Source organism: Wyeomyia smithii, chromosome 1 (assembly GCF_029784165.1).
Source record: "Wyeomyia smithii strain HCP4-BCI-WySm-NY-G18 chromosome 1, ASM2978416v1, whole genome shotgun sequence".
In the NCBI taxonomy this organism is placed as follows: domain Eukaryota; kingdom Metazoa; phylum Arthropoda; class Insecta; order Diptera; family Culicidae; genus Wyeomyia; species Wyeomyia smithii.
Window position 1 is genome coordinate 4,786,430 of NC_073694.1, and position 144,179 is coordinate 4,930,608.

Below are 144,179 nucleotides of genomic sequence, written 5' to 3' on the forward strand. Positions count from 1 at the left end.
GCACTGTCGGGGCTTTGTGTGTAAGACCTTTTTTTTATCACAAACAAATATGGCCAGGCTGGGATATGCTGCTGTTGCTCATGCTTTATTGCCACCGCAGGGTGCAACGCAAAAAAGTGGAAAGATAAATGAATTCATTGATAAAACTGGATTTCCTCCGGTTATTTGGACACGGAACGAGCGCGTGTCTGAACTACGCCTAATTGCTTTTTGAGTTTGAATAGTGAATTTAAAATACTTACGAAATATGCTGTCGTTAGTCCGAATCGTACGCGTAATTAGGACCGCTCACTCAACTACTAATTTGCTTTATTGAAGCTTAGGAGAATATAAGATAAATTGGAGGAAATTGTGGTGCTTTTCTTCGTCACGGGATTAGTGGACAACTTAGCCGCCGAAGCGATGACTAACGGGTGTTTTTGTTTCTATCAAAGTTTAAACGGCAATGTTTTTCGGATTTCAATGTTTCCACGAGCGACGGAAAAATGGAAATAACAACAACACGTGGACGCTTTTGTTGGGTGATTTATGGCGAAGCCTCCTTTGATGATGGTGGAAACTTTGAACCGCGGAAAAACTCAAAACCGCCAGTAAGGCAGCAGTGTGAGCAAAATTATCTAAATTAAAATCTATTAACACTCGGCACCGGGTCCGACGCGGGCAATTAATTTAATTCGGGGTTTCCTTTTGGTTGCCGAACTGTTTATGACGCGATGAATGAGCAATTAATGATGTTCGAAGAGAATCGTTTCTCCCGACTTCGAATTTATTTGCCTTCCGCATTGAGAAAGGCTATTGTAATGCAATGCCAGAAACGAAGTGACAGTAACGGTAACAAAGCAAATTAATTTGAACTTACTTGTTTTATGTTTGAAAATTTCCAACTCAGCTTCGATGCCAATAAGCGCAAACAGAACAATAATCATTCAATTCTCCACACTGCAGTCATGGCCATTTGTCGGTCGCAGGCAGAGGACAGCCCATGAATCGGATGACATCAGCCGCACATTGCGGGAATACAAATATGAAAACAAAAACATCATCATCATAATCGTCATCACAGTAAAAAATGTATGTTGATTTAATAAAAATAATGTGTACGACCGCGATAACATACTGTTCGCACGGTACCAGAGGTCAATTCCGGGGTATGCTCCAGTTCTTCAAGGAGCAATGACCCGCACCCCTAGCGATCCTTGATTTCGCATGCTGTCCGTAACCTTTACCAGAACCAAAAAATCCTCCACCAAATTTGGACTACAAGGCGTACAGCATTTCGCGTATAGTGTGCAAATGATCTGGTAAGTGAGTCATGCGGAAGCTGCGGGATCGATCCTACACACATAGAAGGAAGGGAGCCTTGACTTGTGCCGTTGGTTCCGCAGTCGAGTCGCAAAGTCGTTCGCATAGGATTCAATCGCGGAAAGAATTCTGTACATATGGGTGCGAAGCACTGCATCTGATTCCGCTAACTTAGATTTGTTTTTGAATCGTTGCAGGTGCATATTTTGTTTAAATTTGCTTGCGCTTCAAACGTCAAACAATTTCGGAATCACAACTGCAAGCTGTTTACATGCATCACGTACACAGCAGCAATGTTCTGTGAGTTTGAATCTGTCTGATGGCATGGCATGTGACCAACAGCTGCCTGCCCGCATGCCGGGGCTTTATCTCAGCTCAGCATATGTGTTGTGCCATCGTAAACATGCTGGATTCTTCATCATGTTTCTCTGAATGAAAACGTTGAAAACTAAATCGCCAAACGATGACGTGATCTGTTGATTTAAACGTGACTTAAGCCAACGGTTTTTTTTTTCACTTCAACTGATAAACTGTTCGCGATGGCAATGAAACCCACGGCCGGCAAACGTTCGGAACCGTTGTTGTTGTTGTTGTTGTTGGGAATAGGAAAACTGGTTTTGCTTGTGTTAGTGGGATGATGGCGACCGTTGGACGAAATTCAAAAAAAATAAAACAACCACATAAACGTACTTTTCAGAACGGATTGATTAACATAAATACAAATTAAACAAATTGCTACATACATTTGTATTCTTGTAGGGATTGCAATTTCTTAATCGTTGCGGTTTTCGACGTGTGAGTCACACTTTGTTTGTAAATACCTCGCCGATGAATCGATGATACATTACTCAGACTTCCAGATTATTGTCCAGCCACTTGCCACGAGTTTCTGTTTCATGGAAATCGAAAGATTTACTTATTCTGATTCATCACTAATATGTTAATTAGTTTTTACCTTTATTTCTCCAAACCAAAAATTGCTCTACTACCTTCTGACCCGCAAACGTCATACATTTACATACTATTTTTTATTCGTGAAAAACCAACAGTTATTCTATTTTTGAGCTTGCTTTCATATTCTGAGTAATATTAAATACCTCATGAGGGGTTTTAAATTTGAAATGAACTTTTTTATATTTGAAATGAACGACAAATTCAAAGGCAATCGGGATACGCGGAATCAAAACGTCTTCACCTTCACCTAGTTTCTTTCAAAGTTTGCCGCTTCAATGACATTGTTCATCAGTGTTTTTACCGCTTACACGCAGTAAGAGTTCAATGATATTCCGAAAATTATAATTACTAATTCAACCTACAATCACAGACTATGAGGTGCCAAATCGGACAATTTCTGCGTGACGAAATCCTTTTACAAATGCTGTTGTGAAACAATTCAATTCTTCAACATCTTTTTTTCTGGCAGTCAAAATCGCACATTGCCTAATTAGAGCTGGTTCATATTATTTTGCGCAATATTCGAGAACACGCTTTTGATGAGTTAAGCCTGAGATGCTGTAGTAGACTATTATGATAACTATAGTCTAGGTCAAGGTTGCATATTCAATTTTGGGGTGTCAATTCCATTCAATTGGCCGCGTGTCGATAACTCGTTCCACAAGTACAATTTTGAAGTATAATGTACGACAAACTTGCAGTCCATGAATAATGCTACAAGTTTGTCGAAAGAAGCAGTGCTCTAACTCTTGCGCCTAAAGTGTGAGAGCCAATATTCAGTGGGATACTCAGCCAATATTCGCGGTGAATATATTGGCTGAATATTGCACTGAATATGGGCTCTCACACTTCAGGTATAAGAGTTACAAAATTGCATTATTCGACAAACTTGTAGTACTACTTAGGGACTACAAGTTTGTTGAGTTTAAATAGTTTATTTGACACGGCACGATACAATTTATGTTTAACTGAGCCAAGTACATTTTTTTTTAAATTCTAAATTAGCAGGGAAAAGAGGGAGGCCTTTTCTTTATTCTCGCGGCCGACTACGAGCTAGTGGGGATTTAAGGTGAGAGGAGGGGTGTTACAATTTAGTTTTTAACTATTTTATATTACATAATGTATTCATTTGTACGTGGCTAACCAGTGATGTTCTATTTGAGCAGTTTTGGTCTGAGGTGTCTGCGTAAACATAGAGATGCCGAGTCTTCGTTTTAGTGTCTCCAGCCGGGTGTATCATTCTCTTTCAGTTTGTAACAGAAATTGTATTCTAGCAAATAGATAAAAGAAATCAAATTTTAATGCCAGCATTTTTTATAAACCCGTATAGCTGTGTCATGTACTGGAGATCACCGCTTCCCAGAATGTCTCTAACGGGTACGTTCGGTTGTTTTCCTCGGGCCCGAAGGGAATCTATAAGCTCGGACCTAACACCACAGTATTCGGTACACGACCAAACAACATGCTCGATGTCATGGTAGCCATCGCCACAAACGCAGTGATTACTGTCTACAAGCCCTATACGAAAGAGATGCTTGTTTAACGTGTAGTGATTAGACATAAGTCTGGACATCACGCAGATGAAGTCCCGACCTACATCCAATCCTTTGAACCATGCTTTCGTCGATACCTTAAGAAAAATGGAATGTAGCCACCGTCCCAGTTCATCTGAGTTCCATGATGATTGCCAACTGTTGAGTGTTCTCTGACGCAAAATGCTATAAAATTCATCATTAGCAATTGGTCTTTCATAAATATCGCCATCAATAACACCCACCTTAGCTAAAGAGTCAGCCTTTTCGTTATCCGGAATCGAGCAATGAGAAGGGACCCACGCTAAGGTAACCCAGTAATTTTTATCTGTTAAAGCGCTTAAAAACCGCCGTATTTTCCCCAGGAAATACGGGGTGTGCTTCACAGGCTTCATCGATCGCAGAGCCTGAATGGCACTGAGACTATCTGTGAAGATGAAGTAGTGGTCTATGGGTAGGGTTTCGATGATTCCAAGAGAGTACTGAATAGCAGCAAGTTCTGCGACGTACACGGAAGCAGGAGCACCGAGTTTGTAGGAGGCGGTAAAATTTTCATGGAAAACACCGAAGCCAGTGGACTCATCTAGATTAGATCCGTCAGTGTAAAACCTTTTATCATAGCTAACATGTTTAAACTTATTGGAAAAAAATCTTAGGGATCTCTTGGGGTCGCAATTGATCCGGGATACCAGAAATGTCTTGTTTCATGGTGGTGTCAAAGAATATAGCATTATTAGAAGTATCTAAAAGTGCGACATTAGAGGAATCGTATGAAGAAGGATTATTATCTTGAGCCATATAGTCAAAATATAAAGTCATAAATCTGGATTGAGATTGAAGGTCGACCAACCTCTCGAAATTTTCAATTACTAATGGGTTCATAACTGTGCATCGAATTAGCAACCGGTAAGACAGATTCCAAAAACGATGTTTCAACGGAAGAATACCCGCTAACACTTCAAGACTCATCGTATGGGTCGACTGCATACAACCCAAGGCAATACGCAAACAACGAGATTGTATTCTCTCTAATTTTATAATGTGTGTGTTCGCGGCGGAGCGAAAGCAGAAACAGCCGTACTCAAGAACTGACAATATCGTTGTTTGGTATAACCTTAGAAGGTCTCCTGGGTGAGCACCCCACCAAGTTCCGGTAATCGTACGAAGAAAATTAATCCTCTGTTGGCATTTTTGTGTCAGATACCTAATATGACAAGCCCAGGTGCATTTAGAGTCGAACCAGACCCCGAGATATTTAGCGACTAAAACCTGAGAGATCGTTATACCCGTTAACTTTGGGAGAATTGGACACTCAATTCCGGATCTTCAACAGCGTCGACCGTAAACTGTCTAGCCGAGTTTACGCCGCACTGCAATCACACTACAAAACAAATGGACAAATTTTCAACGATTTTGAACCCCCCCCCTTCCTCCCCCTCCGTGGAAAACTGCCCATCAAAGCAAAGCAAAGCCTTGGTGCTACATCCCAAATCGGAACTTGACCTTCTGTTTAACTTATACACAGACTTCGCAGCCGACTGTTTAGTGTACAGGATAATTGTGGGGCTAGCACTACGATCCTACTGACACTAACAGTCTCTTCCGTGCTGAAACTCGAACCTACGACGATTGACTTGTTAGACCAGCATCGTACCTCGAGACCATCTAGGAGACTACTATCCATATAAGCACAGACAAACAGACGTACCACGAGATTTATTTCCGTGGATCAAAATAACGTTCATTTTAAATGAGTTTCAGTTATGCGGAATGTTTCCATCAGCAGAATCAGCATAAAAACTGAACTGCAGTGGTACGTCTGTTTGTCTGTGATGTAAGTTCTCAAAATTTGCACACTTAAAAAATTTCGCCGAATCTCGGCATTGTTTGTGCCGAGATTTGGACAGCCGAGTGCTCGGCAACCATCTCGGCTGAATCTCTTTTGCCGAGAATCTCGGAAAACCAATATTTGACAGATGTCATTTTATGCCGAGAATCGCGGTACACAGTTGACTGTGCTCTCGGCAAATCCAGCCGAGAAGCAGCAAACCAGTCTAACGACCTTTCGGTTATATAAGCTGAATGTTCGGCACAGTAAAGAGCCGCTTTTCAGTGGAATCCAATCGCAGAAAATAGTTTTGCTGTGAATCAGGTAGTTTTCTTTCAAAAGATAAATTATAAGCTCGATGAGTTTTAGTAAGTAAAGAAATTTATTCATACTAAATCTTGAATACTTATCTTTATCTTGCTCGCCAGTAGGGCATTGAGCTAAACATCTAATCTAAAATTACGTCTAATGCCTATCCCTAAAACAAATAAAATATTGTATTCACACGATTTGAAACTACACTTTTTAAGTTCCAGCCACTTCCCCCCAAACTGTACTACATTTTTTTCTGCTACCGGATTGTAAACACTTGTAATTTGCACAAATTTCAGCCAAACTTGTATCCGATTCATTCTTGTAACACGCATAAATTTGCACTAAGAAAAATGGCGGCAACTCGTTCATGAGAATGACAGCTGTATTGCCGAAACACGGCAACGAGTAAAATTTGTGCCGAGATACCAGTAATGTTTTTGCTGACCTCGGCATCAACAATGTTTAACGATAAATTCGGCAAATAATAGAGACGAGACTCGTCAAGCTTCGTTTTTTGGACGAAGTCTCGGCAAAATGATCTGACAACTGTCGGCAACCGGCATTTTTTTGCTGAAATACCGGTTGAATCCAAAGTTGCCGAGTGAACTCGAATGTTTTTTTGCTGAGCTCGAGATCCAGTTTTAAGTGTGTGGTATTGACAGTGGACATTACACAGACCTCCCCCCCCCCATCCTTTCCACTGGTTGGCCCCTAAGCATCTCCGGCCTGAAGGGATTTGCAATGAGTGTCCCTCACCTGAACTATTAAGAACATTGAACTATTTCCGACGTCATTTACTTTGCAGTGGCCGAGCTGTCAATATGAGGCGCGAACTGAGAAGAACGAAGCGTGTTAACCACCTCCCTGACACCGTAATCTCATTACCTATAGTTTGACAGTACCCCCATTATGACGAACCCCTCGATGCCGGGCCCCACACAACAATGGCTGCAAAGAGAAGACATCTGACGTGCTCTTCACTCCCGTTCAGTGTTGCCTTATCTATCGATGTCGCTGTTTGTAGCAGTTTGTAACATGCCATTTCATTCCCGCGTTTACGAAAATACAGGCTACGAACGTGTCAGGGAGGTGGTGTTAACCTTTTTATATTCATTCCATTGTATCTACCGAACCAGTAAACGCATATAATACATTTATTCATTTCTCTACAAGGTTAATGTGTTTAATTGCTTTTTCCGTGATCCCGGGTTAGACGTGTCCACTGCGCGTTGTGTCCTCTGCTGCCCACACGGCCGACCATCGTACGATGAAACTGGTAGTCCACGCATGTAAGCGTAGTGGTCCGACAGCTCTTTAGCGTTCAGTTTTTGTTGGAGCCAACACCCAAAGGTTTAACCACCGGGACTCCTTCTTCACTCGTGCAATATCGACACGTAATCGTGAGCTTCCCCGCGACACCGACAGCTCCTAGCCAATACACCAGGCTTTTCTCCACTAACGCCACTGATGATCCCTCATCTAGAAACGCCAGAACTGTGACTGCCCGTTTGACCCAACGAAGGTTTCACAGGAATCGTCCGAAACAAAGTAACATTTTCGGCCCGGATAAATTTGCCGACAACGCCTTGCACTGGATGTAGGAGGGAATTGGGTTGTTTAGCTATATCATTTTTTATGTCATCTAAGTAAAACCTGATTTTAAAAAAAAATCTAGCGTTGTCCTCCACTTCTAAAATCACGATTTAAAACTGCTCGAAATCTGCTCGAAATCGCTACAATGACAGTTCGCCCATATATCAACTGAGTGAATTTTTATTCTTCATTTAAAAATCGAAGGATTGCTCAGAAAATTACACTCTTTCAGATGATATATAAAAATCGGAAATCCTTGAATAGCTAAACAACCCAATTGTGGACTTGCCGACGTTGCACCAAAACTTAAACGTTGCACTTCACCAGCAAGGGCGGCAAAGGTAGCAAACGGATGGAAATTGGTGGTAGCCAGCCAAAATGGTCATCTCGTATTTCAAAAAAAAAAAAAACCCTATACAAAATGTTCACCTGCTCGAAAAAACACCCTGTGCAAAATTTCAGCTCAATCGGACTTAAAATGGCGCAAAGCGATTGAAGTTTGACTTTTTTGAAAATCGGAAAATCACCCAAAGGGGGGGTACGTGAAATTTCGGTTATCGAAATTTTTTTTTCTGATGCCAAATGACTTAAAAACGCATGAAACGTCGAGAATTGGTATCATCTGAAAAAAATTTTTTTGCAAAAATTTACTCTCTGGGACTTAGTCGTTTTTTCAATTGTGGAAGGCGGAGTTCAAAATGTTTAGAATTTATCTTTTGAAATTCATCACTAGTCTCTCGAAATAGCTTGTATAATGATATACACTATAACTAGCATCGAATACATTATGTTTCATTAGGGTGGTTCATTAATTCGACATAGGGTGGTTCATAATATTGTGTAAAAATGAGTATAAAATAAAAAAAGCACTTCGGTTCGTTTGATTGGTGTGACGTCTTCGACAAAGTTGTAGATAATAATTCGGCCTTTCCAAAAAAATTACACTCAAAAAATTATTCGTTCAAAAGTTAGAAGAAAGATTAAAAATTAATTATTCAAAAGAGCTTATTTTTTGAAAACTTGATTTTTTTAAATAAAACCTACGAAAGATTACCAAAACAATGAAACCAGTCCGATCATATAGAAATCAAGAAAAATAAGTTATCATTTTTTGAAAAAAAAAAATATTTTTTGAAAAAAAATTATTTTCAATAATTTTTTTAAGGAGGCATATTTTTTTTTGAAAGGACAAAATATTATCTACAACTTTGCTGACGGTTTATTTGATTGGCATAGTGTATCTGGCAAAGTTGTAAATAATAACGTTCCTCCAAAAATAAATGTACCCTGTGAAAAAAAAATATAAATTTAAAAAATATAACTTTTTTTCTGATTTCTCCATGGCCGGTTTTGTTGTTCAGGAAAACTTTCGTAGTTTTTATAAAAAAAAATCGAAAAAAGCTGTTTTCGATAATTAATTTATAACTTTCTTCTATTTTTTTTAAATTAGTAATTTGTTTTCAGAGTGTATATTTTTTAAAAAAACAAAACTTGGGTGATTTTTCGATTTTCAAAACAGCCAAACTTCAATAGCTTTGCGCCACCCCATTTTAAGTCCGATTGAACTGAAATTTTGCACAGGGTGTTTTCTCGAGCAGGTGAACAACATTTTCCACGAGACACAATCTTAATTTTGGTTGAGATATTTTTTTTTGCACAGAGTAGTTTGATACATTTTGTAAATTTGTTTTGTAATATTTTGCCAGTTTACTTATAATTTTTCCAATTCAACATTGCCACCCTAACGACAATGATATAACAAATATAATATTTTCAGGAATTTTTCTGTTGGTATTCAGTGAAAAGTGATTTTTTTCATTTTATACTCATTTTTACACAATATTATGAACCACCCTATGTCGAATAAATGAACCACCCTAATGAAACATATTATATTCGATGCTAGTTATAGTGTATATCAGTATACAAGCTATTTCGAGAGACTAGTGATGAATTTCAAAAGATAAATTCTAAACATTTTGAACTCCGCCTTCCACAATTGAAAAAACGACTAAGTTTTTTTTTTTTTTTGAAATTTTCTGGTCACTTTTTTCCATACGATGATTGGCGCCCTAGTGGAGGACATCGAAGTCTGAAGGCGACAGGTGAACAAAGGCTGAAGGAAAAGGGGCCCTGGAAAGTGAAGACTAGATAGAATATAAAAAAGTGGGAGGCAAGACGAAAATTAAAACAATAAAGGTTGCTAAATACGTTTTTACATCGGCATTTCAAGCATTTCCCAGGTACCCACGAAAATTGAGGATAAGCGTGCCGACCCTAAGGCATTGTTCAGGGAATATCACCAACGCTCGCGGTTGAGATAACCGGCAACTTACAGACATTGACATCATCGGTATCGACCACCCCTATGGCATCGTACCATGTTTCAAGGGCTAACATCTCAACATATGTGCAAACGAGATAGCATATCACCGCCTCTTTTCATTCATATTTTTATTACTGCTGACAGCGGGCACAAATTAATTTGAGCCCAGGACATGAGTTCATTGCCATTCACTGTTACTCGGTATAGGGATGCCAATGGCTCGGTATCGACCGTAGGGCCGTTTAGGAGGCACTCGGAATCGGCGAGGTTGGGACATATCATTAACTCTACCAAAACAAAGTACCATACCGCATCAAATTTCGAACACTGAAGCTATGATGTAACTTCTTGGACTGAAAAATTATCGAAAAGTAAACTTTCACATCGATCTTAAGAGTTTAGCATGTGGGTTATTTTATTGCTGTTGCAATAAAGTGGTATTCATATAGATTTAAACACGTTTTGTACATGGAAACGAAGAGAATTTAGAAAGCGGCTTTGTTTCAAATTCCGAACACTTCAACGTAATCGCTAAGAGGCAAACCGTCTGAATGCTGACTGTCACTTTTTTCAACGCCTGCTGTTTCCCCGGAAGTGGCCCTACAGTAAAGAGCTATGCATCACTGGGTGAAGGACATTCCAAGGAACGAAATGGTATAACTATGATAAACATTATTTTTATTACACTAGCTATACAAATTTGATTTTTATTGTAAAGTGTTCGAAGTTTGAGGCTGTTCGAAGTTTGAATCAAAACGGTACATGGTCGCGGGTAGGAAGCGTGGGAGTCAGGTGGTGCTGCTGCTGAAGTGAAGATTGATGGGAAAAGATTTGAAGTTTTTGATGAATTCGTTTATCTAGGTACGCTTGTGACATGTGACAACGATATAAGCCGCGAAGTGAAACGACAAGTTGCAACTGCGAACAGGGCCTTGTACGGAAAAGGTAGTTCAGTTTGTGCTGACGACTGAAAACTCAAGTAGCAGTGTGTAGTTTTGGGTACTGGATCAAACTGTTTTTACTGCTCAAACCGATAATAGGTTAAGGGCGAAGTACTTGGAATTTAACAAGACTCTTGGGGAGATATGGTACTGCAGTGCGGCAGTAATGCTGTGAAATGCCATCCATCAGAACGTGGAGCGGTACAAACAGAAACGGAGACAGCAAACCCAACTCTTCCAGGAAAACAGCGCCGCCGAGAGGAAGAGGAGTGCGAAAAATCCAGAGGGGATTCACAGTAACTATGAACAATAATGGGGGAAAAATGTGAATAGCTAAACAACGTTCTTAAAGTTTTCCGCGGTTTCTCGAGTTTCGATGGAAAACATTCCAATTCTATAATATTTCACATCGATCAATTTCATGACCAAAAGGAACAAAAACCAAAACAAACACCATGTTGCCGAATATGTTGGTTACACGATTTTTGACAGATAGATCCCCCCTGGAAAAATCACAGGAGGGTTGTGTGCAAAGCCACGACCGCAATGATGAAGTAGAATACTTTTACAAGAAAGAAAACCCGGCTGCTTGCGTGTCAGTCATTTTTTTAATTTGTTGTTAAATTCAATATCGGATAAAATACCGATCACATCTTGGCGTTATCACTGACAGTGTGAATAAAGTATTTCATGTGATAAAATAAACAGTGAAAAGCTGATTTAACACTCAAAACTAGACGGCTTATGTGTTGTCAAAATGAGTCAACTTTTCATTGAATGCACTTACTAGACTGCATTTCACTAAAGTGCCTCACTGCTTCAGCTGCTATCGATGCTAAACCCGCTGCAACTGCTACGCTATCCGTAGCCATGCCAATGTTTTGGCCGCTATACGCTGCTATTGGTATCCGCTGTCCCTGCATCAGCTGGCCCAGCTGCTATCGATGCTGAGATCCGCTGCAACTAGTGCACTATCCATTGCTACGCCACAGCTGTGGCCGCTATCCGTCTGGTATCCACTGCACTGCTACTGCTGTTGCTAAGAGAAGACTGCTGTTGTCGCTGTCTAAAACTATTATGAGCGGCTTCGACTGAAACAGGCTCTTATATAGGGATGAAAAACCTATCGATAGTAGTAGGAAATCATCGATAACTATCGATAGCCATTTCAGTCGATAATTCCCATCCTTACTCTTATACAGACAAATATCAAATTTAAAATGGAAAGGTCTATAATTCTGTCGACCGTGCTTGAGAAGTAATCATATTAACGACTAATCAGATCAGTCAAATTTCGCGCTTCAACAAGGATTCTCAATAGTATAGTTGCTTGTCCTGATTTGGACTTGATAATTTTTGAATTTTGATTATGCGTAAAATTAATTTTATGCTGATAATGAAAGCTTTTCGGATGTTGTGCTCATGACTGACGGAAAAGTTAATTCAGTTCGTTCTGAGACACGGAGATGAAACCAAATATATATCTGTTCCGAATTTCTTGAAAGTGTAAATTGATTTAAGAGATGCCGATCACATCTTGCGTTATCATGGCAGTGCAGTAAAGTATTCCTTGGGGGAAATAAACACTGAAAAGTTTTCCAGAACGTTCTTTTCATTGGATGCATTTGCTAGTGTGCCTGCTATCGCTCAGAGACAGCATTTCACTAAAATGCCACACTGCATCAGCTGGCCCTGCTTATATAGATGCTGAGAACAACGTCAACCGCTGCGCTATCCCCGTTGCCACAGTAGTAGACGCTTCTGTTGCCATTGGTATCCGCTGCCCTGCATCACCTGGTCCTGCTATCGATGCTGAGACGCGCTCCGCTATCCGTTGCCATACCACAGCTGTGGCCGTTATCCGCTGCACTGCTACTGCTGCTGTATCCACTGCTGCTGCTAAGGGAGGACTGCTCCTGTTGCAGTCTAGAATTATAATGAGCGGCTTCGACTTTTTTTTTTTTGACTAAATTTCAATATATTTCTTCAGTGTTTTTTTTTTTTTTTTTGATGGAACAATAGTTTAACAGTGTAAGTGTTTTGCTGTCTAAGCATTTCATCTTTAGTTTTGATTTTCTCTTTTTTTTTCATAATTGTTGCTTATTGATTGGATTTTGGTGATTTTTGTGATGTTTTACATCGTGTTTTTTTAAATTTAAGAATTTTTAAATAACCTACCTACTTATTACTACTTAATCCTACTATGTACAAACTTAAAAACTATAACTCGCAAATAATCGCATCTTCTGAAGTGGAGCACCTCCCTCCATATCTCATACAGTAGCGGTCGAATTGCTCTGCCAAGGTATCCAGATTTGCAAGCTCATGTACCTCGCTTGTTCGCGTCCAGGGGGGTAGGTTCAATATCATCTTCAAAATTTTGTTTTGCACGCGCTGGAGCCTCAGCCTGTGTGTCTGGGCAGAGCCCTTCCAAACTGGTACTGCGTACTCCAACGTGGGGTAAATAATCTGTCTGTAGACAGCCATCTTATTCCTCCGGCACAATGTCGATGTCCTACAAATCAAGGGGTATAATGCCCTGATGAGGATGCTACATTTGTTCACAGTCTTATCGACATGTGCCCGAAAAATCAAATGACTGTCCAGAGACAGACCAAGATAAACAACCACGTTGGACCACTCTATGAGGGAGCCACCGAACCGTATCCTGCAATCGTCAGCAGGAACAAGCCTGGGCGATCTCGAATGTGGAAACAAAATGACCTGGGTCTTAGCCACATTGATCACAATTTTCCAGCTGGTGTAGTACACATTCAGAGCATCCAGGCCTCCTTGCAGCCTGCGTGTCAGAGCGCGGATGATGCGACCCTTATACATGATCGCGGTATCATCCGCGAATTGGGACAACACTCCACCCCCCGGGAGAGGTGGGATGTCCGAGGTGTAAATGTTATACAGGAGTGGTCCCAAGATACTACCTTGGGGCACTCCTGCATCAATGTTGAGTTGCTCTGAGCACACATTGTGCAAGGAAACCCGAAAAGCTCTGTCCGAGAGATAACTTTTGATGATCTTTATCAAATATATCGGAAAATTGTGTCGATGTAGCTTGTACACCAGGCCATCATGCCACACATTGTCAAAAGCCTTTTCAATGTCCAAAAGCGCCATTGCTGTCGTCTTGGACACCGACTTGTTCCGCTGGATGATGTTCGTAACTCGATTGAGCTGATGGATGGTGAACCTGCCCTTGCGGAAACCAAACTGTTCCTCAGGGAGGACACCATTCTCATCGGTGAATGAAAGCAGGCGGCTCTGGATCGACTTTTCAAACAGCTTGGAGAGGGCAGAGAGTAGGCTGATTGGACGATAGCTCTCAGGGATAGAAGGATCTTTCCCCACATTGAAGGGAAGTAGCCAAGCTCCCAGCACCGGTTGAAAACACGTGCTACAAAAGCAAATGAGCCGTGGCTCAAGTGCTTGAGCTCGAGGTTAAATGTGTTATCAAAGCCGGGGGCCTTCATATTCCTAGATTCTCTCGCTAGACCGATGAGCTCATTCGCCGTCACTCGTGCTTCCTCTGGGACCAAACTGTTCGAATTGTCGACCATGGAAACTCCCTCAGAAACAGCCAGCTCGAAAGGGCTGACGATGTTTCGCCCCAGATTGTGTGACGACACGAACTGCTGCCCCAGCGCGTTTGCCTTTTCAACAGGTGTTATGAGTAGTTCACTCTCCCCGGACGGAACAAGCGGAGGCATGGGTTTTGGTCTCTTTTTCAAAATTTTGGTTAGAGACCAAAAAGGTTTTGAGTTTGGTGGAATCTGGCGGAGCTTTTGGCCAAACTCGCGGTTCCGCAGATCTTGAATGCGTTCCTGGATAACCTTGGTCAGTCGGTTGCTCATGGTCTTCTTGGATCGGTCACCAGTTCGTTGGTACTGGCGCCGATAGATGTTGCGCAACCTTATGATGTGTTTAGTGGTGCTGTCGATATGGAGGGCGGTACTCACCTGAGTTTGCTGTACGGGGACCGCCGAGACACGTGCGACGGCAATCGCACGCTGGAGGGTGTCCAACGCCTGGTCGATCTCCGCTGGAGTGTTCAAGGGGTGGTCGGTGATGGTGTTCTCGTCGACGATACGCTGAAACCGGACCCAGTCGGCGCGATGGTAATCTCGCCTAGGCTGATTGGCCACCGTCTCTGCAGTGGCACCCAAGGTAAGCACCACCGGATAGTGGTCCGACGAGAGCTCCTCGAACACCACTGGAACCTCGAAGATTGCCATTTTGGACAGGAATATGTCCAGAACAGAGTGAACCCCGGTCCGGGAGATTCTGGAAGGGCACTCCGGTGCCAAGATGTTGTAGTGCCCGGTCTCAAGGTCTTCCGCCAGGATGATGCCGTTCCGGTTTCGTCTTCGGTTGCCCCACACTTCGTGCCTAGCGTTAAGGTCTCCAGCAATGATGTACTTCGCTCGCCGCCGAGTCAGCCTGGCCAGATCGTTTCGTAGTTTAGCAGCAGTACCGTCTCGGGTGGTAGTTTGCTTGGGACAGTAGGCTGCGATGATGATGATTGGGCCGAGCGAGGTTTCAACTTCGACCCCGATGGCTTCGATAGTCTTAAGTTGGAAACTCGGCAGCAGGCGACGCTTGACGTTGCTCCTCACAGCAATAGCAACTCCTCCGCCCCCTGCACTGATCCTGTCTAGTCGTACCAGCTGGAAGCCCGGAAGAAAGATGTTAATTTCCGGTTTCAGATGAGTCTCCGTAATGACGGCAATATCGACCTCCTTCTCGCCAAGGAAATCGAGAAGCTCAACGTGTTTGTTCCTAAGGGAACAAGCATTCCAATTCGCAATAACGAAGGGCTTATGGTCCATTGTTGGAGATTAGGGCGACGATTGCAGCAAGCTGCTGGCTGCGGGTTTTATATTTACGCAGGATTTCGAATGCAGCGGAGATGATTTTGACTAGTTCCTCTGTTGATAGTGGAGGGGCATCTTCAGTAGAACCAGCAAACGTCCCAGAGGTAACGCCAGCGTATGACAATCCGGGAGGCGGGGTTGGTCCTTGGTTCGAGAGAGCAGCAGCGGCGGCGAGACGGGGCTGCGCAGAAAATTTCGCAGCGGGGGTACTACGATTCGGTTGGCTGTTATTCGGGAGCGGAAGCGGCTCCAACACGGGGACCACATGTCTGGTCCGGATCGGTGGAAACTGATCTGGTGTATGAGCCGGAGGAGGCTTCCGATGACGTCCGTTCTGGTTGGCTGTTGACGCTGCCTTACGAATGCGAATAAATTTTGCACGCTTCGGGCAGCTACGGCTGGTGGCACGATGGTTTTGGCCACAGTTGGCGCATTTAGGCTCGGAGTCATCAGGTTAAAGGCAGGTCGAAGAGCGATGCTCCCCAGCACACTTGTCGTAGCGCGGGATCATTCTGCAGTTTCGTGTACCATGGCCGAATCACAAACAGATGGTACACTGGGCTACGTCATGGTGTTGAGGACGATACGGTTCCCACTGGATGATGGTGTGGAACAGATGTTTGATATTACGCAGTGTACCGATAGACGTGCTTCTCTTAGTAAAGTGTACCAAGAACAGCTCATCTCGGAAGGGGTCGTCCTTGACGGTTTGGGATCGGCGATTCATCGGAAAAACCGCTTCCACTTTAAGGCCAACCTGCTCTAGCTCGGCTTTCACTGTCGATGCGGCCAAAGCAGGCAAACCACGCAGTACCACTTTCAGTGGCTTCGTTGCTGGGTTGTCATGCGTGTAGTAGGGCACCTGGTGCGTGGCTAGAAGATCACTCACTTTGTTGTACTCCTCCGTGTTGGAGCACAGGATTTTGGTACCTTTGCTACATTTTTTGTAGAGAGGTTCCAGCGATAAATTGGCAAGCTCCGCTTGTAGCTTCAGCATATCCCGGAGGGGGGTGAATAGCGGGGGGACCCGCTCTTTTTTAGCGATGGGTTCGCTGTTACCATTTTCTACCGGCAGCAGTGCAAACTTGTTATTTTGCAGCAGCCGATTCGTTTCTGGGTCCGACGAACCGAGGGGCACGGCCTGCTTGCGTTTGTGTTTCGAACCGGTGGACGTTTCTGCAGCAGATGAATTTTCTTCTTCTTTTTACTTGGTAGAAACCATCGGTCGACTGCTCCGCGCAGTCACTGTCGGATATATCCTCTAATGGAACAGGAAAGAGCGGCTTGTTGCCAGCCATGGGAGTACCCTTGGCGAGATCCAGAAGATACTCCAAGGTACTCGACGGAAAATCCAACGCGAAAAGAAACTTGCAAAATGGAATACGGAGAACGAACGTACTAAGCAGCGCAAAATTATAACGACTATACTGCTCAACACTCTAGCAGAGAATGATGAATGATGAGCGGCTTCGAGTGAAACAGGCTCTTATATAGGCCAAATTGCACATTTCAAATGGCAAGGACTATGATTCTGTCGACCGTGCTTGGGAAGCAATCGTATAACGACCAATCAGAGGCCGAATTTTTCGTTTTGACAAGGCTTGACTATTTTAAATAGTACAATAGTTTGAATAATAAAATCACAATTATCTGCATTTGGGAAGAATCTTAGATGATTTTCCAATCTATTGCTGCAAGAACGAAGGAAATCCATCGAATACTAACCGATTTATTAGCATTTGAAATTGGACATATTTTTCACTTTTTTCGGTTTTAGATTTTCATTTCACATCTCTATATAGCCGAACTTTCTGAGAGAAGTATTCTACTTCAAAACTACAACAGTTGTACCGCTTCCATGAAAGACGAAAGTTCTATCACGAATTAATCGCATCCCGCATAGGCTTTGTTCCGAAATTTAAAATGAACAGGGTTCATTTCGGCAGGAGACCAGAACAGCGACGCAGGAGACTCTGTCGGTGCAGCTTAAGAACAACAAGGCAGCTGGAAAGGACGGTATCGAAGCGCAGCTTCTCAAGATGAGCCCGGGCAAGCTGGCCAGTTGTCTGCATCGGCTGATTGCTAAGATTTGGGATTTCAAAGCCGCTTATGACGCAATTAATCGTGAAGAGCTATGGAGAATACTCGACGAGATGTGTTCGGAGTCTCCAGTAGATCATTAGAATTCAATTTGCCTGGAAAAAGTCATACTGGGAGGCGTTAATGTAATTTTATAACCCGAAAGAAGAGGTAATGGTTCACGATAGATTCCAAAACCTCCTATACGTTTTACGTTTTGTTCATAATTTTTTTTGAAGACAGGAAACAGGGAAGATCACTTCCAAATATTTGGGAAAGTGGAGGCTATCAATGACAGGCAATTCAGGGATTCGCAGCAATTTTTCTACAAAGCCACAAAAATTCCGTCTTAGCCAGGAGCGACCGACATTATCTTTGTCAACATTCAAACATCACAAAAAAAAATCAGAAGTGCAAGCTCCTCAATTTATTCATGCATAATCTTTATGGAAGAAACTTTTTATCATGTCGTTGATTTAATCTGACTGAGCTTTACCACCCGTGAACGCAATGACTATCTATCCACTTGCGATGTACGCTCATTCCGGATTGGTCCGTGGTCATGTGTGTGTGTGTGTGTGTGTGTGTGTGTGTGTGTGTGTGTGTGTGTGTGTGTGTGTGTGTGTGGGTGTGTGTGGGTGTGTGTTTGTGCAACTTTTTATACAAAGTTATAAAGTTTTATACAGTTTTAAAGTTTTATACATACACAACCAATTTGAACAAAATTAGTTTCAAATGAACGGGCTATCTGAAAAACCCTTAACTTTTGAATTTTATAGATTGAACTTGTGGTTCAAAAGTTATGAAAAGAAACGTGTTCTGAAGATTGTTTAATCGCACTCATGTTTCTCAGAGATGGCAGAACCGATTTTCATAAAATCAGTATTAAACCCAAGCAGCAAAATTTGTTTCGATTATGAACTTTGTGCATCACAGCAACAAATTCTAATGCTGCATGGTCAAATTTCAGCAACGACGATGTATCGTGGCAGCAACTAAGGTGAAATAGCAACTACATGGCGTTGTAATAAGATTGTAAAATGGCAAATGGTCAGAATGGAAAAAAGATTGTCTGTATAGCGATTTATTTTCTATTATTTCCAGAAATTTGATGAGGATGTGAAATCCAGCAATTCCGAAGACTACTTGAACTCACTCACTTTTCTCAGAGATGGCTTACCCGATTTCCACAAAATTAGTGTTAAATGAAAAGTCTGGCTGCTTCATAACACCCCATTGAATTTTACTGTAATCGGACTGTAACTTCTTCTGTAATGTATCAAAATGTGAAAATCACGAAACTTCATTATCTCAGAAACTACACAACTGATTTGAACAATATTGATAGCAGTTGAACGGGCTAATTAAGGGTTAACTAATGAAATATGTTTGCACACGTGATTTCAAAGTTTGGCTGCCCTATACGTTCCCATTTCATTTGATTATAATCGACCTTAAGCAACCGTGATGTATTAAATTGTTAATAAAACAACGAAAGTTTATTATCTCAAAGATTACACGACTTATATGAACATAACTAGTGTTATACAAACAAGTCATCTCTCAAACTTACAAATAACAAACTTCATAACAATTTTTTATGTGGTTCAAAAGTTATGGAAAGAAAAGAAATTCAAAGATTACTTAAAACTGTACCTGCTCTGATCAATATATGAAGCCTCAACTTAATTTAAATGTGGTATCGTACTATTTGAACGATCCCGGTATCGCTCGTGATAAAATTGTTCGAAATTAAGAGCCATTTCTTTAATTTCGCTATTTATTAAGCACTAACATTACGTCAAATTTCATATTTTTACTTCAATTACAACATCAGTATTTTAGAACCCAAAGAGTGAATATACCTTTATTGGATTTGATTTTCTCAAATTATTTCTGGTAGGGTATCGAAAGTTTTCGGCATTGTTTTTTTTTTTTTTCTTCGGCAGGTTTGCTGCAGCAGTCCTATGCAACAAGTTTTAAGTTTCGAATTCTTGATTCATATTGCAAAAATGATTGAACCATAAACAATTTAATCGCCTCAGCGCAGGGTAAGAAATTTCTTCAAAAACTGCAACTACAAACTGTAACATGAGCCCACATGGGCATACCATTACAAAACCGTTACACTCTCTTTCCCCCCTCTCTCTCTTTTTCTCCTTTGGTCTCCCTGCTGATAGCCACTAACTGGCCTACATTTTAGTGCCCACAACTTAAAGAGGGAAAACCGGCAGGCAGCTCCGATCACATTTCATTTTCGACAATTACGCGAGTCTACCTGCCGACAGCCCTAAGCTAAAGCATCAGTGGCGCACGACGATTGTGCGGTGTGATTTCCACAATCTTCTCCGATCACTCACACATTCGACTTGGAAGCGTGCCGCTTGTGCACACTCCAAAAAACACCGTAAATTGTGGCTTGAATGAATAGCCTGGTTTTTCTATATTTCTCTCTCTCCTCTGTATTTTAAGTTCCAATTGATGATCAGTCGCGTGGTCGGTTCCGAATGCTGTTTCCAGTGTTGGCGTTGGCGCCGCGATCACCTACGCGCTCAGGTCACTACCAGACCAGGTAACGAACGTCTGGCTTCGTGCAGTGGCGATTGCATGGTTCTTGATCAACCCACACCCCGGTTTGCTGCTATCAAAATCACGTTAATAAGTCAAGATCGTACAGTATCGAAACTTTCAAGAAAGCGATCAACCGATCGGGTACGATATTATGTCTATTTTTGGCATGATGTTAATAAAGTAGCTAGACGTAGTAAATAGTACGAACCTCGAGACACGTAGAATGCCATCCAAAAATGGTCTAGCGATCGAACCACTAAATATTTTTACCAACTATGGCTCGAAGCTCTGGCTGGATTCGAGCACAAATTGCTGATCGACGCATACCGAAGTCATTGACTTTATAAAGTGTTGTTTTTGTGTGGTTTTAATCCAATTACTACCAAAAAAACACGCTGCTACTGGTACGAAAAAAAAGCCACTGCGTGGGGTTTGCGCTCGAAGTATTTATTTTGACGAATGTCGACAATCTAATGTCAAAGTTTCAACCGAAGGCCGACCGTTCGTCGACACAGAGCGCCGCCTGCTTGTCTGCTGAAGTGACTGCTCGCCTGCCTGCATTGCATTGCAGCAGCATTGGAGCAGGTCGCGAACATGTGCTTAAAAAGGGATATTAATCGCGGTTTCGCGCTTCGGTATCGGTTCGGCGTCTGAGCCGACGTCAGCAACGCACGCGGTACCATAAATGGTCATGATGTGGCAGCAGAGAGCCACATGATCGGGAGTACGTACGTATGCGATCGCTGCTGAACCGTCGCACGCTGTCGGCAGCAGATCGCCTCATAAAAGGTAAATTATTACATACATGTTTACTTTTTTTTTCTCTTTTCGCGCACTGCAGGTTGACACTTGAATTAATCTGTTGGCAGAGCGCTGCTACATAACAATTCAGTGGCATGTCCTGGGATCACAGTTGGCGCGCTTCCTGGTGGTGCAGTACCTTTTTCGGTACTCGACTGCGATTGCGTAAGTCAAGGCCAACTGCAATTGTGCAATGAGAACGTTCATTGACATTAGACATGTTTTGATGAGTTCAAGAAGTATCTTGTTTTTTTAATGTTTACACGTTCAACGAGAGATTTCGAGAGGGTACGAAATGTGTTGATTTTTTTGGTGATGTGTTGTTAACTGAAGTCATGAAGCGGAGTACCCATATATGGTAGCGGGTTTGCAACACGACTACTAAACTGGCGAAGGTTATCGCTATACGGTCCAAAATGAAACGCAACCGATTACTGGTTCTAAAAAGGAGTTGCGCCTCCGGGGCACCACTCTCGGGAGGTGATGTGCTTATAAGCAGAAAACGCGCCAGCTGGTAATCGGTGAAAATTTCCGGTCTTTCGTTAACTGCGGTAGCCATAAATAGTACACGCACTTGATGATTTTTATTTGACAATTAAATCTGCTTATAATTAAACGATAAAAGATATTGAAAAGTGAGCGATCGAAAGGATGCCAAAGTAAACAACAATGCTTTGGCAACTTTGAAAAAAGCTTTTACCATCATTATTGTTATTAGATAAAGACTAATCTTGATAAATTTTTCGCGATAACTGCTGATTACCTCGATGGGTTACGTTAAACTCGAAATTACAAAGCTTTTTCTCGCCATTTGCTGCGATGTGCGTTTTGAGCGCAGCGAAAGTAGAGTGGAAACTTGCTGGAAGACAAAGTTAACCAAGTGAACCGAGATTGGCATTTGCGATCTGAATTTCTTAAACAAGAGAGTAAACCATTGAAATATTTTTTATTTCTTCTATTAAATGATACTTTTGTCATTTTCGAAATTGTTGGCTTTTGTGCCATACTCAATGCTTTCTGATTCACTTAGTCTTGTAGTTTTCAAAATTGAAATGCATTGTTCTTGAAACATTTGACATTATGAAAACACAAGAAAGTAGAGTTGTATCTAAGACATGATCGCATTATTGACGTAGAGTCAGCAAACCTAAGGCAATGCGTGACAGTAAAAGGTCAAATATGGATAGGAATTCATATAGGATCGCAGCGAACCACGACCGTTTCGTATGATGGTTTTTCACTGAAAAAAGAGGCAAATTTTCTTTACACTCTTGAAACAGCATTGCAACAGTAGTTTTGGTGAAAGTTTGTCACACATTTGAAGAGATATAAAACCCTAGAAGTAAAAAAAAAACGGTGTATTTTTACATTTTTAAATTTTACCGTGTCTGCTTTAATTTTTTCCCATTTTTTTTTTTTAATTTAAAGTTTATTTTGATTTCCAGTTTTCCTTTTGAATTTGATGTATGAAAGAAATTATGCTTACTCCTGCTCGGTCGCCACAAAACAATCACCATTAATTAGATTAAATAACCAGCAGTAAACGTCAGCTAGTTACTTCCCACTATTGAGTGGAAATTTAGTTCCAAATCAGTGCTGGCGCAATCAGTAATTGGTCTCGTTTGTTGTTGGCCGAAGAAACCATGCAAGCAAAAAAAAAACCCGGACTGCGTCATATATTGGAATTTATTTTTTTGTTATTTGGTTTCGATGGCTGTTGCATTCGAGCTGCAGCTCGAAGAAGAAAGCATCGCATGTCTGTACAAATTAGCATTGAAAACGCACTAGCCTAGAGCATCTGTAATTGAAGAAATTACATTGTGTTAGGAGCAGGCGGATAGAGGCTTGCTTTGATCAGCTTACTCTTTTTTTTTTCTTCACCACACCAACATCGTAGACAACCATGAAGTAAAACCACAGACTTATGAATGAGTTGGACTAAAAAAAATAGCGTTTCCATATTAGCATAATTAATTTAAGCAAAATTCTCATTCCTGGTCTGCTTGTAGTAGGTTGGGTTTCATCGGGTGAAACAATTCACGCGCAAGCCGTAGCACTACTTTTTATTATATTACTTAGCAGAGAGCGCGCCTCAATTCAATCGACTCTGTTTTGCTTTAGAAAAGTAGCAGGGTCATAAACAAAAAGTATTCTGTAACTTAGCCTACAATTAGTTGCTGGTTTTTATCGCGTTCCGTAGTTCTCTCTGCGATTTTTTTTTCTCTTGTTTATGGGCTGAGCCTAGCCCTTAGCAGACGCGCCGTTTGATGTGTAGTATCAAAGATTCCATGTCGGTACACGCCTCCGCTGCCTTGGCAGCACGATCAGACAACCTGTTGTAGTAGTTTATTTTTATCAGACAAAGTAGGCCTCTATGGGGCTGCTGTTTTCAGTGAAAGAGCGCTTTTTTCACTTCATTTCATCTCTCGCATGTTTGTTAGTAGGTTCTTGTTTTACTTCACACAGACAACAGTTTGTTTGAATAGAAAAAAAAACTGTTTTCGCGGTGAGTCTGCGCTGGCAATTCCAAGCATCCGATAGACCATGTTGGATGCTTGATTAAGCACTTGCATTTTCATGCAAATTTTGCACACACAAACTGTCGTAGTTGACTGGAGTAACAAGCCTTCGATTGAAAAGGTATTTTCGTAAGATCGGTGATTTTTGAAGTAGAATACTTCTTTCAGGAAGTTCGGCTACATAGGGATGTGAAATGCAAATCTAAAACCGAAAAAAGTGAAAAATATGTCCAATTTCAAATGCTAATAAATCGGTTAGTATTCGATGGATTTTCTTCGTTCTTGCAGCAATAGATTGGAAAATCTTCTAAGATTCTTCCCAAAAGAAGATAATTGTAATTTTATTATTCACACTATTGTACTATTGAAAATAGTCAAGCCTTGTCAAAACGAAAAATTCGACCTCTGATTGGTCGTTATATGATTGCTTCCCAAGCACGGTCGACAGAATCATATACCTTGCAATTGAAAATATATTATTTGGCCTATTTAAGAGCCTGTTTCAGCCGAAGCCGCAACTTAAAAGTCATCGAAGCGGTTGGGGTCGAGGTTTTTACCCCTGTCGGCCCTATTATTATCATAGCCGCCTACTGTCCGTCGCAAGTCAGCTCAAGGAACGATTCATCCTCTTTTCTGAAACAAGATCTCGTCAAGCCTACCAGACATCGGCAAAACTTCATCTTGGCTGGTGACCTCAATGCCAAACATCAAGCCTGGGGCAACACTCGAAGCAATCCAAATGGCAAAGTCGTCCACAATGACCTACAAGCATCTTCGTACATCATCCTGAGCCCAGACTCCCCCACCCGGTTGAGTCGCTCTGGTGTCCACTCGACCATCGATTTTTTAATCACCAACATGGCAAACCTTTCGAATCCGATCGTCTACCAGGAACTGAGCTCCGACCACTTTCCAGTGGTGGCCGAAGTGGGCTACTCCGCCAATCGATTTCGTGCTCGTTGTCGCAACTACCATCGTGCTAACTGGCCACGGTTCCAGCAGTTCACCGACGCCAACATCCGCTACAACATCGAGCTTGAATCGACGGACGACATCGATTAGTGCTTGCAGATCATCGACGAGGCTCTATCCTTAGCCCGTGACCAACACATCCCTGCTTCTGACCTGGTGAGTAACACTCTGAATCTAGACAGCCTAACTAAATCTTATATAAGACTTCGTAACACAACTAGGCGCCATTATCAACGTACTGGCCTGCCTCACTTAAAGTCTTACTGCAATCGTCTTAATAAAATCATTAAGGCCCGGTTGGTGGATCTCAGAAACAAAAGCTTTGAAAGTCATATTCGCTCTCTCCCAGATTGTGCAAACCCCTTCTGGAAATTAACTAAACTTCTGAAAAACAAGCCGAGACCTGTCCCTTCTCTCCCATTCTGATCAACAAGCTGGCCAAGTTCAGCTAATAACACCAGCTGAAAAAGCTAATGCACTTGGCCAGCATTTCGTAAATTCTCACAATCTTGGTCGTTCCCTGGTGAGCCCCTTTGAGCCTGATGTGGCAGCTACAATGTCCAGAATCGCTGTGACCCCTCTAGTTGTCCCAGAGGAATCTATAATTTCTGTAGACGAGGTAATGGCAGCCATCAAATCATGTAAAAATATGAAGGCCGCGGGTGTCGATGGGGTGGTCAATCTCGAATTGAAAAATTTGAGCGTTGACTTCTTTCATCACCTCGCAAAGATCTTCAATAAGTGCTTGGAACTTGGCTACTTCCCGTCCCGTTGGAAGCTCGCCAAAGTTATCCCCATCCATAAACCTGGGAAGGATCCCACTGACGCTCAAAGCTACCGGCCCATTAGCCTCCTTTCATCTATTTCGAAATTGTTCGAAAAACTGATTCTGAGACGTATACTAGAGTTTGCTGATCAGAACAACATCTTCCTTAGAGAGCAATTTGGGCTCAGGAAGGGGCACTCCACTGTGCACCAGTTCACCCGGGTAACGAACATTATCAGGCGGAACAAGTCTGTTTCCAAAACAACTGCCATGGCGTTGTTGGACGTTGAGAAAGCGTCTGACAACGTCTGGCACGATGGTCTTGTTTATAAGCTGCATCGGTGCAACTTCCCGATCTTCCTTGTGAAAATCATCAAAAATTATCTGTCGGGTAGATCATTTAGGGTCTGCTTGAACAACTCCCAGTCTGATACATTTAATGTTGATGCTGGGGTCCCCCAGGGTAGCCTCTTGGGTCCTATCCTCTTTAACATCTTTACGTCAGATGTTCCTCCCCTTCCGGATGGTGGTGTACTGTCCATGTTCGCGGACGACACTGCCATCATGTACAAAGGGCGAGTGATCCGTTCGCTGACTAGAAAACTTCAAGCAGGCCTGGATGTTCTATCCGGCTTCTTCAACAACTGGAAGATTTGCATCAATGCGGCTAAAACACAGGCCATCTTATTTCCCCACTCAAACTCACGTCGACTTGTTCCGCCTGACGACGTCAGGCTTAAAATTAATAATTCACCCATCGAATGGTCGAGAGAGGTGGGATACCTCGGTCTTGTTCTGGACAGCAAGCTTATATTCAGATCACATGTGGAAAAAACATCAATCAAAGGCAACATCCTAATTAAATCTCTATACCCACTGATAAACAGAAAATCCAAACCGTCCCTGAAGAACAAGCTTGCTGTCCATAAAATGATTATCCTGCCAGTATTAGAATACGGTTTGCCAATCTGGGAGAGTTGTGCCAAGTATCACCATGATAAATTACAGGTTATCCAAAATAAGATCCTAAGGATGATCCTTAACAGTCCTCCAAGAACGCGTAATTCTGAGATCCACCAACTAGCCGGTCTAGATACACTTTTGGTGCGCAAACAGGCAATTCTGTCTAGATTCAGGGATGCTTGCCAGAGGTCAATTCACGAGGCAATTCGATCTTTGACAATTTAGTTTTTAAGATAGTATTAGTTAGGTAGGTTATTCAATTTTATTTAAATTCATAAACTTACCGTGCCATTAAGGCAAAGATGTAAAATTAATCTTCAAGATAATTTAAAAAACCAATCTAAATGCACTACTACGAACAAAGATGACGAGCCTTTAGGGCTGACCAATTATCCTGTCATAAATTATACCTCTGTAAACAGTTTCAAAAATAAAAGACAATTCAGCAGCGAAGCCGCTCATAATAGTTCTAGACAGCGACAACAGCAGTCGTCCTTCCTTAGCAGCAGCACTAGCCCTGTGGTTGGTCATCACGTCTCAAGAGCAGCGCGGTTCTTCTCAGCGTGTGTCGCCAGACGGCCATTGTTCCCCTCGTGTTGGGGCAGCATGAAGATTGCCATCAGGAAATCCAATTTTGAACATCAAAATACCTTTTTCAAGGCAAATAAACAAGTCATTGAAAGTTAATAATTTTCGACAACGCAAGCAAGCATTCTGTGTTGGATCCTAGCAATTTAAATCTGTCGCGCCCGTCTAATTCACTGAATGTGAAAAAGCTTCTACAGTGCATGTTGTCCGTGTATCTTAACTCCCCCACTATTAGGGCAGCTCAAAAGTTGCGATCAGCAACCGATTTTGAACCGCAAAATGCCTTTTTCAAGGCAAATAAACAAATAATTGAAGGTTAATAATTTTCTGGCATCAACACAAGCGGACATTCTGTGCGGGATGCAATCAAATTATGTTGTAGTTGTCTAATTTTTACTTTATTTAGTAAACCCTCCACTGTAAGGGCAGCGCAAAGGCTGCGATCAGCATAACCTATTTTGAATAACAAACTGCCCTGTTAGAACGCATTCACAAAAACAGTTAGTTCGACTATGCAGAGCTAATATGAAGTCAATAAATCAGCATGAACAGAATTTCGTCGTCTCCCAGCTGCCAAGTTGCAACATGATGCAGCGCGCAACAGCGAGCAAACGGAATCGCTTGATGTTACAAGCCGCAATACGGTTAGGGGTTAAATCGTTGCGTGTGTGAGAGCACCATCGGTGTTTATTCGCTGGATACAAAAACCAAATGCGAATTGTGGAATAATTCATCTAAAGTACATTAGAAAATGGTACAACTGAAAAGAAAGGCGTGGCCTATTTCGACTATAAAAGAGTGTTTCAGGGAAAACTAGCTACAATTATTAGTTGGAAGGTGACCTGGATGGACCTCCACAACGTTGACAGCAGTAGCAGCAGATATCAGCACTCAGCAGTAACAGAGGATAACAGCGGGTTGCGCCTGTGGCTGCCTTCAAATTAAACAAATCACTTGCCCTGTGGTTGGTCACTACGTCTCAAGCCTCTGCCAGGCTGAGCTATCGGGCGAGATTTTTGTCGTACATCAGCCGGCACTTCCTCTAATGGAAAAGTTGGATCATTTTGTTCAGAAGAATATTACTGTCAGTAATACAAAGATGCGATTGCATTATAATCGATATGGAATTGAACAATTGTTCTTTTGAGGACAAATAAAACACTTGATTTGAAGAGTTAATAGCTTTGGGTACCAGTAGCAGTATGTCAACAGCCTCAGCGGTAGGTGCAGTTTGTACTTCCATGAGGCCGATGTTATAAGGAAGTAAATGGAAGCGGCACGGCGAAACAGTTCGTGTGTGCTTAGACGCGCGTCATTTTTCGTTGTTGATATTATTCCCCACATGAAACGAAGCGCTTTCGTACGATAGCGGCGGTATTAGCGGTTGATGCATTCGCCAACTTTTACTCCAGTAAAGCCGTGTCTAATTTTCAATGTGAAAACACCTTTCTATTGTGTTGGCCGTATGATCTAGGCCTCTCGCCCGGCCGTACGTTAATGTACAGCCTTAAGTAGAGCTATACGTTAACCTACGGCCGGGTGGATAGAATAGAATCCCAAACTACGATGCCGTTCCTGAATGCGAAACCACTATTTTCATCCTTGCCGGTTGAGGGTTTCAGCCTTCCTCCGGTGAAGCTATGCCTTATTTTGGCAACTACACAAGCATTCCGGATTTTGGCAATCAAAACTTCTGCTGGCTGTCTGATTTTCAGTGTGAAAACAGCCTTTAACTTTGTTATCAGAGTGCCTGACTACGGTTTGGTAATATTGTTTGAATTAAATGTTTACAAAATTTTACAATATTCCTCTTTCTCCCATTCAATAAAACAGATAATACGATGACTTCGTCATACGCAAGTTCACCATAACTCCCGCTATCGGCGTAACACAGAGATGCAATCAGCGTCTTATCCGATTTTAAATTCAACAACAAACTGTTTTTTTTTCAATGAGCGGTTAACATTTATTTACTAGGAAAAAAGACTGACTCGCAAGTATCCGGGTTATCTCTCTTGTAAAAGTATCCTACTTCAATCTTGCGGTCGTGGCTTTGCACACAACCCTCCTGTTATTTTCTTAAAACCTTATCAAAAATTTCAAGGTGGCAGATTAATTATTAAGTACCTACCAACGTATGTGATTACTTTATCATGCGAATGGTTGGGAAACAATGTCTATCAACTGTCACACCCTAATTGAAAAAAAAAAAAAAACGCACGATGACTAAATTGCTGAGAAGAATGTACCTCTTGACCATGTGCAACGTTTTATCAATGGAGAGGTACTTCAAAACAAGTATAGCCCCATGATTACAGCTAGCTAGTGATAGGAAGAAGAAAATAGCTTTCTTTTCCACGCTTTGTACGTCACGCGCGATTTTTTTTCACTTTTTGCAACCACCAACTCGCTACATGTTTAAACTGTAAAACATATCGCTTCTAAACGGTGCATGATTGGGAATAAATTTCGGTTTGTTAGTTAACCATTTTCGCTTTGTTGACATGATTTTTTTTTGCGCTTTAGCCGTTTCTCATTTGGATGCAACATATTGTATTTATGTTCATTAATTGCTGACAACTGGAAACTTTCATTGTCATAGCTTGCTATGCTTTATTTTTCATTTCTATGTTTTTGTTTGCAACCCTAAATCTATCATCATCCCCACTCTACACATCGTTAATTCTTCCCCACCCGAGCCGATCGCGTTTGATTTCTGTCCGCAGCCAGGAGGGAACGTTGCGCACAGGGTGCGCCCCTGGAAAACGCAACGGCGTCTCCGGACCCTCAAAGGGATGCGTTCGGGCTAGTTTTCGTGCCAGATATTCTTTAGCAACTTGCTTCGGGTCCCGATACTTATCCATGTACAGGTTGAATGGCTTTCGCAGGGGGAACCATTCCTGATCCCGCAGGAAGGGCTTCGGGAAGTCGTACTCAAATACCGGATGTTTCATTTCTAAAATGTGCCGTACTATAGAAACTGTTACGAGAATTCCTGTTTCATAAAAACTTACTCAGCACGTTTTGATAAAACTCGATCAAACTTTTATCCCAGTCAGACTGGAAAAATGCCAACCCCGCTGGGGTAATATCGTCCTGATATTTACGATAGAAATCGCACGTTTTGAAAGTCCTAGCTGCTAAGTCCATGTTTTGTTCCTCAACTTTGAACTCACTCATATCCAACCGCTTTTCCTGTTTGTACAGAATAAACACATGCCGATGGAAGCCCGTTCCTTTCGGAGGAATCGGTTGCAGGTAAGGAATAACCTTATCACCCTTCTGCAAGTCTCCATTGGGAATATTGGCACTGAAAATTTTCTAAATTTAAGCAGAAAAATAATACCAAAATAAAACCCTTTAACTTACACAAACCAGTGGCAATATTCCGCACTGCTGTCAGTAAAGTGACCATCCGGATTCGTTAAAACAAGCGTCCACAAAGAGGAAGATGTTTTTACTGGACTTCCCGATGTTGCTCGAAAATCAAAGCTCGAATCAAACGCAACCTCCGGTTGCTGACTAGCCTCCGAAGGTTTTAAAACATTGCCATAGTAAACTGGACTCGCAGTATCTCCGTTGAAGAAAGTAATATCCAAATTAACACGTGGCACAAAATAGGCCGCCCCAAAGAGGTGCTCGAAGATTCCGTAATGCTCTGCTACCCGTCGCACGTGAAAAGGGCCACTAGTTTTGAGCCAATCACTCTTAACTTGGTTGGGGTCGATGGTTACTAAAATTTACATAAAATTCTAATAATGACAAGAGGAAGAATATCAAAGAACAAATTACGAGTTTGAGTTCGGGAGGCCTTCTCCAGCTCTGTGTTGGCACGCTGTGCCTTGAGGTGAGTCAACCGTTCCTTTAGTACAGCTGATCGGGCCGGTTTTAAATGCGGAAATCCTATGTTTACTTTTCGTGCCAGCTCAGGATCAACTGCCCGTTCCTCTGCAGGCAAACAATCGAAGTATTATTGATTACGAAATAAAACCGCTCGAATCAGTAAACATACCTGCTAGCCTCTGTTCGAGTGTCCTGGCAACACCGGGGGCCTTTCCGCGCAGCCGATGACCATGACGGATGAATAACCGGAACGCGTTATAATTTAACCGGGTGTTATTCACACCACACAATGATTGCACTAGCATTGCCCCCTTATTTTCTCGCCGAAACTCGCGTGCAAAGTGAAAATCACGAAATCAACAATGTTTTTTTGTTTTTCATACATTTGACAGTTCATAGCGCGACCGCAGTCATAGCATTTTTCAATGCTGATTGTTCGACGCGTTGCAATATTATTCGTAGCGTTACAGAAAGTGCATCACAGCCCTAGTTATCAAAATTTCACACAATGACTCGAAGAAATCCTAAAATCTGTGGAAACCGCACAGAAAAATATGCAATTATATCAGAAAAAAAAATTAACAGTTTTTACCCAATTTTTCTCAAGGGTGTATAACACCAATAAAGAAAATGATCCCAAACTAAGCTCAGAATAGCGGCAAAACCATTCCTAGAGACCACAAAATAGCCAACATAATTTTTAAAATTTGCTAAAGCACGCTTTTTAAAAACAGAAAATTCAAATTGAATCCACAATTGGGTCCTAAAGCTATGCCAGTTTTTATATATCATTTGAAAAAGTCGCGTTTTCTGAGCAAAATGTGATTTTTAAAAAAAGTTTATCGTTTTCCTTCGATTTATAAATGAAGAGTAGAAAACTGCTCGAAAGGTCTAAGTTGACGTTTCGCCCATGTACGGTATATGAGAGAACTGTCATTTAAGGCATTTCGAGCAGTTTTTTATTTTTCATTTAAAAATCGAAGGAAAACAATAAACACTTTTTAAAAATCACTTCTTGCTCAGAAAATTGCACTCTTTCAGCTGATATATAAAAATCAGAAAACCATTTTAAACTTTAGGACCCAATTGGGCCCTAAAGCTATACCAGTTTCCACATATCATTTGAAAAAGCCGCGTTGTCTGAGCAAAACGTGATTTTTAAAAAATGTTTAATGTTTTCTTCCGATTTTTAAATGAATGAAAAAAATTGCTTGAGAGGTCTTAGATGACAGTTCGCTCATGTACGGTTTATGAGAGAACTGTCATTTGAGGCATTTCGAGCAGTTTTTCATCCTTCATTTAAAAATCGAAGGAAAACGATAATCATTTTTTTAAAATCACGTTTTGCTCAGAAAATTGCACTCTTCCAGCTGATATATAAAATAAAACTTTAGGACTCCATTGTAAAAAACACTTCTTATAAAAAGCAAAATAAATTTAAAAAGAATTGAGCCTAGAATTACGAAAAAATACAACGGTTTCAAAAGCCACAGAAGTAAGTGATATTAAATTAAGCACATAATAAAGAAAGGTCGCTTCTGAAAGCCAGATAAAAATATCCCAAATAGAGCTGAGAACTGCTAGAAATTATTGCAAATCGAGATTCAAATTGCAACATATCCTTCTAAAAGCCAGAAAAGGTCAATAAAGGCAACGACCCCACTTTAAGCAGCATGAAAACAGTTGTTTAAGATCAAGAAAGAATATTGAGTTAAAAATTGCAAATAAAAGCTTCGAACAGTTGGAAGAGAAAATAATTCAAAATAAAGCTCAGAAAGACGAAAACAATTTGTCCACAAAAACTTATTTCAAATTAAGTTTGGATAACGTAAAAAATCTTCTAAAGATCAGGGAGGATGATAGAAACTAGCAAAAGAAATTAAAAAAGAGGCAAATAGACTTCAAACCTGCGGAAAAAAAGCTTGTAAAGACGCAAAAAGGAACGAGCTCAGAATGAAAAGAAAAATTTAGCTTAAGATAGCAGAAAAAACGTTTCTAGAAGCCTAGATAAAATTATTCCAAATTAAGCTTAGAATGACGAAAAGCGCCCAAAACAGCGATAAACATTTCTAAAAGCCATACCAGACCAAAGAGAATTCAAATTGATTTTCCAAAAAACGTTTCTCAATGCACCAATCGAAAAAAAGAAGTTTATCACAAACAAATTTATCTCATGATGGCACAAAAACGCTTCGAAAAAAAGGACGTAGAAAATGATTCAAAATTAATTCCAGAATTGCGAAAATATACGCATAAACATAATCCCAAATTAGGCTCAGAATGATGGAAAACGCTTCCGAAGGCCACAAGAAAAGTCTAAAACTGAATTCAGAATTGTGAACAAATCACTTTTTCCAATTCCAAATTAAACTAAAAGAGCCGAAAAATGCTTCGCAAAAAACTAGAATCCTGAATTGATCCCAGAATGACGAAAACTTGCTTCTGTAGGTCACAATGAATATCTAAAATTAAAAAAAAACACTTAGCTTGGAATCACGAAAAATAATGTTTCTGAAGTTTTAAGTTCAGAATAATGAGATGAGAAATTTGAGCAGTGATACGGAAGATCAAATAGAAATAAAAGTACTCGAAAGGTACAAAATATACCTTACTTTAACAAACAGTCCCAAGCCGTGGTGTGCCCTTTGCTGTACGTAAGAGTCGTCTCCATTCCACTCGGTCCATGGTTGCAGTTCGCCAGCTCCTCTCCGTCTCGTCCCTTAAGGATTGGTTTCAAAGACCATTTTACCGGGCTGTCGTCCGACATCCTTACAACATGCCCAGCCCACCGCAATCTGCCAATCCTAGCGGTGTGGACGATAGATGGCTCCCCAAGCAGCTCCTGCAGTTCGTGGTTCATTCTGCAACCCTCGAGGTTGCAATTAACCCAAATTTGTGTGATAAACGCCGAGCGTGTAAAGATATGTTGCTTGTCAGTGTGTAGGAGTTTTGTTTTGATTTTTGTTGTTGTGGCAAGCAACATACTCGCCACTGCATGTTAATTTTAATACGTAGTTTACTCGTTAGATTTTATTTAAAAGTTTGTGATAAGTGTTTTAGTAGATAGGGTTTAAATTATTGGTGTGAATTGTCTCGCGTGTAAGTTAAAATTAGATCCCGTTTCTCCTCCCGCGGCGAAAAAGACAAGTGCGTTAACGGCGAAGAAAAACAAGTGCGGTTGTGTGGGTTTAAAACGCGATCGAGCAGAAACGTCAGGCGGTGTTTTGATTTGGGGAGATCGCTCTGTACCGCCGAAGAGAAAAGACGCGTTTTTGTCCGCCGAAAAATAGTTGTGACGAGTGAAGCGTTAAGTGTCGTCCCGCAAAATTCTTGGATCAAAAAGTGATAGACATCGATACCGCCGACCGCAGCAAATCAAACTGACAGTGGCTTTTATTGCGGTTAAGCCTCAGACGTCGTGCAGTGGCAGAAATTGATCCTTCGGACAAAACGGGCACAACGCATCCACAAGGCCAGCAGCCTAATTAGTTCACTGCCAACGGATCACTAACACACCCACCATTGCTGCGAGGAGGACGAGAGGTTAGTAGGTCTGGTTTTTATTTAGTTTCGTTTATTTATTTTCTTGTTTTTATTGTTCTTTATTTATTTTATTTAAATTCCACCCAATCTAACCCCTTTCTGGGAAAGTACCCCAGTGCTACGCCGCCCGCCGGGTAAATCGGCCCCGTGAAAGCTGGGGTGGTGAGCGAAAACTTACAATTCGCCTTTTCCACACTCCGTTCTCCATTCGCAGCACCTTCCGCTCGAAGACCACAAGCGAAGCACTTCGTGGGGCACTACCAGGCGGGATTCATGGGGGCCCGCGCCACCACGGATCAAATATTCGCAGTTCGGCAGGTTATGCAGAAATGCCGCGAATACAATGTGCCCACACATCATTTGTTTTTCGAAGGTACAAAATATAGAACACTTTATTCTATGTGTTTGCTTCACAGCGTTTAGAATTGGAAAGAAAACCACCGTGCTCGAAGATTGGTTATCTTGGTAGTAGACCACTGAGCTCTCCGGTTCCTGCGCCAGTTTCTTGAGCAAACTGAGCAGCTCGTCTATAACACATAGCGGTGTTCAAGGCCACGAGCTCTGCTTCCGTAGCAGACAACGCAATGGTAGATTGCTTCCTAGTCAAGCAGCTTAGCAGCCGTCCACCGGATCTTTCGCCCAATCTGCATTGACGAATGCTTTCATAATCGGTGTTTATTCCTTCACTAACAACCTCAAAACCCTCTTGGCGTGCATCCAGTGCAGTTTCGTAGACAGCTTTAGAATTGACTCAGGTAGCTGACTGCAGCATACAGGTCCGTACGTGAGAAAATCGATCAATTCTCGATATAGTTTTTTAGTACGGTAAGCTTCCTCTTCCTTTTTCGAGCGCAGGCGACACTCAATCGGAAGGAAGAGGATTGCAGTCGAGCATGTTGAAAAGACGAAATAATTCTGTCTGGCTAATTCGAAAAGTCCTTTCCCGGTCGTCGCGATCAGTCTTCAAGCCGAGAAACGTTTGCACCTCTCCAATGTTCATCATTTCAAATTCGATCGCCAAGCACCGCTCCACTGCTTCATTCGCTTTCAGTTCACGACTGCAAGTAAGTCATCCACGTACAGCACATAGAACTAGCCGAGTCGTTCCACAAACACACGGAACCTCGCATTACAGGTCCTTGATACCTACTTCAAGTCGTATAGTGAACGTTTGAGGCGGCACACCAGATTCTTACCTTGCTCGAATCCCTCCGGGTGGGTTATAAAAATCTCCTCTTCCAAATGCCCGTTCATGGCCTTCTGGTGCACTGCCATCCTGTACTCATTTGCTACAGCGAAAACAACTCGCTCGGTGTCCAGACGCGCAACCCGGGAATAAGTTTCACCATAATCGAATCCTGCTTTCTGGCGGAAGCCACGCACCACAAGCCTTGCCTTGTAGCGCTCCTTCCCACCGGACTTGTTTTGCTTCACCTTGAAAAGCTATTGCACGTGATCGGTACTCGTCCTTCGGGAAGTTTGACTAACGTCCACGTTTGGTTCCGCTCGAGATAATCCATCTAATCGCGGACTACTTCTTTCAGTCTGGTAGCTTCTTCATTTCCGCAAACGAACTTGACAGGTTTTCGACGAAGCTCGTTGCATTCATGTCAAACCCATTCATGTCGTACTCCGCATACCAATCCTGCAGTTTCGGCCTGTTTTACTACCTTGCGTTTCTTGCCATGCATCTTCCGTTTCTTCTGCACCGTCTCCTTGTGTCGGTTCATCAGCACAGCTGCCGTAGGTTTCATCCGCCCCACCGAGGTTCGAACATGCACTTTGTCCGTCCGATCCATCCGGGCCTTCCGGTCCATCATCTGACTCTCTGGAAGCATGTTTAGGGTCGCTTTCATCGTTGGATTCGCTACCGGATTCGTCCCGAACTACACGAACCAGAAACACATCGGAACTGATGTCGGGCTTCGGACTCGTTTTGCTTTTGCCCTCGACGAAGACTATGTCTCTAGCTACAACGATCTTCTTGCGCATGAGCTACCACACTCGATAGCTATAGTGGGAGTATCCCACGAAATGGCCTTTCGGATTTCGCGACCAGCTTCTTCCATCTTTCCTTGGGAATGTGAACGAACACGTCTGCTCTGAAAGCCTTGAGGCACCGAACATTTGGCTTCTGTCCTTTCCACGAAGTTTCCCGTTGATCGATCGCACTGGCAGGACTGCGATTTGCCAAATATTCCGCCGTCTGGATAGCAGAACCCCAGAACTTCTTGCCGACGCCGCTATCGTCGAGCATGGCCCAAATCTTTCCCACGACTGCCCGATTCATTCGCTCGCTCAGGCCGTTCTGTTCAGCAGTATAGGGGACGCACCACTCAATTTGGATTCACTTCTGCTTGCTGACGTATTCTCCACGGTTGTCACAACGAAACCGCATATTTCTCGCATCTAACTCACTACACTTTCAAACTACACATTCAAAAACTTGTTGCCGGGTCTCGGTAATTTATTGCCAAGAACGGCACCATTGAGTGCTCGGTTGAAAAAATAATGACAGCTGTAACATTTTTACGTGAATCTCGGTTCACCAAACTGAAATTTCGGCACAGAACATCCGAAACCCGAGATTTCAGTAAGGTCGAACCGAGATTAACGAAAAAATGTTACAGCTGTCATTTTTTTAACCGAGCTCACAGTGGTGGTGCCGTTCTTAGCAATACACCCAAAATATTTTTCACGTTATAATTGGGTTGTTTAGCTATATCAGTTTTTATATCATCTGAAAGATCTGAAATTTTTAAGTAAAACGTGATTTTAAAAAAAATGTATCGTTGTCCTTCGCTTTTTAAATCACGATTTAAAACTGCTCGAAATCTGCTCGAAATCGCTACAATGACAGTTCGCCCATATACCAACTGTCATTGTAGCGATTTAGAGCGAATCTTTATTCTTCTTTTAAAAATCGAAGAATAATGATATAAAGTTTTAAAAATCACGCTTTGCTCAGAAAATTGCACTTTTTCCGATGTTATATAAAAATCGAAAATCTGTGAATAGCTAAACAACAAGTTATGTGAATATTTTCCACTGTCATTTTCATGTAGATTTTACGTGATTGTCATTTGAGTTCATCATGAACTGGTGAGATGATTTATCCTGTGAATCTTATTCAGTAGACATATGCATTTCATGTGAGTTTCACGTAGAATTAAACTACCGGTAAAGTGAAAAGCATTTGATTGTCTGATAGGTTCTACGTTTTATACAACGTATAATTTTCAATTTCGGTTTCCCAAATTCTTGAGAGACTAGGAATAGTTTTCAGAAATTATCCAAATATGTTGCTTGAAAAATCGCACGGGCATGCAAAATCGCCAATTCGTAAATGAATTAAACGACATACAAAATGGCAAAATGATATTGCGACATTCGCTGGCGATAATCACTCTTAGCTGCAACTGTTTATGTTCAGGAAAGTCCTCGCAATTTGAACTGAATCTGTGTGAAATCTCGATGCCGGACTCTTATGGTTTTTCTAAAGCTTACTTATTGGGAAGTCATCGAGGAATTCCTTTCATGTTCAAAGACAACATCAGACAACAGCTTCGCCATTTTAATTTCTGTGTATTTTCGCACGGAGAATTCACGCGATACTTCATTCTGTTTGACGTTGCCAAGTTGACGTAGATGCTACTTGAGAAAAGGATAAAACAGTATGCATGTGATTTTCACGTAGATGATGTTTGTCACAGAAATCATGTAAAATTAAAGAAAATGAATAAGTACACGAAATTTCACGTAACAATAACGTGAAAAATATGTTGAGTGTAAGTTAACGAGACCCGGCAATAAATTTTAAGTTTGTAGCGCTTCTCTACGATTTGTGCAGACCCGATTCGAGAAGAACACTATTTTTGCGGGATTGTTGTTCGGCATTCTTACAACATGTCTCGCCCGTTGTACCCTTCCAGCTATAGCAAACTTCTGGATACTGAATTCGCCGTAGAGTTGCGCCAGCTAGTGGTTCATTCCTCGTCTCCATACACCATCCTCACATACTCCGCCGAAGATGGGACCATCGTCGTTTCTCATGCCCGTAGAGGATTACCTCTCACGAGCGTCTTGTACATGGTGGACTTGGTACGGGGGCGAAGTTTGCCAAACCTCAACATCTTGTGGAGTCAGAAGTAGCCACGACTGTTAGCTGACGTTACCTATGATCAGGGCTGCCAAGTATACAGATTTTTCTGTATTATACAGATTTTTTGACCACGATACAGAAATGATACAGAATACAGAATTCACACAGAATTTTGATTTTTAATACAGATTTGTACAGAATTTTAGGAATCGATTTTTTTATTCTTACTTATTTTCCGTTGATCTGGTTCCGCCACTCGTGGAGGCGACTCCACCCAGGACCCTAACTTACGACCCGTTGTTCAACGGACCGGCGCCAACGGCTTTACTTCCTCATGCGATGAAATGCGTGATCCCAGAGATTTTTCGCCTCAGAAAATCTCCCGGTGTCGGCTAGGACTAAACCTAGACCAGTTGGGTTGGTTGTGGGTAGATCACCCCACCCCACACCCATGTCGGCGTTGGGATTCTAACCCAGGCGTCGAGCGTGGTTGTTCGAGTTCTGCTGGGCGTCTGGCATTTACTAAGCGGGAAATTCCTTTTGTTTGATTTCTTCTAGACTTTCGACATTTGGCTAAGCGGGAAAACTTTGGAACAAAAATACCGGATTCTATTGCCTTTCTAGCAAAAAAAAAAGAAAATTTTTTTCAAAATTTTCAAAATAAAATCTGGCGGCTCTGCCTATGATCCGAGGTACACGAGTTCATCAACCATCTCTAACTCATCTCCATCGATCACAGTAGCGTACTGCCTATGCGAGTCCTATTGCGCTCCGTTTCTGCCTCACGTTCCAGCTTGTACTGTTTAGAGCAACCGCCTGGAAAGTTTTTCCGGCAAGGTCCACGTCGTCAGCGAAGCAGATGGCTGGATTTATTGATGATCGTGCTCCACATGTTGGAGAGCGCACGCTTCGGAGGCAGGAAAAACCATCGATTCGTCGAAGTCCCTTAATCAGTCTTGTTAGTTTCGCAGGGAAGCCATTTTTGTTCATAACTTTTCATAGTTCTACACGATCGATCCCAAGTAGCAAAAAGTTCGGATAAAAGTAGAATTCATAGACAAATCAGCCAATCTAACGATCATGAATAGAATTCTATTCAGCTCAATTTTTAAGTAACTAACCGTACTTTCAAGTTCGCATTTGTTGAATAACCTTCGAGTAGCATGCAAAGCAGCTTCTAAACCGAACTAGAAAGTTCACATTAAGTTCGGTTAGGTTGCTGAACAAAGCGCTATTCAGCTCAAAAAGAAAACTTCAAAATATTTAAAATAAAAATCAATTTGCAATTTTTCAATTCCCTCACTCATCATACGTGTTGCTTCATCAATCCCATGATAATCATTTACTGAAGAAATTCAGATCAGAAGAACAATGTCTGGCTTCTTTTATTATTAAATTCCATAATTTTTTTTTGCAACTTACTACACACAAGCTTCGAACTCGAGTCCTCCCTCTTTGAAGCCTAGATTCATACCACTGCTCCGTTCCCGCTATACGAGATCAGCATCGATTTTACTCGATGTGCTGATTTCTCTTCGTTACCTACACGTTAATAGCTAGGAACATACCGGGTCTCTCTTTTAGCTTGAAAGTTCAGATAAAGTACAGGCGGAACCTTATGTGAACTAGGAAGTTTAGAAAAGGCTGAGGCGGAACTTTTTCTGAACTTTCAAGTTCAGAAAAAATACACGCAGAGCGCAATGTGAACTTAAGTCTGACAGTTCTCTATTTTGTTTTGATTTTGCAGAAGATCGTTGGTAATGTAATTGAAAAAAGTTGTGTACGCAATATTTTACTTCCAAACGTTTACTGAAATTTTATTCTGGTAAGCAGTATATACAAAATATGGTAAATTTTCAAAAACAATAAAAACATTTTCGGTCAATAGATATGCTGTGTGCCGCAGTCGAAACGACCAGCGCCTTGGAACACAGGGAACTCTTGGTGGTGTCCGAGAAATGGATTCGGACCTCCAAAACCGGCAACATCATGCTGTGGCCTACATAAAAAACACTCAAGATTTGGGCAAATTGCCCAGGGATGAAAGCATCACGCACAGCAAATGTCTAACGGAAATTCACAGCTTACATCCGGTTTATTTTTTCTATTGACCTGCACATTCAGGGGAATCTGAATTCATAATTGATTTCCTGTAAGGTAACAAAAAATAGTTTAGATAGAGAAACCTTTAAGCACCCTAATATTACCTATTGGAATCATAGATTTGTTTTCTTTTTGCCATTTATTTAGATAATAAAATTCCGATGATGATAAAATAGACCACATTTTTTATTGTTTTTGAAAAACTCATTTTTAATCACTAATCCTGAAGCAAACTTCACTTTCGCCAAAGTAGAGTAAAGCACGAGTCAGAACTTAACATGAACTTTGAAGTGGAAATGAAGTACGACATAGACTTCTCCCGAACTTTCGTGCTGATTAAAGGTACGGATAAAATGCTAACCGGACTTTAATTTCCGGCGGCTTTGAGGTTCACGTGTGAACTTTGTGTGAACTTCAAGGTTCCAATGAAGAGGAGCAAGCAGTTTCTACTGAATATTCGTGCTGATTAGAAGTACGGATAAAATGTTAACCGAACTTTAATTTCCGGGGGTTTTGAAGTTCAGGTTTGAACTTTATGTGAACTTTGAGGTTCCAATAAAGGGAAACAAGCAGCTTCTCATGAACTTTTAAGTTGCTTTCAGGTGTTGACGGTACTTTATGTAGAATGAAGTTCGGTTTGTGAGTAATGTGTCTTGTTGTTCAGCAAGAAACCCGAACCTTATGTGAACTTCTAAGTTCGTTTGTTAAGTGAAATTCGAACTTCTGGTTGCTTGGGTAGTGTCGTGCGCGGCCTTAAAATCGATGAATAGTTGGTGCGTGGGAACTTGGTATACGCGACACTCAGCGTAAAGATTTCACAAAACCGGCCTAATTACTTCCCACAAACCTTTTTGCTAGTGGCGAGAGAAGGCGAAGTATTCATCCGGCAATGCTTCCTCAAGGCTTTGTGCGTATTCAGTGGCGACTTCGGAAAGTTTAAGTCGCTTCATACCATAGGGGGCGACGGTAGGGGATGTTGTTCGTGAGCAGCGTCACGGTTTCGAGTTTATAGAGAACTACAGGTCTAATTAGGGTTTTGTACATCGTCAGTTTCGTGTGGCGAACCTATACATTAGAGAAATGACAAATTGCAAATTTATACAGCTCGCCCGTTTTGATGTTGACAGTTGCCTTAACGGTGAGTGTCTTGTCATTTCTCTAATGTATAGGTTCGCTAGTTTAGTGCGGCGACGTATGCTCCTGGATCGAAGCGTCCTGCGAAGGGCATAGTAGGCTCGATTTCCAGTTTAAATACGTTGTTGGACCTCGTTACTTGTGTTATTGTCGGCGGTTACCAGAGATCCCAAGTATACGAACTTCTCTATCACTTCTAGTTCGTCGCCATCCATGATCACCGTCCGTGGGAGGACGAATGTTGGTTTCTTTAGAACCTCTTCGTTTCATATACTTGGCTTTCGACGCATTTATTTCTAGCCCAACCCTTCTAGCTTCCACTTTTAGTCTGCCTTCGCCGTCGCTGAGTTTCTCGTAATAATGTACAGGTCGTCTGCGAAGTCTATAAGTTGACTACCTTTGCTGGAAATCGTGCCTCTCGTTTCGATGTCCGCTCGTCGGATTACACCCTCAAGGGCAATGATGAACAACGTGCAGGATAATCCATCTCCTTGTCTCAACCCTCTGCGCGGCGCTTCGAAGAAATTCGAGAGTATCTTCGTCACACACACGTAACACATTACTCGCTTTGATAAGTTATGTCAGTCGTGCACTATTTGCCATAGCTGGTCTCGATGGTCTCGATCGACTGTATCATTGCCTTGAAGTCCATGAAAACATGATGTGTGAGCACTAGGGTGGGACAAAAAATAAATGTTAGCTCCCATGCACTTTCCGTGTTCCTTATGGGTCCCATAACAACTGTGTAACTTTTCAGATCGATCGGTGAAACACCCGATTTGCGCCCGATTTTTAAAGTTTCCATACGATTTTATATGGAAAAATCCACTTTTTCAAAACTCATTCTCTATAAATGTCCAGTTGCCTCCTAAAAATATATGGATACATCGAATTAATTTTCAAAGTGTGATTTTTGCTCATAGTATCTTCGGGGAAGCCTCCAAGATAAATTTAAGCGATATCATTTCTCATCACATGGTTGAATTTGCAACAGCAGCATGCTGCAGCAGTATTGCTAGTAAAATTCAATGGTGAGCCGTTCGTCAGATATTCAATCAGTCTGGGGTGAATATCTTTTTCCACAAGCAAGATAGCGCCTTGCGGTCTTCAGAAGAGTTTTTCCCAGGAAAATTTCCTATTAATATCATGTATTTATATATTTTTAGGAGTGCATCTGCTTTTTAACTGGGCTATAGCCCAGTTAGCGAACGCTCAGTTAAAAAGCAGCCCAGGTAAACAGCACCCAGTTAGCGAACAGTTACTGTATATACATTTATAGAGGAGTAAGAGCCTGCGAATGCTTATGATTTTTTTTTTGGAAAATTTGGATGATGAACCTTGCCTGGGGTCGGATCGTGAGTGTTGTGCTCCTGCGTTTTAGTGTTTTTTTACAGTTTCTAGCGCACAAAAAGTTTGACTCGCGAGTGTGAAATGCAGAGTATGTTTACGGGGTTGTGAATATACCAAAAACCCGATCGAAATCGCGTTTATATTGCTTTTTGAAGTGATTTATAAAATGTCCTCTAGTGTAATTGTTATTGCGATGTGCGATGTTCTTTTTCGGATCGCTACCGGCAAAAATACCACACACACATGTGTGGCTTATAATATCGGTTATGCAAAACCAGTGTACGAAGAAGGAATTAGAGAGCAAAATAGCGAGCGCGTGAGTTGTTGGTGGTTGTAGAAAGCTGAAATGTGTGTATAGGATAGCTGAAAATGCCACACTACTTCAACATAACCTGCCGAGTCCAATGAAGAAAGGCGTGAATGTCTGATACGAGGCGATAACTGTATGATGCCTGTACTGAAATTGTCAGAGCAGAGCAGACTAAAATCGACGTTAAATAGTGGCTAGCAAGGAGGAAGAAGTGGATAGGATAAGTACTATGGATCTTGAACTTTTTGCATTTTTATAATGGTTAGGGAAAAACGGAGCAAGGTGACTTACAGACGGAGAGCGGTTCGGTGAAATCATGCTGACCAAATCATACACTTCACAATCACATCAAAAATCGCTTTTATAAGCCTTACTAAACATAACGGAGATGTTCTTTTGGTACCTCATCTTGCTCCGTATTCCCCTGTGTGGAAAGGTTCTGAATGCGAGCTTTGCTCAAGAGAAATCAGAATATGTGTCTGTGTGGTTGTAAGAATTACGTGAGAGATACACAGACGAACTGGCCTTGTGATTTAATAAGTGAGCCTGTGTGTTGAAAGGTCGGCGGGGCGCACGCCGATGGGGCGGCTGCCACAGCAAAAATTGTACAGCTCGCCTGTTTTGATGTTGGCGGTTGCCTTGACGGTGGGTGCCTTGTCGGTTCTCTGACATACAGGTTCACTATGATCTAATGAATGCGTGAGGGTGTTGTGTGAAGTGACTGATGTTGGTGTGCGTTGCGTTGCAGATTTTGCTTCCGTAGCGTGGTAGATGAGAGATTTTTTTTTGAGCAGCAGTTGCAAACAACATCCGCTTGCTAGATGTGTGGATTTGTCCGCAGTTCGCAGGTTATATATTTATATACATTCAAATGCAGATATTTGCAGTTTTTCTTTTGGATCTTAAGCAGATTCTTTCTTATTTTGAATCATTGAAGATCTTTCTAAAGCATATCTGGCACATTTGGCAGAAATGTGGCATGAAACATAAAAAAATCAAACCTGCTACCTTTCTTAAACTTTACCTCCCAAATATAAAAATGCCATGGAATAATCTGCACTTCTCATATCTTTATGATATTTTCATCATTCAGCAAACTCAAAATAAGGCATAGATTGTGGGTATTTCGTCAAGTTTTATGATTTTTCTAGCTTTTGAAAAATACTGTTACATATATTAAAATTTTAAGTGATTATCTGATGTCTCGTAAGTCTGCGTGTTACGAGCCTATTCCGGAGGTATTCCGATAATGACAATTTTGGCATTTAAAAAAAAAACATGCAATTTTTTGTTTTTGAATTTTGAGGGCTTTGGATGCATGTAAATTTGCCAGTTTTTGAACTCACTAGGATACTTAGCTCATTCCAAATTATATTACAAGAGAAAAACGCGTTGTAGATCTTATATCCTCTAAAATTGCGGTCGGCTTACATTTTCCGAATAAAGTTTAACGTCTTACGAAATAAAGTTACTCATTGATTCGTGAATGGAAAAATTAAGGTGTTCATGAGCAGAAACGCGTAGAGTCGTACGATACGTAAGGTAACCGAAATTACTTAACCTCCACGATTCGCTTGTATCCCGTCACTGCAAATATGATGAGGTTTCAAACATGTTGGCACCTGGCGCGCTTTCGTGAGTTCATATATCGAAGATCGCACCACTAACCTCGGAAAAGTGCGTGCACGTCGTGTTAAAAATTGGAAGAGTCGGTCAGTTCCTCTATTAGTACAAAGCTCGTTATTCCCGTCGTACTCATAAAATCCCGAATCAATGAAACAAAACGTCTAAGATAGAAGATAGGTTCGAGAAAAATATCTTAGTGGACGAGGGCCCATAAATACCGCCAAGAGTTTTATCGTATATAGAGAAGAAACGCGGCAAACAACTAACACAAAATTCCTATACCCGTGGTGCTTGTGGAGTGTGCAGGAGTATATCCGGCCTCTAGTAACAACAAGTATCGAACTAACACCCTTTTCCTTCCTTCCTTTGATCTACGTTCTGGGCCGGCAGGCGTCGGTACTGATCAGCATGCAGGGGTTATTGGAGATGCACATCGAAAAGCTAAATCCCAAGCAGGAATCACTAAATTCGATTTACAACTTCAATCGATCCTGATCAGTAACGAAGTGGCAACCGGTGGTGATCAATCAAGCTCAAGCTGTATTTATATATTTTTAGGAGTCAATTGGACATCTGTATAGAAAAAGTTTTGAAAAAGTGGTTTTTCCCATATAAAATCGTATGGAAACTTTAAAAATCGGGCGCAAATCGGGCGTTTCACCGATCGATCTGAAAAGTTACACAGTTGTTATAGGACCCATAAGGAACACGAAAAGTGCATGGGAGCGAAAAAATAACACCATCGCTTTTTTCCCATATAACCGTGTTCCAGTCTAGTGGGCACGTCCGGGAGTACAGGCATTTCTGAATCTGCCGGAGAGGAAAAATTTGACTGAGTGACTGCCCCACGAATTCTTTCGCTAAAGGAGATAGGCGGCGGAGTAGAATCGGGAAAAGAACTTTGTAGGCGGCGTTGATCAGTAAAAACTTACGCGTATCGTTAGCTCCAAATAGTTACTCCAGCTCTTCACAATCTCTGTTCTCCTGCTGGCGCTTCTTCCTCCTCAGAATCGTGGTCTTTTGTCGCGTTCTCTTGTGGCGATGCTTAGATAGTTTTACAAAGCTCTTTTCTTCCTCTCCATCGCCCCGTCAAACCAGTCATTTTGTCGGCTCGACGTTACCTCACCTAGTGCCGCGGTTGCAGCCTCTCCAATGGCCGAGCGTAACTTCTCCCCCATCCATCGTCGAGAGTCGAAGCACATAATTCTTCCGTGGAAGGTAGTGCCTCATCGAGTAAGCGCGCGTAGCTCTCGACAGCCTGCGGGTTGATCAACTGCCAGATGTTTGGCCGAGGAGGACGGTTCTGACGGTTGTGGAATACCGTGGAAAGTTGTGAGCGCACATGTACTGTTGCTAGGTGGTGGTCTGAGTCGATATCCGCACCCCGGAGGAAGCGTATGTTTGTAATGTTTGGGAAAAATCGGCCATCAATGAGAACGTGGTCAATTTGATTTGTAATTCGGTGGTCAGGTGATCTCCAAGAGACCCGCAAAGCCACGTTTCCGAACTCGCGGGGTTCTAGCTGCTCAAGCAGCACCCTGTCTCCGCCCACAAAATTTAGCGACTTGCAGTTCCAGGTAGCGAGTTTCCACTCGTGGTCCGTTTTTCGTTGCTTAGGTCCATGCCGAATGTTCCGAGTTATATTTTCTTGAATGTTTGTAGTGTTATTGTTTAGGTAGGTTGCCTTACTAGGGCCCCGCACCGAGTTTCGTTATGGGGCTGCCATCTTGGGTATAGCGTTCGAAACAGCACGTTTCTTTATCCAGACGCCCCCTCCGGGTCAGACGCTGTTATTATGCATTAGGTTGAAAATTGGAGTTGTCGACTAGCGACATTCGATTTTACTCTCATACCGTACATTATACTTAACGTCGGAAGTAGTGCGCTGTATAGCGCATCTGATTTGCTATACAGAGCATTACTTCCGACGTTAGGTATATTGTACGGTATGAGAGAAAAATCGAATGTCGCTAGTCGACAACTCCAATTTTCAACTTAATGCATAATATGTAATGTTATCCTAATGAAAACCATGAACTGAATTCGCGAATATTGAAAAAAGCAATTAAATAAAAAAACGACATTTCATAATCTAAGAAATTTATTGCTTTTGGAATGAAATCACAAACTTGACCTAATTGTTGGTTTTACTGCTTGCCTGCATAATCAAACATGATACGTACATAATCTCAACAATGGTGGTAAAAATAGATATATTTTCAGTAATCCGTTTTGTAATTGATGCATTTTACATAGACACTGTTTACACAAAAACGAAACTAAGGCAACCAGAAGTGACAGGAGGACGATATTCAACAATTAAAAGTATAATACTGCCGAACCAACAAACAACAACCTACGCAAAAAAAACCAAAACGGAAGAAGTCGGTGCTCTGCTTCTGCTTTTACAAATTGTTACAACTTTTCTATATTCTTTTATCCTACTCTAAAACCTAGCTGTACAAATGGATGCTAACCTATATGAACAATTGCAATTAGTAAAAATGGAAGTACACTTTTTTTTCTCGCTATCTCATCGTTAAACTGGTTCGAAAATAAAATTTGTCTCGTTGTTTTTTTTGTTTCGCCCTAACAGTTATCTAGCCTAGACGGAATGTGGGAATTTGCTATCTAAGCTAGTTTGTAAATTCACTTTCAGGAGGGTCAACTTTTCTTCAATAATTATCGTTGTCGTTAAAATTTTGAAAACTAGAGCTTGATTCTCCTACTAACATACACATAAGTACTCCGTCAACAAGTCGAATTTTAAGGCTGCTTTTGCTGGTTTTTTTTCAGTTTCTTATAAAGTTAATGTAAAGAATAAAATCAACTATTGAGCAGATTCGATTCACAGCTTCTTTGAGCTGCTGATGTCTACGCTGAGATCCTGCAGGGAACCCTTGAACGCTGGCAAGAGGGGCTTCTTTTCTTCTTTGGTCTTTTTATGCTTTGCTCGGCTGTGCTTGGTGTCCCTGGGTAAGATAAAGTTCAGTGTTAATTTCAATTTTTTGTTCAGTTTTTGTTTCAAACCTACCTATTGATAACGCCATCCTCATCATCCATCATCTTCAGGATGATAAATTGATCGTTCGAGTCGATGGGTGCGATCGAAATGTCCCGCACTGCTCGGAACTTACCGCAATTGTTTAAATGTTCGTTTTCCAAGCGGAAAAAGTTCCACACGAAGCGACGGAATACTTCCAGCGGGGCCAGTACGGACGTCATCAGGTCTCCCGAGACCACATTGTTTTCGGTCAACGCGAAGGAGACACCCCACGCGAATCGTAGCACTAAATCCTCAACGATGGCGAAGTAGTAGAAGAACTGGAAGGGGTTTAAATTCGTGAATGGGAAATACTTTAGATAGGATTGTTTTCTTACGGGAGTTGAGTAGACAATTTCCTCTCGGAGAAAAGTGTTTTCGCCAGCATTCTTATCGAATAGACCCCAATCCATTTTAATGTCCCACGTGTACGCGTAGCAGGAAGACACCACGGAACTCAAAATCCACAGCCACAAATAGGGATTATCGAAGGCATCCTCGTATTCGGCTGGAATAAAAAATGTTATGAAAATTTTTTTGGTAAAACCTCAAGGCTCTAACTCACAAGCATGCAGACTCCTCAGTGTGGCAAAAATGACCACACAAAATGTGGTCGAATATTTGCCCGCATTCACCAGATGTGGGAACGCTTCCTTCGAGTCCCGGTAACGTCTAAGACACTGTGCGAAACGGAACCACGCCGGTAGACAGTTGACGATCGGCCGGATTATGTAGCTCTCCTCCATGCACTGGCGGGTATCTGAACCAAACATAGAACAAAAATCAAAGGGGAAAAATACAGAAAAAGAAAGAAAATTTAAACAGCCATACTTTCCGCCTCCAACCAATTTCCGTTCGTGACATAGAAACAACTGAGAAACTGAAAATCCAAAAGTGCCGTCACCAAGCTGTTCAATTGATCAGCGAGCCAAAAATCGGCGAAATCCACGTGGAAAAATGGTGCTGCGATCATGCGGCCGATGATCTTCAACAGCCAAAAGCGTGCCTCGTATCGAAACACCCGGAACGGGTTGATCAAAAAGGCGATCATCACGATCGTCAAGGCTAGGGGATTAACGTACGGTGGTATACTCAAACTGGCACTGTACAGGAAGCTATTCACGGGTAAAACAAAACAAAAAACGTAAACTCTTGTGTGATCCTTGTATTTCCTATACGCACCTCAGTAAACTCAAAGTCCACACAACACCCAAAACAGCCGCCAACTCCATCAAATGTTGCTCGGACAGGTGGTTCCTGGGGTCCAGTTCGAAAATCAACACATGATTCACCCCAGAGGAACGCCACCCGTAGATGTTCACACCCATTAGGAACACGAACTCAATCAAAAGCAGAGGTCCTCGGTACAAACGAAAGGCGATCTTAAGATTTTCCCCCGTACTTTCGTGGAAAATCGCCGACAATATCACAGCTATGAACAGGACAACAAAACTCCCACTAAAAAGACCCACCTTAAAGGTGGTCCAGGGGCTCTGCTGCTCCCCCAGGGGGGGCACTCTCAGTCGCTTCATAGCTTTCTGCCGGTCTCCCCCCTCCAGCTGCGTGGTAACCGTCGTCTCCGTATCATTGATCAACTTATCGATGTCTTTATTGGTGAAAAAATGACTCGTCTCGACCTGCTCCTTCTGCCACCGGTGCCCATTGTCCGAGCGCAACAGTTTGTCATGCTTTTTGAGAATTTTCCGGAACCCGGTGTGGTTAAGATTCTGGTAGTTTTGCAGCAAAATCAAGCTCAGGTAGAACTCACTAAAGGCCAGCTTCAGTTCCTGCGCTTTCCGATACGGAAGATTGATTCGCTTCAGGGTGTGCCCCTTGGATTTGCTTTTATGCTGACTCTCGAGCATGGTTTTCAGCTGGGCCGATAGGCCCGCATACTTGCGCGTTGCTTCCGCTAGCTTTTCCGAGTAGAAGGTGTTGATCTTTTTCAGCTCCTCGTCGCAGTAGTGGTAGAAGTTTTCGTCGAAATTTGCGAAATGGCGCTTAATGATGTCCTCTTCGACGCTGTCCATCGCGGGGGCCTCCTCCACGGTGGTGTACAGCATCGCCTTCATCTCCTGAGAGAGAAACGGAAAGCAGTTTTAGTTTCCAGTGGTAGTAAGCCATGACTAGCAAGTGAGCTGTCAGTTCAAAGCTCTGCACGTGTGCAGAGCAAAACAAAATCGAATTTGATTAGTGGAAAAATAGCGATAAAACAAATTCACGTGATTTCGAGTGTACCGCCAGCGGTCAACGCGTGCTAGGGAGATTTGTGTCAAGTGCCCAGACCACGATCATTTTACGACATTCAGATTCGGCCCATAAATCTTATGATTATTGCCAACACGATACGATGTGTGAATCTTCTATCTTCGTATCGTTTGTCAGTATGATAAAGCACAAAATCGGGCAGCAGATAAAAGGCGCAACAAATGCAATCACGCAAGTAGGGTTAATTGACCTGTATTGGACCCTTCGAGGTATTTTCTTTCCACAGTTTATATTTAATTTCTAAACCAAAAGTTTATATTGAAAACCAATATACTCATGATATGTGTTCTGCTTGTTTTCAGATCAAGATGGTAGTAATGGGCTTTTCAGAAGACTCCAAGTGGCCAGCAATGGCGGAATTTCAAAACAAATATCAAAGGAATGTCTAAATATGGAGCAACTTGAAGGTATATAAATTATCTAATTGTTTGGTTTTTATCTGAAATTAAACACGCAATTACCATCGAAAGTGATATCTCAAAAGATGATCAAACCTATGAATAGGGTGATATCAAACGGGGATACCTTTGTAGTCCAGAATTTGTCACCGTTATGCTGCGTCACGTGTTATGCTCATTACGAAAACTCTGACCAGTACTTTAATTTTGACCGTGAAAAGAAATTCGCTTGTCCGATTGTATAACAACTCCTCGAAAACTATTCCCAAGAAAATAAAACACCGAAGCTTTTTCCCCAGAAAACAAAATCCCAGAATGTACCAATCACCAGAAAACTGCTACCCAGAAAGTACTAATCCCCAGAAAGTTATTATCCGGAATGAACCAATGCCCAGAAAACTATTTCCCAGAAAATACCGTTTTCCAGAAAACTGTTATCCTAAAACGAAGAAATAGGCATTTTAATTTTTTTAACATGGAAAATCTGCTAGAACTGAGTTTTTGTATAATGTATAACGATTCTATCATTTGAATCAACTTATTGTCAACTAATACACTAGTTCTTTCATGGAGTAAATAAGTAAGCGCTTGACACCAGGCCATAGTCATAAAATCAGAGAACTTTCAGTAATCGTTTTTGGCTGAAGAAACATCACAAGTCGACACAGCCTCCAGGGGGTACGCGAAATAAAAATCAGTAATGGCGGATGAAGCAATTTTTCGTTATATTATTTAATTTGTTATTCAATCTTGCTCTTAAAACATGGCTGTTGCAATTTAACAAACCATAGTTCAATTTAAAACCTGAACTAGACTACATAACGCGATCTACCTCTACTCTCACCCTCTCTGCGAAAACAAACCAAGCCAGAGGGTACAATTGATTTGGAAAGTGTGGCCAAGAGGTACGCGGTCAAAAAAAATTAAGAACCGCTGCACTAGTATATATTAAACGAGTGAAAGGGAACCCGGTTACAATTCCGGAGCTTGTTGAGTATACGTTTGCATTGGCGTGCACACTGGAAACTGTAGCGCCTTTGTAATCATGGCAACATGAATCCTTTCCTCCGATAAGCCAACAAGAGATATCGGAAGAGTTTTCTTTTCTGTTTAACAGTTATACTAGCCATGGAAGTCTTTCATAGAGAGATATGGTTGGACAGGCTGGTAGAGCATGGTATTAAAATGCTGTGTCGATATTCTCTTCTTAAACCTTGAAAATCAAAGACTAGGGCACGCAAACTCTCAACAGCTTTTACCGAATCCGCAGCAGGTCTCCAAGGTTTAGAGTCTCTAGTCGATACATCAATGTAGGTAAGGGAAGTCGGCAATTTAGATCCGTAACTTCGGGATAAGGATTGGCTCTGAAGACTGGGATGACTCAGGCTACGAGGCTGCCGGGTCGCGGGTCTGCGCGTGCTCCCAGTTCATGCGGGTGTTGCACCGTGGGCTTGCCAGCGCTTCTGCCTCAACGCACTCCGGGGCGTTCGGCCGTGTGGTTTTGTGGGCCGCCCGTTCATCCGTTCGCGCGGGCGTGCGGTGTGCTTGCTCGCCCGTCGTGCCAGAGCACGGCTGAGGGAATCCGACTATCTAAATAAAACAAAGTGGCGGAATACCGATCGTTAATTGTATTGTTTTGCAAAAACCTAAAGCTTGATATGTTAAAGCAAGGTTTCGCTACCGTTTTTAAATTAGCCTATGTCTCTGGAAAGGTACGGGTCTACTACGAAAGGCTGAAATCACGAAAGGCTAAAAACTACAAAAGGCAGAAAAACACGAAAGGCTGAATCACAAAAGGCTGAAAATTCAAAAAGCTTCTTATTTCGGTTTCATCGTTTGTGTGAATTATTTGTATTGACTATCAGACTGTCGCCAACGTCGGTATATTTTCATGCGATGTTTACCGCCGAAAATCTTCCGGTCTATGAAATAGCCCAATTTCTGCATGTAAATATAAGTTTATATCAAAAACTATATATAATGCAACACACTCGTGGCCTTTGGCCAACTCGATTGTCCGGGGTGAATGCTGTCCTTACTCGCTACCACTCGTTCGGACGTAAGCTAGGGGATCACCCCTATGTTTGGAATAGACCTAGGAAATCCAACAGATCAGTTGTTTGAGTGCACGTGGCCGCCGCTTCCGACGGCGGGTCGGCGGCCGGCTCGGGCTGCGGGAGCAGTGCCGGCCTTGGGGGCCGCCACAGTCCCTTGCCCTCGATCATGCGGCAGAGCCGCATCAGGTATAATACCTATGGATACGAGAATACGAATACCTATGGGTATGGTATACGAAGTGGTAGATTGTCTAGGGGTGGTGAGGTTTGGAGATTAGGCCGTCGATTAAACGCAGAACCGCATTGGTATGGTTTTCAATCAGTATGTTCAACGAAAAAAACTTATTATTTTACACTTTTGTGGCAGGTTTCCACTTCTCCCTTAATCTATTCCATTGCCATTAATTCTTTATTTGTCTCAAAAGCATGTTACTAGAACAGATTATTTTTTGGTTTATCAAGGTGCGACCAAAAAAATTATACTTTGTCACCTTAGAAAAATTATGAATTCAATAGAGTCCAAAATTTTCAATTCTGATTCAAATTACAAAACTCTCAGCCTTTCATGATTCAGCCTTTCGCACATTCAGCCTCTTGTGAATTCAGCATTTTGTGCATCCAGCCCTTCGTTTATGATACATACTTTTCAGCCTTCGAGTTTCAGCCTTTTGAGTTTCAGCTTTCCGTTATTAACCCAAGGGTACTTACCCCACCGTTCCCCTCGATAAATTCGGAACAAATGTTCCCTACTGTCCCAAAAACTATGATAAATTTGTGATCTTTTGAAAAGGTTCGATCAATTGTCATGTTTTCGGCTCTGGAGGGGTCAGGTACGCAAGTGTTAATTGAAAATGTTAAATAATTTAGAATGTTAACAATATAATAACTGAATACTAATGTTTTTTTCTGATTACGGTGATGCTGGAGAATAGTTTTCTGGGCATTGGTGCATTCTGGGAATCGGTTTTCTGGTAACTAGTACTTTCAGGGGTTTAGGATTCTGGTAACTAGTATATTCGGGGATTTGGTATTCTGGAGAATGGTTCATTCTGGGGAAAATCCTTCGATACTTTATTTTCTGGGGAATGGTTTTCTAGGAAGAGTCGGACAACCCGCTTGTCCTACTTGCTACTTGATGATATACTCGTCCTTATTCTAAACGACTTAAGTGAACAAGAACAAAACGATCCAACAGAAAAATCAGGAATAGAAGATATGGACTTTGGCGAAAGAACGGAACAATCTAGGATCAAGACAAATGTCTCAATATACGTTTACTAAACACTGAAATGGTGATTGAAAAAATGCGAGGTTGGGTTTCTTTTGGGAGTGAAAAAAACAAGACCTTAAGGAATCTTAAGGAGACTAGTTCATTCATGGAGAAACAACATAAGACAGGAGAAACAACATAAGACAGGAAAGAAGTGTCATAGCAATTTAGAACAATCCCCATAGAAATTTGGTATGACAGAGCGCCGAACACATCGAGATTCATGCTCGAACCGAATATGAAATTTCTGAAGATGATGCTGGATCTGATAGTTCACTACCTCCTTCTAATTTTGATGGTTTGCAGACAAGGAGGACGTTTTTCCGGGAATCTAGGTCATTCCTTGCAATTAGGCAGATTAAAAAATGAAAGTTAAAACAAACAAAAAACCAAATAAGTGGTAATACAGTTCTGAAGTACAACATACTTCAGATTCATTACGGATAACTGTATTACAGGGATTTCATTATTATCAGATAAGAACATAAAAGTAAGAGGCCGCCGTTTCCGATCGTAGTAAAATGGTACGATAATAAGCCAATTCACTTGGTATCAACATAAAACTAGGAATAAACAATATGCATTTATCGATCGTTTCTTCAATAGTATGAATAATTTATATTTTAAAAAACAATATCGCACGCTTAGCCTTGGGGCTAATAGCGGTCTCGATCAACTAGATTAGTTGAGAGAATTCGTTATCGATATTGTTTTTGGCACATTTTGTATGTGTAGGATAAGTACAACGATACACCGTGCCCCAGTGCTGAGTCGAGAAAATTTCCAGCTCGAAAAGATTCTCGACTCGATCGGGAATCGAACCCGATATCACAACCGTGTGGGAGAGCTAGCCGACCGACATCGCTAACCACAGAGCCACGGGGACCACAAAATTTATATTTTAATTACTAACAAATAAGAACAGAATTTAATTGTCTGTTAACAAATTGGTCTAGTTCTAGATCTAGTAAGATGTAACACAACGTTTTAGCGAATTGTTGCTTAGTGGCGTCCCTAGCTGCAAGTGATTCGAAGCTTCTGGAATTTATTTCAAGACTACATAATTGAAAAACCACTGAACATTTTATCAGTTTTCCGTCGTTTGTCGTTGAACGAAAAAAGAAGTATTACATCGTAATCTCAAGTCGTATATCATAACTAGGATAGTGAGAAAGAGCCTTCCCAGAAACCATCTGGCGTCAGCATTAGAAATCATCAGCTACTTTCGGTACCAGCATGAGAATCAAAATAACTCAGTAGGTCGAAAAAGTGCTCAACGTGTGGCAACCGAGGCTGTAGCGGTTTGGAATCAATCCGGTATCCCGCACCAGCACAAAACGAACAATCGCCGGAAACTTGTTAGGGGTTGGCGACGCCTCAGGAAGGCTTTTGTGAAGAAAAAATCAGCAGCATTGCCGGAAGGGAAGATAAGAAAGAAGCTTTTGATCAATTTTTCAACATCGCGAAGGATCTCCAATCCTTTTGGAGCCAACTGATGGCTAGAAAAATTTCTATCGATTTTTCCAACAGCTTCGCAAGCAGTGTGCCCTTGATTCGTAAGCAATGTGACGAGAAAAAAAAAGCTATCGTAGGCGATACGAATAGGACACTTCGTCGAAGTACAAGGCAACAATCGCTGACGAATGCTTTTATCGAAAGTTTGAATCAAGCTCGGGTGTCTTATCGATTCGACTTTACTTTACTTCGATGCCTAGTTTATTTTTTAATAAAGTTACGCCAAATACATGTCGTGTAAGGTATACGGATAGATAGTGCTACCAAGCCTAGTACATCAGTGAAAAAAACAATATATTGTAGCAATAAGGTCACCAGGCAGCGCTAGTGTACAAGTGATTTATAACGCAATTCTTTTAGAAAATTTACACGGAGTTTTCGATCAAAAATAAAAATTGTTGTTGTGGCTACAAATCTCGAAGAATACTGTGATGGTATGTTGAAAAATGTCACTATCGATTCTATTTGAAAGTGGAGCTTTTCAAAAAATAAGCGTAAATTTGGCAGAACCGTGCCTATATATCGTAGGTCTGTGGCTTGTTACCCGCAATAACAAAAACATATTGGGCATCAATGCTCGGTATAAAAAGAATAGACAAATTGTTATGAGAACCCTTTCAAAGGAGAATATGAAAGTTAAACAAACTGCTGTAACTTTAAAAAAGCGAATCGAAAAAAATACTTTAGTGTAAACAAAGCAAAGTGTTGACTCTGGAGCGCAGCTTATCGGAAGTAGATGAATTTATTTCTAATGTAGCAGCTGATGACTCATTACTTTATGACTGCGAATATGATGGAACCGAACCAACAGAGACCGCGATTGCGGTTCATGATATTCTCATTGATGACATGCTCGAAAGCTTGGAGGAGATGAAGATAAGAAAAAACGGAGGCTGCTTGAAGGCTGTAGGGTTGGAAATGAAACCAAAAAAAATGCGGCAAATCGATCACCATGCTCCAACCTCACATACATACATACATACATACCAGGGTAGGCAACAGTTATCGACTTTATGCCTCATAAATTCAATACCTTAGAGGGCTCACAACTCTGCAATAAACACCAAGACGCCAGGATGTCCTCAAAAACTTCACGGTCACTCCAAGCTGAGTATGTCGAAACAAACGCCAAAAATCGTTTTTTGAATGCGTTAATAAAAGCTCTTGAGTTGCTCTATTCATTGTTTAGGTTTGAAAAAATGAATCAAGTGTAATCATAGTTACAGCATTTTTTTTTTGTTTTCAGCAGATTTTGGACTCAAAATTTTCGAGGGTCCTTTTTACCCCTCTTACCACAAACTTCTTAATTTTGATAGCCTATTAAAGGGGACATTTTAAGCTTTCGAATGACGAGTATTAGAGCGATATAATTTCTTTGACATAAGTTCTTCCACCAGAGACACCATGAATATTGTTCAATCTCGTGCAAAATGTCCTTGTTAGATCTGATCCGTGTTTGTTACGCATACACTGATAGTATTCGTTTTAAAGCTACTTTTGATGTCCTCTAATTTGTTTTTGTTCAATTTTACCGTACTGCATCAAACTACCAACACTTAAGCTATGATGTAACTTCTTGCACTGAAAAATCAACGAAAATAACATTCAAACTTTGAGAGGACTGTCCATCGCGGTTCTAGATCGTTATGGAATTTTTCCCGAGAATGAAAAAACTTGCAGAATCTCGAGAAATAAATACAGATTATGTCCAGTGATGATTACGTCATGTATCACAGCGCGTTTAGTGACATTTGTGAAGAGAGGAACCGAACAGTACATTTTCGAATCTTTCGCGTTGTAGACACTGCCGACCGAAGCTTGAGGGTTCGGGAGACGCGTAGGTTGTACGACATAACAATTAAACAAAAATTTTATTCTAATTCAGTTCTGCTAGCTTAAGAAAAAGTTAGCAGAACAATGCTCGAAATTACTGTTTCAAACAAATAAACTGCTATGCAATGGTCAAAACTATTTAATGCTTATTAAATACTCCTGATTTTTAGACCGGGGGCTCCACTATTGGGCCATTAACCCTGTGCGAATACTTATTCCTATATTAGATCGATGCGATAGTTGCAATACTCACCTCGTAATTGATGTACTGTTTGCGCCATTCCGGTGTGATATGCGCGGAAAGATGTTCCGCGAATTTCATCTTGGCAAGCTAAAGCCAAACCAACTCCACCCTTTTAAGCACTTGACACTATTTACTTGAGCAGCTTTCTATGTACATCAGTCAGTCCTGCTCTGCAGCACTCAGTGTAAGTTCTGAACTTTAAACTGTCCTACAAATGGCGTTGAGTGGATTCCACAAGACATCGCTGATCGTGAAGATAAGAATTTTGGATTCATTAACTATAGGCTTGATATAAATTAAACTTCTCCAGCTGGGGCAGAAGTTTTACGATTGGAACAATCGCACTGATTAAATACTACTCTACTCTTTGGTGACTGTGGAAGCAAACGCGCGCCCTTGTAGATCTTCTGAGATTCTGAGACAGCTGAAACAGGCTACCACTACTAATACTGCTGCGGGTTGGCGCTTATCAGCTGTGGCTGCTGTGACGTAGGAGCACAGATCACAGACTCGCGAGCAGAGCAACGGAAACATGTTTACCGTATCGAATATTCTTATCATTTGAAATTTCGCCTAAACAAAACTGTCTTCCCACCCATTTGCTTGGTGGACTTCAAAAAAAAAAAAAACAACTGATAGCAGCCCAACAAAACAATTACCCAATCAATCGAAGCGCGTATTCCCCCGCATCCCAATTGAAATCGACTTCATCTTCAATTGCCTCTCGAAGCAATGACAAAAATCTATTGGAAGATATTTATAGAAACATTCCCCCATGGAACAAGAGCGGCTTGCGCGCTGTCTTACACCATTCTAACCAGTACGCAGCAACGTACTTTATCAGAAACAATAATCCACTAAATCCACTTTGACAAAGTTGTTCTATTTGTGTGTAAATACATTTTTGCATCTCATTAGCTGGACCCGATTTCCTGCTATCTGTTGCTAGCTGTGTGCAGTGCACCGACTTCCCACTCCCACCCCGCGGTCCTGTCTTCAATATCGTGCACCATTATCTTATTGTTCCGAGACCTAGCTGCTAGTTCCTATGCGAGATCCGCTTCTCAATTACTTCTTGAATTACAGCAACAAAGACCTTTTTTTTTCTTCGAATGCAACGTTTGCACTAACGTAAATTTTTCCGATATAACATTGCTACACGTAGTATGAATAACACTTTAACATAAAAGACACGACAAACGAAACAATTGCACTAAGAAATAATTTAGAATCGAGTATTTTTCATCAAAAAAGCACGAAGGAAGTAAATAAGTAATAATATCTTCAAGCAATGACGATCTAAATACAGCGAAACAAACTGAAGAACTGACCGCTTGTCACTTTCTTGTGTCGGTGTTCATTCTCGCAGGCACGGCAGGCTGATAATCAATGTGTTTACTACGAAGGTGCAGGCACATAGCTTATTTTCGATCGGTTCACTGGTTTTTCTGTGAATTCAATCGAATATACGGACAAATGCTAAAATAAATAGGCTTAGAATAAGCCATTATTTGGTAAATAATTTCAAAGAGCAATCCCACACCAAACTTTAAATTGAATACACGCAACTTTCTCTGATTCAAATGGCTAATCCATTCGAAGTTGGGGTTTAGTTTAGAATTGGGTCCTAAAGCTATACCAATTTTTATATATCATTTGAAAAAGGCTCGTTTTCTGAGCAAAACGTGATTTTTAAAAAATGTTTATCGTTTTCCTTCGATTTTTAAATGAAGAGTAAAAAACTGCTCGAAAGGTCTTAGATGACGTTTCACCCATGTACGGTATCGTACGGCTGTCATTTAAGGCTGATACACAAAAATCAGAAAGCGTTTAAAACTTTAGGACCCCATTGATTCTCTATTTTTGCCTTTTGAACAAGGGGTAAGACAGTGAGTAAATTTGAGGTTTTCCGAGTTTTTCTGAGAAAACCTGAAAAAAAAGAGCAAATCTGAGTAACTCTCGTGTCTCTGAATATCCATTATTAATTTTTTTTCCCACCGCAAGTATACACATGAATGTTGCTCGATCCCACCGTTCATACATATTTCTTGCTATCAAGGTGAATCATCTGAGATTTTCGGAATAATATTGAGTAAACTAGAGTAACTCCCGTGTAAGAGAGTAACTCAGATAAAAGTGAGAAACTCCGACTTTTTCTGAGAAAACGTGAAAAATAAAGAGCAAATCTGAGTAACTCTCGTATCTCTTAAAACCCATCCTTAAACCTTTTCCTCACCGCGAATATAAATATGAATGTTACTCGGTCTCACCGCTCATATATATTCGTCTTGTTCTCAAGGTAATCGAAGATGTGAATCATCTGGAAATTTCGGAGTAATATTGAGTAAAATAGAGTTACTCCCAAGCATAAGTGTAACTCAGATAAAAGCTGTCTCGCCCCTCGCTTTTGAAGCTATATTTCAGTGAATACTGAAATAAGCTCAATTTCTTATTCAGCTTTTTAAGGTCTTGAGAAGCGTTTTTCTGCCATTCTAAGTACAGTTGGGGAACTATAGAACTTTTCACGCCAAATCACACCAATGCAGGCTTGATCGTAAACTCGCATAAAAACGATTTGTTTTCGATTCCATTAACAAATTTTATTTCAGTGGAAAACCAAATGAAATGAAACTAGCAATTGGTTTACAATTTGAATAAAATATCAGGGCCCACCAGCGTGTTGTTGTTTTGCAACCAGCAAAAAATATATATTAGTGGAATCGACTATTAATACTACTGCAGATAGAAAGGTCTATTTGCTATTCTTGCCCTTCGAGCTCAATTTAAAATTGTTTTCCGCATTTATAGACTCTATTTGACAACAAATTTAACTAGCTAACTTAACTAAGCTATCCTTCAAAGAATTAAATCACTAAAACTTGTACAATGAGAATGGTCGGTCACTCTCAATCCCAATCAGTTGATTCACTGTGCAGTTTTACCGATTCGGATCAATCACGGAGTGTAACCATTGATATGTGCAGTCAATCAAGCTAAGCTAAGCAAAGTGCTTATCAAAAAACACTCTAAAATTGTCGTAAATTTAAGTAGCTTTTACAACACAAACCACTAAACATACAGTTTCTTTGCGACGGCTCTGATTGAATTTGTGATTCACGCTCCATTTGGATAGCACTCTTTCAACTCAACTTCTCATTTGATCTTTTTTGCCTTTAGAAGCTTTTAGAACCATTTTCTTTTCCTTTTTTTTTCTTATCTTCAGAAGCGTTTTTGCCTTCAGAAAGTTTTCCCGTTTTTTTCTTGCTTATTTTGTAATCATTTTCAATGTTGGCATTTCTGGCATTATTTGTGTTTTTTCCGTTTCATTGTGGAAAGATTTATTAGTTTTCTTTTGCTGATTTTTTATTTTTCTTCAAATTACTATATTTTTAAAAGCCTTTTACGCCATTTGTGCTAAATTTGAAAACATTTTGTGGTCTTAGAAAATTAAGAATGGATTGTCTATTCTTCGATTCTTCGAAGAAGTATTTTTGCCGATATTCTTAGTTTCGATTTTTAGCCTTTCTAAATCATTTTTAACTATTCCAATTTGTTTTTACTTTTAAAACTAGTTCCCTGATCTTTGATTGGGAATCACTTTCTTTTTTGGCATTTAGATGTGGTTTTCCAATATTTAATTCAATTTTGGACTTTTCGGCAGCCCTTAGCAGCATTTTTCACCTGTGCATGCCTTAACGTTTTTTTTTTTAAGTTTAAAACTTTTGTGACCCTTTTGTTTCGCTATTTGCCTCTCAATTTGAGATCATTTCGGTTCTTTTCGGTCCATGTTTCCTTGTTACTTGGAACCTTATTTAGAATACACTAAGGTCGCTTTTTACGCGTTTTTTTTACGGATTCCGGAATTTACGCGTTTTTTTACGGGGATTCCGGAGTTTACGTGGATTCCGAAATTTACGCGGTATTTTTTTGCGCGGTTTTTTTACGCGGCACGTTTCCCCCGCGACTTTAGTGTATCTGGCTTCTCCATGGAGGGGGCTGCAGGGCTTTGACACCGTTCTTTTTATAATTCTGAGCCTAAGTTGGGATAATTTGCTTGTCAGTTTTTCCTGGACTTATTAGCTATTTAGAAAAAAAAGGAATTATTCTCTATTCTGATCCTGGTTCGAAATTATTTCCTATTTTGGCTTATTGTAGTGTTTAGAGATATTTTAGCATAAATAAATTGAATAATATTCTGGAAAAAATTGAGGAAAATTATAACCTAAATTTAATGGCCTTTATAACTCGATCGTTTTGTTTAGCCTTTTATGACCTTGGCATGTTTTTCGACATTTTAAGCCCAATTTTGTGACCTTTTTAGCCTCTAGCAGTGTTTTGCCTTTCTCCTAGAAAGGTATAGCAATCACTGGAAAAACCAAAGGTATAAAAGTGGTCCCAATGGCCGAATGTCATATACCACTCGACCCCTTTCGACGAACTGAGCATTTTCTGTATGTATGTATGTATGTGTGTGTGTGTGTGTGTGTGTGTGTGTGTGTATGTATGTGCAACTTTTTTTTCTCACTCACTTTTCTCAGAGATGGCTGGACCGATTTTCATAAAATTAATTGCAAATGAAAGGTCTAGTTGCCCCATAGGTTGCTATTGAATTTCATTGCAATCGGATTGTAACTTTGTCCGTTGTTCATGAAAATGTGAAATCACATAATGAAAGTAAACGTATTGACTTCCTCCTAACGATCACTGGCTAATTAAAAGGTAGAAAAGTGATCCAAATGGCCGAATGTCATATACTACTCGACTCAGTTAGACGAATCGAGCATTTTCTGCATATAAGCATGTATAGGTGTATATGTTTGTGTGTGGGTGTGTACGTGTGTGTGTGCACCTTTTTTTCACACTCACTATTCTCAGAGATGGTCTGACCGAACAGATTTCAATGAAATTAATTGCAAATGAAAGGTCTAGTTGCCCTATAAGACCCAATTGAATTTTATTGTAATCTGATTTCTAGTTTAGAGGTTATGTATCAAAGTGTAAAAATCACGAAACATCAATATCTCAGAAACCACACATCTGATTTGATTAAAATTAGTTTCAAATGAACGGGCTACCTTAAAAACCCTTAACTTTTGAATTTTATGAAGATTGAACATGTGGTTCAGAAGTTATGGAAAGAAACGGGTTCTGGAGACTATATAATCTCACTCATGTTTCTCAGAGATGGCTGGCCCGATTTTTATAAAATTAGTGTCACATGAAAGGTCTTGTTGCCCCATAAGACCCTAATGATTTTTTTTACAAACGGATTATTACTTTGCCTGTTATGTTTAAAAATGTGAAATCCAGCTATGAAAAGAAACATATTCCAACACAACTTACTTGGACTCACTCATATTTCTCAGAGATGGTTGACCCGATTTCCACAGAATTAGTATCAAATAAAATGTCTACCTACCTCATAACACCCTATTGAATTTTGCAGTAATCGGACTGTAACTTCGTCTGTAATGTATCGAAATGTGAAAATCACAACCGATTTGAACAATATTGATATCAGATGAACGGGCTAGTTAAGGGTTAACTGATGAATTATGATTGAACACGTGGTTTCAAAGTTTGGCTGCCCCATACGTTACCTTTTCATTTGATTGTAATCAAACTTAAGCAAGCGTTATGTTTTAATTTGTAAAACAACGAAAGTCTATTATCTCAAGTATTACACGACTTATTTGAACATAACTAGTGTCATACAAATGAGTCATCTCTCAAACTTACGAATAACAAACTTCATAACAATTTGCTATGCTGTTTAAAAGTTTTAGAAAGAAAAGAAATTCAAAGACTATTCAACACTTCACCTGCTTCGATCAATATAAAGGCTGAGTCTGACCGCTAGGTTGATTAATTTAGGTTTTTTTTGTTATTGTTAGTTTAATCTGTTATCATTTTCTTTTAATGTTTAGAAGCGTTTTTCGTCATTCTGAGCTCAATTTCGGGGCAATTTCCTCTCACGTGCATTTTTTTGCTTTTATGAGTTCGATTCTAGATTATGTGATTTGTTTTGCCTTTCTTAAGATTTTTCGTTGTTATTCTAAGCTCAATTCAGAAGCAATTTTTCACTATTCTGAGCTTGACTTTTTTATCATATATAGGCACACATATTTTTCGTACTCTAGAAGCGATGTTTCATAATGCTGAACGCAATTTGGGATAATTTTTTTTGTATAGTTATTCACACATCCCAAACTGAACTTCCAAACATTTTTTTTTGTGATTTTAAGCTAATAGAACTATTGATTCGTAGATTTTGGATTATAATTACCTAATTCTGGTTTATATCTTATTTCTGGCACGAGGGCACAATGCAAAATTGCGTTACGTGAGGCTACCCCCACGGTGTATTGAAAAATTACCAAATTCCACGGTACGTACTGTCCTGAAGCGATCGACTTGCCAAAACAATCTGGCATCTCTGTGGCTGATTTTTATTGTACAAGCCGCAATCACGCACACACACTTACTTTTTATGCTTACTTGAAGAGATGCCAGAAATAAATTCCTAAACTGAGCATGCACCGCTTGCACAGTCACTTTATGCTAGCGAACCTATACATTAGAGAAATGACAAGACACTCACCGTTAAGGCAACTGTCAACATCAAAACGGATAACGGCAATGCAAAATTATACAGATCGCCCGTTTTGATGTTGACAGCTGCCCTCACGGGGAGTGTCTCGGCGTCTCTCTGGTGTATAGGCTGACTACTTTATGCAGGCTGCGTAGGAATTAGAAATTAAAGCTGAACCCATAGCGCAAAATTCAGCTGGCACCCTTGCTAGTTTGCCGTGTTTGCTCTCTTGCTTGTGTGCCCCCGATCCAACACTGAAAACCACCGAACGAAAATTTACTCGCCTGTGTGTCCGAGTGAGTGAGTGACGGAATTTTTTCTTCAAGCGTAAAAAGAATATTGTTTTTGTGTCGAGTTTTTCCCATATTTTGCAAAACCTAATCCGGGGGCCGTTCTCCCATCGTCCGTTCCATTGTGTGGTGCCTGCGGAAAATTGATTCTGAACGGTGCGTAGTGCGAATTATTTCCGAACATTTTCCACCTGCTTTGTCACAGAGTTTGTGTGGAGGGGATTGCCCTCTCGAATAAAAGCAGAAGAAAGAAGGCAAAAAAAGCATTGACATTTGCCTTTTTTTTCATGTCCGAATTTTATAATTTCATAATATTTTTTCGAATTTCATCCCACAGTTCTGCGCTTTTCCGAGCAAAAGTGTTGCTACTTGTTTGGAAAACGGTGCAAGTCGAGGAATCAGTTGGATTCGAGAGCCCAGCTGCTGTCGTTCAAAACGAAAATACAAGCTAATAGTAAAAGCAGAACACAAGCCCCAAACTTTGCAGCAGGTGTTAGCGGTAAGTGTTTATTGGTTTTCGTTTCGCAATGGCCCTCCTGCCTTTTCTACGCATAATTTGCACCCTCTATTCACACATCGGTTTTCTGTTTCGGTCCCTATTGTGCAACGCATTTTCTTTCGCTTCACTCATTTTCCGCATTGAACTGGAGAACTGTGATTTTTTGTTGTTGCTACATTATACAATTAGTCATAATATTTTTTATAACAATACCAGGATTCGATCCACCGTTTCCCGATGGAGTCTCCAGTCGTGATTACGGAGGCTGCCGCTGGGCCTTCCTCATCGTCATCTGCCATCCCAAACCCACCGTCGTCGTCTGCCACTATGATGGACAATCAGGAAATTTGCAAATTCTTCAAAATGGGCACATGTCGCTATGGGGCATCCTGCAGGAATGCTCATACTGACGCACCCACAGCAACAGAAACGGCCAGCACAGCAGGAGCTTTAGCGCAAGCTCCCTCGCCTGCTGCTGCCCCGATTCCAAGTACAACTTGCAGTTTCAAGATTGATCCACTCAAATGGATAAACGCTCCGGAGTTTATTCCGAAGGCGAAACAACTGGCCCCACCGGATCCCGATCCGGTATCCAACCTGATGGATGACGATTGCGATGCTGACGATGAAAATGGTGATGAAATCGGCGATGCCGAGGAGCCGGAAGCGGATGAAGCAGAAATGAACGACAGCGCCAGTCTTTCGTATGCGGCCATCGTGACACTCAACAACAATCACAACGGGCTAGGCATCATAGAGGACAGCTCGGCGGGAGATGCAGTTCTTTGTCCATACTACGAAAACAGCGGCGTTTGTATGCTGGAGTGTTGCCCCTACGAACACGGGGAACTGTGCGAGCTGTGCGGCAAGTTTTGCCTCAATCCGGCCGACAAAGAGCAGCAGCGGCTGCACAATGTTGACTGCATCAAGCAGCACGAGTTGGATATGGAGCACTCGTTTGCCATACAGCGTTCCAAAGACAAGATCTGCGGCATTTGTTTGGAGGTGATTCTTGAGAAACCCGGCCGGGAGCAGCGTTTCGGGATTCTACCCAACTGTAACCATATCTTCTGCCTCGAGTGCATTCGAACGTGGCGAAAGGCGAAGAATTTCGAGAACAAAATTAAGAGGTAACAACTAGCTTAGATAATAAATTGTTACAGCGTTGAATAAATCTCTTTTTTCAGAGGTTGCCCAACTTGCCGTATCTCGTCCGATTTCGTTTGTCCCAGCATCGTCTGGGTGGAGGGTCGCGAGGAAAAGGATAAACTGATCAACGACTACAAGAAGGCGTGCAACACGACCCACTGCAAACACTTCAAGCAGGGCTCCGGCAAGTGTCCTTTCGGGAACAAATGTTTCTACAAGCACGCCCTACCCACCGGGCAGCTGGTGGACGTCGGTGGTCCCTCGCGATCGTCGGAGAATCGGATCCGGTTTAGCCATTTGCAGGTATGTATGTCGTGGAGCGTATAAAGATATTTATGTATTATATTCATGCGTTTCGCCAAAATTTGAAAAATTTGTATGAAGCAAACAATAACGATAGGTATTGAAAATTGATGAAAAGATTCAAGCTGCCTCTAGCAAACATAATTTGAAGGGAAAACTTATTAATGTCTCTTCATGAGTTTTCCCTAAAGCGAACGTAGAAGCGACGAAACCGGCGCTTGATTACCCTGAGATAATTTTAAGCACTTCTGCATTCACTAGAGGCACAAAATTTACAGGAACGGTTGAAAAGCTATAATCTTTTTAGGGCGATTTTTCTTCTCTTGGTTGAGTGCTTAAAGTTTTTGAGCATAAACTTTAAAAAGTGAAGAGCGTTTATCAAAATGTCATATTCAACGAGGCATATTATTAAAACATATTTGGGATGTTTTGCATTAAAAAAAAAATCACAGGAGGGTTGTGTGCAAAGCCACGACCGAAAGGTTGGAGTAGAATACTTTTACACAGCTCTACTTACGGCTGTACATTAACCTACGGCCGGGCGAATCGGTTCGCGCCGCTTTTCGCGTTTAGCCTGGCAGAGGCCCAATGCGCACGGCCAACACAATAGTAAGGTGTTTTCACATTGAAAATTAGACAAAACTTTACTGGAGTAAGTGTTGGCAAATGCTTCTACCGCTAATACCGTCGCTATCGTACGAAAGCGTCTCGTTTCATGTGGGGATTAATATCAACAACGAAAAATGACGCACGTCTAAGCACACCCAAACTGTTTCGCCGTGCCGCTTCCACTTACTTCCTTATAACATCGGCCTTAGGGAAGTACCGGCTGCACCTACCGCTGAGGCTGTTACCATACTGCTACTGGTACCCAAAGCTATTAACTCTTCAAATTAAGTGTTTTATTTGTCCTCATAAGAACAATTGTTCGATTCCATATCGGATATAAAGCAATCGCAGCTCTGTAATATTACCAACAGTAATATTCTTTTGAACAAAATGATCCAACTTTTCCATTAGAGAAAGTGCCGGCTGATGTACGGCAAAAATCTCGCCCGATCGCTCGCGTTGGCGTTCAGCCTGGCAGAGGCCTGAGACGTGGTTACCAACCACAGGGCAAGTGATTTCTTTAATTTAAAGGCAGCCACAGGCGCAACCCGCTGCTATTGTCTGTTACTGCAGAGTGCTGATATCTGCTGCAGCTGCTGTCAACGTTGTGGACGGTCCATCCAGCTCATTTTCCGACTAATGAATGTAGCTAGTTTTCCCAGAAACACTCTTTTATAGCCGAAAGTGCTACGAAATAGGCCACGCCTTTCTTTTCTGTTGTACTACTTTCTAATATTCTTTAGACGAATTATTGCATGTTGCATCATGTTGCAACTTGGCAGCTGGGAGACGACGAAATTCTGTTCATGCTGATTGATTGAATCGACTTCATATTAGCTCTGCATAGTCGAACTAACTACTTTTGTGAATATGTTCTAACAGAGTAGTTTGTTATTCAAAATCTGTTATGCCGGTCACAGCCTTTGCGCTGCCCCAACAGTGGGGGGTTAACTCAATAAAGTAAAAATTAGACAACTACAACAGAATTTGATTGCATCCCGCACAGAATGTCTGCTTGTGTTGATGCCAGAAAATTATTAACCTTCAATTACTTCTTTATTTGCCTTGAAAAAGGCATTTTGCGGTTAAAAATCGGTTGCTGATCGCAACCTTTGAGCTGCCCTAACATTGGAGGAATTAAGATACACGGACAACATGCACAGTGGAAGCTATTTCACATTCAGTAAATTAGACGGGTGCGACAAATTTAAATTGCTAGGATCCGACACAGAATGCTTGCTTGCGTTGTCAAAAATTATTAACTTTCAATGACTTGTTTATTTGCCTTGAAAAAGGCATTTTGATTTTCAAAATTGGATTTCCTGATGGCAATCTTCATGCTGCCCCAACACGGGGGAAATAACGGCAGTCTGGCGACACACGCTGAGAAGAACCGCGCTGCTCCTGAGACGTGGTAACCAACCACAGGGCTAGTGCTGCTGCTAAGGAAGGACGACTGCTGTTGTCGCTGTCTAGAACTATTATGAGCGGCTTCAGCTAAAACAGGCTCTTATATAGGCCAAATAGCACGTTTTCAATTGCAAGGTATATGATTCTGTCGACCGTGCTTGGGAAGCAATCATATAACGACCAATCAGAGGTCGAATTTTTCGTTTTGACAAGGCTTGACTATTTTCAATAGTACAATAGTGTGAATAATAAAATTACAATTATCTTCTTTTGGGAAGAATCTTAGAAGATTTTCCAATCTATTGCTACAAGAACGAAGGAAATCCATCGAATACTAACCAATTTATTAGCATTTGAAATTGAACATATTTTTAACTTTTTTTGGTTTTAGATTTTCATTTCACATCCCTATGTTGCTGAACTTCCTAAGAGAAGTATTCTACTTCAAAAAACTCGATATTTTTGAACCAAACTAAATATTTTTTGGCCATTTTTGTGCTTTGTTCCGGATAATTTTGATAAATTCTATAATTTTCAAACAGCTTTGGTTTTGGACGCACGGGTTTTCCAAAACAGCTCCGATTGTGAGTTTTTCGATGTTTTGCAGACTACGTCCGTTGTGAAATTTTTCCAACCATCGTTTCCGCTAACTGAACATTCCTCGCCACGGAATGACCTCTACGGTCGATCGAACCCTCGTCACCATCTTCAAGGCAGTTCCAAACAGGCTCAAACGCACCGACATCTCTTATTTTATTGTGCAAAAATCAAACTTCCTTCCGACCCAGGTCAAAAACTTCCAAATCATCAACGGCCGTGTCTAGGTTAGAACTAAATCCCCCGAGATAGCTCAGAACATGGTCCAGAGCCACAATATACAACACGAGCTGGAACACGACGAAAACACTACCCCCTCCACATCCACAGACAATCCTTACCTCGTTTCCAAATAATCCAATAACAATAATAATGGATAGTTCATCGTTTCCATCACTATCATCATCTGCATCGATTTTGGATGTTCAAAATCGCCCTCGAAGAAATGCTTTGCGTTGCAGTGGAACCTCTGCGGTCTACGCGCCAACATGTGTGAATTAAAGCAACTCATTGTGGACCATCAGCCTGCTGTAATAACCATCCAAGAAACTGTAGTGAATGTCTGAACTCTAGCCGCAGATTTCATTGAAAAGGATTACACACTACTTGTTGAAAACGGCTCCAGCTATACGTAGACATATGGGGTTGACCTGGGAATTAAAGAAGGAATCTCTTTCGAGAGACTACCTACAGCTGACACAATGGTTTCAGTCTACCTTCCGCCTAACTCAGGAGACATCGGTGATCAACTGGAAGAGCTCCTCGAACAGCTACCAATAGATTTCTTCGACCAGTTTATCGTCAAAAACGCTATTCCTATCGAAATATGTTTGCCCGGGTGGTCACAGTCTGCAATGGCAAGGCAAGAATGGCTCTACGATCGCGCAGACTGGATGCAGTTCGAACGGCTAACCTCAGCTTCAATCCGATCCGGTGCTTTTGTCGGCTTGGACACCTTCGTAGAATGAATACTGTCGGCAGCAAAAGCAAGCATCCCACAGACAAGTGGAAAGACGGGCCCCAAGGCAATGGTGGGTGAACTGTATCTGACACAACGTTCATCTGTTCATTAGGCTCAAAGGCTGCATATTCACGGTCTTCAAAAGGGTGGTTAATAGGAACTGGAAGCCAATAGATGACTCGACAGACAACAAACTGCCTTCCATTCCAGGCATGGGACTGACAAGCATTTGGCGGAGTTAGAAAGGTACGCTGGATATTTACAAGGCTTATTACACTAACTGGTATGGGATTCTACGGACGTTGAAGAAATTGCGTGGAACTGTACGTTTCAAGTAACTGTAGTAGGGAAACTGCCACAGATGTATACACTGGACAACGGAGTTCTACAAGGCTCTGTTCTATTAGTCACTCTATTCCTCGTGTCAATGCAACTGATCTTTCATTTCATGGAATGAGACTAATTAGCAGAGGAAACTCGACCGTGAAACTATCAGCACCAACCTACAACTGGATGGTCAGACTCGCTTCCGAGGCCTCCGTCACTAGTCCTACACTTACAATAATGGCCGAAGCTGCAGTGCTGGCTTTTGACCTGCTTGGTTCACAATCTGTAGCACGACTAGCAGCACGACTCAGTGGTTCCCAGAACCCAAGGAATGTTCAATGGAAAAAATCAATTCGACCATTCCCACCATCTGCCGACGGGCTAGGTCAACAGACCGTGAATGGAACGCCCAAAAAACGAGTCCAAAGGAAACGACACAGTTGGATCAGTCTCGTTCGGGGTGGGCATTTCCAAATCGGAAGCACTACCACGACACTGTAGCGCCTTCTCTGCGGAGGCTTACGCTATTAACATGGCACTAAAGTCTCAGCGCTTAACACCAATAGCCATATTAACAGATTTTGCTAGTTGCCTATCTGTTCTCGAATCCGGAATATCTAGTCACCTCTGAATCCCAAGGATTGAGAAGGCCTTACGGAACACAAAAACGTCCAATTCTGCTGGGTTCACGGCCACACCGGTATCCAAGAACATGTCATGGCAGATCATCTGGCGGAACGAGCCAGAAATAACAACCCACAGATCTTAATAAAAGCCAAAAGGAAATCAAACCCACTACACGACAACAATAAGACCTCATTTGGCACGTATCACGGGACTGGAAATACGCGGCAGACCTACGGGTCCTAACCATTGGCGTAACTAAGCAAAAATTCTAGGGAGGAGGGGATTGGGGTCTAGTTCTCTATCTAGTCTCACTCATGAGCAGCACCTCAAGTGAGGTTCTCGTAGCTGCCGATACACACACTGCAGTTTTCTCCATTAAAAGTATTTCTCGTTCCTTCCTTGCTCGCATTCGCTCTCGAGATCATATACACACACGCGCAATTACTCTTTTACTCGCGTGTAGTCCTCTTCTCGCGAGCACAACCAGCCGAGTACAATTGTTCAAGATGCATTACGATAGTTACGAAAATATTTTTAATAGGGGCTCTATAAAACGTACCAAAACAGTCCGATACCCTACACGTTCCAGTATGTGATACTTTACAGATTCTTCCCCCACGTTCGGTTGTCGGTGCACGAAGCAAAACCGGGTAGATGAAGAAAACATGTTCATTTTCGAGTACAGTTTTTTGAGTAATTTTAGTCGAGTACTCCTACTCGCTAGCAGGAACTCGCGTACTCTTTTATTGTCGCTGAGTAGCAATACAAATAAGTTTTTTCGTGTCGATGCGTGCTTGCTGCTACTCAGGGGAATGCATGAAGAAGAAAGAGTATCTCGAAAGCGTATGTGAAAAAGACTTGAGAAGCGTAGCATATGTCTCGTTCTCAAGCAGAAAGGAGGAAAAAGGTTCTGCTTCTCGCTCGATTTGCAACGCTGGCAGTAGCTGTAGAAAGTCAACAAAAAAATGCCGAATATCTGCTCCACTGTTCTTCTCATTCTTCTTCGTTCCTGTGAAATTTTTGATTTGTGGTGATATGAACCAAAGTCTATGGTTGAAATCACTTACCGGGATTCCTTTAATTGCATTCAGGTGAAAATTTCAAACGATTCGGAAAAATGTCCGCTTTTGAATTTTGACAGCTGTTTGTTGATGAAATCAAAACGCGCGTCAATAAATACAGAGGAAGAGATAGAGAGGTAGGGCAAATAGTACATGCGTAACCAATAACGTCGATATTTTTATTAAATTGTGGCCTTGTTGAAATAGGTTCACAACGATTTTGGTGTGGTCGATGGAAAAAATTAAGTATGCGGAAATTCCCAGTCCTTTTGTGCCAACTGTACAATTCTGAGAAGTATTTTGAGACCCCCCTAGCGCCTCATAGTTACGCCAATGGTCCTAACGCGGCGCAGAATCGGGCACATTAGCCTTAACCATGATCCACCTGAATGCGGATGTTGTGGGACCACCGCACTATAGGATTTCAGGTGGACAAAAATCGGAAAAGTGACTGTCGCCAATCTATTTCTCTATATTTTTTATAGAAAGTAGACACTCTAACTAAGAAAAGTTCCAAATTTCAAGACTGTAGCAGGTACTATGCCTGAGATATCGAGATATGAAGATGAAAAATGTAAAAAAAATGCCTTTTTCTTCGAGAAAAAGTAAAATATATAAAAACAATATTTCGCACATATTAACAGAATAACTATTGAGTGTACTATATTTTTGTAAACGTTATTGATTGGGCTTTCAGAAAAATGTGTGGTTATGTGGTTTTATGGGTGAAAAAAGAAGATGAAGCACAACAAAAAGAAGAAAATGAAAAAAAAATCATCATTTTCAACTTTGTTGGACGGCATCTTTTTACTCCCAAGAGCTCCCGTGCTAGGTCCCTGGTTTTTTTTCAAGTTTCAGGTGTCTACTAACAATTTCAAAAAAGTTTAGCTGCGATTACCTGCGACCAACCGAATAAAACCGTTTGACAATAAGAAGAAAATGAGAAAAATCTTTATATCAATCATCAGGCTCGCATTTTTGATGTTATTCTTTACGTAAGAGCAGATTGTCGAGTGTTTTAACGAAGTTAAATCCCTCGGCTCCGGTGATTTTACGAAGCTAAATCCCCCGACTTGTGTGTTGCCGAAGTTTAACCCTCTAGTGCCCAAGCCCGTCATTTGACGGGGTTCAGTGAAATAAATAAAAGACTTTGATAAATACTTGACACATGTTTATGGGGGTTTATAGTGATTTTAAAAAACCCGTCCAAAAATTAACTTGGGCACTAGAGGGTTAATGCACGGTGCAGGGGATATAGCATTGCACACGCCCACCGGTGAATTGGCTTTTACACTTTGTGCGGTCGTTCTTACACATCACGCAGTGCAAGTTGCTCATTGCTCACAATGATATGCGTACGAGATTGATGAATCGTGATGTTTCGGCAAACTTCGGTTTTTCGCGAATCAGTTTTGATGCGCTCAAAGAACCGTTATTCATATTCTTGAGCCGTTCGCTCTTTTGTATGAATCACTATCATAACCTAACTCACCTGTTATTACCTACACTTATAGTTTTATTGATGTGCCGTAATGCAGCAGCTATTATCAAGTAAGTTAAGTGCAAGTTAAAAGAATCGAAAATCGAAAAATTGTTTTATTGTGTGAAGCGAATTTAAATACAGCAGAAAATGTGGCGAAAATCTTAGAATTCGTGTGCGGAAGTTTTACAATTAACGTGGATAAATATAAAAGTCTTAGTGACAAAATAAGGAGGGCGGTATTAAGGTATAAATCAAAATGGCAGGAATCTTTCCGCAATAAGACGAGATTTAACGCACGTTTTGGAACTTGGCTCGACGGAGACTTTGGCATCGAGGAATTCATCGAAATGGATCACAACGATAACCCAGTAGCATGTTCGTCTTCGAGCTCAGCGGCAAAACGGGGACGGCCTTTGAAACCTTTTTTGGAGCTAAGCGATAGACAATGAAACAATCGATCCAAAAGTGGACAGCATTGAGAAGGCATTACTAGTAGCCAGACGAACGGCCTATCATCAAAAAGAAGTAAATCTGGTTAAAGTAATTGGCCACATCTTAAGAAATCAAGAAAGTTCTAACAAGATGTTAGCCCAATTGACTGATCAACGTGGGAAAATGTCAGCAGAAGAGGCCTTTAGTATACTGTTAGAAACAGGATCGAGTAAATTTCAATACCAAGTTTACCATACAGAGTCACCATCGAGGTTTCCTTCTTACTCGGTTATAGGAGCAGTAAAGAAGACATGTAGCCCTCCTGCAGAGTTCATCGAAGAAACAGGGTCAAAAATAAAAGTAAAATTGCAGGCATTATTGGGACACAGTGAACCGAATAATTAAAATAATCGACGTAGAGATCAGCAAGTACCTGGACTCCAACGAGCTAGATTCTACAGAATTGGTTCTTTTAAGTAGCTGGGGCATGGATGGTTCAACTGGATATTCACAATACCATCAAGCGCTCCCAGAAGGTTGTAAGGATGACTCAGATGTGTTTTCATCAACTTTAACTCCCATTCGGTTATATGTACACAATAATCCGGAGCAGATACTGTGGTTTAATCCCATGCCTCAAAGCATTCGATTCTGCAGACCAATCATTCTTGAATTCATTAAGGAAAGTAAAGAGATAATACTTGCCACAAAACAGGAGTTAGAAAAAGAAATGGGTGAGTTGGCACCAGTTGAAGTAGAACTTTCGAATGGCAAGTCAATACTTGTAGATTTCGATTTTGTATTGAGTATGATCGACGGAAAGGTTCTTACCTACATCACAGGAAACTCATCGATGTCGAATGTCCAATTTGTGGAGCGACGCCCAATATAATGAATAGTGCAGAAAAATTAGATGACAGCTTTATATCACATGAAGGTGTATTGTATTATGGAATATCTCCACTTCATGCATGGATACGGTTCCTTGAATGCCTACTACATACATCATATAGAATGGATGTAAAAAATGGAGAATTGAAAAACCATTGAGACCTTTGTATGACAAAAGAAAAAAGTATGTATAGGTACAGCTGTACGAAAAATTTGGAGTAAGAGTAGATCAACCAAGATCGGGTGGAGCTGGAACTAGTACTACAGGCAATATTTGCCGACGAGTATTTTCCAATCCTAAACTTTTAAGCAGCGTCCTGGGCATCGATAAAGAGTTGGTTATGAGATTTCGCAATATTTTGATCACTATCAACTGCCAAGAGGCTATAAACCCGGAGAAATTCGATATATACTGCAAGGAAACATATCGACTATACCTTCAAATGTACAGTTGGTATAAGATTTCAGCAACTATACATAAAGTTCTTGCTCATGCTGGACACATTATTATGCATTCTCCAGCACCACTTGGTACATTAGCGGAAGAGGCAGCAGAAAGTCAGCATAAACAATTGAAAAAATATCGAACCCATCATGCAAGGAAACGATCAAGATTAGACAACTTACATGATGTTTTCATTCGTGCCATGAATGAATCGGACCCATTCATCAGTTCAATTTGGATAGCAAAAAGAAAACAGAAAAAAGTATCCCTGACTTATCCAGACGTCGTTAAAGGTTTTTTAATATTCGAAGACTCAGAAAGCTGTTCAACAGAGGATATCAACGAAGGCAATGCACTAGAAGAACTTATGGAAGCTGTGGATGAAATTGAAGAAAATTTCGTAGAAGACGTTATTGAAAAATATTCTAAAGAAGATGAAAGTGAAGAAGATTGAAACAATATACGAAAGAAATTGAAACAACTATTGACAAGACTTGTTTTATTTTCACAATAAAAATAAAAACTTTGGCGTTTTATTTCATTCCTTCAAACTGTGTATCCATCAGAAAATTTAATTATATTATCTCTGTCACATAGTTGGAAATCCCTCAAATTTTAGATTGCTGCTAAAAATATTACAAAATAAAAAAAAATAATATGTCGCTTTTTCATTGTCACCCTATTGCAAGACTGGCAAATAAAATTATACGGATATAACTTTTCTGGCAAGTGATCAATCTCTGCTTTTTGGAGCATAATTGAAGCACATTAGAAAAAAACGTGTTTTTCGCATATATTTCACTCTAGAACGCCTTGATCGGTATTCACCAAACTTGACACACATGTTCCTTACACACTAGAGGTTGTCAAAAGTCTATTAGAAATGGTGGGGCAGCCACTGAAAGGGAGAAGCGCTGGATTCCAAACGAATCCATCTTTTATTTCCTCTTTGCATATAAAAAAATACTCCCCTCTATTTAAATTTAACCGTTATATAGTCACAAATGATTCTAAGCAACTTGTTTTGTTCATAACAAGTAGAAAAATTACCAGAAGTGTAGAAAAAATGATGAAAATATTTTTGTCCGCCTGCTTGTATGGAAACGTCCCATAGTGCACCGTGGACGTCCGGCATATCTTGCTGGACTGCAGAAAATATCAAGGCGCACGGACAAATGCCAACATCGATGCATCCGAAGCCGCCATCTCGGCTTTCAAAAAGGCATTTGGAGCCAATTTTTGGCCTCTGAACGTCATTCACCCTTATTGGGTGGTATTTGATCATTTTCGGCTGTTTTCCAGACACCGGAATTCGCCCTATTACAAATCAAAATGTTGTCAGAGGTCGATTTTTGGCTTCAGTGCATCATAACATTTCCGGAAACACCCATATGGTGTGGTATTTGGTCATTTACCGCTGTTTTTCAGAAACCGGAAGTCGCCATCTTGGAGATCAAAATGGTATTTGGTGACATTTTCAGGATAGAAAACGGAAATTTCCATCTAAAATTTAAGAATGGCGTCTGGAGTCGAGTTTTGGCTCCTGTGCATCGACCCGATCATTTGAGGCTCTTTTTTGGAAAACCTGGTTGAAATATGAACCGCCATGATAATATTTTTCAATCCCAAAAACCTCCACATGCCAAATTTGGTTCCATTTACTTGATTAGATCTTGAGTTGTGGAGGAATTTGTGTTTCATTTGTATGAGTCCTCTCTTCCAGAAGAGAGAGGGGTACCGAACCACCATGAAAATTTTTCTTGCTCTCAAAAACCTCAACATATCAAATTCGGTTCCATTTACTTGACTATTCCTCGAGATGTGGAGAAATTTGTGTTTCATTTGTGTGGAACCCCTCCCTGCCAGAAGAAGGAGGGATGTCGAAACATTATGGACATGTTTGTTGCCCTCAAAAACATTCACCTGCCAAATTTGGCTGTATTTGCTTGATTGGTTCTCGAGCTGTGCGAAATTTGTGTTTCGTTTGTATGGGACTTCTCCCTTTTAGAAGAGAGAGGGGTGTCAGTCCATTATGGATATATTTGTTACCCCTAAAAACATCCACCCGCCAAATTTGGCTCCATTTACTTGGTTAGTTCTCGAGATGTACAGAGATTTGTTTTTTTTATGGGACTCCTCCCTTTCAGAAGAGAGAGGGGTCTCGAACTATCTTACTCACCTTTCTCGGGCCCCTAAAACCCCTATATACAAAATTTCACGCCGATCGGTTCAGTAGTTTCCAAGCTTATATGGATCAGACAGACAGACAGACAGAGCTGCATTTTTATATGTTTAGATTTTGAAAACATTTCTGGAACATCATTTACATTTTTGAACCATTATCGAGATTTTTGACATTTTTGGTACATTTGTTTGAAAAAGTTTCAAATATTTTTTGGGATATTACCTCATATTTTCGAAGCAGTTTTAACCATTTAAGAAAACTTTTGAGAACCGGTTGGTACATGTTTGGGTCATGTTTCGCGTTCTCAAGACCTTTTGTTATATCTGGGTTTCCAGAAACAATTTGTAAAGACATTTTTAAGGTTTGAGATCATTTTTTTTTTTGAGATCTTTTTATAATATTTTTCAATTAATTTCGGATCAACGATACTGTCTGTTATTGAGTACGGGTGTTTCTGCTTCCGCTCCGCAGCAAACACACATTTGATCAAACTGGAGCGAATACAATATCGTTGTTTGCGTATCGACTTGGGTTGCATGCAATCGACCCATACGATGAGTTTGGAGATCTTAGCTGGAGTACTACCATTGAAAAACCGCTTCTGGAGCCTGTCTTCTCGTATTATAATCAAATGTGAGGTCTTGAACCGTCCCGTGATTGAAAATTTTGAAAGGTTAATCGAACTCAACTCTCAAACCCGTTTTATGACATTGTATTTCCATCACATGTCCCAAAATATTAACCCTTCTTCGAATATTCCAAATCGTGTCGACTTATCAAATACTTCTGATTCTACTGTGTTTTTCGATACATCCATGATAGAAGAAACTCGTGGAATCCCGGATCATTTACGCGTGCAGCAGATCCCGAAAATTTTTTCCAATAAATATCGAAACATCAACTGCGACAATATGTACTACACTGACCGATCACTTCTTGATGGGTCCACTGGCTTCGGTATTTTCAATAACAATTTAACCGTCTCCCATAAGCTCGATTATCCTGCTTCTGTTTACGTCGCAGAATTAGCTGCAATTCAGTACACCCTAGGGATTATCGAAAAAATGCCCACGGACCATTATTTCATCTTTACGGACAGTCTCAGTTCCATTGAGGCTCTCCGATCGATGAAAGATGTTAAGCACTCTCCGTATTTCCAGGGGAAAATACGGGAACATCTGGGTGCTTTATCCGAAAAATCTACTCAGATTACCTTAGCGTGGGTCCCTTCTCACTGCTCGATACCGGGCAATGAGAAAGCGGACTCTTTGGCTAAGGTGGGCGCAACAAACGGTGATATTTATGAAAGACCAATTGCTTTTAATGAATTTTTCGCACTTGTACGTCAGAATACGATCATCAGTTGGCAAAATGCTTGGACCAGAGGGGAACTGGGAAGGTGGTTACATTCCATAATCCCCAAGGTGTCGACGAACCCGTGGTTCAAGGGGTTGGATGTAAGTCGGGATTTCATTTCCGTGATGTCCCGACTTATGTCCAATCACTATAGATTTGACGCGCATCTCCGTCGTGTTGGGCTCGGGGAAAGTGGTATCTGTGCCTGTGGTGAGGGTTATCACGACATAGAGCATGTGGTTTGGTCATGCCCTGTACACCGTGACGCCAGGTCTAAATTAATAGCTTCCCTGCATGCCGGAAGTAGGCAGCCGGCTGTTCCTGTTCGTGATGTCTTGGCGAGCCGTGACCTATCCTACATGTCCCTTATATACGTTTTCCTGAAATCCATCCACGCCCCAGTTTAATCCTATTCCCTTCCGCCTACATCCAACCAAACGACAAGAACACGTTAAGACCCCGGATCCGGAAACAGCAATCAGACCCGCACGATACTCTCAAGGCCCGATGGAAACAACCCAATATGCCAGTCCGTAATATCTTGGTCCAGCAGCGGAACAAATTTAATATGGTGCTTACCTATGGCAATGAAAACCATCAAACAGCAAACCTGTGCTTTTAATGCAAAATATTCTAGCTTTAATTTAGATTTAGTTTCAGCTCGTAGTCGGCAGCGAGGATAAAAAATTTGCTTTTAGTTATTAAGATACTTTAGAAAGTAAGCTACCAGATAAAATGGCGCCGTCAAACATTGAATTGTATTTGTGCCGTGTCAAATAAACTATAGATGAAGAAAAAAAAATTAATTTCGGAATTTTTTTGAAATATTTTATTTCTGGGATATCCGTTTCAGATTTTTTTGGGATTATTGATGAAATTGCGTGAAACCATTTTGGGTTTTTTTTTGGTCATAATTGGAGTGTTTTCGAAGCCGGAATTTTAGTTCAGTTGTTTGTGGATTTAAGTGTGGCGAAAAACTCAGTTAAGTGTGTTAAGTTGTGTAAGTTCGTTCCATGTGCATTCTGTGTATTGGTATTGATGTCAGCTTTAACCTTATATGTAGGCTAACCGACGCGCATGGTGTACCACAACGTTGTAGTAAAATTGTTTTCAACGCAGGTCAGAAGTTCGTGTTTTCTGATGAGAAACTCTTTGCCGCACAATGTCTCAAATGATCGGTTGTAGGCGTTGTCGTTGGCAAGCATCACACGGTCCCACATAAACGTCCCGAGGTTCCAGAGCGTCGGTGATGGTCTTGGGCCGTATCCATGCGTTGTTGTTCATCGAGTGAAAATCAATACCGCGTGCAATAAGGCCGATGTTCAGGGAAAGGTTGTGGTCCCGGCACATTGGGACCTCTACGGGAAGGATCGTTACGTCCTTCGATAGGATGGTCCACACTGATTTCTCGTCAATCTTGTGGCCTCCCAGCTCCGCGGCCCTTATTCCCCTGGACTTTTATGTATAGTCGCACATGCTGGCCAAGCATTGAGCACTATGGACCTATACAAAAAGTTTATTTCCAAGATCTGGGACAAGATCCCGATGAACCAGATGCATGCCGCGTGCATTTTTTTTTTTTTTTGGAAAACGTCACAAGCTTGTCATACAGCACAAAGTGGGTGTACTCTCAGCTAATATGTCGTAAAGGTTCTCAATAAACACTGCTTCAATAAAAATTGATTCACATCTTCAATTTTCATTTATTACCACATTTTTAAAGTGTATTCAAACTTGTTGGCCACCCTGTACACAGCCTCCATGATACCAGTGATGAGAATGGCCTGAGGTTGTGGTAGCACTGGCGATTTGTTTTTCCCACTATTACCCGGGGTACCAACTCCTTTCAAACTGCTCGACAAAAATGAACGGAATGATTTTTTTTCATTTCGGCCTTGCTCGAGTATTCAACAAAATCCCTTAAGAAACTGTCAAAAAGTTGTTCTTGAAATCAATGCAACATTTTTCGAGTGGAAACGAGACAAGTATCAGGCTGCGCAGTTACGCCGCCTCCATCAACTTCTCAAACAGTGTTTTTTTAGAAGATGGTGTTCGGAAGATTTCTTCCTGAGTGTGCGGTCTCTCCGAGGTTTAAACGTTGACTCAGACTCGCCTGGCTAGCGAACGTAATCAAGTTGAGCTCTCCGAGGAAGATACGACTGAACATTCAGAATCAAGTTCTCCGCGGAGCACGATTTAGAAACCCCTGATCTAGAGAGTGGTCTTTGGCAATGTTGTTCAGGAGGTTTTCTGATTGGTATACAGTTAGGTAGGGGATTCAGTTTATATAGTTTCGAGTAAATTGAACTCAGAATAGTTTTAAGAAAGACTAGGGCTTCTGGTTGGTTAGTAGTTTAGTCTCCTCCAACGTAATGCTAGTGTGCATGAAGTTTTTAGTATTAGCGACGCTAATTGTCAGTTACCGATTCAACGGTTTCGCCTGTTCTCAATCTTCACGATAATGGGTTTGCGCTTAACGATTAGCGAAGCTCCGTTAATCACTAATATATATCAGGATTACAAGCGTGTAAACTTTTACGAGGAATTTAGGTCAGCAAGGTGACCAAAAAGTTGAATCTGTCCAAGTCTTTCGTTCAGAGAGGCAGTTTCCGAAGGTACTGTTCCTCACTACCCAGCTCTAGTTTTATGTTCCAGAGGAAGTTAGGAAGCAGAAACTTGTGGCAAAAGGAGTGCGCCGTTCGTGACTACCGGGACTGTAAACGAGGAGATCTACCTTCAGGAGTGTCTACAGAAGCGTCTGCTTGCTCTGTTGGAACAACACAAGGGACCTACGATGTTGTGGGCGGATCTAGCTTCATACCACTATTTGAATTATGTCCTGAAGAGGTGCGAAGCAAACGGGGTCACCTTCATACTCAAGGACATGATTCCCTCTATCGCAACAGAACTAAGGCCTATCGAAAAAATACTGGGCTATTATAAGCAGGCACTACAAAACCATCCCAAGCAGATCAAATCTGAGGAGATTATATTTTATTGTCTGAAAGTGTGAAAGATATCGCTCAACTAGGTAACTTTCTACAGCGTTTTTCGTGATGGAATTTCATATGGAACACCCTTTAGACGCTTATCTGCTGAATAACGGCGCCCGTGAACGGCAATCGAAGATCGTCTAGGGAAATGAGAATACGAATTAGTTGGTGGCATGCAGTTTTCGACACAGTGCATCCGGCCCGACATCGCTTACGTTCAAAACTCCGTGACCAACTTTAGCAATAGCCGGAAGCGCTGCAACAGAAGAAGCGTTGTGATGGCGAGAATTCCGGAGCGAAATATTCGGAGTTCAACAGCCTGTTCGACTAAGCTGTGACCATCGCAGGTCCAGCTGAAATCTAATGAGCTACGTAGAATCGAAGCAACAGATGGCGGATGTGCTGACGAAGCCGATTACTAGACTCGAATTGCTGGACGCCATTGAAGCTTTGGGTATTACTAAAATGCGTGTTTGGAGAGAATGTTAGTAGCAAGTCATGAATTCATTGTTCTATAAACCCTCGCTTCTTTATAACATGGAGTACAATTTAAGTTGCTCATCGCAGTATGTGAAAAACTCGCCAATTTAATTAATTAATAAGGACGGTGATCATTTCTTTGTGAATTTTCATGTGGCGTACGATTCAGTTCAACAGAAAAAAATATTTTAAATATTTTTGTTTTGTTGTGCGTTTTCTGTATATTTTTAACATCGTTTCCAGTTTTCTTTAAACTTTTGTTTGTTTCCTTATTCCCTGGGCTTGGTGGTTGAGCTCCTATCTCGGGTTCTTATAGCTTTACGGAATCCTAAGATGGAGCCACAAAACTATTGTATGAGAGTTTTGACAGCCCAAGGGCGCGTGCTCCCGGGTGGCGGATGGGAGCTAAGGGAGATGATGAGAGTCAGATACCTATGTTGTAGTCTTTCCTACTCTGATCTCGGCAATCTCCTATGTGAGAGAGTTTCTTAACAATATCAATTAACACTAAACAATTTTTTTCACACTTGGACCAGACCACTTAGTGCAAGCTCTTTTCTTGTCTATATCCATGAATGCATTACAGTCCCACATGATACTTCGTTAATTATTAGATAAAATGAATTAATGCTTTTACTTTTTTCTGGCAGTGTGACTCTCATGCTTTTATGGATGGACTGTAGTTAAACGTGAACTTAAATTCTTCACTTTTTACTGTTAGTTTCATGTGCAAAGTTGTATTGTTGTATGTAGTATTATTTAGTAAACGTGTACGAGGTTTCCTTTATAGACTACATCGTTCATATATACATTCTTTTTCTCTTTCCCTTTTTGTTTTTTTTTATATTTAACTTTCACGATTTTATTCCGAGTTTCATAATGAAACTTCGAGTTTAGATGTCTAGATATATGTTGAATTCACCAACACAGCAAAATTTGATCAAAGAACCACAGTTCTTCGTTTTCAAAGCTAACTATTATTTTATCATGTTTTTTTTTGTTTATTGATTAGCATATGTTGTTATTATTATGTTCTGTTTTTACTTTTATTATTGTTATTATTGTTACGATTATTATTGGTATTATCATTATTTTTATTATTATCGTCTTATCATCATTATTTTTCAGCATAGTAAACTCAACAAACAAACAGATGCACATACATTTACACACACACGCACTCACACTTACACACACTTATTAACATTCAGAGATCCTTGCCTTTCCTTATCCTTCGGCAGTTAATTGACTAGTTATAAGGGGTCAGGGGTCTTGCCAAGATGCTACCCTAACAAGACAGTATTTTTGCAACTTGCCCAGGGTTATTCTAGTTAATTACACAGATTTTAATTGACCAGCTGGTTACTGAGGCTGTGATGCCAATTCTCTTATCACTGGTATAGCATGAATGGTGCCTCATTACACCAGTGACCCGGCCCTTGGCCCCCTTCTATACCTCACAAATACAAATACAAAAAAAACTTATGGGTGCACACTCCGAATGTTACCCTATTTAAGGATGTTCGTGAAACACTGCTACTACTAAACAAAAGAGCAGAGTGAGTGATGAAGAGGAGATTTGAAGCAAAGAGAGAGTACGTTCGTAACTGTTGAATAGAAAGCACGCGCCATTTCTTCCGCGAAATAAAATTCATTTATTTCACATAATTCCGCGTCTTCAATTATTGATTATTTCTTCGTCCCCCACATTGGTGACCCGCGACGCGAATACGAGTCGAAATCTCACAGTACGTGAAGTGTTTAAGCGACTTTTTAGGACATTTCCAGTCGAGTGCTGCTTAGCCTAAAAACAAAATGGAGAATGAGGAAACCGTGCGAAACGCTGCTGCTGTTTGTGTCAAACTGCCTGAGTTTTGGAAGACAGACCCGGAAATGTGGTTTGCACAGGCAGAAGCACAATTCATTTTGGCAAACGTGACAAAAGATGATACCAAGTTCTACCATATTGTAGCAAAAGTGGATCAAACAGTGATATGCCATATTTCCGATTTGGTATCGAACCCACCTGCTCAGGAAAAATACAAAGCGCTAAAAGAACGTCTAATAGCACGATTCGCTTTATCATTGGAGGCACGACTTGACAAGCTGCTAGGAGCTTCGGATCTTGGGGACATGCGCCCAACACATTTGTTGGCAAAGATGCAAGAGGTTGCTGCTGGCCTGAACGTGAACGAAAACTTGCTAAAAATGCGTTTCCTGCAGAGGATGCCAAGCAACATTCGTCCTGTTTTAACCATCAGGCTGGCTAAACTAGCTGAAATGGCCGATAAAATGATAGAACAACCACAAGCCGCATCTGTTTCAACACCGTCTTCATCGGCTGATGTCGATCAGACCGAGTACTTAAAAGAGCAAATCGAAGTTCTCAGCGCCAAAATACGTCGCCTTAGGGTAAATTCAGTTCCTCGCAGAAACCGTTCATCATCACGGTCACGGAACATTAACGATTTGTGCTGGTACCACCAAAAGTATGGTACTAAAGCCTTGCGCTGCAAGCAACCCTGCCAGTTTCGTTCAAAAAACTAAATTCCTGCCTACCTGAATCGGCTGAGGTAGGCAGAACGTTCTCAAGTCGCCGTCTTATGCTTTACGATAACTCATGCGGATATCGATTCTTGATTGACACCGGATCTGACGTGTCGATATTACCAGCTACCAGAAAGGAGAAAATGGGTGGTACAATTCCATTTATGCTACGTGCAGCTAACGGCACAGAAATCAAAGTGTACTCAACAAAATTTGTAACGACCAATTTACGTCTGAGGCGAAAATTTACGTGGAACTTTCTTGTTGCTGATGTTAGTCACGCAATTATTGGAGCTGATTTCTTGGCGCACTTTGGGCTGCTTGTCGACCTTAAAAACCGCATACTGATCGATGAAAAAACCTCCCTGCGCTTAACAGGCAGTATGATGACTGCAGATATTCACAGCATCACTACTATAGGTTCCGAACATCCATTTCACGATCTTCTGTCAGAATATCGGCAAGTAACACTGCCGACGACATTTCGTGCTGAAATTCGGCATGACGTCACTCACCATATTGTGACCAGCGGTCCTCCAGTTGCTTCAAAGGTACGACGGATGCATCCTGACAAACTGCAAGCAGCAAAGGAGGAATTTGCTTTGATGGCAGAATTGGGCATCTGTCGACCGTCCAGTAGCAGTTGGGCAAGCCCACTTCACTGCGTGCCAAAAAAAGACGGCCACTGGAGATTTGTCGGCGACTATCGGCAACTTAATAGCGTTACCAAACCTGACCGTTATCCAGTACCCCATGTACACAATTTGCTGAACTCACTTTGCGGTAAGAACATTTTTACAACCATTGATCTTGAAAGAGCGTATCATCAAATTCCGGTTGAGAAAGCCGATATCCCCAAAACCGCTGTTCTAACTCCCTTCGGTTTATTTGAGTTTACACGAATGCAGTTCGGCTTGTGTAACGCAAGCAGACTTCCTGTGCACGTACTTTTTTCTCAAGCGACGAGAGAAATCTTTCTCTCGCTCGTAGAATTTCCATGTACGTGCGACGAGACGAGACAACGTCACATGCGATTTGCAGGTTGCTCTTTCGCTTCTCTTTCGGTTCGGATTGCGATGCGCAAGCGATGTTTCGTCGCACTACGAATTGAGCGAGACGCCTGTACTGTACATACATGATACAGCTCGTGCGCCAGAGCTCGTGAGACTTTCTCGTGTACCAGGCTCAAAGTAATACTTATTTTGTGCGGTTCTGTTAGGAAAGGTCAATTTTATTCGATTTAAATGGAACTTTGCACTCGAGTTTGACTTGGCAAACTATGTATTTTTTAAACTTTTTGGGCCAGAGTGAATTGTTAAGGAAAACTTGATCTTGGTTAGCAAAAAATAAAGTAAAATAGTAAATTTTTTTCAAAGCAACCCACAGTGGTCTAAACTCAAAAAACCGTGATCGTTTTGGATTCGACTGTGAAATATTGATTGTATGTACCCAGTGTCTTCAGCAAGTTTATTCCATATAACAAGGCCTTTCTTTTGGCATTTTCGGTTTTTTTTTATCAATCCTCCTAGTAGTTAGATATAAAAACTTTTTTTTCTAATTTTCAAAATACCAGATTGCTTTCTTCAGCAAAGTTGTAGGAAAATATATAAGAAAAAGAATTGCTGAACACTGTAATCTTCTAACTGTACGTCTGATATGACGAAGCAGAGTTTTACGAGGAACACTCCTCAAAATTAATTTTTCGGCCATAACTTTTTCTGTAATCGTCGAAACAATTCAAAATGTTTTAAGATTTTGTTCATTCTGCTAAACCTTGCATTTTTGTAGAATATATTGGTTTGCTATTTTTATTTGTTGTAAAGATATTTCTAGTTTTTTTGCTGAAAATAACCATATTCTGAGTCCATATTTCTGCGAAGGTTGCAGATAGTAGCAAACCAGACTGTATGCATTTGAAAGTTTGTCAAAAGAAATGTATTACTCATAAGAGTTCAACTGTTTCTAGTTGTATCCAACCGAGTACTGAATGAAAGGAAAACACCCCTCAAAACTAGTTTTTTGTTCATAACTTTTTCTGTAATGTTTCGACGATTCTTAGATGTTCTAAGATTTTGTTCATTCTTCTAAACTGCCCATAAATGCATAACAGTCCCATGTGAGTTTTCATCACTTTTGAGATAAACCTTAGAAACTTCTTTACATTACGTGTGCTCTCGAAAATTTACAACAAAAGTTGGGTTTGTTGCTAAAATAATGAAAAAAATATTGATTCTGGTCAGGCCCACGTTACGAATAAACGCATAACCGGCTCAGAGCTAAAACCAATTAGCAGAAAATCATGGTAACTTTCATTAAAAGACTAAATAAAGTGTACTGATCAGAACAACAATGACCTTATTGCATATAAAAATATTCTGCACAATTATATTTACCTCGGATGAATGCTTATTTTAAACTTTTGTTTTTTTGATTGAATCCATAGGAAAATGCTATGGTTTACCTGCGTCTACTGCGTTTTTCTCAGTTGTACGTTTTTGGCAGTGTGACTCATGCGTTTATGGGCAGTAAACCTTATAAACAAATGCTTTGACAACAAAAGCGAGTCGAACTTTTTGATTGAAAATGTTCACTAAAACCTCTTAAACTTTATTTTTTTCTTGGAAAATTACATCTGGTTTTCTTCCGCTTTTAAATCATTTTTAATAAATACTTCAAATAGTTATGTATTAGGGATAATATTTTGAGTCATGAATAAAAAAGTCCCTGCTGTGCTTAAAGATGCTCTGAAGCACCATTTCAAATTTAACTTTTTTCTTCAAAATGCAATATTTTACACTCACTTTAATTGGTCTACAAAGTATTTTGCTTAAATTAACCCGAAAGTATTTTTAAATCATGTGAACGGGAAAGGGTTACAAAATCGGATTTCTCAGTTCTTTTTTTCTCAAAATAAGTTATTTAGATAGACATTTTAGTCCAAAAAGTGCGATGCCCGCCTCCACCCAAAATCATGAGAGCATGAATTTTGCAAAATGTTTAAGTTGATTTTTTTTTATAAATGTTTACCTTCAATAAAAATATTTACATTTCATTCCACCATCCTGAAATTTAAACCAGAAATTTTGTTATTACTTCGGATTGCTTCGAAAAGAAAATGAGAAAAAAAAAACTCTTAATTTTTGTTTGTCAATTAAGATAAGGTGTTTGTTTATAATTTATTTTGACCAAAAAAGGTTTTATTGGGGTGTATTTTTTTTATAAGCATTATTAGTTCCCTGCAATTCATTCTCAGACAGTTTATTTTGTACAACTGAAAGATTCTGAGCTACAATGCTTTGAATCAAACATATACCAAAATACTTATGTTCTTTTAAAAAAATTCTCGTGAGTGAAAAAATTGCCCGCCCGCGAAAAATATTCAGTTTGTTAAGTCAGGTACGTGTGCTGAGATTCAGCCAAATCAAAAATGGTAGATATTCGATGATGATAGGACATTTGGCATGATAACACTCAGGACTCAAATTGACGCAGACTATCTTTCTAGGATTAACACTCCGCATTTGACGAGTCGAACGTTGAAATGGTTGAAATTCATTCATAAATTCCATGTTGCACATTATAAAACATATATTTACTAGATAATATAACACCGTAGCATTGAATTGCATTTTCGTCTCCGGTATCGAAAGCATCATGTATCAGCGACATGATTCGAGCAACGCGTCTCCCAGAGTTACTCAAAGATTTGTGTCTTCGATACAGTATGAGCCCTCAGACCCTTCTGGAGGTGCATTAGTTGGAAAATTTCATAAAACAATATTACTAAGATTATTACAAAAGTTCACATCGTTGCACAAGGTAATATTCCCCTAACAGCAAAAAAAGATCAGATTACTATAAATACGAGTATATATAGTCGCACTAGAGTTAATGTGGCTCTAGAATCATATATCTGATTTGCAATATCTATACCTTATTTGAAAATTCTATCCAACACCTTTACCCCCAACATGTATTGAAAAATATAAAATTGATTATATTGGTTTAGTGGTTCTGTTATTTTTAACTCCCGAAAGGCTTGTATTCGAATTAAAAATCACATCTAATCTTATAAGTACAAAACTGAATTTGATTTTCTGTGGAATGGTTTCTATTATATAATAGTCAATGACATCTTAAACGACGACAGAAACTGACAGCATCTCCACGTTAACCAACATAACACTCTGCATCTAATATATTTGTTTCAGTTAAAAATATCATGCATTTTTATACCGTTCGCAAAGAAAATAATAATATATAAATATGGTAACAAAACGTTCTTCATTATTGTTAACAAAAGTCGGTTTAATCAACATATGATTTGATAAACAAATGAATTAGTTTACACACCATTCATTATTCAAACAGTGCTCTGACGCAAGCTCCTATAACACCGTAAATAATAAATCACATAAAATCTCCTGTCTTCATCCCTCTGGGCAAAATCAATTTCTTCCTTGCGCCATCAGCTCAAAGCAATATGTGAAACTAGCTCGCGAGACGAGCTCACGAGAATTTGCGCGCAAGCTGTCTCGTGTGCGCAACGCCCATGCACCGCGCTCGTTACGTTGAGAGACGAGATATCTTCGTGTACGTCGCAGAAGAAATTCCATGCGACGAGACATTGCTCGTACGTATTTAAAGTTCTCTCGCTCGCATGTGGCGCACAGCACAAAACGACTGAATGAGAAACGAGACTTGTAGCTCAAAGCGCATTGTCTCTTTTTTGTACGAGCGAGATTTCAGGAAGTCTGAACGCAAGCCAAACATTCCAACGTTTCATGAACAAAATTTTTCATGATCTCGATTTTGTGACAGTGTTCATCGATGACATTTGCATAGCATCATCTTCAAGAGAACAGCATCGGGATCATGTGCGCATTGTACTTGAACGTCTACAGCAGAACGGATTAGTCATTAACGTTGCTAAAAGCAAATTTGCTCAATCACAGGTTGAGTTTCTTGGATATTTAGTAAACCAGGACGGAATTCGACCTCTTCCATCACGAGTGCAAGCCATAAGTGAATATGCCTTGCCTTCACAAGTTAAAGAGCTTCGTCGGTTTCTGGCTCTAATTAACGTGTACAAGCGATTTATTCCGAAGGCTGTGGATACCCAACTACAAGTCCGCAAGTTGATACCCAGCAACAGAAAAAATGACACTAGGAAGATACAGTGGAACGACGAGTCTATGTCAGCGTTTAACTCCTGTAAAAATTCCCTTGCTACATCCGCTTTATTATATTACCCTGATTCATCGAAGGCACTAGCGATGATGATTGACGCATCCAGTACAGCAGCCGGTGCTGTTCTTCAGCAATTTTCAGGAAACATGTGGCAACCACTTGGTTTTTATTCAGAGAAACTGTCAGAGTCCCAAAACAAGTACTCAACCTTTGGTCGCGAACTCACTGCCATGAAGATGGCAGTAAGATATTTTCGTTACTTCTTGGAAGGTCGCAAGTTCACCATTTTCACTGACCACAAACCGTTAACGCACGCTTTGAGTACTAATTCCCCTGGCAGACTGCCACACGAAGAAAGGTATTTACAGTATATATCGCAGTTCAGCACAGATATTCGTCATATTAGTGGAATGGAAAACGTTGTGGCTGATGCACTCTCGCGTTCCGAATCTGTATCAGCTGTGGATTTAGCAGTATTAGCTCAGGATCAATCTGTCGACAAGGAACTTGCACAACTGATGCAATCAACATCTTTGAAATTTGAACCAATGCGAATCGAAAATGCTTCTCGTCCGATCTATTGTGATGTTTCTATTCCCAATCGTTTTCGTCCTTTCGTTCCAGAAAAACATCGTTTAGCCATAATGCAGCAACTGCATGGCATGGCACACCCTGGGGCTCGAACTACAAGACGACTCCTTTGCGACAAATTCGTCTGGCCGGCCATGAAAAAGGACATTAATCTGTTTGTTAAAACGTGTACAAATTGCCAGCTCTCTAAAGTCACGCGGCACACTGTATCACCTTTAGGTTCTTTCGACCCTCCAAAGTCAAGATTCAGACATATACACATTGATTTAGTTGGTCCTCTTCCACTTTCAAATGAACAGCGCTACCTGCTCACTATTGTTGACCGATTTACACGCTGGCCGGAAGCTGTTCCATTGCCAGATATGACTGCGCCAACTGTTGCCCGAGCTATCACTTCTGGTTGGCTAGCTCGTTATGGGACTCCCGAGATAATCACATCCGACCAGGGCCGTCAATTCGAGTCGGAGCTGTTTCGGGAGCTGACACATATTTTGGGAACTCATCATATTCGTACGACAGCCTACCACCCACAATCGAATGGAATTGTCGAACGGTTTCACTGTACCTTGAAGGCTTCACTGATGTGCAAAGAAGGCAAACATTGGGTGGAGGAATTACCGGTTGTGCTGCTCGGTCTCAGGACTGCATATCGCGAAGACCTCAAATGTTCGTCGGCAGAGCTGGTGTATGGCCAGGCTCTACGCGTCCCGGGAGAATTTTTCGGCCCTCCAGTGACTAACGTTAGTAGAACAGATTTTTCAAATGATCTTCGACGTGCTCTAGCCGAGCTGCGTACTCCCTCGACAAAGCAGCATTCCAAACCACGGGTATTTGTACATAAAAAGCTAGAAACATGTACACATGTATTCGTTCGTATTGATGCAGTAAAACGTTCGCTGCAAAGACCATATGAGGGACCATACCAAGTGATCAATCGTGGCACGAAGCACATTGATGTACTTATCGCTGGAAAAAAGCAAACAATCTCAGTTGACCGAGTGAAACCTGCATTTATCTGTGACGAGAACATGTCAAGTCATCCCTGCGATGACCAGCGTACTGTAGTTACGCAGTCCGGACACCGAGTCCGCTTCTTGGCGTAACTGGGGGGGGGGGGGGGGGGGGGGCAACTATGGGTGCACACTCCGAGTGTTACCCTATTTAAGGATGTTCGTGAAACACTACTACTACTAAACAAAAGAGCAGAGTGAGTGATGAAGAGGAGATTTGAAGCGAAGAGAGAGTACGTTCGTAACTGTTGAATAGAAAGCACGCGCCATTTCTTCCGCGAAATAAAATTCATTTATTTCACATAATTCCGCGTCTTCAATTATTGATTATTTCTTCGTCCCCCACAAACTTTTGTTTGTTTCCTTATTGTGAAGATGTCATGAAATTTTTGATCTAAATTTTTTTTATTTTTAAAGTTCCTGTTGTGTTGCATTATTAGGATTATTTAAATGACTTCGAGTGTATTGATCGAGCGACTTTGTGTTAAATCTTCTAAAATTCGTTTCTTCCGTTTTTTCACAGGACTTCTTCCGCGAAGTGCTACACCAGCGAGGGCGTTTACTGGAAGATTTTATGTCTTTTTTCTCCGATAGCGAAGATTCGGAATTGTCGGAAATGTACGACTATTACGACTTCTAGTTGCTTAGTTCACTACAAATGCCCCAGCAATCGCAGCAGCAGCAGCCACAGTTCCTGCTAATGCCAGAACAGGGTACTTTATGCCAGCAGCAAGGTTTGGGCGGCACACAGCAGCACCCGCAACAACTTTGCTATCACTACCTATACTACTATCAACGGCGGCAGCCCCGGAAATGGTAATAATATCGAAACCACCCGCTACGGCAACAACAGTAATCATAATAATAATCGTATTTTTGTTTATTTGATCCATATTGGAAGTGGAGTCACTGCTCTAGCAATATCTGTTTCACTGTGGACCGTCTAACATACAGAAGAAAAAGTAGAAGAAGAAAAAAGCACCAATTTGGCGGCGTACGACGTATCCTTTTCCGCGTTTTCCACTTTAGTTTAGTCGTTAAGAACGTCTCGTAGAGCGAACCAAAAAAATAGAAGAGAGAGTGGATGTTTATTTTCTAGTTTCTTTCCGTTCGTATTTTTCTGTATATCTAATTTATTGAAATTATTCCGTCATCAGTTCTGAAAACTATATTTTTGTCAACCAAAAAAAAAAAAAAATTTCTCATCAACTTACCGAAAAATTGTATGATTCAAGTAAAACGAATTAATAACTCAGTTAGTTTAGTTGAATTGTCATTCAGACGAAGAAAAAAAAAGGGTTCCATTGATTGAACATACGTTAATTGTAAAGTTTAATAGAAAAAAAAGTACGCCGCCAATAAATAGTGCTGTTATATTATCGAATATTTCTACACTCAAGAAAAGAAATTATAGTATTGAATAATAATAAAAACAACATTACTAAGAAGGGTCTAAACGCTAATTAATAATCTTGAATATCTATTTCTATATTAGGAATGAATATTGAATAACATTTCTAGCATATATATATATTGTTCCACATTCGAGAAAAAAAATGAAATAGTAGTGTTATAAAATAATACAAAACCAAGCAAGTAAGTGAAAAAAAACGTACGTTCAGAATCAATTTCAAGTCACCCACATTTGCAATCTATGTTTGTTAGAACCGGTTTGTGTGCAATTTAAAAATTGGTTTTCAATCACTTTCAGAGAGTACAACAAGTTTGTTAAGTTTGTTGCCACGCGGTCGGAGGTTCCAGAAGATACCCCCCCCCCCTCCCCCCAAACCAGGTTTCGTAGCTACACACACTTTGGGAAAGTTTCTTGACCACCGCAACGAAGCTGGCGACGATGCACACATGCCGGAAAATTGCTGCCTGCTCTGTTATTAATAGTTGATTAATGTAAGCCCAATAATCTGTTCTTTCGCATCACACAACCCGAATCACACATTATGCTTACTCTCACAAGTGAGTCTGAATTATGCCAGAACAGAAGAACCAACGGAAGCAAGTAATCTGTTTTTTTTTTTGCTCTACTCGAATAGCGGAATAATGATCTCAAGCACAAAAAATTCGATCAATCAGCGGTTGTGCCAATTTCTTCAAAAGTATTTCGCAAATTTAACCCGATTATCCACTGGACTGCAACTCTGGCATTTTTTTTTTAAATATATTTACATTACCTGCTAGACTGCCTTGTTTCCGTTAATTTTTTTAAAACATTTAACAAATTCGCAACCATATGCATATACAATACGGATAGCCTTTTTTTAAATAAAACCTGAAGCTCCTTCGTAGATTTACTACTATTATCGCGCAACAGTTTTAATCGCCATAAGTTGAACAAAATCCTTGTTATAATAGGTACAATATATTATTACACTATATAAGGCGCGCGTCGAAGGCCTTTCCGAGCTTTCAATAAACAAAAAATGAAACCACTCAAGTTTCATCTCGTTCTTAGGCCTAACACACAGAAACAGAAAAAAACACTAAAAAACTTTATAACGTGTTAAAAAAACATATATTCGAAACAAGTGGCGAGTACACAACCATTTTTTTTTTGCATTACTAACATGATATAAATATAAATAAAGCAAAAAAATATGTGATAACTAAGAGAATCGGAGCGGTGTTTCACTTCACTTCACTTAACCCAAGTTAATCACGTACAAAGATTTAACTGGAGTCAAAAACTAGCCACCGACGCGGGGAGCTTTTATAGTCCCCTGTAAACTGTAAATTAATAAATATTTGTGCCTACAGTAACTAATTAATTTGAATCAACATTGGTCAACATTTTTATCTCTGGTAGCAGCGGTTTTTTTTTTGCAAACATAATTGAACGTTATCCAACCAACCCGTAAAGATAACAAGGGTCAATAAAAACTGAGTTTATTTTCTATGGTTAGATAGATGCAAACCATCATGACCTTTTCGTTATCTCAATTCTACTCGGTTTTGGGCTGCTCGTCGCCAAGATTGCTCGCAAATTGCTCCCCTATGCATCCAACCATAACCACAAGATCGCTGAATTACGTGTTCAACGACGAGAAGAGAAAGTTGGATGTCGTTACGTCGTCCGCTGGCTGGAGAATACCTAGATGAAGAGGGGCTTTGTCGAACAAGTTGGATCCCGGCCTCGAAGTTGCCTGCTAGTGGAACCGTCGAAAAGCAATGGACTGACATCAAGTGTTGAAATCCTCGTCTTTCAAAATTCCAAGAGAACTAGAGGTCTGGCCTGAAGTGGTTCCAGATGTAATCCTGCATCTTCGGAATCTGTTCGGCAAACTGAAGAAGTAACCTTAGACATTGCTGGCGAAAGTGAGGAGCGCACATTCACTGAAAGCGGACCGTTTGGAATCCTTCATAAACTTTGGGCTCACAGTGAAGCAGTTCTGAGTGATCACCTGAATAACCTGATGTTGATGCAGGAGCTGCTCTTCCGAGCTATAAGATGTATTGGGTTCGTTTCAAGCGAAAGCAAGTGGACAGTCCTCTGGGGATATTCATGAATTTCACCAACGAGATTGTATCTTTTTTTGCTGCCAAACACCTGAGAGACCTACCTCAGGTAACCCTCTAGTCTCCAGCCCATAATACTTCCCGGGACGACCGCTTAGTATTGCTTCGGGGAGCGGCTTTTATGCTTTGTGCATGCTCCTGGCTCAATCAAGTCTCTTTATTCATTATCTAACTAACCTGGAGACTGGCAGTTAGCTAACACTGGCGTGCCGGTGGTTAACCTGTCGCCTGCTTTGCAACTCTAGGACTATTTGAGAGGCGGCTCCAGAACAAACCGCCCTCCAGATGTTCGGGTCCTCACACATCCTCTGAACTAGGTTGTCCGGAGTAGTGTCTGGCCCGCTCACTACCATCATATCGCTCCGCGTTTGCGCAAAACGAGGACATACAAAGAAGACATGCTCAGCAGTCTCTTCCGCATCCACGCACTTCGGGCACATAAGGGACCCCGCCCCGCATGCCCGAACCTGTGTAGGTACTGCCTGAAGCACCCATGACCTGACAGGATCTGATCAGGTGGAAGCGCTTTGGACCACACTGGGCCCCCATACCTGAGTATGGACGGAATCACGCTGGCAAGAAGTTCACGGTTGCTGCCATTCACCGCTGAGCTATTCGACATCATTCGAGATAGTGCTGCAATAGACGTTGAAGCCCTCTTGTGAGCATAGTTCACGTGACTCTTAAATGTGAGCTTATCGTCAACCATAACCCCCAAGAGCTTCAAAGATCGCTTTGAGGTGATGGTGCATTCTCCGACTCTGTCCGCCGCCTATTGCTCTGATTTGCGGTTATTCACAACCGTTACCTCCGTCTTATGGTGCGCCAACTCCAGTTTTCTGGAGTGCATCCAGTCTTCGACCTTGCGTATACAGTGCGCGGTCGTCAACTCGACCTCCTCGATCGACTCGCCGTAGACCTCTAGCGTTATGTCGTCTGTAAATCACAACCCCTAAAAGGAACTTAAGTTTAAACACCCCGTCATACATGACATTCCACAACACCGGTCCCAGGATAGTACCTTGCGGAACTCCTGCGGTAATTGGTACGCACTTCTGACCCTCCTCCGTGTTGTAAACAAGTACTCGGTTCTGAAAATAATTTTCCAGAATCTTGTACAGCAACACCGGTACATGGATGCTCCTGAGCGCAAGCGCAGGCACCTCTGCATGACTGCCCGAAACAGCCCGGAGGCCGTTTTAATCGCCAGCCTGATTGCCTTAATCGCACTCTAGCGTCGATCTTGCAGAACCGAATGCTGCGCAGCGCTCAATCCTCTGTTCGCCTGTTTGCGCACGCTGCATCCTTCGTTTTGTACGATGACACGGACTGCGGAGGTCCGCTATCGCATCAGTCCACCAGTAAGCCGGTGGCTTTCCATTTCTAGGTTGGCGGATCCTAGGCATGGTGGCGTCGCACGCCCACGATAGTATGGCAACTAGTTGGTCAGCAGTCGGGCGGAGCCAACTGCCTCCATCGCACTCTCTTCGCATTGCCTCTTCGAATACATCGGCATCGAAATGCAATGTCTTCCAGCCGCGGACGGTGTGAGTGTTGGTTCTACCCGTTACTTGCTGCCTCGCGTTGTTTTCTACACTATAGCAAACCGATTGGTGATCGTTATTGGTGTAGCTATCGTCTACCCTCCAGTTCGTGATCAGTCCTGGACTGGAGAACGTCACATTGATGATCGACTTTGCATTGCACCATTTCTGCTGAATATACATTTGGTGCAATGTTGGCCAGATGTAAGTTGAGCTTTGCCAAAGCCTCCAACAGGATCAAATCCCTCTGATTCGTAGAGCGACTTCCCTATTCAACAGTCCAAGCATTGAAGTCACCTGTCACCACCAACGACGTTAGGCTCGTTAGCTCCATGGATAACTGGTTGATCATCTGGGTGAACCTTTCGGTAGACCAACGTGGCGGAGCATAGCAACTGCAGAAGAACCCTCCGTTCACTTTGGCAACCGCGGGGTACCCGCTGGGCGCTGGCCACTTCCACCCCGCACTTCTCTTTGAGGGCTTGAGCAACGTCGCACCCCTCGGTGATTTCATCAAGGTTTTTAAGCCGGAGAGTCACTTCCGAGGTGAGTGCCCGAACCTGCACCTCTTTGCCAAACACCTGCTCGGCTGCCGCCTTGTAGGAAGCGCCCTTGTTCTTCGCATACTTTCAGAGCTCAAGAATCATCTCGCCAGTCCGCACATCCGTCCCTAAATGCTTGAGCTGGGTGTCACCTCTCATTTTCTTCAAGACTTCTGAGTACTCAGACCCGTCAGTCTTGAGCACGAGGGCGTCCTTCCTGCGCCTCGCCTTTTTGACATTTGGCAGACGTTTTGTCGCCGCTCCATACCTGGCGCTTTTTATCCTTCTTGCGCCCGTTTCCTACGGTAACCCATGGGTTTCTCGCAGTCGCCGCTCCGGTCGATGTTCCGTCCACCAATCGCTTCTCCACGTTATCGGGGGCCGCTTCCCCCGGAGACTGCCTCGTTCGCTTGCCGACCTGGCCTGTAGAGCAGATCGCGGCGAATGAGGGCACGAGGGCATCAGTCTGAACCTGCTTAGATTCAGTTGCCCTTTTGGTCCTCGCACCCTTTTCGGAGACTTCAACCCGAGCCACAAGTTCAGCGTACTTCTTTTGAGCTTCGTCGATGGTAGCCCGAAGCAGGAGGGGGCTCTGCTTCAGATCCCTGGACATATTACTCCTGTTCGCCGCGAACTCGATGATAGCATCGAGCTGCTCAAAAAGCGCTGCCACCCTTGACTAGCAAGGGACCATCGTCCGTGGAAACTGGCGTGTCAGCCTTTCCGCCACCGGGTTTTGCTGCATCCATCTCCGCCTTTTTCTGCGGAGACCGCTGGATGCCACCTCGCGCGAAGGGATTTGGTAGTCCCTCAACACCCTTACTTGTTTCTTATTTGCATTCATTTTTATTGAATGGGGTCCCCCTTCCAGTGGCTATTCTTGTTCATAAAAGAATAGTCGCCTATGTGGTCCCATGGTGGTCTTTGCCGAAGTAGTGAGGTCATGGCTAGGGTAGGCCACCCATAGCGCCTTATGAGCAACTATGTCGCCCCCGACCGACGTGAGCCAGGAAAGGAAAATTGGTCCTAAGACCAATTCCCACCATCTGATCCTTCTCCTGTCTGATTCCTACCAGGCAATGGACGCGGAACGTACTGAAATGTAACATTTCCCCGAAAAATAATGTATCATTTTCCCAGAGAATGTTTCTCATACACACTTAATTTATCTCGGCAAACTTCCCAACAGCTGATTGAGCTCGGCGAAGTTTTTAACGAATGTCAGCAATATATTTCGACAAATATTCAGCAAATATATCGATTTACCGTGAACCAGCAAGTATTGACGTTTCGTTTGCCGAAGTTCTTAAAAATTCTGCCGAGAACTTGTAGAACATTTCGCTGAGTTTATCAGCTGTTGAGTTCTCGGCAATAAAATCTAAGTGTGTATGACGTCGTACACATATTACGTAACGCATGAAGGGGAGGAGAGGGGTTGAGTCTGCATTACTTATTGTTACGAAGGGGGGTAGTAAAAACAGTCACGTAATTGTGATGTTTGCTCGAAAATCAAAATTTCAGAGGGGGGTCAGCCTGATCAGCGCTACGTAATTTTAGATGGGGGGAGTCATGTCGAACGTTACCTGTCGTTACATAAGGGGAGAAGGGGGTCTGAAATCTAGATTTTTAGCGTTACGTAATTTGTGTACGACGCCTATGTATTATTTTTCCGGAAACCACAACAGAAACGTTCTACTGTAATTTATGTTTTCCTTCTGTGAGGTTTGTAAACTAAGTTTGATGGAAATGATTTTAAGCCGCAGAACGGTCAAAATATGCTTAGTCTGTCACCCGATTTAACGACGAAGACAGTAAACTTTATGGCCCAAACAACTCGCAAGTCTATCTACACACTTTACTAAAAAACAATGCAAAATTTAGTTAAAGGACTACCGTACAAAACGCACCAGTGGATTAAGAGCGCCCATACTATTGCTTTTGGTAAATATGCTGCATATTTTTGATACGAAAAAATGCGTGGCGGCACCAACTTTGAAACTCCATATCTTTTGAATAAAAAATATCACCCAGTCGAAATTTCCAGGACAGTTTCGAAATTTGGTCGAAAATACTTGGGATTTTTTTCAGATTTTCCAGTGCCCCAGAACATTGTTTTTTAACATATTGTTTCAAATAGTTATTATTAAAAAAAATATTTTTTGTCCAAACAAAAATATTTTTAGAAACTACAACTTAGGATGCATCTGCTGTGAAAATTTCATTAAAATCGATGCAATATTCTTAAAGATATGTTCAATTAAAAACAACTTTAAAACTTACTCAAATTCAGAAAAAATTGAAAAATCAACTTCCAGGGCGAAACTCTTGAAGTTTCTGATATTTATTTGAAAAAATGAGACATCGCGATTTTTAGTGATCCGTTTCACCCTATTTTCATCTTCCAATCTATGAGAACTTTAAATAGCTCAATTTTTGCATTTAAATAAGTTTACAGTAAAAACTACATATGATGCAACACACTCGTGGCCTCTGGCCAACTCGGTTGTCCGGGGTGAATGCTGTCCTTACTCGCTACCGCTCGTTCGGACGTAAACTAGGGGATCACCCCTATGTTTGGAATAGACCTAGGAAATCCAACAGATCAGTTGTTTAAGTGCAAGTGGCCGCCGCTTCCAACGGCGGGTCGGCGGCCGGCTCGGGCTGCGGGAGCAGTGCCGCCCTTGGGGGCCGCCACAGTCCCTTGTCCTCGATTATGCGGCAAAGCCGCATCAGGTATACACCTATGGGTACGAGCATACCTATGAATAGGGAAATACGAAGCGGTAAATTGCCTAGTTGAATCTTGACAAAAGTTCGATGATTTATCTCAAACTGTCAACAAAATAAACAAAGCGCTGAAGAGTCTTAAGTAAATGGAACACCAATTTTCGCTCTGGTTTATTTTTTGTTAATCTTTGGATAATTTTATTAAAAAAACACAAGATTTAAACTTTCGTTATTTTTGCAGTTAAAGAATTCAAATTCGTTTGAGCATACAAAACGCTAAAAAGTTTCAAGTAAATACATACATGAATTTTTGCTCTCATACTCTCATACTCATAAATTAACTCTGGGGACGCGCGACCTTCGCTGCGCGGTTTCGTCATGAATTAATTTGTTAACATTTGTTGTATGGTTTTGGTTGGGTAGATGGTCACGCGGTGCTTTCGCATCGATAGAATCGCGCAAATGTCTTATATACCAAAGTCGCTTTCTACGCGGGGAATACGTGCCGCGTCAAAAGAACCCGCGTGAAAAATACGTAAAAAACCGCGTTAAATCCGGAATACGCGTAAAAATAGCCGCGTAAAATTTCACACTCGGAGAATCAAATTTCGGGGAAATTGTTACATTGGGGAAGTGGTACATTCGGGGATATAACATTCGGGGAAATATCATTCGGGAAGCTGTGTTTCGGGAAAATGACTTTCGGGTAAATGTGACACAACCGTCGGAGATGCTTTCGGGTGTGGCTTTTGCGAGTAGTCTACTGCCCAGTGTCCGACCCACACCACCCCTAGACGATCTCCCGCTGCTGGTCCGTGACTGCCGGGTACTGTCAGTGGTCACGCACATATTGCATGACCTCGGCGATCGCCACGCGCCGTCCTGTGATGGCAAACAGCTCTGCCCGACGAGATTGTATCTGATGTGTCTGAAGTGTCAGAGCTCGACGAGTTGTCGGTGAACGAACCGATACGGAAGAGAAGAGAAACCCGAGAAAGCCCTTTGTGTTTTTTTTTTCAGGACGATCGGTTCAATTGCAGAAAGCAGAGTGCGACATAGTGAAAGACACGCAGTTTTCGGTGATCTTTCGTACGACGCAAGTGACGCATCACGTGGCAGTACGATACTGTGGTGTTTTTGAACGTAGGCTTGTTTGCTACATTGATGGATGATGAGGTTACCAAGCGGTTGAGGGAGAGAGATCAACCAATTCGAGAACGGTTCGAGAAAGGCGAAGCGGCACCAACACCTGGCTGAAGTTCCGGCAAAAGATTCAACGGGTTTGCCAACAATTCTACTTAGTTTTGACAACCTGTATCTTTTTGCGCCGTTGGAGTCACGGGTTGGAAAGTCCAGCGATCCGATTGCAGTTCGACGAGACTCGGCTAGTCGATTGAAGGTCATTTGAATATACAACAGTCAGTTACTAGGAGTTACACAACGAAATTTACGACTAGAACCTGATGGGCGTAAGTGACGTCTTTCGCTATACCTGAGCCTGCTGAAGAGAAGCGTGAACGGGAGATTTTTGAAGCACCGACGAGAAAAGTAGGTGATTGTTTCGGAACTTTCCTGACAGCTTTCCAATGGCATTACGAAGCATAAAAGCCCTCGATAGAAAACTTGATAGAGATCCGGCACTGAAGCGGAAAGTATGCCAGCAGATTGAGGAGTATTAACGCAAAGGTTAGATACGTAAGATACGTGTTCTTCGTATTCCTCGCAGTTTGTTAAGAACTTGAATGCTGATAAATTCGCGGGAGAGCTCGGAAGGCCGGAGCGTGTGCGGCAAGATGCTCATGCAAGTCTGCTGGTGTACGTGCGATGGCTTGCGTATTTCTCATCGTGCCGAACTGCAAGAGAAAGGTTCAAGGGTTGGTGAGCGAAACGCTACGAACAACGGACAGGCAGACTAAGCTGCTAAAGTCGAGACCAATCGCATTGATCCGTAAACCATAGCGGCAACACGTAAATGAAAAACGGAACTGTTCCTGATGAAGATGGCGCAAGCATATAGGATCATCGACGAACTGTCGATGCTTAAGAAGAACAAGGATCGTCCGCCAAGTCAATGGATGGCTATCGAGAAGTCCAGCCCTTTGTACAAGCTAACGCCGTTGGTCGACGGAAATGAAGTGATTCGAATTAAAGGTCGGGTCTAGCGGGCGGAGTTCCTTCCTTTCGATCTGACATTTCCAGTGCTCTTGCCTTGAGGGCCTATAAATATATATAGAGTAGCTACACTGTCAAAATTGGAGTAAACATTATCTGTCAGTGTCATTTCAATTGAGCAAACAACCTGTTAAACACGTGCGGGGAAAAGACACTCTATTCTTGCCATACGATCATAGAATTACGAGCATGATTGCGCAAGGCTATCATGAGAGATGCGGGCATGTAGGGAACCTGTATATTAGAGAAATGACAAGACACTCACCGTTAAGGCAACTGTCAACATCAAAACGGAAAACGGCAATGCAAATTATACAGATCGCCCGTTTTGATGTTGACAGTTGCCTTAACGGTGAGTGTCTTGTCATTTCTCTAATATACAGGTTTTCTACGGGCACGGTTATCGTCAGCGGTCGCTATGCGTGTGAGAGAAAAGAAGAAATCGGAGCTACTTTGTAATAAGGTCGTATGTCCAAACGTAAACAAAACGAGTGAAAGTTATATCCCTTGTACTCCACAAGCACAAATCATCTCTCACTCGTTTTGTTCACGGTCAGACATACGACCTTATCACGTCACGTATCAATGACAATGAACTCATATCCTGGGTCAAACCAATTGTGCCCGCTGTCAGCTGTCAGATAAAGGTGTGTGAAAAGTGGCGGTGATATGCTATCTCGTTTACTTTGAGCAATTTGATAACAATTAGATTTGCTACTTTTTACCGATTTCTGATAATTTCTTTCTCAAAATTAAATTATGTTATTTATTATTAGTTTTGACAGGGATTCTTCAGTTTATCGGTAAATTTCTACAGGTATTTTGAGCATATTTTTGCGGTCTCGATAAGTTTTTCGAGATTTTTCCTGATGTTCGGCATTCTTTACACGATTTTACTTTGATCATTGTGACTAGATTTTTGAAAATTTACGATATTATTTTTAAGAATTTTCGACAACATTTTTCTATAACTTTTCGACGAGTTTTGATCATTTTAACTTTTCAGCAATTTGTCTTAGTTTTTTTTATGATAATTATCGACGATTTTTAATAACTTTTCAACAATTTTCCAAGAGATTTTACAATCCTTTAATGATTTTTTTTAATCTAAGACGAGCAATTCGTCATTGCTTTCATGAATGTTTCTACATTAGAAATTGTGTACAGAATCTTTTTCCGACATAATATCTTCTGCTTCAGTTTTCCTCAAATCAAGTCAAAGTGTAAAAAAACTGGAGGGGAAATTGGGCTGTGCTCTTCAACAAATGAAACCGACAGAATATGCTTCATATGATCAAACCACAGACAAACTTTTTCATTCCGTACAGCACACTTCAAACATGTTCTGCATCTAGTGAAAATATCTCTACTGCTTCGAAACGCAACGAACTTCGTTCATTTGCTTGATGAATTTTCGCTTGATATTATTTTTTCGCCCTCTGTAAACGGATATGGGTGTAGTGTAATCAAACACTACAGGTGCAGTTGAATTGTCACTCACACTTAAGTTGATCAATGTACGTCATTGATGATTGCAGTTTTCACTGCACCCGAAATTACGTCAGAATTGTGAAAAAACATAAAGTCGTTTATGATTTAGATAGCCAGTCAAGGCACAATTATTACCAACAATAGAAAGTCAGCAAAAATAAAACGAAAGATAGCCACAAAACGCTACCTGTGACGCACTGATCGCGACACGCACACAGCCCTAGCACTGCTATGCGTTTACCTATCGCATAGACAAAAGCAGGAAACAGACGCCCGAACTTGCCAGCCAGTGCGCAGTATTCTTTCTCTTCGGGTTCATCACTGGAGTCAGACGCGGTCGTACGTACGGTCGTAGTAATCGCGCTAAAGAAAAGTAGTGATTTTTAAGTATCTCTAGTTTAGTGGGAAAAAGTAGTTTTTTCCGCGTTTTTAATTCCATTAGTTCTCCCGGAGAAAAAAGTGTTTTATTTTAAAGAGTTTAACGATTTCTCAAGGCTTCAGAAGCTTGGATAGTAGTGCTGCTAGTAAGAGAAAAAAAACAGGAAAAACCTTCAGATCAAAAATGGCCGATAATCAAGACCAGGAAATGAACGGCAACGGCCAGGAGTGCGAACAGAACGGTGCCGACCAGAAGCAGCCGGAAAACGGTGCGGAAAGTGCACCGGCGGTTCGCGATGACGACAGGTAAGTCGGTCCCGATTCCGGTTCGAGACGATAAAAAAAAAATCCGGACTTGCATCTCGCCTCCATATGTTGTCATAGAGATTCAAATAAATAAGCGTTCTATAAGCCAATTTTCTAATTTCAAACTGATACGCTCGTAAGTCGGTTTTTTCTCTCTTTCGCCATGGCGTCGTAGGTTATTCCGCGGCTTGTTTAGTCACATAAAGCGTGTAATTATTGAATTTGATCGCGCCCGGGGACGCGTGTTCGGGGCACAATTCGAATCAAAATGGCGGATATTGCTATTCGCTTTGCTCATCTCGCTTTTTTTTTTCTCGTTACGTTCCGTTTACGCGAGCTGCCGCTGCTTAGCGAGAAAGCGATCAAATAGTCCCGTTCCTTTTTTTCTTTCTACTTCGCGTACTAAGGTTTCAGTCAAAAGTAAAAAAAAATGCCGGGTGAAATGCGATTTATTGCGATTTCATTAGTTTTTTGGTGTTTGTGTGCGTGTGATTTCGCTCAAGTTAAAAGCAGAACAACGTCTACTAAAAGAAAGAAAGACGAAAAAAGCCATCCGCAGAGGGTAGAAAATGCCGGCATCAGCGTTATCGATTTGCATCTTTGTATTGAAGTATAGAGAGACAAAGTTGTTGGTACACATACATATTTCTGTGGCTTGCTAAGGTTTGCTATACATATATGTAACATCCATATACGAAACAGAAGAGATTAAAGTGCCAGGATTGGATTGATCGACGACGACTTCTGCCAGTGTTTGCTGTGTTGTTCCAAGCCAAAAGTCTTCTCACAAATCAGACTGCCAGCATTTCTGTAAGATTAACGAGTTTTTACAAATTGTAATACATAATCACGAAGCAGGTCAATTTCGGATGTTATTTCTTGTTTCGAATAATAATGATTTTTCGCTTCAGATTTAGAGATTCGTGTGAGATTTGTCTTTGTAGAAAACCTAGCAATGAATTGTGCCGGATTTTGCGTCCGAGAAACCTGTGTTGAATCTTCCCTCCGAATGTACATTTGTGATTGGCCTGGATTTTAAAGAAGTACTGTACTGTTAACTGTAGCTTTACCTAGTAAGAATTACGTTAGATTAAATGAATTAACGAGAGCCGAAACGTCATGTGTAAAAGTAGTTTGGCACCACTGGTCAGATCTCTCGAGAGCTTCCATAAACAAACGATCATCATGTGTGTTGTTAAAAGGACAGAAAAAAACTAGTTTAACGCATAATTTCTAGTAGAGAACGCAGATTGTTACCATATGTCGAAAGTCAAAAAACCTCTACGCTAGGACCGATCCTCCTGTTGTGTCTAGAGCGAACGACTAAACCTTGTTCCTCTCCGGCAGGTTGTTGAGAGTGACAGAGACCCTGTGGGCGCCTCTGTGAGACAAGAATTGGTGGACAGCTGAGAGAGACAGAGACATGTGGGATTCTGCACCAGGCTGTGCGAGACACTCAAAACCAGAAAGAAGATGGTATTTATTATACTATAAAATCAAATAAATCAATATCGAAAAACCGTTTCCAAACATTCCACTAAAACATAGCAAAAAAGTATCTACAAACAATTGGAAAAAAACACTAAAAGTTCAAACATTTTTCGAGTCTCCTTAAGAGAAAAGCCTACTATGCAGAAAAAAAACCTGTTTAGTTTATCATTTTTGTTTGCCTTTTTTATATTTATTTTTTTATTTTCATTTTATGTTATTCCCTGTTTTTATTTCCGTTTTGTTTTAACTAAACTTCAGCAGAAAAAAGCGGTAATTTTTATACTTAACACACAGTACGTTTCCAGTCAAAAAAGAGCCGAACCTCTCTTGAGCGTGTTAATTTTGTTCTTTAGCTTATGTACATTTAGTGTTAAATTCTAGAACTAAAAGAAAGAGAATCCTTTAGCTTGTAACGATTTTTCCAAATTTTTGATTGTAACGAAATAAAATTGCGCTGATAAATCCTAGAACTGTGATTGTATTTCATTTGCGTGTTAAATATTAGAAACAAAGAGAGAGCAGAGTAAACTCTTGTTGTTCACGTTGTTATTGACTAAAAATAATCAAATTTTAACTTTTTTTTCTAGAGAGTAGCTTGAATATGCAAAACACAGATAATAAAATTACGTAGAGCTTGCAAGGATTAATTCTAATTCGTAAATTTTCGTCACATTCCAGAAAATTATTCGTTGGTGGACTTAGTTGGGAAACATCAGACAGTAATATACATTTTTCCTTTTTATATTATGCTAAATCTATTATTTCGTTTTTACCCTTTATTATTTTCTTTGAAGCGAAATTCCTGTCCTAGCTTCCTGATTTTTCTTTTCACTTGTAGTCCTATTTTGATTAAATCTTTTGTTTTATCTATTGAGTAATTCCATGCGAAATGACGAAAGTTTTATATCATTTTCGATTTTGTTGAACTTTAAACAGTCTTATCAAAACTAGACAGTTTCAAAATCGAAAATGAATGATGAAGTAACGTGGAATGGCTCTATTTTAAACCTACTTAGCGCTTTTGCAACAATATAAAATAAACTAAAATTTCTCTTTTTCTATTACGTGTGGCGCCCCTTTCGTCTCCACAGAGGAATTGAAAGAACACTTTGGCCAGTATGGCGAGATTGAGAGCATAAACGTCAAGACTGATCCCAACACCGGTCGCTCGCGTGGATTCGCCTTCATTGTGTACAAAAGTGCCGACTCGATCGACAAAGTCGTGGCAGCTGGCGACCACGTCATCAACAATAAGAAGGTTGACCCGAAGAAAGCTAAGGCCCGGCATGGCAAGATCTTCGTTGGCGGTCTGACCACCGAGATCAGCGATGACGAGATCAAGACATTCTTCTCCCAGTTTGGCAACGTGAGTAACGCTTGATTTTTTTTTCCACTAAACTATCACCTTCAATATGATGAGTAATTTTTAACAGTTCTGCTTATGAACTTGACTGTGATTAAAACTATTTACCCACTTGCTGATCGTTCAATTGAAAAGATCGTCAAATTGTTTCCTATAGTACACTTGAACTAATCGATTTTTTTTCCTGTTTGCAGATTGTCGATGTTGAAATGCCCTTCGACAAGCAAAAGAATCAGCGGAAAGGATTCTGCTTCATCACATTCGATTCCGAGCAGGTCGTGAATGAGCTGCTCAAGACGCCCAAGCAGACCATTTCCGGCAAGGAGGTGGACGTAAAGAAGGCCACCCCGAAACCAGACAACATGCAGATGAGCGGTCCAATGGGAGGCCGAGGAGGCATGCGTGGCCCACCGCCACGGGGCATGCGAGGTGGACGCGGGGGACCTGGTGGCCCCAAAGGTAAGAGATTTTTATCTTTTTTTATTGAGCGTTATTATTTACAGTGGCGACTTCATATGCTCTCTAAATCACCAGTGAATAACAGAAACTATAAATTTATATGGAAGAGCTAGTTCTAATCTCCGATCAATGCGACTGAATACGTAGAAAGGGAATAAATCAATCTTGGTCCAGTTTTGTTTATTTTTCCGTCGGTTTTTAATCATACTGGTTGGTCGACCAGCTTTTCGTTCTTTGGTTTCGTTTCATTATTCAATATATGTCCATAATTCGTTAAGGCTGGTTTCTAATTGAGCTGAGTTATTTTTGTTCTTTTTGTAGAAAAAGCTTGCTGTTCTTTGTGAATCAATTTGTTGTGTTGAAGAGATTTTTGAAAAGTTTCTTAACTTTTTTCGATATATATTAATCAAGTATCTCCGAAACACATTAAGATCTCGGGAGATTTTTTGAATGTTTTGGATGTATTTTGTGAATATTTTACAATACATTTTTATAAGACGTTTTTGAGACATTACTTAAATTTTTTTTAGATTATTTGAAATATTTGTATTAAAACTGTCTCAAAAAGTCTCTAAAATACTTCAAAAAAGTCTCAAAAATATTTTAGAAGTTTTGAAAATTAGGCTTGTTATTCTCCTCAATATGTGGAAAAAGCGGAGTTAAAATTCACCGGCATGAGCGCTACGTGTAGCAATTTTTGGCACTACAATTTTTTGTTCTGCTTTGTGCTGCGTTTCTGCCGCTCGTAGAAAAAAATTAACTCACTGCTTACACCACAGCCGAGCGAAAGAAGAGTGGTGAACCACTTAAGTAAGAATACACATAAGTAAACTGCAGTGCGCGCTGCTGAGATAATACAACAGCTTCTATTTTGAATTGAAGATGCAAAGCAAATTCGACAAAAAACGCAATTCACAGATGCTCCGCTCATTTGATAGCTTAAGAGACTCACTATAAAAGCGCCGAGCAGTGAGCTCTGTGGTGTAGTTATTGTGTAATGTCCTTTTGTGCGAGAAAGCTTACCTTAGTTTATTATCTCTCAAGTGTTTTTTTTGCAAGCTCAGCAGATATAACCGAAACGCTGCTCTCTTCGAGCAAGTGCGTCGATTTACTCACCAGTGTAAGAGCAGTTGGTTCCCCAGTGAATGATTTTTTCCAACATGTTAGTGACTCTGAGGAGAAAAGACAGGCCTGCAGAAAATATTTGAAAGAAAAACAGAAATAAACAGCTTTGGAAAAACCTCAAAATATTTTAAAACGTTTTGTAGGGGTCCCAAATACTTAGAAAAATTCCAAAAATGTTTTGAAAATGCGCCAAAAATATTGAAAAATCCCGAAAATATTTTAAAAGGATTTTTAAAAAATTTTTGAGATATTTTTGTTTTTTTAATTTTTCCAAATATTCGGGATTTTAATTTTTTTGGGACTTTTTTTCTCCTTTTCTTGGGACTTTTTTTAAATTTTTCGGGACTTTTTTTTTCTTCTTTTCTTGGGACTTTTTTCTCCTTTTCTTGGGACTTTTTTCTCCTTTTCTTGGGACTTTTTTTTTCTCCTTTTCTTGGGACTTTTTTTTCTCCTTTCTTGGGATTTCTTTTCTCCTTTTCTTGGGATTTTTTTTCTCCTTGGGATTTTATTCTCCTTTTCTTGGGACTTTTTTTCTCATTTTCTTGGGACTTTTTTTTCTCCTTTTCTTGGGACTTTTTTTTCTCCTTTGGGACTTTTTTTTCTTCTTTTCTTGGGACTTTTTTTTCTCCTTTTCTTAAGACTTTTTTATCCTTTTCTTGGGACTTTTGTTTTCTCCTTTTCTTGGGACTTTTTTTTCTCCTTTTCTTGGGACTTTTTTTCTGTCCTTTTCTTGGGACTTTTTTTCTCCTCTTCTTGGGACTTTTTTTTCTCCTTTTCTTGGGACTTTTTTTTTCTCCTTGGGACTTTTTTTTCTCCTTTTCTTGGGACTTTTTTTTTCTCCTTTTCTTGGGATTTTTTTTCTCCTTTTCTTGGGATTTTTTTCTCCTTTTCTTGGGATTTTTTTCTCCTTTTCTTGGGACTTTTTTTCTCTCCTTTTCTTGAGACTTTTTTTCTCCTTTTCTTGGGACTTTTTTTTCTCCTTTTCTTGGGACTTTTTTTTCTCCTTTTCTTGGGACTTTTTTTTCTCCTTTTCTTGGGACTTCTTTTTCTCCTTTTCTTGGGACTTATTTTTTCTCCTTTTCTTGGGATTTTTTTTCTCCTTTTCTTGGGACTTTTTTTTCTCCTCTTGGGACTTTTTTTTCTCCTTTTCTTGGGATTTTTTTTCTCCTTTTCTTGGGACTTTTTTTTCTCCTTTTCTTGGGACTTTTTTTTCTCCTTTTCTTGGGACTTTTTTTTCTCCTTTTCTTGGGACTTTTTTTTCTCCTTTTCTTGGGACTTTTTTTTCTCCTTTTCTTGGGACTTTTTTTTTCTCCTTTTCTTGGGACTTTTTTTTTCTCCTTATCTTGGGACTTTTTTTTCTCCTTATCTTGGGACTTTTTTTTCTCCTTTTCTTGGGACTTTTTTTTCTCCTTTTCTGGGGACTTTTTTTTCTCCTTTTCTTGGGACTTTTTTTTCTCCTATTCTTGGGACTTTTTTTCTCCTATTCTTGGGACTTTTTTTTCTCCTTTTCTTGGGACTTTTTTTTCTCCTTTTCTTGGGACTTTTTTTTTCTTCTTTTCTTGGGACTTTTTTTTTCTTCTTTTCTTGGGACTTTTTTTTTCTTCTTTTCTTGGGACTTTTTTTTTCTTCTTTTCTTGGGACTTTTTTTTCTTCTTTTCTTCTTGGGACTTTTTTTTTCTTCTTTTCTTGGGACTTTTTTTTCTTCTTTTCTTGGGACTTTTTTTTCTCCTTTTCTTGGGACTTTTTTTTCTTCTTTTCTTGGGACTTTTTTTTCTCCTTTTCTTGGGACTTTTTTTTCCCCTTTTCTTGGGACTTTTTTTCTCCTTTTCTTGGGACTTTTTTTCTATTTTTCTTGGGATTTTTTTTCCTTTTCTTGGGACCTTTTTTCCATTTCTAAGGGACATTTTTTCTCCTTAGGACTTTTTTTTCTCCTTTTCTTGAGAAATTTTTTTTCTTCTTTTGGGACCTTTTTTTCCCATTTCTTGGGACATTTTTTCTATTTCTTGGGCCCTTCTTTTTATTTCTTGGGCCCTTTTTTTATTTCTTGGGATCTTTTTTCCATTTCTTGGGACCTATTCTTCCATTTCTTGGGACTTTATTTTCTCTTTGTGACGTTTTTTTTCTCTTGTGACGTTATTTTTTCTGTTTTTGAGACTTTTTTATATATTCTTGAGACTTTTTTTATTTTCTTGAGATTTTTTTTATTTTCTTGACTTCTTTTTATTTTCTTGACTTCTTTTTATTTTCTTGACTTTTTTTATTTTCTTGACTTTTTTTCATTTTCTTGACTTTTTTTATTTTCTTGAGACTTTTATTTTCTTTAGACTTTTTTATTTTCTTTAGACTTTATTTTCTTAAGACTTTTTTTATGTTCTTGAAATTTTTTTTATTTTCCTGAGACTTTATTTTCTTGGGTTTTTTTTATTTTCTTGGGGCTTTTTTATTTTCTTGGGACTTTTTTTATTTTCTTGGGACTTTTTTATTTTCTTGGGACTTTTTTTATTTTCTTGGGACTTTTTTATTTTCTTGGGACTTTTTTAATTTTCTTGGGACTTTTTTTATTTTCTTGAGACTTTTTTTTTTCTTGGGACTTTTCTATTTTCTTGGATTTTTTTTTTGTTTTCTTGGGAACTTTTTTTTATTTTCTTGGAAACTTATTTTCTTGGGAACTTTTTCTATTTTCCTTGAACCTTATTTTTTTTTTCTTGGGATTTTTTTTTTACTTGGGAACTTTTTTTATTTTCTTGAGAACTTTATTTTATTTTCTTGAACTTTTTTTTATTTTCTTGAGACTTTTTTTATTTTCTTGAGGCTTTTTTTTATTTTCTTGAGACTTATTTTTATTTTCTTGAGACTTTTTATTTTCTTGAGACTTTTTTTATTTTCTTGAGACTTTTTTTATTTTCTTGAGACTTTTTTTATTTTCTTGAGACTTTTTTTATTTTCTTGAGACTTTTTTGATTTTTTTGAGACTTTTTTGATTTTCTTGAGACTTTTTTTATTTTCTTGGGATTTTTTTTATTTTCTTGGGATTTTTTTTATTTTCCTGGGAATTCTTTTTATTTTCTTACGAACTTTTTTTTTTCATTTATTGGGATTTAAAGGAATTTCTTAAAATTTTCCTGGGACCTTTTTTTTCTAAATTTTCTTGGGATTTTTTTTTAAATTTGCTTGGGCCTTTTTTTTAAATTTTCTTCAGACTTCTTTTTTAAATTTCCTTTGGACTTTTTATCTCAATTTTCTTGGGATTTTTATTGGACTTTTTTTAATAGTTTTTAGACTCTTCTCAAATATTGTAATCACTTTAAAATAAATTTATATTTTTTTTTACTTTATTATTAAATGTTTCTTGGCTTCTTTCAAAAACATTTTTGGAACTTTCTTGAATATTTTTGGGACTTTTTTTGATTATTTTTGGGACTTTTTTAAATATTTTTGGGACTTAAGTATTTTTGGAACTTTTTTGAACATCTTTGAGACTTTTTGACATATTTCCGGGTCTTTTTTTTCAATGTTTTCAAGATTTTTTTTAAATATATCTGGGACTTTTTTGAAAGATGTTTGGAATTTGGTTTTTGAAACCTTTTTTAGATTTTTGTTAAATATATTCGGAATCTTTTGGGAATTTTTGGGACATCATAAAAATATTATTGGGACATTTTTAAAAAATTATGAAGTATTTTTAAGACTTTTTTTTACGTTCCTAAGCAGTTTTGGGATTTCTTCAAAGCATTTTTGGGACTTAATAAAGCATTTTTTTGGTACTTCTGATAGTTTTAGGGATTTTTTTTCTTGAGGTTGAAACATTTTCAAGCCATAGCTAGTCATTTCAAAACGTTTTCTGAGTACATTCTCCTAATTATTCATTATATGCTTGTGTGTCTGCTGTTATTATATTTACAAACGGAAAAGTGGTTTTTCCTTGCGCATTTACCAAGTGCGTTTTTTTTCTGAAAATGGTTGAGGTTCAAACGACGGACCCTATGCAAGTCGCTACTGTTGATCTCGATTAATCCACTCACATTAGTGTGAGAAAGAGACCTGTATTATATCTTCTGTGTTTTTTTTTCTCTTCATCCCGCAGGTTACGGACAAGGCTGGGGCGGACAAGGATACGGCGGAGGCGGCTACGGCCAGGGCGGATACGGTGGATACGGTGACTATTATGGTGGCGATTGGGGATGGGGCTACAACGGTTATGATTACTCCCACTACGGTAAATTCAACAACCATTCACAGAAACACCATAATTAAAAACGACTTTTTTTCATTTTTTTCTTGTTTGATAATTTTATCTTTTTTACCCTTTTCCGTATTTGATTTTTGGACATATTTGCTATAAGTCGCTCGATTTTCTTTTCTATAGAACAAAAATTTCGAATGGAGGTGTGTTAACGTTCCAAAATTTCAATTTCAAAAACGTAAAAAATCAACTTAAATGGGTTCGAAGTAAACAAAAGTTAGAAAATTAGTTAAAGCTCTAAAGAATGGCACCTTTACACTTTTGCAAATCTTGTTCTCCAAGTAACTCTGAATCAAAAGCAGTTTTCTTAACGTTGAATAACTAGTAGTTACCGCAGTTTTCGTTTTGTTTTTTTTTCCACATTACCTCAACCAATGGTTTATGCACACAGACCACAAGAACGCCAAAATATTCTTACCGTGTAGTGTTGTATGTGTGCTTTGACGCGGCACACACGAACCTTTTTTAAAGCTAGCAATTTGTGGTTCCATTGTAAAAAAACGCAGTCTTTTTGTCCTAGTTTTCTTTTCACTTTTCGAGTATTGCGAATAAGACGAAACTATAACCGGGAATATAGTTTAAGTTCTGTTGTGGCTAGTCTAGCATATGCGCGCGCGTTTACAAAAAATCAAACGATTGGTTTTCGTGTTCAATGTAAAATTTCAACCATTTCTGTTTTTTTGCTTTGCTAGTTTTTTTTCGTAAAAGTTTTGCACATTTGCCTTTGTCAAAATTACATTAAAGAGAGTAAAAACAAATTAAGTCTGTTCTTCGGTATTTGTTTGAGACGCGCGACGCCTCATCTGCAATATTTTTTGTTTGTTTTTCAATTCAAGTAAAAGTAAACTTCAATATCTCAAGTGCAAATAATTCTCTCGTCTTTAAGCTATAAACAGTAAATCTCTAACATATAAAACAAAAAAAACCTTACGTTTCGCTTTTTGGTCAACTGTTTCTTACATTAAGAAAGAGAGTTGTTAATGTTAATGGTTGTTGTTTTTCTGCCTTTTTCACAGATTTAAGTTTTTGTATTGGGGAATTATTCTTGAAATAGTTGAACGGAAGAAATTAACGGTTTTGTAAGCGCGCTCTTCTAGCGCGCGCACCTTTTGCTTGTTGCGCGTTGTACCCTGACGAAAAAAGTCCACGAAAGAGGAAGAAAAAACGTAAAACGACGACATCAACGATGTTTTAGACAAAAAGAGAAAGAGACGGGGAGTGGAATCGGTTTTGATTTCACTTCCTTTTGTTAGAGAGAAGCGACTATGGTGCAAATATTTTCGTTTTCCGCAATTTTTTCTCATACAAAGTCTCGTCCAAATGCGAGTTGAAAGATTTCTACCCCGGACGAAAACAGACTGCAAATATCGCCTGTGATATAGAAACGAAACAAAAAAAAAAATCGGATAGGAAAAACGACACGAAAGAAGACTAGACTCGTAGTAGAAAGTCTTTGAATTATTTTTACAAGCGGGTAACCATTTAAGTACCTTAGAGAAATAAGGCCTTTGGTGCGTTTATTTTATTTTTACATATATTAAACGCTATTGTTCTTTCTGTTGAAAGCACACGAAGCTTTGTAATACACGAACAAACATAAGGCATAAAGAGGAAGAGCATTCGGAAGGAAAGGCGACAAGTAGCAGTTTGTGGCAAGATTTCTTTTTATTTTTTTTTTAACTTTTTTGAAAATTTCGATAGTCCTATTTGCGAACAGATTTAAGTTGTGTAAAATCAGATAATAACTTTTGTTTGCTAAAGTACCATTTCAAATATTTGAGAACAAAGTTGTCGAACAACGCACTCATGTTTCTCCATTCGTAAATCTGACAAACAAAACGAGAATGCAGCTTCAACGACCGCTAGGCAATCGACAAAAAAAAAAGAGAAGCAGCAGTTTGTTTGATTGTTATTGTACAAAAGAAAAAAAGTAGTGGAAAAACGGCTGCTGCTGCTGCTACTATTTTTTTGTTCGTTCCGCGCAGTTGTGGCACATTCTCAATACTTTGTTTTTTGAGTAGCTTTTGCATGCATGCCGAATTTTGATTTTTTTTTCATTTCCGATCTATATAAATGTTCAATACAATAATATTGTTCAAGCACACCACATACATACTTATATATACCATACATATTAATGCGCTACTTTCGTTAGTAAAGCCAATTTCATTTTTTGTAATGCCCTATCTTCCCTCTCTCGTTGTTACCACCACTTACCACCGAAACATTGAGAAAACAAAAAAAAAACTAGGTTTTGATCAGCATTTTAGCTTTTTTCTTTTGTTTGTTTTTTCGAAAACCATAGTTTCCAAATTTGGTATCAGAAGTCGATGTCGGAAAAATTCCTTTTTGTTTTGAAAATAATAGTGAACACGCGCGCGGACCTTCTTTCTCTCTATTCCAGTCTCTTGGGCGATATTGTGTACTAATATAGTGTTTTTTTTCTAATTAAGTATAATCGACCGTTTTTTCTCTAGATTTTCGGTATATATTATTTCCCTAGAGTTTAATTTTTATATTCAATTTGTAATCCTCACAAAAAAAAAAACGGATTCATACAAGCATAAGACATACATTTCAATTTTTTTAACTCTTATTTTTGGTTACGGTTTTTAATTAGTGGTAGCAAAAAAACAGCGTAGTTTTAGTATCGTATTAATTTTTAACATTAAAAAAACATACTAATTTTAATCTTTCTTGCTTAGCGTGACATAAAAAAACGTAACACTTTGTGGGAAAAGAGAGAAAGAAACGGAAATCAGAAAAACATCGACGAAAATTTTCACGGGTGGAAACAGTAGTGTGGAAAACAGAGGGGGGAAGCTGAGGCAATCGATAATCTAAAAAAGAAAGAAAAAAACGTATGCTTTGTTTTAAATATAAAAATCCAAGAAGAAGACGAAGAGCATGAGTGAAAATGTAGATTTATCTAAATTAATGCTTTAAATTCAACAGCAAACTAAAAATGGATTAACAGAAGAAGAAGAAGAAGAAAAATAGCATAACTACTTGTGCAACTGAAAGAAGAAGAAAAGAAGGAGAGGAAAAGGAAGAAGAAGACGAAGAGAGAAACAAAAAGTGAGACAAAGAAAATAAGTGTAAATCAGTGAGAAGAGAAAAATGCAATGAAGAAGAGGAAGGAGCAATAAATCAGAACAGAACAGATAGATAATCTGTGAAAACCAAAACCTCATCAAACAGTGTGTTTTTCATACCAGAACCAGACCTCCAGCGAAAAAGCCCTCTGTTTTCCACTCGCAACAACCACTCGATCGATATAAGCGCTACTACTGTACTAACAACACGAACACAAAGCTACTTATAGTGTGTAACTAAGGGGGAAGAAACGGGATTGGCTGAATTGATGTAAATTTTTCTAACGATAAGAATCATTGTCTTGGAAAAATTTAGGGTTGCATTTGAAAGTATCTAAATTATAAAAATTGCCTAAAAAAACTGGGCTACAAAATTTAGGCCGTTTTTTTCGTTTATCATATTCAATTTAGGATCATTTGTAATAGCCTTTTCTATCATTTTTTGTCGAGGCATTTACACGACAAGCAATCAGCCGAAAGTCGGTCTGGGCCTGCCGTAAAATAGTAATTATTCGTTGCTATAATTGCGTCCTTATGTGCAAGAGGCCGCCGCTTTCGACATCATGTCGGCTGCTGGTTTTATCATCAGATTTGGATTGTTTCAGTTCCCATTGCGTTCCAGATTGTAAAAAACATGGATAATGATACAATCGTACCTCGATATAAAGTAACTTCTTTAAATATCTGAAATTAAAGTACGGCAATTGGTTTTAGGGTATAATGTTTTGAGTAAGTTTTAAAACCAAGTACCATAAAATGGGGTAACATTGATCTTTTTTGACGTAGGACTACATCTTACCGCACTATATCGAGATACACTGAGGAAATTGAAACCAAGGTATAACGTCGGAATGAAATATTTCAAACGGTAATACTGATGTACCCACATGATGGATCACAATAATCAATATGTCATTGGATTGATAAAGTGATGAAGAATTTTGTAATTTTTCAGTTTTCACTATTACTTCATTATTAAACTGTGAAATCAAAGGTTTCAAGGTCGAATTTCCCCGAACAATATTCCATCACATTTCAATGTTTTGTGACGGATTTTGTTTGTCCACGAAAATTGTCTGAAATAGGCATAGAAAGGTTAATATCACATACCAAGTAAAATAAAGGTGTTCAAAGACATTCTGTAAAAACATTTTTCTTCGAAAAATTTTCTGATATTTTGACGCATTTTGAAATATATTTATAAAACTCCTGGCGTTTTTTGAGCCTGAGACATTTTTGAGACTTTTTTAACATTTTAAGTTTTTTCCAAGTTATTTCCAAACTCTTTTTAATGCGGCCTTTTATGAATGTTTCTTAGACAAATTTTTGAAATATTTTTCAGATGTTTCCCAAGCCTTTTCTCAAATATTTTCAAGTACCTACTTCGAGGCATTTTACCGTAGAGTGCCCATTTACCGTTTACTTTTCACTTGAAAGTTATTTTTTCCATAACAAAGCAAACTTCACGAAAAATATTTTCCCTAATCCTTCAGAAAAGTGTTGCTGAAGTACCGGTGAAAGTATTTTTTAAAATGTGTTCTGTTATGGAAAAAACTTCCAAGTGAAAAGTGAGCGGTGAATAGAATCCTCACGGTTAATGGGCACTGTACGGTATAAACATTTTCAATCATTATTTAATTAAGTTTTTTTTAAGACATTTTCAAGATTTATACATTCTTGAGACATTTCTCAATCATTTGGAGGATTTCTTTTCAAACAAAGTTGTGGGAGTTATTAAAAATATTTTTGAAACATTTGAGGAATACTTTCCAGTCCTTTTTTGTAAAAATTTTCAGATATTCTGAACATTTTGAAGTATGTCGTTAATAATTTGAGGCAAATTTCACAACATTTTGGGAACAACATTCTCAAAAGCAGTCTTTTGATTTCGAAACAATCGTTAAACATTTTCAAGGCATTTTTTCCACTTGAAACATTTTTAAACATTGTTGAGATCTCTTGCGAAATGTTTAAGCCAGTTTTGTGACGGTTTTGAAAATTAAGCATTATTTTCGTTCTGTGACATTTTTCTGTAACGACCCCTTCAGATGTCGTTATAAATGGGTTCAACTGTATGCGATACAGTGATCACCCGATTATATCACACCCTGATGATTTTTGGCGTGATAAAATAGGGAAAGTGATAAAATCAGGAAATTTTTAAAAATTTTTTTATTGAAGATGTTAAATCAATAACTGAATACGTAAAATCAGTGATTTTATTTTTTTTTGGAAAATTTATCTGTACAAACATATGAAAAAAGCTGCAGTTGTTTTTTTATAAATCGATATATCTGAATAATGACATAAGATAGAGAAAAGTTGTCAAGGGATGAATTTGAAAAAAACTGTCTGAGCTTTTTTAAACAATATTGAAAAAATTCACTTTGAAATCTTGTACTGAAAAAAAATTCAAAACAAAAAGTGATTATAAAAATCGGTCATCACTGTTTTTTTCAAATATTTTTATTTTGTAGCGCAGTACCATCAGCAAAATATTAGATGATTTCACATCTTACAACCGGAAAAATCTTAAATTTTAAATTACGACTTTTGATGCCTTTTCATAGAAAACTTTATGTTGCTTGCAATATGTAAGAGATAGGAACATGATGTCTTCTGTAAAGTTTCTTGTTTTGAAATCACCTAATACTTCGCTTAAGACACTAAGCATCTGATTTTATCTAATGAAAAAGTAAATATTCTACCTCACTTTTAGGAGGATTAATCACCCATCTTTCTACATCAAAAGATGCGTTTTAAATTATAAACTACATCCAGAATGATATTATTCTACAGAGAATTATGAAAATGTTCTAAAATATGAAAGCGTAATCAGAATCAGTTCATCCTGACATTTTACTAATGAAATGTTTTATGATGATAAAATCGGGTACTGATATAATCGGGTGATTACTGTATATAAACCCTTTACCCTTATGTCCCTTTAAGACAATTTTCGTAGACCAGTATAACCAGTCAATAAATGTCAATTTTACCCCATTTTACGGTACTTATTGGTTTCAAAACTTACTTAAACCATTTATTCGGAACATTATACACCTCAAAAATAATCGTTGTACTTCAATTTTGGGAAATTGACAAAAGTTACGTTATATCGAGGTTGCCTCATATCGAGGTATGACTGTATTTTCAAAGCATTTTGAGACATTTCCGAAGCCAAAACGTTCAGACATTTTTAAAATTTTGACCACATTTGATTTTCAAATTTTCAAAAATCAATAATAAACTTAGAGATATTTATGTTGGATTTTTGGAACCTTTTTGAGACGTTTCTCGTACACTTTGTTGTAATTTGTTCTAAACAAAGCTTTGGAGCATTTTTTAAATATTTCTTGACCATTTTTCAAGATTTTTTTCCAATTCTCTTTCAGATTTTTAAGGTATTTTCTGAAGCTTTCGGGACATTTTAACACATTTTTGATATATTATTGAGACATTCTCTAGACCTTTTTCAAAATTTGAAGCTAAATTTTTTGAATATTTTATAATAATATTTTAAAGGTTGTCACGTTCTTGTGAAAATTCTGCAATTTCTCAACGTTTTTCTAAGACATTTGGCATCAAAAAAATTTTCAATGTCGACAATTTTATAAGCTACTACCTGTGTTTTTTTCATTGATATTTTTCGTGAAACTTTGACCGCTTGAGGCACGTGTTCTCAAGGTCCAATTGAGCCAAATTTTGTATAGTGGTTTTTTTTTAAGAAGACGAAACTTTTGAGCTGTACTTGTAAGCGGAATTCGAAAGATTCGATTGCCACCCTGAGGTGCAGCATATGTGATTTGCGGACGAACTGTTGCCTTCCAGTTGGTCTCGAGGTACGAAGTTGGCCTAACAAGCCAGTCGTCGCATGTTCGAACCTCGGCTAGGAGAGACCGTTAGAGTCCACAGGGTCGTGGCGCTAGCCCCGCAATTGTCTTTTACGCTAACGTCTGGCACGAAGTTCGTGTCAAATAGACAGAAAGTCAAATTTCAGAAGGAATGTAGTACCTGGGTTTTGTTTTTAATTGCGTAGTTCCATGTTTAGCTTTACTTCTGACCCATAGGGCATTTGTATCCTTAGAAATAATCTTGTCTAGGTGAGATTTCCAGCTCAGTTTTTTTTTACCCAAAGTAGCAGAGGTATTTAAATTCTTCTTTTAGTAAAAGATACTAAGACAGTTTTAGAAGCATTTTATCTTATCCTGCAGATTTGAATGGCTGAAAAGAACTCAATACCCATTCAACCCTGAAAGGCGTAAAATTTTTACAAGCTGTAAGATAGGCATTGGTTGACCAAGGTCGTCTTGCCTCATCTAAGTCCTGTGCAGATACACGTATTTTTTTAATGTTAGGTAAAATATGGTTTATGAAGCCAATCACCTTCCCAGGATTCAAAGACCAAATCATTTTGGGCTATAAACTGCCACTGCCAAGAAACCTTGATCCGCATTTGAATCTCGCTTTCCATGTTACAAAAGCGATAGATATCATCTTGAACCCGGCCAATGTTCTTCAGATGATACCTACTCGAACAGTGCCCGGTACTAGGCCGACGTATGTACAAAGAGCTCTAAGAGCCTTTTTTATTTACGTTTGGTGTTATAAATCTTTTAGATTGGGAACACTTTTTGACATCCAACCAGTTGGATATCTTCCAGCGTTTAAGCTCCATTTTCACTGCACGATTTGATATACCGCAGAAAGGTTCTGGGCCAATAAACTCTAGGCTAGATCGTTGTTTTGCAAGTTTGACTGCCCTTTCATTCCCACCAATGTTACAATGTTCTGGAATTCAATACAAATTCACTGAGTTCATTGGACCCAGCTGTCGCAACGTGAAAATACATTCTCAAACAATTTTGGATGTAAATTTATAAGCACCAAATGCTTTCAACCCTGCTTGACTGACAGAGAAAATACAAATATTTGCATGTTTGTATTTTCTAGCCAGACAAACCAGATTCAAACATTCAAAGATTGGAAAAATCTTTGCTTGAAACACTGTTGCTCAGTGTCCCATAATTCCAGGGCCGAAGATTCCTGCACTAGTTTTTGTATCGATTTTTGAGCCATCTGAAAAATATCTTTGAGTCGGGACGGACATCAGGAACTCCGACTTCTCAGTCTGTACGTGACGTTTAGCATAACTTGTAGGGAATATCATAGTTATCCTGAGGTGTCGTTCAATTTCCATTCATATTCATCACTGGCCCAGAGAAGTGGATTCTCATCATTAATTCCAGTGTTATAGGAATCGACAGTAAAACTACCATCCTCATTTACTGCCAAGGCCACTGACAAGGTCATTTGAATGATTTTTTGAAAGAATTATGCATTCTTGCAGCTGTTGGAGTGTTGTCGATCTCTTCACTGTCGCTATCGCATAACAGTCCTATGTAAAATATTGTGTTTACTCGTTTTTTTGTGGGAATGAGTCCTGTTTGCTATGCTCTTCAAGAATAGCCATTGAAATCGAGGTTGTGAGAATCAAACCTTACTTTTTTCAATGGCTGTTCTTGGAAAGCATGCCAAAAAAGACCCATTCCCGCAAAAAAAAAAAAAAAAATAAGGAAACACCCAAATTTTACATAGGAATGTTATGCGAATAGCGGAAGTTCACAGATCCGCCTCCAAACCTTTCGTTTGGCACGTCTTATCCCTCTGTTATATTCAGTCAAAGTCTTGTATTGGATCCAGTCTGAAGTAACTTTTGTTCGATTGAACTGTCTGGACTCGTTCCTTTGTCCAGCCAATATTGTGTTCCACCAAGGAACACCTCTACTGGATGTTTTTTGTTGGATGGGACAACTGGCTTAAAATGTTTTTTTGCCGCTCAAAGAAGCAATTTTGTTGCTTTTATTTGGGAGCTGAAAAAGTTCCCAACTAGATACTGTTGATAATTTTGGAAGCAAAAATTTTCCAAAGTTTTCAATTGTATTTTGATGTTTCCGCTTAAAAAAATGTTTTTTTTTTCAAGATATGGGCCTTCAACTTTTGTTCGTTCTCCATGCTAAATTTCCGCTCATTTGGAATTCGGGAAGGGGTGCCTCTAAACAGTTTTATCAGTTTGCCAAATATCTCAAAAATGCATAAAACGACAAGATATCTGGTGTTATCTAACAAAATTGTTGAAAAAATTTACTTTCGGGCTTTAAAAATACTTGAGTTGCTGGGACTACCTAATTGAACAGCGAAAAATGTCCTCACGTAAATTTTGAGCTCAATCGGACCTCGGGAAGTGGAGGAGCTCACCTTTTTTGACCGATGAAAAAAAGAGTTCGATATTATTCCTTCTTCAAGCCCGTCTTATAATAAAACTTGCTAGAGCAACGTACAACAGCAGGGTGGTGAAATCCTGGAAAATCAGTGGAATTAAAATGATAATTATGATAATTACATTGAATTCTACAATACCTCCCTTTTGACAATAAAACTGTTCAGTAAACCCTACACCTGGGCAATATCACAATAGATCTAATCTCTGGTCGCAGTGATGAGTCCACACAGGAAAAAACCCTCTTCAGGGAATTACAATTGGCGATAATATTGGCAGAAGGAACGAGGCTCGGTTATAGTAGAGCAATAACACGGATAAATAATAATCATATCACTCTGTGGTATTCATTATAAAAGACGTGCGAAGTACAGTAGAAACCTGGGCAATATCATTCTGGTCGCCGTGATAAGTTCAAACAGATTTTTTATTTGGATACCTTTTGAGTTTCGGTTCAAAAATTTTGTATCCTGAATTTTAAACTTTGAAATTCAACTTTTAACCACAAATTTGGTTCTACAATTTCGATTTTTAGATTTTCGGTTCACAACCTTCAACAAAATAACTTACAAACAAGCTTGGTTATTCTTAGCATCTTAAAAAGCCTAACTGTTAACTTTTTAAATTAGCTCAATAGTCCAACTCCTCCGGTTATTTTTTTATCATTCACTCTATCAAGTAGTTTAGTTATTTCACGTAGCTTTCAATTCATTAGCTGTATTTTCGTGCATCTGTCGTTTTTGATTGTTATCCATACAAAACCCACGCTTTTCTAAGTAATTTAATAACACGAAATCAGCCTTTTTCTCAAGTAAAAAAAAGTGTAAAACCAAGTTCATCTCTTTTCGCTTCCCCTCATTTGTTTTATTGCATTGTATATCTCTCTCTCAACCAGACGACTATTATGGAGGTTACAGCGATGGCTACGGAATGAACGGCGGTCGACCGGTTGGTCCTCGTGGGGGTAAAGGTAGTTGTGGACTTTAAACCAAACCAAACAGAAAAAAAACCTGTCTTCATTCCTCATTTGTTGTTGCTTTGTTTTATTTCGGGTTTTGTTTTTTCTTCTAAAGGCTTGCACCACACCCATCCACCCTTAGAGCTCTTAGGTTGGGCATGCAAAACAGCAACAGCTTTTCGTGCTTGAGAAATTCACTCACAGCGCGCCCAGCACACACATGTGTTTCCTAATCAGCTAATCGCTCTCATTCTGGCCCAAGGAGAGTTTGTTATTGTCTGCTGTTGTTGTGGTGTGATGCAGATCTGATATTGTTTGTTTAGACCTATTAGAAATTTTTTGTTTTCTGAAATTAAAATTATTAGTGTTGACAACCAAATCTAACGCCCACTTTCGTTTTTCTGCGTTTGCGACTTTACCACCTTCCTCTTGTGTCCTCTCTTTACTGCATGTGGAAAAACTGTGTCCTCATTGTTTGGCCACGCACTCGTTTTTTTTTGTTTCGGTCAGTCAATCAGTCAAAACAACCGTAGCAGAGAAAGAAAAGACAAAAGCAAATAATGATTAGAAGTACGACCTCAATTAGAACTTTTCACTATCTCAAATCCAGACGAAAATTCCCAGTGCAAAATTTTTAAATAGAGAATGAATTCCCGCTATCCATGCTTTGATGAAAGTTTACGCAGCAGAATGACGCATACTAATCTGTACTTTTTGTTTGTTTGTTTATTTTCAATTTCATCCAACCCCACAGGAACCGGAGGTTATCAGGGAGGCAAGCAGCGAGGTGGAGGCGGCGGTGGCAACCGCCAGCCCAGGCATACGCCGTACTAAATCCTACGGATTCACTCAGACGTATACCCCCTGCCCCGCCCATTTTTAATTATATCATAGCGTAGTAGTTTAGCACACACCTTCCACCCTCTGAAAAAAGCAAAAAACATCCAACAAAACAAACACTTGAGGAGAAGAGAGCAGAGTTAGTTGTTAAGTCCTGTAATAATTCCTATCTCGAGGTTCCAGAAGAACAATCGATAGAGCGGTGAGTTAAAAGGAAGAACAAGACGAACTTTACAAGGAGAGGCACTATCTCACACACTAAAGGATTTCTTAGTATCCGGATACTTCCAAATGTTTCAACAAAACAAAAAACACAGTCCCAAGTGAGGAAGGAAGAACGCGCAGTGAAAGTTCGATTTTTATTTACTTTCCACTCTACATTGAAGCAGCAGCAGCAGCACATATTAAAGTAACTAATGATAGTCTACAGTTTAACTCTTACTTGATTACAAAACATAGAGTCTTGCAATTTTTTTTTCGAAACATTGAGAGAATTTGTGAACCGCCAGAGATTATTGTTTTTTGCTTGTCGCAAATTGGAATAAATTGTACCCCGTGAAAAGAAGGCACTCCTCCCGTACCCTCGAACCTTTGTCTCACTCTATAATTAAACAAACAAACAAAAAAAAAACATTAAACTTACTAAAAATCGACTGATCGTCCCCAGAATGATGATGATGATGACGGATGATGATTCACTTAAAAAAAAGGCACTAGGCATTATTTATTTAATACAGTATTAAAGTATACTGTACCTCATGTTTCAACTGGAAGAGAACGAGAAGAATAAATCATTTAAAATACACACAATTCATCGTATGGGTGTTAATAAGCAAGCAAAGGCAGATTTGCTTTGTTTATTGGTATCACAGCTCATTTATTTCTTGATTTTTAATTTTGCCAAAAAACTGTTTCGTTTCGATCGTAGTAGTCTGGGTCCGTAGTCAGTTGTCTCAGATGTCAAATTTGTAGTTGATTTCTCATCGTGCTTTGTTTTTGTGAAAGTTTGTTCTGTGTTTGAAAAAAAAAGGTACGTAAATAATCTAAAAAACTAGAATCCCTAGAGCGAGTGAAGTGAGCAATGAACATGTGGAGAGAATACGACGAATTCCTGCCAAAATCTATCAGTCCCGTGGGACGGGTGAAAAACTAGTGTTATAAACAATTTTCAGCAACAATCCAAATGGTAAGCATTCCATTTTGTGAAAATAATCAAATCTTAAAAAAAGTGGGTTTTTTAGATGTTCAATTCATAGTTATTTTTTAACTTATTTTTCGAGATTTTTTTTACTCACTGCTACCTATTACAGGTTGTTCTGTACGTATCTTCGGATCCTTTCTAACCCGCTCTCGCTCACAAGGTTTATCATTAAAATTTTCAAGCTGAACACTTTGTAGACTAACTGAAATTACTGTCAGCTGTAGTATTTAAAAAAAAATGCCCAGTGATGCTCTAAGGCAGCATATAAAAGTTTATGGAATAATCAACTATTTTATGTCAAGATATGATGATTATAATTCTCGGTGCTTTAGAGTCACCATGAGCGGGAAAGGGTTAGATTAAGCATTTTGTGCCTTGTAAAAGTGTCTTTATTTGAGCCTTTTCTTGTTTCCAAATTCGGCGATTTCAACCTTTTTTAGTACTTCTTCAGTAGCATTTTTTTTTTTGGGAAATGGTACAATCTTGGATTGTTTTCATGGCAAAATCTTCGAACATTTTACAAGTAATTGTTTTACAATCGCTCAGGCGTTTAAAGCATCAATCAGAATTTTTATTCCTCCCTAGAAGCGAAGCAACTAGTGGTTCTATTCTGAATAAATTAAAATAAAATACTTTTATGAGGCACTCATAAAATGAACGCTTGTTCGAGTCCTGTTTTCAAGCACATGCGCAGTTGCATTGGAAAATTCATTCGAATCCATCCATGTTCACTCCAGATAAGGTGTACAACTTGGTGAATTTTGTTTACATTCCAAGCTTGTGTAGCTTAGAGGTTAAAAATCGAAAGTTATTTATTACCTAAATATTTATGGTACATATCACACAGCAAATTTGCTTCCTTGACGGCCTGGAAAAAGACTGGGAAACCAGTAGGATTCTTCGTCACCTTGGTTGTCAATCCACGCCAGTCCGTCCGATAGAATCTTATCGATAGCTTGCCTCGCCCGTACCTCAGTCCATCTAAATGTAAAAATTAATTAACAACTCCCAGAGAAATTCCAATGGTTGAAAAATCACCCTAAAGTAGTAACCAGCTGCGATATCGTGACAAAACCTTGTCCCTCGTTTGCAGCTGTACTCAGTACCGATGTTTCCTGTAAACTCAATTCTCCCGGAATCGACTGCACCATGTAGCGATCCTTCCCCACAGGATACACCGAGAAACCATTACCAAAGATTTGCAGCTTTTTAGCAGCCATCAAAATATCTTCGTTGGTAATTTCCTGGTGAGTTTGTTTTCGACCTCTTGCGGCCACTAGCCGGTTTCGTAGTTCGTTCAGTTCCATTAAACCGCCTAAAACCGAAAATATTACTGCTTTGTTTTAAGCCCATCACCTCTTCTTACCGGTGCTATAATTGGACGCCAAGCAAACCTCCACTACTTGCACTCCCAGCTCATAATAGAAATCACCCATCCCGAGTACACTCCAGAAACCCTTCCCGGAGGCCAGTGGATCGACTCCAATGGCGGCACACATTTCCTGAAACTGCCGCCGAAACTGAGCATTCTTTCGGATATCCGTCTTATGCTTAGCGGCGAACTCCTCCAGGTTCTCCTTCAGGGCGTCCATCTGTTTCACCATTTGCCCGAACTGGGAGTCTTGCAGTTCGGAACCCTTGTCGCGGTACTTCTCCGCCTCGAGCTTCTGCTTCTGTATTGCACCAACACCCGCGCGACGGCGCATTTTTTCTAGTTCAAGCTTATGATTTTAATTCAAATAAAATGTAATTTTGCTAGATTTCTACCATCATCAATTGCTGAATCGAATCAAATCAAAACAAAACAAACCAAATGCAAACTGTAGCAATGGGCGATATTGTATCGGTATCGAAAATACCGATACTTTTGAGACGATATTTCGATTTTTTGGATCGATACACATGCGTCCGATACTCGACCGTATCGATACTGAAAACCGTGATATTTGTATCGATATTCTTTTATGCATACGGACCAGCTAGCTGACATCGCGCCATGTTACAAGGGCTAACAACTCAATGTGTACACTAGATCACCGCCACTCTTCATACGCTATGTTATGCTGTCTGTCAGTGTCAGTGGAGCCCACACATCGTAGAACCGCTGCGATGTTAGCTGCGATAAAGCAAAGCAAATCGGATAGAGATGCCAGCTAGTTGATACGAGCTGGAACCACTGAAAAGCTGCCACTGTCAGTATAAATATCGCACAAGTCTATTTGCACTAGCAAAACTTATAGCGAATTTCTTTATTTCACCAGCTCACCTCGTTTTGACCAGGAAGCGCACAAACTGCTGTCAAAACCCTTCTTTATTCGCTCGATTTTGACCCAGTTTTGACCTGCCGTGCTGCCTGAAGCGCACTGTAAAATTTGTCAGCTTCAACCCACTATCGCACGTGCTAAGTTCGTAAACAATTATCTGGCATCTCTTACTTACTTGCGTCTTAAATGGCGATGACGTTTCATTATTCCCCGGCAGTTTTGCCCGCACACAGTGGAATAAAGAAATTCGCTATTAGATGGAGAAATAGATAGAGATAATGTTGTGAGCCAAACGAACTGTCAAAATCTGAACCAAGCGCAGCATAGGGCCAAATTCGAAATTTGTTTTACTTAAGCCACACATTTAAAGCCAAAAAGGAGTGCTCAACAATAACGTGTTCTCAAATACTTTAAAAAATAGGCATAGCTCTACGTTGCATTATTAAGCCACAAAACTTATACTGTTTCTCTGACAATTGATTAATATATTGTTTGTTTACATTTATACTCAGCTTCATTTGTTTTTATTTGAATTAATTCTACTTTCTGCGTTAAAATGCATCCACAAACCCCTCAAACGAAATTCAACGATATCAGAAATGATGTTTTGCTTCGATTTAGTTGGGCTATAACCCAACGAGCGGGAGCCCAACTTAAACGTAGCCCAACTAAACATAGCGCAACGAGTGGAATTTGACTGTATTTCAAAAACAAATATAAGTTTTCTGGTTATACTGTTCAGATCGAATATTGGCAAGCGGAAACTAACTCATGCTTTCCGTCGACACAAGTTAGAGTACAAGTGAAAAACTAAAATTGCTTCACATTCAATTGACTTCACTATCTTATTTTCGCTAACATATCTAACTTTTTTATGTCATCAACTTTCTCATCAATTAATATGGAAGTGTGTCAATAATTTATACAAATAAGACGGGAGCTTCACAGCCCATTGGGGCAGTGAAAACAAATCTTGAAGATATAAGTTGTTTAATTCCTTTGTTTGCCAAAGCTCAGAATTTCTGCATTACCTGTATGTATTTGTTTGTGGAGTCATTTGATTCATGCTGCTCTAGAGAATGCGAATAGATACCAGAAAAACAACAAAAAGTCGGCACATCAAATTTTCATTGCTGGAAACCACCAAAATTTTGCTGATTTTTGGTGTGCTGTGCTTCCAGCAATCTGTTCAGCAAAATGAAATTTGCTAATTATTCAGTAATGCTCAATTGCATAAAAGTGACAGGTCGTTTGCTGCATGTTCGGTTAAACAAAATACAACTTGCTGGTTGTCAGCTATGACAATTTGCTGTTCATTCAGCAAAGCATAAATCAATTTGCTGGTTAACCAGTTAGTTCAAGAACCATGTTTCCGTCAAGAACCAGATTCCATCCGCCCATCGGATCATAGGCAAATTACTGTTGAACTAGAGATGTATGATTATCATTTCAATTTTTAAGTTCATCTAGCCCAACAAGGACTTAGCTATGGTTCCATATTCGCTATCAGGAATCAGGAGCTTAGCGATGATCCCGTACCAGCTGCACAGCGATTTGGCGCGTTTTACTAATGACAGCTTGACGTTAATTTTTTGCCACATCAATTCTTTTGCTGGATTCCAGCAAACCTTCATTTACTGTTTTCTGTTCAGCTAATAGTTTTGCTGTATTTTCGCGAATCACTGAATCTGTTATTCGCGTTACGCGGCCTCCCCGGGCGAAGGTACGGGTTAACAAGGCTTTGTCACCGAACGACAGTTAAATACGCGAGCGGAACCGATAATCAAGGCGGACCAAGACTCCTGTTAGCATCGACTACCTGGCCTTTCCCGTTTCCTGCTAGTTGCCTTACTACAGCGAAGGCCTATGCGTCTGGAAGGGGGAAATAGGTTACGTTCTAAAGGATTTTCTGTATACCAGTAAGGATCACTCTGGCCTGATTAAGTCTTCTAGCTAGTGTCCTCGCTAATGTGGAGGTCTATGCTTCTTGAAGAGAAATCAAAGAGTAATCACTTATTAATATAGGAAGGTTCGGTCCGTCCAGTGAAACGACCAAATTCAGACTAACCATAAACTTCGATTTTATTCAATCAAAATTTCCTTATATACTAATTTTACGCTTACAATTCAATATTTACAAATCAATGTATAATACAGTCTTTAAAGTACGGCAGCGTGAGCCACCTGCCTCAAAACGCTGACCCTACGTAATTACTATTTTGTTGCCAATCGTTCTACCTGTGAGTGCATGGCTACACACTTAGATTTTATTGCCGAGAACTCAACAGCTGATAAATTCAGCGAACTGTTTTACAAGTTTTCGGTAGAATTTTCATGAACTTCGGCAGACGAGATGTCATAACTGGCTGGTTCACGGTAAATCGATATAGTGGCTGAATGTTCGTCGAAATATATTGCTGATATTTGTTAAAAAGTTCGCCGAGATCGATCAGCTGTTGGGAAGTTTGCCGAGATGAATTAAGTGTGTACTACATGCTACCTGCGGGAGCATTCGATTGAAATTTGATCTTCTGTTTATTTACGTTTTGAGTTTATTGGCGCTGCTCGCGCGGGTTATGGAATTTAATTTTATCACGGCAGTAACATACATGTTGCTCATATTTATTATTTGTTGTCACCGCTAGTGATTTCAAGTGAAGCGAAACAGTTCTCTAAGGGTTGCCCTTAGAATCGTTGAACACAAATCACACGACTGAGAATGAAGGCTATAATATCGGCACTCCGATTTCTTTAAACCTTCGAATTAGTCACTTACAGCACTCTGAAAAGATTCGATGAGCACCGGTTGGTTATTTACAGAACAATTAAGAAGAATAGCTATATCAAATGCAAAAGTACCACCTGTTCAGCTCTCAAAACCGAAAGTATTGGCCTGTGGTATGGAAAATACGTACAGTATCTCCTGCACTCAACGTTAATGTTACGGAAGAACGTCAAGTCTAGACATTGAAGTCTCCAGTGACAACCAATGGAGAAGTCTGCCTAGCGTAGGCCATCAATATACGCACAATGAAAAATTTCTTCTGCTTTAGAGTAGTACCTATTGAGAAAAATAATGATGAACAGTTGTTTAACATAAACGATAAACTTACCAGGCGTTATGTACACCGATACCAGCAGAGTTAAAATGCCCATGACAGATATTTCAGCAGCACAGACATCGCCGTAACTATCAGCCAATTCAAGTTCTTCATCGTAACGTTCACTGAGTTTCTCAATGGTACGGGCAACTGCCAAGGTAGATGCGCTGATTCGTTCGTAGATTGCAACACCACCCGCTCTGATGTTCGGCCGTTCAAATTGTACAATACAAGTATAACCAGCGATTCCGACAGACGATTCGTTTTCTTGCCACGTTTCACTCATTGCTAAAATATCTGCTTTCGTCAACACGTGGTCAGAGGAAATATCTAATGAGTGTGCCTGGATGCTTTGCACATTTATACTTATTAGAGTGCAGGCAGGTCCACTCGCATCGATTGCATCCATGAGTTGATCACCAAGCGTCTGATGTCGATGGTTTGCTAAACGCTGTAACTCGCTACGTAGCTCTAGCATTTTTGGCGATTTGCTACCTTTGGCGTGATGAAATTTAAACACATTACCGGAATTCGTAAGGTAGAGGCCATCGAGAGATGAAACACGGGACAGGCCAACGTATACAAGTTGCTGATCTTGGCTCTTATCATATTCTTATACTATTTCGCTGAACGTTCCTCCTTGCGACTTATGAATCGTGAGCGCACTTGCACTGACCACAGGGAACTGAATGCGTTTGCACTTGATGCTGCCGCTAAGTTTAACATTGGCAGACCGTCTAGAAATGGGAATTCAGTCTGATCGCAATATTCCAGGCTTGGAAATCACAGCAGGTCTCGATTTGATTTTCAGTGTCGCTCCAATTGCACTACTGTCAAAATTCAACCAAAGCCTGACAGCATGCTGATGTGGGTCGTCTTCATCGTATTCCACGTGTTTCAACGTTCCAATCGCACCATTCACGAGGCCATCATCAACATCGATGTTAGTAGTGATCATGTATGGCATACCCACTACAAGGCGTATCATGTAAGGTAAGCATCCGGTTTCTGCCACACTCATTTTGTGTAGTTTGGTACGAGAACTCGTCAACTGCTCAGAATTGTTGTACCCTGTGAATGCATCTTCAGCTGTACAATCTTTTCCACTAAGATCGTTAAGCGCTTCGCAATTGTATGGTTCTACATCAGCATTTCGATGGAAGAGACGAGCTGCACTCGGTACCTTTTGCTTGCACCATTCGACTGTGCGAAAACGAGTTTCGATCAATTTAGACTCCTCTGTGCTGAGTTGTTCGCCGTTACCGATTTTGGTGAGAATGCCTGAAAACTGCACATCAGTTTGTCGCATGACTTCAACCAGTGGAAAGAAACCGAGAGACTGCCACAAAACCGCACCGTGCATGGAATTTGCACAAGGTTTGTATACTGGATCGTGATTTCCCGTAATGTTTTGTAGACGAGTATGAATGGTATTAAGCACGTCCGCACCGACCATGCTTACCTCATCCACAATGATCATGTTGACACTAGCGAACGCGTTACGGTACAGCTGAAGTGCCTCGAAGCTAAGACCAGCATGATTTCTTCGAGCCATGGTGATCCGGATATCACTTTCATGACGGTCGTACAGCTCGAGAAACTTGTTTCCATCAAGAATGTCACATAACTCGTTCCTAAAAGGCAAAAACAGCAGAACCATTTCACGTTTATACTCTCCCAGCTCGTTCATGCTGTAATCACGCCATCTTAGTATGCGCGCTGAAGTACGAAGTTCGTATGTATTGGATGTTCTGCTGGGTGTGTAATGAGCAACGAAATCCGCTAAACATACATCGTCTAGAGCTTCGTGAGCTTCGTACTTCTGAACAATGTTTAGTGTCCAAACATCTGTAGAGTCATCTGTTATATTACGTAGTTTTTAGTTGCTCCTTCAGAGCGCCATATTTAAACAGCCCTGTTAGGCTAAACAGAGCAAACAGAGATACAGAGCATACTCGCGTGCCGTTCGGATGTATAATAAAAGTGTCTTATAAAAGGAAGTATCTGTGTGTTTTCATATAATAAACATGGTGTCAGAAGCCATCGTGGTGTTCTGGAAATACTTCTGGCGTCATTAGAAATCGCGGAAAAGTATTTGCGAGGAAAAAACAAGTTTGGACAGTGAAAGAATCATTTGCAGCAGCGGTCGATGTTTGCGATGCGAATAGTGTAATTGTGAACAAGTCGAGTCCTGTTTGGCAGCCATATTTCTTTTGCTGTGCCTACTTCGTGCGATTTTCCCGGTAGTGCTGAAAGTTACGTTTCAGAATGGATGCCGATCAATTTAATGTGTTCATGGAACACCAAAGTGGTGTTTTCAAGGAAATGGTGGATGCACTGCGCCAAATGCGTGCACCACAGCAAAGTTCACGGTCGTCGATGGACAAGGCATCGGCTATACCTGTTCCTCTTCCTCCCCCGCTTGAACTAGAGGGAGACATGGAACAAAACTACGAGTTTTGAAGTAGAATACTTCTCTCAGGAAGTTCGGCTACATAGGGATGCGAAATGAAAATCTAAAACCGAAAAAAGTTTAAAATATGTCCAACTTCAAATGCTAATAAATCGGTCAGTATTCGATGGATTTCCTTCGTTCTTGCAGCAATAGCTTGGAAAATCTTCCAAGATTCTTCCCAAATGCAGATTATTGTAATTTTATTTTTCAAACTATTGTGCTATTAAAAATAGTCAAGCCTTGTCAAAACGAAAACTTCGGCCTTCGGACTGTCGACAGAATCATAGACCTAGCCATTTGAAATGTGCTATTTGGCCTATATGAGAGCCTGTTTCACCCGAAGCCGCTCATTATAATTCTAGACAAGCATTTTGGAACTTCGTGAATAGTCGAAGGAAACATTCGGGTATCCCAGAAAAAATGAGGTACAGAGGCGCAACCACTGAAGATACTCAATCGTCGACTAGCCTTTTCGCTGAACATTTTAAAAGTGTCTTTGCAGAGCAGCCTTCAAACGTACGTATACCCCCCTCCGACAATGGCTCGGAAGTATTCCAACTATCTGAAATTGATGTCAAAAATGGAATCCACAAACTTGATTCAAACTCGTCGCCTGGCCCTGACACTCTCGCGAATAGCCTTCTGAAACAGTTCCAAGGCGAGCTTTTAGCCCCTCTCACCTGTTTGTTTAACGCGTCACTGGCATCCGGTTACTTTCCCTCGATCTGGAAAATTTCACACGTCACACCTGTTCATAAAAAAGGATCTCGATCAGATGTCGAGAACTATCGTGGTATAACCATCCAATCCGCTATGCCTAAGCTCTTCGAACGGCTAGTGTACGACACTCTCTATGAGGTAGTCGCTGATCGCATTTCTCCCGTGCAACACGGGTTTCTAAAAAAGAAATCCGTCACCACAAATCTTTGCGAGTTTACTTCACTGGTAACCGATTACATATCTAGAGGATTTCAAGTCGCTTGTATTTATACAGATATGAGCAAGGCATTTGACGCGGTTAAAACGGACAGTATTCCTCAATCTTTAAGTGACTTCGGAATTGGCGGTCCACTCTACGACTGGCTACAAACATATTTAGTAGGAAGAGTCCAGTATGTGAAAATCAAGGGACAAGTCTCGGCCGCGTTCACTGTAAATTCCGGTGTACCTCAGGGAAGCCACTTGGGACCGCTGTTATTTGTACTTGTGATGAATAAACTTCCAGACTACTTGACTAATGCCATAATCCTGATTTATGCTGATGATGTAAAAATTTTCCTGCCTATCAAAACAAGCAGTGACTGTCTTAAATGACAACTGGACATGCAAAGTTTCGGACAATTCTGCTCGGATAGTGGCTTAAATGTCATCGCGGACAAATGTTCAGTCATGACATTTTCTCGTGAAATATCTCCGTTCATGTTTAGGTACCATTTCAATGGAACTGAACTAACACGTAAAGAAACAGTTCGCGATCTAGGCGTTATATTTGACCGATCGCTTTTGTTTACCAACCATATTGATAATGTAGTCACAGACAGCTTAAGATTATTTTCGCTCGTGAGACGGTACGGGCGTGATCTTAAAGACCCTTATTCCATATTAGCCATTTACAAATCGTTAGTGCGAAGCAAGCTGGACTTTGCGAGCGTCGTTTGGCGCCCCCAATATGTAACACATATACAGAGAATTGAAGGAATTCAAAAAAAGTTTGTGCGTTTTGCCCTACGGAACCTCAGATGCAATGGAGATCAATTACCTCCCTATCAAGAATTGTGCGCATTAGTCAATATTGACACAGTACATTGCCGACAAAGGATTGCTGATATAGTGTTTTTCACCAATATATTAGCGGGACGGGCCGATAGTCGTAGTCTCTCAGCTCGAATACACCTGAATAGCAGCCCAGTTACGCTAAGAAATCCAAGAGTGTTCAACCCTCCGCAACGAGCTCGGAATTATTCACAACACAAACCTACATGCCGTTTTATGAGATCTTTTAATGAATTACAGCACATTATTAATATCGACATGTCTCCAACAGTTTTAAAAAATAGATTAAGTTTATATTTAAGAGGACAACTTCATGACTGTTAATCGTTTGTATTGTTGTTTTTGAATTTATTGTATTTTAATCTTAAGTGTGGATAACGGGCTTATAGCCTATATTTTCCTGGACAATAAATAAATAAATAGACTGCAACAACAGCAGTCCTCCCTTAGCAGCAGCAGTAGCAATGCAGCGGATAACGGCCACAGCTGTGGTATGGCAACGAATAGCGGAGCGCGTCTCAGCATCGATAGCAGGACCAGGTGATGCAGGGCAGCGGATACCAATGGCAACGGGCGTCCACTACTGTGGCAATGGGGATAGCGCAGCGGTCGACGTTGGTCTAAGCATCAATATAAGCAGCCAGCTGATGCAGTGTGGCATTTTAGTGAAATGCTGTCTCTGAGCGATAGTAGGCACACTAGCAAATGCATCCTATGAAAAGAACGTTCTGGAAAGCTTTTCAGTGTTTATTTTCCCCCAAGGAATACTTTATCCGCAATGCCAGTGATAACGCAAAGATGTGATCGGCATCTTATCAAACATTGCATTAAACAACAAATTTTCCTTTTCAGGATGAAATAAAAACCTAATTGAAGAGTTGATATTTTCTCTTAAATCAATTTACTCTTTCAAGAAATTTGGAACAGATATATATTTGACTTCACCTCCGTGTCTCAGAACGTACTGAATGATCTTTTCCTTCAGTCATGAGCACAACATCCGAAAAGCTTTCATTATCAGCATAAAAATTAATTTTTCGCATAATCAAAATTCAAAAATTATCAAGTCCAAATCTAATCATGACAATCAACTATATTATTGAGAATGGTCAATCCTTGTTGAAGCGCAAAATTCGACTGATCTGATTAGTCGTTAATATGATCGCTTCCCAAGAACGGTCGACAGAATCATAGACCTTGCCATTTTAAATTTGCTATTTGTCTGTGCAAGAGTAAGGATTGAAATTATCGACTGAAATGGCTATCGTTATCGATGATTCCCTACTACTATCGATAGGTTTTTCATTCCTATATAAGAGCCTGTTTCAGTCGAAGCCGCTCATAATAGTTCTAGACAGCGACAACAGCAGTCTTCCCTTAGCAGCAGCAGTAGCAGTGCAGTGGATACCAGGCGGATAGCGGCCACAGCTGTGGCATAGCAAAGGATAGTGCACTAGTTGCAGCGGATCTCAGCTTCGATAGCAGCTGGGCCAGGTGATACAGGGACAGCGGATACCAATTGCAGCGTATAGCGGCTAAAACATTGACATGGCTACGGATATCGCAGCAGTTGCAGCGGGCTTAGCATCGATAGCAGCCGATGCAGTGAGGCACTTTAGTGAAATGCAGTCTCTGTGCGATAGCGGGCACTAGTAAATGCATTCCATTAAAAAATGTTGACTCATTTTGACAACACATAAGCCGTCTAGTTTTAAGTGTTGAATCAGCTTTTCACTGTTTATTTTATCACAAGGAATACCTTATTCGCACTGTCAGTGAAAACGCCAAGATGTGATCGGTATGTTATTCGATATTGAATTGAACAACAAATTAAAAAATGACTGACACGCAAGCAGCCTGGTTTTCTTTCTTGTAAAAGTATTCTACTTCATCCTTGCGGTCGTGGCTTTGCTCACAACCCTCCTGTGATTTTTTTGTGCAAAACTGGAAAAATTATGCAAATGCAGTAGGAATGGATAAATGGCCGGCAGATCAAAACAGGCAAAAAACGAGTGTGCTTTTGTCTGTGATTGGAAAGTCTGCGCTAAAAAAGTATTTCAATTTTGAGCTGACGGACGCACAGCAGCAAGATCCTGACGTTGCAATCGAAGCCATAAAGCGAAAAGTAGTTTGCGAAAAAAACAAAATGGTGGATTGGTACAGTTATTTTTCGATGACGCAAGATGTGACCGAAAGTATCGATGAATTTGTTTCTCGATTGAAATCCTTAGCTAAGTTATGTCGCTTTGAGACACTTCAAGAAGATTTCATAATGTACAAAGTGGTGACGTCCAGTAAGTGGCCGAAGCTGCGAGGCAAGTTATTGAGAAGCACACAGCTGTTGCGGGACTTTCTAGTGCCGATGTGAACCTGGTGAAGAGTAAGAAGAAAAAAATGAAATGCAAATACTGTGGTGACTGGCATGATTTTGCAAAGGGTTCGTGCCCTGCACTGGGAAAGAAGTGTCATGGGTGCGGTGGCAGAAACCATTTCGAAAAAGTGTGCAAGGCGCAAGGGAAGAAGTTTAAAAATAAACGAAGAAATGTGAAAAAAGTACAAAATGACAGTATATCGACGAGCCAAAGTGAAGGAAGTGACAATTCAGAAACGGAGAGTGAAGAAGAAGAAAAAGAAGTGGTTATCGGAAAAGTTTATGATTTTTCGGATGCTAGAGGTAACGTGTTTGCTGATTTGGAGATTTTCATTAGCAAAAAATGGCAGTCTGTGCGCTGCGAACTAGATACCGTTGCGAATACGAGTATCGTTGGAATTGATTGGTTGAAGAAAGCAACCGGTGGCAACTCTCCCGATTTACTTCCGTCTAAATTTCGTTTGCAAAGTTTTCGCGGAGGTACGATTCCTGTTCTTGGTGAGGTCCGAATTCCTTGCCGACGCAACGGTCGTAAGTACACACTTGCGTTACAAGTCGTAAACGTCAATCATATGCCACTCCTGTCAGCAAAGGTATGTAAAAAACTTGGATTCGTTAAGTTTTGTCATTCCGTTGTCCTCCAATCATCAAGATCAGAGCAACACCTTCTCAACATTTACCGAGTCAAGGCTGAGCAGTTAGTTAAGCAGCACAAGCAACTTTTCGAGGGATATGGAAAGTTCCCTGGGCTTGTGTCTTTGGAAGTTGATCCCAATGTAGTTCCGTCCATTCAACAACCACGAAGTGTTCCAATTGCTATGCGTAGTTTACTGAAAGAGGAGTTGAGGAAGCTAGAGCGAGATAGTATTATTATGAAGGAAACCCAACACACGGATTGGGTCAGAAATATTGTTCTTATAAGAAAGGGTGGACAAACCGGGCCGGTACGTATTACTTGGATCCGATTCCACTTAATAAGGCTTTAAAACGTCCTCGCCTTCAGTTTGCTACCATCGACGAAGTTTTGCCAGAACTAGGACAAGCAAAGGTATTTTCTACAGTGGATGCCAAGAAGGGTTTCTGGCATGTGCTATTGGACAACGAGAGTAGCCGTTTGACGACTTTTTGGACTCCGTTTGGCCGATACCGGTGGGCTCGAATGCCGTTTGGTATTGCTCCTGCGCCAGAGATTTTTCAAGTTAAACTACAGGAAACAATTCAAGGACTGAAGGGAGTAGAATGCTTGGCTGACGACATACTGATCTACGGATCCGGTGAAACGTTGAGAGAGGCATTGGAAGATCATAACCGAAATCTGAAGGAATTGTTCCTTCAACTGGACAGAAACAACGTTAAGCTGAACCTAAGCAAACTCAAGCTCTGTGAAACGTCGTTCAAATTCTTTGGGCATATTCTGACGAACCAGGGATTGAAGGCAGATGATAGCAAGATCGCAACCATCAAGGAATTCCCTTCTCCAACGGATCGAAAACAACTGCAGAGATTCATCGGTATGATAAATTACCTCGGGCGCTACATCAAAAACCTCAGCGCTGAAAGTTCTTTGCCACGGAGATTGATTTCTGAAAAGGAACCGTGGATTTGGACAGATACGGAGGAGCAGAAGTTTAAGCGGATGAAGTCGATAGTGGGGGACGTTGGAACACTTCAGTACTACGATGTCAGCAAACCGCTTGTGATTGAGTGTGACGCAAGCTCGTTCGGATTGGGTGTCATGGTACTCCAGGAAAAAGGTGTCATCGGTTATGCGTCACGCATAAAAAAAAAAAAAAGTATACTTTAAATATCGTGGTGAATTGAGTACGCAGGATGGAATCGTGTTCAGGAGTGACAGGATCGTCGTGCCACATTCGCTGAGAAAGAAACAAGGAAGCAATTTGCAATGAATTGGGATTTCCAGCATACAACGTCGGCACCACACCACCAACAAGGCAGAAGCAGCAGTAAAGATCGCTAAACGTCTACTACAGAAATCAAAAGAATCGGGCGTAGACTTCTGGTATGCTCTTCTTCATTGGCGAAACGTGCCAAACAAGATTGGTTCAAGTCCTGTTGTGCGAATGTTCTCCCGAAGAACTCGATGTGGAATACCTATGTCAGCAGAGAATCTTATCCCAAAATCACAAACTAGCGTTCCAGAAGCCATTGAAAATAATAGACGTAAAGCGAAGTGTCACTACGACACAAGGACCCGAAAATTGCCATCTTTAGAAAAAGGAGATCCTGTATACGTGCAGCTCCAACCAGAGACATCGAAGCAGTGGACTCAGGGGAACATATGCAGCAGATTGAATGAGCGTTCCTACGTCGTTGATGTGGACGGTGCGTGTTATCGGCGAGATCTAGTGAATATTAAACCACGTAATGAACCATCGACGCCCACACAGCCATCAATGAAATCAACAAGCGGCTCTATTCAACTACCGCAAACAGTTACTGACAAGCCAATGGATTCATCACACTCGACTCTGGTTGAGAACTTACCGAACGATCAGGTATCAACGCAGGAAACGACTCGTTGCGATAAAACAGCGTCTAACAACAAGGAGCTGGCAAAGGAAACACCTAACCGACAAAATCCAGTTGAACAGCTCTCCAGACCCAAGCGAGCCGTGAAATTGCCAAACCGCTATCTTGACTTTGAAATGAATTAATTTAATTCAAAAGGGGGAAGATGTTATATTACGTAGTTTTTAGTTGCTCCTTCAGAGCGCCATATTTAAACAGCCCTGTTAGGCTAAACAGAGAGAGTCTTTTGCATACTCGCGTGCCGTTCGGATGTATAATAAAAGTGTCTTATATAGCAATGGGCGATATTGTATCGGTATCGGAAATATCGATACTTTTGAGACGATATTTCGATTTTTTGGATCGATACACAAGCGTCCGATACTCGACCGTATCGATACTGAAAACCGCGATATTTGTATCGATATTCTTTAATGCATACGGACCAGCTAGCTGACATGTTACAAGGGCTAACATCTCAATGTGTACACGAGATCACCGCCACTTTTGATACGCTATGTTATGCTGTCTGTCAGCGTCAGTGGAGCCCACACATCGTAGAACCGCTGCGATGTTGGCTGCGATAAAGCAAAGCAAATCGGATGGAGATGCCAGCTAGTTGATACGAGCTGGAACCACTGAAAAGCTGCCACTGTCAGTATAAGTATCGCAAAAGTCTATTTGCACTAGCAAAACTTAAGCCTGTATTACACTCTTTGACCAAGCGTCAAATATTTGGCACTTTTTGACAGATAAAAATTTGGTCGAAGATAATTATTTGTCACTCTCCAATTTTAACATGAGGCAAACACGGGCAAACAACAACCATGATGTCAAATAAATTTGACCATTATGTCAGCAGGTCAAAAATTTGACCATTAGACAAAGAGTGTACTACAGGCTTTAGATGGAGAAATAGATAGAGAGAATGTTGTGAGCCAAACGAACTGTCAAAATCTGAGCCAAACGCAGCATAGGGCCAAATCCAAAATTTGTTTTACTTAAGCCACACATTTAAAGTCAAAAAGGAGTGCTCAATAATAACGTGTTCTCAAGTACTTTCAAAAATAGGCATAGCTCTACGTTGCATTATTAAGCCACAAAACTTATATTGTTTCTCTGACAATTGATTAAAATATTGTTTGTTTACATTAATACTCAGCTTCATTTGTTTTTATTTGAATTAATTCTACTTTCTGCGTTAAAATGCATCCACAAACCCCTCAAACGAAATTCAACGTTATCAGAAATGATGTTTGGCTTCGATTTAGTTGGGCTATAACCCAACGAGCAGGAGCCCAACTAAAACGTAGCCCAACTAAACATAGCCCAACGAGCGAAATTTGACTGTATTTTAAAAACAAATATAAGTTTTCTGGTTACACTGTTCAGATCGAATATTTGCAAGCGGAAACTAACTCATGCTTTCCGTCGACACAAGTTAGAGTACAAGTGGAAAAAAAATTGCAATATTTATTAGTTAGAAAAATTCAGCGGTAGACTTCACTATCTTATTTTCGCTGACATATGTAACTTTTTTATGTCATCAACTTCCTCATCAATTAATATGGAAGTGTGTCAATAATTTATACAAAGAAGACGGGAGCTTCACAACCCATTGGGCCAGTGAATACAAATCTTGAAGATATAAGTTGTTTAATTCATTTGTTTGCCAAAGCTCAGAATTTCTGCATTACCTGTATGTATTTGTTTGTGAAGTCATTTGATTCATGCTGCTCTAGAGAATGCGGATAGATACCAGAAAAACAACAAAAAGTCGGCACATCAAATTTTTTTAGCTGGAAACCACCAAAATTTTGCTGATTTTTGATGTGCTGTGCTTCCAGCAATCTGTTCAGCAAAATGAAATTTGCTAATTATTCAGTAATGCTCAATTGCATAAAAGTGACAGGTTCTTTGCTGCATGTTCGGTAAAACAAAATACAACTTGCTGGTTGTCAGCTATGACAATTTGCTGTTCATTCAGCAAAGCATAAATAAATTTGCTGGTTAACCAGTTAATTCAAGGGAACCATGTTTCCGTCAGGCACCAGATTCCATCCGCCCATCGGATCATAGGCAAATTACTGTTGAACTAGAGATGTATGATTATCATTTCAACCTTTAAGTTCATCTAGCCCAACAGTGACTTAGCTATGGTCCCATATTCGCTATCAGGAGCTTAGCGATGATCCCGTACCAGCTGCACAGCGATTTGGCGCGTTTTACTAATGACAGCTTGGCGTAATTTTTTGACATATCAATTCTTTTGCTGGATTCCAGCAACCATTCATTTACTGTTTTCTGTTCAGCAAACAGTTTTGCTGTATTTTCGCGAATCACTGAATCGAATACTGGTTTTCAGTAAATTCAGCGTGGCCACTCAATATCAATTTTCAATTTCCCGGTTTTTTCCCGGTTTTCCCGATGATATTTAGTGAAATTTCCCGGTGTTTTTTTTTTAAACATATGAGAAAAAAATTAATTTTCACATGCTTATTTGTGCCTTGCAAAAATAGTGTTACAAAACTATGAAAAACATTCCTCCTTCATCGTGTTTAGCTGTTTGTCGACTTTAGCAAGTACCTTCATGGTGATCTGCTGCACAATTTTCGCCCTCTTTATCTCCAAATCGTTGACAATCTTTGTCTTCTCGCACTTTTTTGCTTCCTTCTGCATCTTTCTCTGTCAACCTTCTCTCGAGCTTGCAGTGCTTCTGTATCAGGATGCCAATGAAATGCGTGGGATAAATTCAAGAGTTGGGGCATAGAGTTTTTGTCTTCTAGAAAAATGTCCTCAGGCAAAACTTCAAGCGGACTTTGGGAAGAAGAGCCTCAGAGTGACCAATGAAAAAAATGCACATGAAACTGTCAAGATGCATTTTGCCAAATGCATGAAACGTTGAGATCTGTTATTTCCAAACAATTTTTTTTCGAAAAACTTCGATCCTGAGACTTTAAATTTCGAGCTAGGGTCAATGTAATGTATAAGAAATTTTCTAATGGTCCGTAAAATAAATTCAACTGACACTCTGAATAAACAATTTGAAAAAAAAATAATTTAGCTACTGTTTGTTTTTGATATAGAAAAAATCTGAGAAATCTTTAACAAATAGCTCTTCAAGGTGGCGTCTTTCCCCAACAAAATCAAGTAGTCAAAAGGTCCAACACAGAATGAAAAAAATTTTTTTGCTGCTTTTTGCTGCTTGTGGTTAAAATCATACCAAAAATCGGGAAGTACAAACCGGGTAGCTCCGTTCCGGTCCGGTTCGAAATAAAATCGAGACTCGAAGTTTCCGGTCCTATTTGACTTTTGACCGGATTCTCCCCGATGCGATGTCGAACACTATTCACAAGAAGTTTCAATACGCCTCCCGCGACGCTGATAACTTTTTGACTTCTTTAAAATCTGACAATATATGTTACGGAACAGTAAATTTATCCACCTGATCAAGCCTTTGACGCAGATCTTATTTGACGCAGATCTTGCAGCGAAGCCGCTGTCGACTTTAACTGAAACCAACAACCAGCTTTCCTCTATCCGGCAGAATCATGCCAGTTAGGTAAACATAAAAAAAACAGGGTCTCATGTTGACATTTCCTCAGAAACTGTTGAACAAATAAAGCGGCAGACATGAAGGAGGATGATTTTCCCGGCGTGAAGCCTAATTTCCCGGTTTTCCCGTATTTTTTTTCCCGGTGATTTAAAATTCCCGGCTTTTTCCCGCTTTTACCATTTTTCCGGTAGAGTGGCCACCCTGAGTAAATGTATTTATCAAAAATTCAAAAAATGATCTCAGCTATAGTATCGATACTTCTGGTATCGATACTTTTTGACCGATATTTTGAGTATCTCGATACTTTTGGTTCTTCGGGTATCGATACTGAAGTATCGATACTCTCCGTCGTATCGCCCAATGCTAGTCTTATAAAAGGAAGTATCTGTGTGTTTTCTACTATATAAAAATGGAATTCCGTAACGCTTGATCCTATTGATATTATTCCCTCCGTCTCTGTGGTGTACAGTAATCATTATCATTTAAAATCGTTCTAAATCAGAAAAATAAGCGGTGACATGAAGGTTTTTTAACCCGAAAATGTTCGCTGATGTTCAGGAAAGACATTTGGAGAAAAATAATTAGTATCTGATTACTACATTCTGAGATATTATTCAAAAAACTACGTAAAACATGCAAAATTATGACTTTTCAAGCTGAATTTGCCTCTAAATCAAAATTCAAAGCGATGACATGTGATTCTTTTTTCATTAAAATGTTTGTTTTGTTCAGGAAAGACATTCGAGGAAAAATAATTAGTATTTGATTACTAAAACTTGAGATA

The 144,179-nt window shown here is 40.2% G+C and overlaps 7 protein-coding genes across 16 annotated transcripts in view; 4 read left to right on the forward strand and 3 right to left on the reverse strand.

Moving 5' to 3' along the window:
* Positions 1–29,524: 29,524 nt before the first annotated feature.
* On the reverse strand, positions 29,525–31,176 carry LOC129726389 (39S ribosomal protein L38, mitochondrial). Its single transcript, XM_055683016.1, has 5 exons — positions 30,949–31,176; positions 30,729–30,884; positions 30,306–30,669; positions 29,951–30,246; positions 29,525–29,892 (listed from the first exon to the last, which is right to left on the reverse strand). The coding sequence occupies exons 1-5, from the start codon at positions 31,082–31,084 to the stop codon at positions 29,606–29,608; spliced, it is 1,239 nt and encodes a 412-aa protein (XP_055538991.1). The 5' UTR covers positions 31,085–31,176; the 3' UTR covers positions 29,525–29,605.
* Positions 31,177–47,026: 15,850 nt separating this feature from the next.
* Positions 47,027–58,904, reverse strand: LOC129719762 (xenotropic and polytropic retrovirus receptor 1). Of its 3 annotated transcripts, none has more exons than XM_055671170.1 (9): positions 58,672–58,904; positions 57,800–57,819; positions 57,585–57,766; positions 49,173–50,065; positions 48,822–49,105; positions 48,556–48,750; positions 48,329–48,498; positions 47,982–48,271; positions 47,027–47,919 (listed from the first exon to the last, which is right to left on the reverse strand). In XM_055671170.1, exons 3-9 carry the CDS (start codon positions 57,651–57,653, stop codon positions 47,796–47,798), a joined length of 2,025 nt encoding a protein of 674 aa, XP_055527145.1. In that variant the 5' UTR covers positions 57,654–57,766; positions 57,800–57,819; positions 58,672–58,904; the 3' UTR covers positions 47,027–47,795. The 3 variants fall into 3 exon arrangements, with proteins under 3 accessions (XP_055527145.1, XP_055527138.1, XP_055527155.1); XM_055671163.1 differs by having other exon boundaries at positions 58,648–58,904; XM_055671180.1 differs by lacking the exons at positions 57,800–57,819; positions 58,672–58,904 and having other exon boundaries at positions 57,585–57,793.
* Positions 58,905–64,388: 5,484 nt separating this feature from the next.
* On the forward strand, positions 64,389–92,918 carry LOC129719774 (probable E3 ubiquitin-protein ligase makorin-1). Of its 2 annotated transcripts, XR_008727228.1 has the most exons (6): positions 64,389–64,613; positions 64,795–64,956; positions 65,173–66,086; positions 66,144–66,408; positions 92,127–92,419; positions 92,505–92,918. XR_008727228.1 is itself a non-coding variant. In XM_055671185.1 (5 exons), exons 3-5 carry the CDS (start codon positions 65,194–65,196, stop codon positions 92,241–92,243), a joined length of 1,275 nt encoding a protein of 424 aa, XP_055527160.1. In that variant the 5' UTR covers positions 64,389–64,613; positions 64,795–64,956; positions 65,173–65,193; the 3' UTR covers positions 92,244–92,918. The 2 variants fall into 2 exon arrangements, 1 of the variants encoding a protein (XP_055527160.1); XM_055671185.1 differs by having other exon boundaries at positions 92,127–92,918.
* A 10,959-nt stretch (positions 92,919–103,877) lies between these two features.
* Positions 103,878–124,955, forward strand: LOC129733854 (RNA-binding protein squid). 7 transcript variants are annotated; one of them, XM_055695407.1, is made up of 7 exons: positions 103,878–104,291; positions 106,461–106,501; positions 106,874–107,148; positions 107,340–107,604; positions 112,814–112,945; positions 123,243–123,317; positions 124,060–124,955. In XM_055695407.1, the coding sequence occupies exons 1-7, from the start codon at positions 104,170–104,172 to the stop codon at positions 124,137–124,139; spliced, it is 990 nt and encodes a 329-aa protein (XP_055551382.1). In that variant the 5' UTR covers positions 103,878–104,169; the 3' UTR covers positions 124,140–124,955. The 7 variants fall into 7 exon arrangements, with proteins under 7 accessions (XP_055551382.1, XP_055551383.1, XP_055551384.1 ...); XM_055695408.1 differs by having other exon boundaries at positions 123,243–123,311; XM_055695409.1 differs by having other exon boundaries at positions 112,814–112,885.
* Positions 124,956–125,148: 193 nt separating this feature from the next.
* Positions 125,149–144,179, forward strand: part of LOC129733853 (pyrokinin-1 receptor) — a 100,998-nt gene continuing 81,967 nt past the window's right edge. Inside the window, exon 1 of the mRNA XM_055695401.1 lies at positions 125,149–125,331. The gene's annotated coding sequence lies outside the window, so the exon portion shown is untranslated. The remainder of the gene's footprint in view (positions 125,332–144,179) is intronic.
* On the reverse strand, positions 126,106–127,163 carry LOC129733856 (vacuolar-sorting protein SNF8). The gene is made up of 3 exons (XM_055695415.1): positions 126,713–127,163; positions 126,385–126,661; positions 126,106–126,327 (listed from the first exon to the last, which is right to left on the reverse strand). Exons 1-3 carry the CDS (start codon positions 127,050–127,052, stop codon positions 126,186–126,188), a joined length of 759 nt encoding a protein of 252 aa, XP_055551390.1. The 5' UTR covers positions 127,053–127,163; the 3' UTR covers positions 126,106–126,185.
* On the forward strand, positions 137,334–139,985 carry LOC129719589 (uncharacterized protein K02A2.6-like). Its single transcript, XM_055670983.1, has 3 exons — positions 137,334–138,254; positions 138,314–139,073; positions 139,543–139,985. The coding sequence occupies exons 1-3, from the start codon at positions 137,334–137,336 to the stop codon at positions 139,983–139,985; spliced, it is 2,124 nt and encodes a 707-aa protein (XP_055526958.1).

Coding starts and splice junctions, on each gene's coding strand:
- LOC129719774 (XM_055671185.1), top strand. CDS start 65,194: ATGGAGTCTCCAGTCGTGATTACGGAGGCTGCCGCTGGGCCTTCCTCA. Junction 66,087..66,143: donor TTCGAGAACAAAATTAAGAG/GTAACAACTAGC, acceptor CTCTTTTTTCAG/AGGTTGCCCAACTTGCCGTA. Junction 66,409..92,126: donor TCCGGTTTAGCCATTTGCAG/GTATGTATGTCG, acceptor GTTTTTTCACAG/GACTTCTTCCGCGAAGTGCT.
- LOC129719589 (XM_055670983.1), top strand. CDS start 137,334: ATGAAATGCAAATACTGTGGTGACTGGCATGATTTTGCAAAGGGTTCG. Junction 138,255..138,313: donor AGGGTGGACAAACCGGGCCG/GTACGTATTACT, acceptor CCTCGCCTTCAG/TTTGCTACCATCGACGAAGT. Junction 139,074..139,542: donor CCAGGAAAAAGGTGTCATCG/GTTATGCGTCAC, acceptor TGCCATCTTTAG/AAAAAGGAGATCCTGTATAC.
- LOC129726389 (XM_055683016.1), bottom strand. CDS start 31,084: ATGCTAGTGCAATCATTGTGTGGTGTGAATAACACCCGGTTAAATTAT. Junction 30,885..30,948: donor ACTCGAACAGAGGCTAGCAG/GTATGTTTACTG, acceptor GTTTGCCTGCAG/AGGAACGGGCAGTTGATCCT. Junction 30,670..30,728: donor GGCCTCCCGAACTCAAACTC/GTAATTTGTTCT, acceptor TGTAAATTTTAG/TAACCATCGACCCCAACCAA.
- LOC129719762 (XM_055671170.1), bottom strand. CDS start 57,653: ATGAAATTCGCGGAACATCTTTCCGCGCATATCACACCGGAATGGCGC. Junction 49,106..49,172: donor TGGACTTTGAGTTTACTGAG/GTGCGTATAGGA, acceptor ACCCGTGAATAG/CTTCCTGTACAGTGCCAGTT. Junction 47,920..47,981: donor GAGGATGGCGTTATCAATAG/GTAGGTTTGAAA, acceptor TATCTTACCCAG/GGACACCAAGCACAGCCGAG.
- LOC129733854 (XM_055695407.1), top strand. CDS start 104,170: ATGGCCGATAATCAAGACCAGGAAATGAACGGCAACGGCCAGGAGTGC. Junction 107,149..107,339: donor TCTTCTCCCAGTTTGGCAAC/GTGAGTAACGCT, acceptor TCCTGTTTGCAG/ATTGTCGATGTTGAAATGCC. Junction 107,605..112,813: donor GGGACCTGGTGGCCCCAAAG/GTAAGAGATTTT, acceptor TTCATCCCGCAG/GTTACGGACAAGGCTGGGGC.
- LOC129733856 (XM_055695415.1), bottom strand. CDS start 127,052: ATGCGCCGTCGCGCGGGTGTTGGTGCAATACAGAAGCAGAAGCTCGAG. Junction 126,662..126,712: donor GGCGTCCAATTATAGCACCG/GTAAGAAGAGGT, acceptor TTTCGGTTTTAG/GCGGTTTAATGGAACTGAAC. Junction 126,328..126,384: donor CAGCTGGTTACTACTTTAGG/GTGATTTTTCAA, acceptor TTTTACATTTAG/ATGGACTGAGGTACGGGCGA.